This window comes from Oncorhynchus kisutch, linkage group LG3 (genome assembly GCF_002021735.2).
Source record: "Oncorhynchus kisutch isolate 150728-3 linkage group LG3, Okis_V2, whole genome shotgun sequence".
Classification (NCBI taxonomy): domain Eukaryota; kingdom Metazoa; phylum Chordata; class Actinopteri; order Salmoniformes; family Salmonidae; genus Oncorhynchus; species Oncorhynchus kisutch.
In genome coordinates, this window is record NC_034176.2 from 39,973,892 (window position 1) to 40,118,070 (window position 144,179).

Consider the following 144,179-nt stretch of genomic DNA (forward strand, 5'->3'; position numbering starts at 1 on the left):
ACCCCATGAATGCCATTCACTGTCAAGTACTCCCTGATTCAATGCATATGAATAGCAGAGCTTCCATTATTAGTTTACATCATAACCAGGGTCATATTCATTAAACTGCTTACGTCACATTTAAGAGCATAGTGACCGGTTTCCGTTGCCAAACGTTTTATGGTGTGCACTAATGAATACAACCCAGTCCAGATCCCAAAATGCATGTGAAAAGTGATAAAAACAAATGAGTTAGTTGTGCAAGACATTTTATAGATAAAACAATAAGTAACATATTGTTTTTAATGTGTGCATGCTTTTCTCCTCCGACAAACGAGCTGATTCAAAAGGGGTTTAAGATTTCAAAACTCTTCCGCAAAGATCTCCGGTAGGATAGACATGACTTTCCCTGATGAAAGGTGGCTATCGAGGAGGGGAAGACACTTTTGTTCACCTGCTAACGAATTGGCATCTCCTCAACCACTTATCGGTTTCTGGGTCACAGAGGAGAGGACAGAAGAGAGAGTGGAGGACGAATTTATGCGCAAATGAGAAAAGGTCATTGAAGCTGGCCAGATCATGCTTCCTTCCCAGCATCCTCTCTCGATCTTGCCGATTTCAATTGTTCAGTCTTTTCAGGTCGCCGATCCATGGTGGTAATGATGGAAGGAAGCCTGTGAATACTCACATAGGGAGGGCCTATACTTGTTTACAGATGTCTAGTTTTTTGGATGTAGGTATGAAGAGAGTGCACAGTATGCATGTGTGTGTGTCTATTTCTTAGTTGTGTGTGTGTGTGTGTGTGTGTGTGTGTGGGGGCAAACTATGAATAGCACTGCATATAGCCTGTGTGTATTTATTGTGTGTAGCATCGTGTCATTGTGTGTTAGGTACCAGAATCGCGATACTCAGAAGAACCATGGCAAGGGAAGAAAACATGAAACAGAAAAACAGTTCTAATCTTGTAAACACACAGCCTTTGTTGTTACCCAGAGTAATTGTTTATTTTCCAAGCTATATCACACAACTGCAGGAGTTCAGTTTGCTTCATGTTTTTATTTTTTTACCATGGAAAATCCAGTATCGCAGTACTGGTATCATGACCCAGTGAGAGTGTGTGTGTGGCTATTTCTTGGCTGCGGGTATCCAGGAACCAGGCTGGAATGTGTTGGCTGTACTGACAGGCTCCTCACTGGTCTCTGGCTGGCCGAAGCTAGTGGCGGCGGCGTGGCCCTTGGCTATGGTCTGTGCAGGCCGAGCCACCAGGCCCTCCTCGTACTCCTTAGCCTGCAGAGCCAGCTCTCTCTCATCCACCTCCCTCGCCTTTCCTTTGATGTGCTCCCTGTAGTGCTGGTTTTTCACCAGCTCCTGTGGGGAGTAGGGAACATACACACACACACAATATTAACTGAGGCTTTTCAACAGAGACTCAGTCCTTTGAAGGGATAGCTACTGGTGACAGTGAAGTCCTCTCAAGTCATCCATAAACTAGTGTCCAGTCTGTGGTGTTAGTGTTGCCTTGGCAGAGTCAGAGAGCGAGGGAAGCCTGGATGTGTTGATGTTGTGTGTTGGCAGCAGAACTAGTGGGCTGGGAACGGCGAAGGGAGACCAGGGCAATACAGCCCTGCTTTGGGGAGCAGGGGGAGCATATTGAGCTGCTTCTCCAGCTTGTTAATGACAGGATTTAATCCAATCAATTTATGTTGACTTGGACAGGGACGAGAGGAAACGTTAAGAAGGGGACAAAGTGCCGGGGGAGTGGTTTTGGCTACACCACTGTCCAGCTGTGGACGACTGCGAATGGGCTGACAGTAAGCAGAAAATTGGAATAGAATGTTCTGGCAACACTGAGGTGGGATGACATTGGCCATTGGCATGGAATATACAGAAGAGGGTGCCTGGGTATTTGCTTTCTAAAGGCTTTCCCATAGCCTCCATTTCAAATGGACAAATAATAATAAAAATAATTATAGTCGATTAGATGAACCTTTTTTTTGCACGCCCAATTTTTCAGTTTTTGATTTGTTAAAAAAGTTTGAAATATCCAATAAATGTCGTTCCACTTCATGATTGTGTCCCACTTGTTGTTGATTCTTCACAAAAAAATACAGTTATATCTTTATGTTTGAAGCCTGAAATGTGGCAAAAGGTCGCAAAGTTCAAGGGGGCCGAATACTTTCGCAAGGCACTGTAAGTCTTTTGTGTTGTCCATTCACCCGCTGAATGGCATACACACACACACAATTCATTTCTCAATTGTCTCGAGGCTTAAAAAATAATAATAATCTACACCGATTAACAAGTGACATCAATAAAGGATCATAGCTTCACCCTGGTCAGACCATGTCACGGAAAGAGCATGTTCGTACACTCAGTGTATAATTTCAAGTCAATCGTCCTCTATGAACAGCAAACAAAAGGAAAGGGGTGCTCAACAATGATAAAAATCACGAGAATGGCTTACCAAGAAAAACGTCCAAAAGGGCTAATTAGAGGTAAAAAGGAGTTGGAGCCCCCGACAAAAAAAAGAGGAAGAGATTTATTTTTTATTCTCACTTTAATCCTTTGTACAGGATGTGAAAAGATGACTGACGTTTCCTCGGAGGAAGACGTCAGCTTGACGTGGAAATGTCAGGCATATTGCTGTGACTGTCTACACTCACTAGCACCTTCACACGCCAGCTCCAGTTTATTTTTAACACCTGTCCCCCAAAGTTCCATGGCTCTGTTGGAAACTGAGAGAAAGCAAATCAAAGTGTTTCTCTTGAGTGTCTCTTGAGCGTCTCGTCTCCCCCCCCACCCCCCGGTTACCCCGCCCCACAGCGCTCCCCAAAAACACAGCAGGGATACGCACCTCAATGGAGGGGGGCTGCTTCCGTCTGCCTCGGATCCAAGCTGGATGAGGGAACAGACAGAGTTAGAGCACCCACACTGCACACATACCACGCCAGCAAAATGAGCAGTTACACCAGACATCCAATGTAATGCCAGTTACATGGCATCACACTTGTGTAATTACTCTATAGGTACATTAAAACAGTATCTAACTAGTAAGTGATCTCAAACAGATTTTGGCCTGTTTTTCATGCATTACAATTCCAGCTTGACAACAGCCAGAATATGGCATCACTCTGATTTGCCAGTCTAAGCAGAAAGGGGACTGTAGTACTGCTACTGCATTTCAACTACTGTACAGCATAAGAGTAGAGACTGCAGATTTCTCCTCCTCTGATCCTTAGAGCAACCTCTCTACATCTATCTAGCTCTCCCGCCTCTGTTCTTTTTTTAGGTGTATTTTGGAAGGGCAGGCTCTGGAGAAAGAGAGAGATTTCCCAGCTTTTCCTTCAGCATGCCGGGACTCTGGGCTTCTTATCCCCCTCTTATTTGCATCCTGATGAAAATGCATGAGAGCGGGACAACGAGGGCTTAATGTGGATAAAGCAAGTCAGAGACACAAAATGTTCTGTCTAGTTGTATGGGAAATGGAAACAGTTTTTGACATTGGCAGATAGGGTGACTGATACATTCATGAATACATTTCTGAATAAATAGCCTAGACGATTAATGTTAGTTCTAGTACAGTTGTTGTTGTTGCCTAGCACTATTCTGTACTACAGTGTATTCCCGAGCTCCAGATTCACAGTATCCATAACACCATATCATGGAGACTAGCAGACAAACAGCTAAAGTGTCAGTGTTTCAGCATTACCATCCCACTCTGAGGGTATGTTGCCTTCCAGGTACTCAAACTCTGTAGGGTTAACAGCCACCACCATCCGCTTCGCCCGAACAATCCTCCCTAAGTAAACAATGAGAGATAGAGATTTTTGAAAAACATTAATGCATGAAAATGCACATGATCAAGCGCATAAAAAAACAAACATTTTACAAACATTTTAGATATCGCACGCACACGACAGGACATGGATGATTAGCTCGTGGCCCTCAGGCCTGCTTCTCAGATCTCTCCAAGTATGTCGAAATCTGGGCTAAGCCTTATGTAAATCAACCTCTCTAAGCCCCCCCCCCCTCCCCTGACACCCTCCATCCAACAATGCCCTCCAAATCAACATCAAGCCATATAGGAGACAAAAGAGGTCAGATATCACAGGCAACACAAGAAAGATGAGCTGAGAGGAATACTAAAAACACTCTCTCACATTCTGTATCCTACAGCGCTAGTAGAAACACCACCAATTAATTGGGGGGGGGGGGGGGGGGCTGATTAAACAAGTCGAGCAGGCCCAGTCACATTCAGGTGGAGGGAGGGTTGAAGGGATGGAAGGATGGAGAGAGGGTAAGAGAGAGGCAAATTATTTTAGGCCATGATCCTTAGGACGCAGCTGTAGAGGTTCTCACAACTTTCACTAATGAATGATGTCTGCCCTCCTGCCACACTGACATATCACATCACATTCCCAGAAGTGGGAGTGTGTGAGGGAGAGGGAGTGAGAGAGAGAGATAGGGGGTGGGGGCTCTCTAGAGAGAGATGATGCGTGGTGCATGCATTGCACATCAGCTGTTGTGAAGGATGAATGGACGGACAACATTCCACACACAGATCAATCTGTCAACATGCCATCAACTTCCAAACACAGACCAATATGTCAACATTCCATCACCATTCCACTCAACTCCATTAATCTTCACAGAGCTAAAGACCAGTGGACAAATGGCATCACCATCTCCAAACACACACCAGATTGATGAGCCTGATTGTTGTTCCAATGATAACAGATAAGATATGACATGTAGATGGATGGATAAGGCTGGAGTAGTAGGAAAGCTAGTCTACCACGGACCATATCCAACATGTAGCCTCCCCTCCTTTATTAAGACAGAGGACAGGTGAAAGCAATAAGATGTATGCCAGGTAGGCCTATCTGCTTCACCAGTTTAATTTTCCCATCACATCACACTCTGCCTCTAACCCTATTACAGGGGCTGAGTCACTGGCTTACTAGGGCTCTTTCATACCGTCCCTAGGAGGGGTGCGTCACTTGAGTGGGTTGAGTCACTGATGTGATCTTCCTGTCTGGGTTGGCGCCCCCCCTTGGGTTGTGCCGTGGCGGAGATCTTTGTGGGCTATACTCGGCCTTGTCTCAGGATGGTAAGTTGGTGGTTGAAGATATCCCTCTAGTGGTGTGGGGGCTGTGCTTTGGCAAAGTGGGTGGGGTTATATCCTTCCTGTTTGGCCCTGTCCGGGGGTGTGTCTCCTGACCCCTCCTGTCTCAGCCTCCAGTATTTATGCTGAAGTAGTTTGTGTTGGGGTGCTAGGGTCAGTTTGTTATATCTGGCGTACTTCTCCTGTCCTATCCGGTGTCCTGTGTGAATTTAAGTATGCTCTCTCTAATTCTCTCTTTCTTTCTCTCTCTCAGAGGACCTGAGCCCTAGGACCATACCTCAGGACTACCTGACATGATGACTCCTTGCTGTCCCCAGTCCACCTGGCCGTGCTGCTGCTCCAGTTTCAACTGTTCTGCCTGTGATTATTATTATTTGACCATGCTGGTCATTTATGAACATTTGAACATCTTGGCCATGTTCTGTTATAATCTCCACCCGGCACAGCCAGAAGAGGACTGGCCACCAAACATAGCCTGGTTCCTCTCTAGGTTTCGGCCTTTCTAGGGAGTGTTTCCTAGCCACCGTGCTTCTACACCTGCATTGCTTGCTGTTTGGGGTTTTAGGCTGGGTTTCTGTACAGCACTTTGAGATATCAGCTGATGTACGAAGGGCTATATAAATACATTTGATTTGGTCAATGCAGGTGAAGGAAATGAGACAAGGAAAGGAAGGCCCTTTAGGCTGTTGAGATACACCCATAGTAAATCGGGCCTACTGCTCTTTAGTTCTTAGCTATGCTCTAGACTAATGACTAGTGTACAGGCAGCTATGCTACAGTAGTTACTAAGTTACATAAGCCCACTGCACAGTAGCTAGGCCTATCAGTTGGTTCAGACTATGAGGAAAGAGATCATATATATAATTCTATTTGTTTACATACAGGCCTTTATCATTCAGCTGAGAGCAGCTTCGTAGGAAAACCCAGAGGACATCAAATCCAAGCAAAAAGACTGGCATCCTAGGTAATACCAACAAATACATTTAAAACAGGTAATAAGCTAATTATAAACAGGTGTTATCCACATTTGCATTGGGTGTGGGTGGTGGAGGATAAATATAATGGTCAAAATTATACAAATTATACTAAGCATAGAGAGATCACCCCCCCCCCCACTTCTCTCACACACATTTACCTCCCCCTCTTGCTTTCTCCAACGCCCTCTCTCTCTCTCCGCTTCCCTCGTCTTGCCACTTTTGAATTGCTGGCATGACTAAATCCTTCTACCATGGCTTTTATCCTTGGATTTTTATAAAAAATATGTACATATATTTATGAAACAAGCCCATTCCTCTCACCACACCCACACAAGCTTTCGCGCACACTGGTAATTCTCATGAAACCAAGTCTGAAGAATTCAGCTATATCAGTCCACATTTTTAAAATAATTTACTATCATACTAAGGCTCACTTTGCTTGGTTTCAGGCTCGTTAAGTTGTTTTGAGCTTAAACTGCAGCGCCAGCTGAATTTTTTTTTAAAGAATTTTTTTACTCAATGTCATTACCGTAATGCATCCGGGTCAATTTTGTAGGACTTTAAATATATTACATTTGTAAAAAAAATAAAAAAATAAAATATTAATATTGTTTAAAGCGGTACATATTCAAAGAGAGTTATCAGGTCTGGGTATTCACATTACAAACTAGTCAGAAAAATAAATAAAAAAGGTGTCTGAGCACGTTTCTCATTACCGTAGCATTTCTGCACAAAGTAGAGTGGTTTTTTTTGTATTACGTTTTTTCGACCCATAATTCATTACCACGAAGAGAAGCTCAAAGATGTCTACAAGATAAGCTGGTCCTTTCTCATGTTTAAATATGATAATTCATCCCCTTTATCCATTTTAGATTATCATTACCATAAATGTGTAATGTTTGAGCAAAATTGATTTAATAATTTACAGTATAACAGATTAGAAAGAGCAGGAATTTGTGTCAATAATGGCTTCTGCCATTGTTAACTAAATTTCCTAAGAGCTTCTCATTACTGTAATGCCAATTTCTCATTACCATATGGTTGTCTGTTATGGTAATTAGACGTTCAGTTAAGGTAATGGTAAAAACTGTTTATGATTCATGTACAGTGTAACTCCCATCACACTGTGTGTGCAACAGATACACTGCTAACCAAACAGTGCTATGTGCATGCACACTTGAATTAAAAAGGTTAACTACACTCAAAAACAATTTCTTAGATTTTTCCCAGACCCCCAAAAAATGGTATCCTGGGAAATCATTCTAAACAGTGCACCTGATAACGCTTCTATACTTAGAAAGAGGTGGAATCTAAAGATGGAACAACTAGGATGGGTTGCTAATATGACTAGGATTATGCCCTAGGCTTCTGGACAACGAAAAAAAGTTGACAGCCAATGGAACAGGGGAGAAATGGTATAGCGGTGAGGCCAATAGGGAAGTAAATGGAAACAAATTTGCTCAAATTATATAATTACTCCTGTCTATACATAAAAAAATTAAAAATGATTGAAAATAGTTCACCAGAAAGCATGATTTAGCCACAGAGGAATCGATGATCATTAGCTTCTTTAAAAAAAATTGCTGTTGACTTGTTTCAAATCACACGCTTGTAGGCCTATGCCTATTTGGAAAGCCCACAATTTGGGCAGTGCGTGGCAAAAGGCCTGGCTGATTGTTGAGTTGCAGCTGTCATTGAAAAGCATCTAAAATATGTTTGAAGATAATGTGTCTCGAGTATAATTTAAAATGTTGAGACAAGAAGGGAGGGGTGTGTTAGCGAAGATATAGGCGAGTCTCTCTGCAGAATGGCTCCTGACAGTTCTTGCACATTAATTGTGTCAATTGTTTGCCCTTTGACCCCCCCCCCCCCCACTTGTGAGAAACAAGTTTTTTTTTTCTTCATAACCATCATTTTCAGTCATTGTCAATTTTTTCATTGTCTTTCGTTTGGAGTGCTCCATGTTAGCAATGAGCATGTGTATGGTTTCTCTGTCTTGATCATGTTGAGGGAGCGCACGCACCTAAGCACTCATAGAAGTACCTGGCCTGCTGCGTAGAAATGTAGGATTTAATTTATTTTTTTACATCGATTGTGAATGATAATATATCACAGTAAGCTATTTGAAAAAAAAATCCAACAGTCTCCCCCTTCGATGTGAAAAAGCAATGGCTCCCGAGTGGCGCAGCGGCCTAAGGCACTGCATCTCAGTGCTAGAGGCGTCACTACAGACACCCTGGTTTGAATCCAGGCTGTATCACATCCGGCCGTGATTGAGAGTCCCATAGGGTGCCCACAATTGGTCCAGCGTCGTCTGGGTTTGGCACGGTCTAGGCAGTCATTGCAAATAAGAATGTTCTTAACCGACTTGCCTAGTTAAATAAAAAAGTTATTGGCCTATATACGGAGTTCCATGCGGGGATTTTCTTTTAACCACCAATGGATCACAATGTATCAATGTGTCCATTTGGCAGAGGCTGGTGATCTCACATTAGCTGACGTTTCATTTTTAAAAACAGAATGGAGGTTGGAAAACAACTTAACATTTGCTTGTGTGATGCCCCTTTAGGGGTTGTGTACTGTAATAATGTAGTAGTCTAACAAAAACAGAACAACCGGATTAATCAAACATCTTGTTACTAAAGAAAGAAAAAAGGGCTGCATCAAAAGCTAGGCTGGAGAAGCATAAAGAGCAACTGGAATAGAAATCCATAGCTGCTGGATGAGAACATAAGGAAAGAGGTATAGTGCATTCGGAAAGTATTCAGACCTCTTGACTTTTTCCACATTTTGTTACATTACAGCCTTATTCTAAAATTGATTTAATTGATATTTTTTTCATCATCAATCTACACACAATAGCCTATAATGACAAAGCAAAACGTTTTTTTGTTGTTGTTGTGTGTAAATGTAAAAATAACAAATAAATATCACATTTACATAAGTATTCAGACCCTTTACTCTGTACTTTGTGGCAGCGATTACAGCCTAGACTCTTCTTGGGTATGACGCTACAAGCTTGGCACACCTGTATTTGGGGAGTTTCTCCCATTCTTCTCTGCAAGCTCTGTCAAGGTTGGATGGGGAGAATTGCTGCACATTTTCAGGTCTCAGAGATGCTCAAATTGGGTTCAAGTCTGGGCTCTGGCTGGGCCACTCATGGGCATTCAGAGACTTCTCCCGAAGCCACTCCTCCGTTGTCTTGGCTGTGGGCTTAGGGTCATTGTCCTGATGGAAGGTGAAGCTTTGTCCCAATCTGAGCCCTAGGACCATGCCCCAGGACTACCTGACATGATGACTCCTTGCTGTCCCCAGTCCACCTGGCCATGCTGCTGCTCCAGTTTCAACTTCCACCTGACTGTGCTGCTGCTCCAGTTTCAACTGTTCTGCCTTATTATTATTCGACCATGCTGGTAATTTATGAACATTTGAACATCTTGGCCATGTTCTGTTATAATCTCCACCCGGCACAGTCAGAAGAGGACTGGCCACCCCACATACCTAGAGAGGAACCAGGCTTTCTTCCTAGGTTTTGGCCTTTCTAGGGAGTTTTTCCTAGCCACCGTGCTTCTACACCTGCATTGCTTGCTGTTTGGGGTTTTAGGCTGGGTTTCTGTACAGCACTTTGAGATATCAGCTGATGTACGAAGGGCTATATAAATACATTTGATTTGATTTGATCTCTGCACTGTGCTGTTCATCTTTCCCTCGGTCGTGACTAGTCTCCCAGTCCCCGCTGCTGAAAAACATCCCCACAGCATGATGCTGCCACCACCATGCTTAACCGTAGGGATGGTGCCAGGTTTCCTCCAGACGTGACGCTTGGCATTCAGGCAAAAGAGTTCCATCTTGGTTTCATCAGAACAGAGAATCTTGTTTCTCATGGTCAGAGTCCTTTAGGTGCCTTTTGGCAAACTCCAAGAGGTCTGTCATGTGCCTTTTACTGAGGAGTGGCTTCCATCTGGCCACTCTACCATAAAGGCCTGATTGGTAGAGTGCTGCAGAGATGGTTGTCCTTCTCCCATCTCCACAGAGGAACTCTAGAGCGCTGTCAGAGTTACCATCGGGTTCTTGGTTACCTCCCTGACCAAGGCTCTTCTCCCCCGATTGCTCAGTTTGGCCGAGCGGCCAGCTTTAGGAAGAGTCTTGGTGGTTCCAAACTTCTTCCATTTAAGAATGATGAAGGCCACTGTGTTCTTGGGGATCTTCAATGCTGCAGAATTCTTTTGCCACCCTTCTCCAGATCTGTGCCACGACACAATCCTGTCTCCAAGCTCTACAGACAATTCCTTCAACCTCAAGGGTTGGTTTTTGCTATGACATGCACTGTCAACTGTGGGACGTTATATAGACAGGTGTGTGCCTTTCCAAATCATGTCCAATCATTTGAATTTATCATCGGTGGACTCCAATCAATTTGTAGAAATAATGAAATGATGAATGGAAACAGGATGCACCTGAGCTCAATTTCAAGTCTCAAAGCAGAGGCACTGAATACTTATGTAAATAAGGTCTGTTTTTATTTTAATTTTAATACATTTGCACACATTTCTAAAAACCTGTTTTCGCTTTGTCATTATGCGGTATTGTGTGTAGATTGAGGAAAACAAATGATTTAATCCATTTTAGAATAAGGCTGTAACGTTACAAAATGTGGAAAAAGACAAGGGGTCTGAATACTTTCCCTTATGCACTGTATATAGAGAGTAAAGTTGTAGACAAGAGTGTTATTGATGACATACTTGACCTTACAAAAAGGTTTGGTAACTATGCACATGACATTCATTGCTTTTATACCGGTGTTGTAGCCAAAGCTCTAAATCAACATTTTTCAGAGGTAGAAAAGTTGTTTGTTTGTTATTGATTAAGATTTAGTCTACATTGCATCTCCCTGAAGAATACATCAATTTATCATTTCTTTCTGTGCCACCAAATGTTTGCATAGGTAAAGTTACCAGGTTGTTAGTAGGGCTGCACGATATGGGCAAAAAGAAAAATGGAATTATGATTTTTCAACCAAAGATTGCAATTTGACTTGTGATATAGATCAAAACACTTGGGTGAACTGTCGGGAATCAGAAATGGAATAATTTTATAATCTAATTGTTGTTTGGCATGACAACAAATGAAAAAGCCAGGACGGAGTGATGACCCAAAGTGTTTCCCAGGGGATCCTAATCACATTTAATCACATTTGATTCAGAACATGCTGTTGCACAAACATGCTGATCTACACCACCGCTGGGAGCAACCTGTATTGGAGGTAAACGTTTGCTTTGCCCTAGCTAGTGCATTTAGCTAAATGGCATTTAGCAAGCCAGCTAGTTAGTTAGCGATTAGCATTATTTTAGGCACTTGTTGCAACACTGTAGTCAACCTTCACTAGTAACCATGTTATTGCATTATAATTGCATACTAATGGAATTGTAACTGTTGGGATTGGGAGGGACTGTTGATAATGACATGTAATTGGATTATTTTCCATATTTTCACAGGTACTAAATACAAAAGAGAAATGGACTCAGTGACAGACTTGACTTCTAAAGAACACAAAAACATGGTACTGGGAGGGGGATGGGATGTGGTGGAGCTGGGTAGTGGTGGGGAGTTAATGATCAATGTTGTTCTTAATGCTTCACATATGGTTCCAAATGATATATTTTGCTCTTGATGAAGTACCATTTGCTCATTTACTAATATTATTATGGTAATAATTCTCCTGAATCTTTGGCAAAAAAATAATAATTAAAGTGCAAAATGTTCACCGTGCCATGTTTTTTCTAACTTTACAAGTGTTACGGTAATGAGATTTTTTTGTTTTGTGCATGGTCTTGGAAAACGTGTACATAAACAAAATAATCATTCAGTCTGAACAGTTAAGATTATTCATTTAACAGACAATTTGAGATGGTATTTTATCCATTACAAAATAGCTAGTTATTTTTTTTATTTACCAAGAGTAATAGCAAGTTTGTGAGAATGACTCACAACCACACATACGAGGGAGGCCGGTCTGTCTGTCCATCTGTCAGAGGTAAACCGCTCTCTGCTCTACTGTCTTTTTCAGGGCAATATCAATATTTCATTATACACGTCGTCCAATTACAGCTGCAACAGAACCCACAATCAAAACAGATCATCCTAAATACTACAACCAAATCTACAACAACTACTAAGGTTTCTTCTAGGTTGGAAGTAAATGAGACAGTGGTTTGGTTAGATTGAATAAGGTCAGCTACCTCAACATTGACTTTGTTGTCAGACAAATATTATACCAATACAGGTTATAATATGATGTACACAGAGTGTACAAAACATTAGGAACACCTGCTCTTCTTATGACAGACTGACCAGGTGAAAACTATGATCCCTTACTAATGTCGCCTGTTAAATCCACTTCAAATCAGTGTAAATGAAGGGGAGGAGACCAGTTAAAGAAGACGTTAAGCCTTGAGACAGGGATTGTGTGCCATTCAGAGTGTGGATGGGCAAGACAAAACATTTAAGTGTCTTTGACTGGGATATTGTAGCAGGTGCACCGGTTTGAGTGTGTCAAGAACGGCAACGCTGCTGGGTTTTTCACGCGCAACAGTTTCCCATGTATATAAAGAATGGTCCATCACCCAGAGCACATCTAGCCAACTTGATACAACTGTGGGACGCATTGGAGTCAACATGGGCCAGCATCCCTGTGGAATGCTTTTGACACCTTGTAGAGTCCATGTCCCAAAGAATTCAGGCTGTTCTGAGGGCAAAAAGGGGGTACAACTCAATATTAGAAAAACAGGCCCACAGAGGAGGTATAGGCTAGTCACACATTGTTACATTTTGCTGTGCTTCACCAGATTTAGAGGGAAACCATCATCACATGACAAATGGACCTAGGCCAGTCTTAATGGACCATTTGGATCATTCTCAAGACAGGACAATAGGTGGAAATCCCGCACAGTATTTCTGTCAGTGGGTTTCATCACAACCACCTCAGAGCAGAGCTCTCAGTATATACAGGCTACACAGAGTATGCCTACCTTCAGTGAATAGCCTACATAACCCTAGTCTAACAGGGATTATTAGGAGTTTTGAGCCAGTCAGTGTGGGGGTGTTTTCTGCTTCCCAGTTTAGAGCTGAACCCTCCCACCCTGTCTTACCCCACACTCCCTCACCTTTGGTCTCCTCTCCCAGACCTGGGGGAAGGGGGAGGGGTGAGGAAAGTGTGTGTGTGTGAGGAGAGAGTGTGTGAGGGGCTCCTTCTCTCAGTCTGACCCTATGACAGGCTTGCGTCCTCAGGGGAAGGCTTAGGCCGAAACGTTTATCCAGGGGTGGGGGGGTTCTAAGGGCCTGTGACTGACAGGGGCCCTAAATTATTAGAACATTAGGTACATTTTTTTTTCCAATTTTAAATTATTAACCTTTCATCATTAATATAATATTTGATTTACAATGTACTAATAAAACTAACTGTTTCTTTTTCCTTTTCTTGTTTTTGGCAAAAAGTTAACATCCGTAAACTGAGAAGAACAAGACTGAGAACAAGATATATCTCAAAGTAATGACTGGATTGCCATAAAATGTGTTGTGCACAATCAAGACCCCAAGTGGAAGAAACCTATTGACCTTTCCTCTAGCGCCACCATCAGGCATTTTCATTTTGTTTTCCATTTCCACTTTCACAGCTGCTGATTTTCTAGCTGGTATGTATACTTAGTTCAAAAATCTGCTGTGGATTTTATTATTCTGTTTGTTATATTCTATATATGATCATTTATTTTAATTAAAGGGTTTAATGTATATTTAAGTTGTATTTATTTTAAGAGAATTTTCGATTCAAGAATTTTACCATTAAAATTACATTTAGACTGTAAAAGATGGCCTTTAGCACATTTCTTATAGCATCAAATAGTGAATTCCACTGGATGCAGAATGTTGCATGCATGTCTGCACAGTGTTATATTTTCACAGCTCACTGTCAGTAAATATTGTGCAGTAAATATTGGACTACAAGAGAGTGAAAGCCTGCAAAGGTAAGAGTTATTTAAAGTTTTGAATGGATCAATTGGGTTCTGGAGGTGTGTGATTACAGCAATTGCACAGGGTTGGTGTGGCCTGTGGTGTTGGGGCCCAATGTGATATCTTTTCATGGGGCCCAAAATCCCTAGCGGCGCCCCTGCGTTTATCTACTTACCCCTGAATGAAATAAATACTAAAAAAGAAACCTTGAATCTCCTTTTTGAGAATGTTACAGTTACATCATTTAGGCTTGCCTCCCCCTCACTCACCAGGGGGGCACATAGTCCCCAGTCACGTGCGTGCGCACACAAACAAACAGGCCCAGATTAACCTGCAGGATGGGAGGGAGGACAGTGTTGCTCACCATGAAGGACGAATGCAGTGCATCAAAGGAGAGGCCACGCACAATCAGATTAAATCCCTCCTCATGAATATTAATGAGCCATCTCACCGGTCTGAGCGCGATTCATCTGCGAGGCTGCGATGAGACCAGGTTGAGGGAGGAGCGGAGGGAAACGGACGGATGAGGGGTTGCCGTGGCAGCGAGAGCGGCAGCCAATCAGTGTTTCTCCTCTGTTTGAGGGATGATGTGCTGTGAGTGGGCTCTTTGAAACCTGAACAGACCCTGTTAAACTCCCATCATCTGCTTCAACACCCAACACACCCCTATGCCTCCGCACACACAGACACACAGTCCAAAGAAGTTCTACTGAAGAGGACCTAACATGTTTTTTTTTACCCTCTGCAATGTCATCCATGACACAGAACTGGGACAGCACCTTACATCTATCCATCCCTCCAGCCAACACTCCGAATCTTGAATTAGTTTAATTTTTGATTGATTATTTAGTCCAGAAGCTTTGACCAGAGCTTTTATCCTGCCTTTGCTGTGAGCTGGCTATAGAGTAGTCCTGTCCTAAACCTCTGCATGGCAATGGACAGTTTTATGAAGAGAGTGATCAGGTGCAGCCACCTCACCCGCCCAGCTAGTATAGTCCACCCTACCCCACTCACATCTTCCCCTCAATATCCTTCCCCTCAATATCCTTCCCCTCATCCTTTACAACAGCTAATGTGTACTTAATTCGCCACACATCAGCTCTCTCTAGTGGCTACATTCATAATGTAGAGAGCCCCCACCCCGCACACACACACTTCAGTCAGATAAGTAGACTAGACTATTATGCAACCTTCACATGTAATCTGTAGTGGTGGGCTCCACTCAGAAGCAGCCTGTAGTGATGTCATTGTTCTAGACGTTCATTTCAAGCTTGGCCACCACCTATTAACACTCTCTAAAGGGCTGTCGGAATCATTCACCTCACAAACCACTGCATCTTACCGTTACGTTGTGGAACATGGGCTATAAAAAAAAAAACGGTAGTGAAGCTAGTCTTTGTATGGATGCTGACCTGTTTCTCGCTCTGAGCTGTATGTTGCTTCGCCCGCCCAGCACATGACGTCCATGAAGAGAGCTGTCCACCCCTTTCTATTCTCCTCCATCCATCACGCCATTCAACAAACCCATCTCTTTGTCTTCCTGCCACCTCCACCTTCTCTCGCTCTGTACTCATCTGTTCCCTCCACCTTCTCATGTCTCCCTCTTTCTGTCAGTATCCTTCCCTCTCGCTCTCTCTCTCTCCCTCCCTCCCCCAAAATCATAATTTCTGTAAGTAATCCCCCACCTCTCTCCCCCTACGGTCTTATTTCCCCCTTGGTCAGAATACCCCCTGTTTCTCTCTCTCAGCCTGTTAGTTTTATGAGAATAATGTGAATTCAATAAGCAGAGGAGCAGATTTGAGGAGCGGAGGAGGCCGTCTGTCTTTTCCGTCTGACCTGTTGGCTTTCTGACAGACAGAAGTGTCAAGCCCTCTCAGTCCAGAACGAACCCAACTGACTCAGATTGATGCCAGCCAGCTCCCTGCAGCAAGTAGCTCAACTGGAAAACAGACTCAAAATAGCCTTATTTGTTTTCCCCTCTCTTCACACATAGGCCCAATGTCTCTCCATCTTCGATCTCCTGTTGAAAGAGGGGGGGAAAAAAACAAGCCTCGGCAGAAAATGGACTCCTGAGGTAGCCTAGGAGGTTATACCTTGTGGTGTAGAAATAACCATTAGGCCTACATCGTATACTGTAGCCTATGGACATTTCCGTGGATAAACCCCCGATGATCACTAATACAGAAGTTCATAGGAGCACATCAAATTTGGTGTTAAATGAATCGAAGGGTCTACATTTTCCCACCATACATATTTGGGAACATGCCTAAGCAAAGGCTTTGTTTCCTGGAAAAGTGGTCTTAGAAAACATCTAGAAGAAAACATTTTTTTTTTTTAAAGAAGGTCCAACGCAGCCATTTTTATCTCAATATCAAATCATTTCCCGGTAACAATTAAGTACCTTACTGTGATTGCTAAGAAACCTTTTTAATTTAAAGAAAAAAACAATTTCTCAAGTAATAACTTTGCTAGGACTGTCTGGGAATGGTTTGAGTGGGGAGGGAAAAACTGAAAATGTGCTGTTATTGGCAGAGGGGTTTGGAACTCTTTCTTATGGGTCTATTTAAGTCAATTTACCACATGATGATGTCACCATGGAAGGCCAAAACTAACCTTCCACCAAAACAGGAAGAAATTTCAGGCGGTCTTTTCAAACAGCTCTTACAGTAAAAGGGCATTATAATAAATGTACACAATATTATTCCAACATTGTGGAAATAGTACACAAAACATTAAGAACACCTGCTCGTTCCATGACAGACTGAGCAGGTGAAAGCTATGGCCCTGCATCACAATGGGATTCGATGAGTTCTAGCTTCTGTTGCTAGGGTTGTTGTTAGAACTTGCAAAATTTCGACCGGCCTAAGTAATTAACCAAAATGGCCGTTGCCATGCTGGTTTATTGGCTCCATTTTACTTCATAGCGGTCGCAAAGGACAGAGGCCTCGGGCAGAACTGGTTCTATTTCACCTCATAAGTACTCGCTCAGTCCGCGCAACATTATTACCTCAGAATTCCTCACCAAGGACGGTGTTTTTGACGGCGACTACCTGCTGACTACCTACTGCTTCAGAGGACCGAAAAGAGAACACTTTGTTTACCATATATTTGTCTTTATACAGTTCATTCAGAAAATATTCAGACCCCTTGACTTTCCACTTTGTTACATTACAGCCTTACTATAAAATATATATATATATTTTTTTTAAATCGCAGCAATCTATACACCATAACCCAGGTTTTTAGACTTTTTTGCAAATGTATAAAAAATAAACTGAAATATCAAATTTACGTAAGTATTCAGATCCTTTACTCAGTACTTTGTTGAAGCACCTTTGGCAGTGATTACAGCCTCGAGTCTTCTTGGGTATGAAGCTACAAGCATTGCACACCTGTATTTGGAGAGTTTCTCCCATTCTCTGCAGATCCTCTGAAGCTCTGTCAGGTTGGATGTGGAGCGTCGCTGCACAGCTATTTTCAGGTCTCTCCAGAGATGTTCGATCGGGTTCAAGTCTGGGCTCTAGCTGGGCCACTCAAGAACATTCAGTGACTAGTCCCGAAGCCACTAATCCATTGTCTTGGCTGTGAATGCACTGTGCATTTGCAATATGTTTCAATGGGCATTTATTATCACGAATTTGGCATGCTCAAAAATACTGCAGAAATGCTAAAATTGACTGGCCCGATGAACTCGGGATGTCTGGGCAGTGATTCTGGTTCCTCTCCATCGCTCGTTGGTGTTGATTTCAGAATGTCATTTTGGTGATGGTACCTCATTGTTTAAACATATTGCAAATGGACAAAAGTCAGCCAGCAAGTCACCGTCCATCAGTCAATTAGATATCATTCTGACACCAAACTGATACAAACGGACCCCACACCCACTTTTTACAACTCGTTTAAAAGCCAACTATCACATATTCAGAGCTGGCCCAAAATTCACAGCTCCTTCTGTTCAAACCATAATAAAAACATAAAACACGTAGTTACATTCTAGAAACGTTAGGGTCCGTCTCTATGGGCCGAGGCGGTTGCAATGAACCTAGTCTTGCGACTCTGGGACATTTCTAAATGTTGTCATTTTCGTGATGTCAAAATGAATTGAAGTTATTGCAAATGTACGAGGCTGTTTCTCGGTCCGAGAACCTTCTAGAGCCACAACTCACCACGCACTATCGACCTGAGCTCTAGAACAGGTTTCAAAAGTTTCAGAACTCTAGGTCTGATGGTTCTTTAAAAGTTCTAAAAAAAGTAACTATTGCAGGCTCTGTCTGTCTCTACGCACCACACTGTGTCCCTCCGTCCAAGCTGTGTGTGTGTGTGTGTGTTTTTCTTGGAAATTTTATGGGAGACAAGACTGATTTACAGTTCATGAGGGTTGCCTGATCGCACTTATTACGTTTTTGGAAAGATCTGACTTTTTTTAACCCTTCGAAACAGCCCCTATGACACCAATTATGGCACTTCCAGTTGGCACAGGAAGCTAAAAGTGAACACATATCCTCATTGGGGTATGCTTTTACAGAATCCTGAGTTAAGTGTTTATGTAAAGAATTGACCGATCTACACATGGTTGAATGCAGTCACTTTCACATTTGCAGGTTATGTACATCAAAACATATTTTGGGTGAATTTAACCACTTCCGGTTGCTCCAGGAAGCTTAGAATCGACACAGGTAGACCTCATATTGGCCTGATGGATTGTCATCGAAGACAGGTTCATAAGTCATTCATAACACACATAGGCTTCAGGTTGAATTTAGGGGTGCAGGCAATGTATTCCTGTGGGGAGAGAAGTCAGTGAAAACTGTTTGATGTAAACACCTTCTTTTAACTGTTAAGAGTTCATGCACGGTCAAGGTTAGGCTTGCACAGATCGGGAGGACCTCAGGAATGTTCCTGAGGTCAAATTGTGCTTAGAACCCTAACTGTTCTCCTGCTGTCACCCAAAAGCACCTGCAATTTAGGGCCAGGCTTCATTATGAGCTCAGACCGAGCAAGCTATGGTCTAGCGGGGGCATCTCTTTGAACTCGGCACAGCCTAGAGATTATGGTAATGCCATTGCAGGCTCTGAGTGTCTTTAAGCACCGCACTGTCACTCCATCCTTGCTGTGTGTGTGTGTGTGTGTGTGTGTGTGTGTGTGTGTGTGTGTGAGAGAGAGCTTTTCTTCAACATCTGTTGGGAGAAATGACTGATTTACAGTTCATGAGGGTTGCCTAATTTATTTATTTTTAATTTGACCTTTATTTAACTAGGCAAGTCAGTTAAGAACAAATTCTTATTTTCAATGACGGCCTAGGAACAGGCCTGTTCAGGGGCAGAACGACAGATTTGTACATTGTCAGCTCAGGGGTTTGAGCATGCAACCTTCCGGTTACTAGTCGAATGCTCTAACCACTAGGCTTTAAACCCTTCGAAACAGCACCTAAGACACCATTTAAGGCACTTCCGGTTTTCAGAGGAAGCTGAAAGTGAACACATATCCTCCTTTTGGTAGGCACTTATAGAATATTGAGTTTTAAGTCTATGTTAAGAACTGACTTATTTACAGAGGGTTGAATGAGTGTGTGTTATTTCAGAAAATCACGGAAAAATCACAGAAATCTCGCAGAGCTCGGAAATACACTTCAAAAAGATTAATCTGAACATGCTTTAACTGGATCTGTAACTTTTTTTTAAAAACATCACCAAATTGTACATTGTACGATTTCTCTTAAATTACGATAGATAAATGGCTGGTTCTTTTTTTATTGACACCGTAGGTTCATTTACTTTGACGTGAAGCGGAAAGATTTGCGCTCTATTTTCATTTTTGACCTTTAATCCCAGAAAAATGGCCATAACTAAAAAACTGTTGAGGCCTCGACGCCAACTTGTTCGGGGCCAACTGCCCATTATGCCAAACCGATGCTCACCAAGTTTCGTCTTCAAAGTCTTTTCCGTTTAGGAGAATTGGTGATGATTGGTGATGTTTTGTACATTTGCAATATGATTCCATTCGCCCTCTTGTGGGATTTACCAGGACAGCGGAAAAATGACACAAATTTGACAATTTTATAAAACTGAAACCGAATGTCTGAGGGACGTTTGATGACTTCCTGGAAGATCATGCTTCACCGTAGGGATGGTGCCAGGTTTCCTCCAAACGCGACGCTTGGCATTCAGGTCAAAGAGTTCAATCTTAGTTTCATCAGACCAGAGCATCTTGTTTCTCATGGTCTGACAGTCCTTTAGGTATCTTTTGGCAAACTCCAAGCGGGCTGTCATGTGCCTTTTACTGAGGAGTGGCTTCCGTCTGGCCACTCTACCATAAAGGCCTGATTGGTGGAGTGCTGCAGAGATGGTTGTCCTTCTGGAAGATTCTCCCACCTCCACAGAGGAACATTGGAGCTCTGTCAGAGTGACCATCGGGTTCTTGTACACCTCCCTGAACAAGGCCTTCTCCCCCGATAGCTCAGTTTGGCCAGACGGCCAGCTCTAGGAAGAGTAATTTAAGAATGATGGAAACCACTGTTTTCTTGTCAGCTGTGGAAACTTATATAGACAGGTGTGTGACTTTCCAAATCATGTCCAATCAAATGAATTTACCACAGGTGGACACCAATCAAATTGTAATCAAGGATTATCAATGGAAACAGGATGCACCTGAGCTCAATTTCAAGTCTCACAGCAAAGGGTCTGAATCCCTATGTAAATAAGCAGTTTATTTTTTAATACATTTGCAAACATTTCAAAAAACCTGTTTTCGCTTTGTCATTATGAGGTTTTGTGTGTAGATTCTAATAGATAACTGGAAGGATATAGCTATGTACAACCATTTTCCATCTAGCTAGTTGGTCATCTACATGTTGCCATCGATACATATGTCTATCATGTTGAGGTATCTAGACATAAATTAAACCTGACCAATCAAATTGATAGGTGTAAGCAAATATGGTAATTCCAACTGCCCTTAAATAGACACAGATAGGGGGAGTGGGGATGGAGGATTAAAGAGAGCGGAAGACAGCAGTGCAAATTTACTTAAGACTTGAGTATTTCAACAACTCTTCTCTTCCAACTTGTTAGGCAATCACATGTACCTACAGGGGAAGGATGGCGAGCCACATAGGAGGGTGATTTTCACTAAGGAAGAGAAGGAGGCTATGCTGACCGATATGCATGCTAGCCATTTCAGAGTGAAGTGCATGGTTGCTAAAAATCAACCTACACTTCTTCTGGCGTGAGATTGTAAAGGATGTGGTTAGCTGGGCCATGTGAAATAACCTTTTGTTTATCAATCACATTCTATTATACATGAAATTATTATGTTTTTAATGAATGTCATATCAGAGAGCACACAATGTTTCAATTTGTCACGTTGTGCTTGAAGGTAAGTACCTGTCTAGCCTGCCAGAAGTTTGAGGGTGAAGACTGTGGCGCCGGAGTTGAAGCCCATTAGTTGTTTCACCATGGCACATGGACGGACGGTAAGTGTCACAATTCACATTTTGCCCTGATAAGTTGTTTTGTAATGGTTGCTTTATTTGTTCACAGCAGAGTTCAATATTATAGAATGTGTATGTGTCAGTATCCTTACAAACATCTGCATATTGTACGACACAAATACGGGTAGGAATAAAGTCATCTTCTCTCTAACACTTTAAAATGTTACGGGTTAACCTCATCGGACCCTTCACGAAATCCAGGAATGGCAACAGCTGGTGTCTGACGCCAACCAAACAGTTTACCAAGTGGATGGAGGCAATACCCATTAAGGCCAGTAAAGGAAGAGAACGTGCTTAACTCTAAAATGTCCTTCTGTAACCCATTAAAAAAGGTGCTTGAAACCAAAATGTGATTTTCATTTAGTATGATACCCATCAAGGACGAGACTGTCGAGGCCACCACAGCGATGATGGACATCTTTAACACCCACGATTCTCCTGAGGTCATCTTGACTGACCAAGGTCGTGAACTCTGAAACAAGGTATGGATGTTGTAGGTTATATTCTGTCACCAATGGATTGTTTTGCTTATGTTTTACAATTTAGTTTTAGTTTTTCCGTCGTACATGACCAGACATACACTACATGACCAAAAGTATGTGGACAACTGCTCATCAAATATCTCATTCCAAAATCATTTACATTAATATGTAGTTGGTCCCCCCTTTGCTGCTTTAACAACCTCCACTCTTCAGGGAAGGCTTTCCACCAGATGTTGGAACATTGCTGCGGGAACTTCCATTCAGCCACAAGAGGTCGGCACTGATATTGGATGATTAGGCCTGGCTCGCAGTCTGAATTCCAATTAATCCCAAAGGAGTTCAGGGCTCTGTGCGGGCCAGTCAAGTTCTTCCACATCGATCAACAAACCATTTCTGTATGGATCTCACTTTGTGCACAGGGGCATTGTCATGCTGAAAGAAGAAAAGGGCCTTCCCACAAATTTGAAAGCACAGAATCGTCTAGAATGTCATTGTATGCTGTAGCGTTAAAATGTCCCTTTACTGGATATAAGGGGCCTAGCCCAAACCATGAAAAACAGCCCCAGACCATTAAATCCTCCTCCACCAAACTTTACAGTTGGCAATATAAATTGTGTCAGGTAGCGTTTTCCTGGCATCTGCCAAACCCAAATTCTTCCGTCGTCCTGCCAGATGGTGAAGCCTGATTCATCACGCCAGACAACACTTGCATTTCCACTGCTCCAGAGTCCACTTGTTGAGAGCTTTACACCACTCCAGCCGATGCTTGGCATTGCACATGGTGATCTAAGGCTTGTGTGCGTCTGCTCGTCCATGGAAACCCATTTATGAAGCTCCAAATGAACAGTTCTTGTCTTGACATTGCTTCCAGAGGCAGTTTGGAACTTGGTAGTGAGTGTTGCAACTGAAGACAGACAAATTTACGCGCTTCAGCACTTGTGAGCTAGTATGGCCTACCACTTTGCGGCTGAGCTGTTGTTGCTCCTAGACGTTGCCACTTCACAATAACACTAGGGTAGCTCTAGCAGGGCAGAAATCTGACATACTGACTTGTTGGAAAGGAGGCATCCTATGACAGTGCCACGTTGAATGTCACTGAGCCCTTCAGTTAGGCTATTCTACTGCCAATGTTTGTCTATGGAGATTGCATGGATGTGTGCCAGATTTTTTTTTTACACCTGTCAGCAACGGGTACCTACCTTCAAACTCAGTGCCTCTTTGCTTGACATTATGGGAAAATTTAAAGAAATCAGCCAAGACCCCAGAAAGAAAATTGTGGACCTCCACAAGTCTGGTTCATCCTTGGGAGCCATTTCCAAACGCCTGAAGGCACCACGTGCATCTGTACAAACAATATTACGCAAGTATAAACACCATGGGACCACGTAGCCGTCATACTGCTCAGGAAGGAGACACATTGTCTCCTAGAGATGAACGTACTTTGGTGCGAAAAGTGCAAATCAATCCCAGAACAACAGCAAAGGACCTTGTGAGGATACTTTTGTACCGGTTTCCTCCAGTATCTACATCCACAGTAAAACAAGTCCTATATCAACATAACCTGAAAGGCCGCTCAACAAGGAAGAAGCCACTGCTCCAAAACCGTCATAAAAAAAAGCCAGACTACGGTTTGCAAATGCACATGGGGAAAAATATTGTACTTTTTGGAGAAATGCCCTTGGTCTGATGCAACAAAAATAGAACAGTTTGGCCACAATGACAATTATTATGTTTGGAGGAAAAAGGGGGATGCTTTCAAGCTGAAGAACACCATCCCAACCGTGAAGCACGGGGTGGCAGCATCATGTTGTGGGGGTGCTTTGCTGCAGGAGGGACTGGTGCACTTCACAGAATAGATAGCATCATGAGGGAGGAAAATTATTTGGATATATATAAGCAACATCAAGACAATCCTAGTAAAAATTCCCAGGGACTGCGGGGACTGCAGTTCACCAGGGACTGCGGTTGAAAATTAGCCGGCTGGCTAAAACCGGCACTTTTACTGAAACGTTGATTAATGTGCACTGTCCCTGTAAAAATAAAAAATAAACTCAAACAATAGCCAGGAAGTTAAAGCTTGGTCGCAAATGGGTCTTCCAAATGGACAATGACCCCAAACATACTTCCAAAGTCGTGACAAAATGGTTTAAGGACAACAAAGTCAAAGTATTGGAGTGGCCATCACAAAACCTCAATCCCATAAAGAAAATTGTGGGTAGAACTGAAAAAGCACGTGCGAGCAAGGAGGCCTACAAACTTGACTCAGTTACATCAGCTCTGTCAGGAGGAATGGGCCAAAATTCACCCAACTTAAGCTTGTGGGAAGCTTGTGGAAGGCTACCTGAAACATTTGACCCAAGTTAAACAATTTAAAAGGCAATGCTACCACATACTAATTGAGTGTATGTAAACTTCTGACCCACTGGGAATGTTATGAAAGAAATAAAAGCTGAAATAAATAATTCTCTATTATTCTGACATTTCACATTCTTAAAATAAAGTGGTGATCATAACTGACCTAAGACAGGGATAATTTTTTTTTTTTACTTTTACCCCCCTTTCTCCCCAATTTCATGGTATCCTATCTTGTCTCATTGCTACAACTCCCGTACGGGCTCGGGAGAGACAAAGGTCGAAAGCCATGCGTCCTCAGAAACACAACCCAACCAAGCCGCACTGCTTCTTAACACAGCGCGCCTCCAACCCGGAAGCCAGCCGCACCAATGTGTCGGAGGAAACACTGTGCACCTGGCTACCTTGGTTAGCGCACACTGCGCCCGGCCCGCCACAGGAGTCGCTGGTGCGCGATGAGACAAGGATATCCCTACCGGCCAAACCCTCCCTAACCCGGACGACGCTAGGCCAAATGTGCGTCGCCCCACGGACCTCCCGGTCGCGGCCGGCTGCGACAGAGCCTGGGGCGAACCCAGAGTCTCTGGTGGCACAGCTAGCGCTGCGATGCAGTGCCCTAGACCACTGCGCGGACAGGGAATTTTTACTAGGATTACATTTTGAATTTTGAAAAACCGAGTTTAAATGCATTTGGCTAAGGTGTATGTAAACTTCTGATTTCAACTGTGTTTCCTACCCCCCTCCTCCAAGTTTTTTGGATTGGACCAACCAGACCCTCAAGACTGCCATGGGCAAGTCCCTTGACGTACCAGGAATGATGGGAGGACAACATGAAGGTAATTCTCTTTGCACACAACAGCAGCGTCCAGGCCTCCACCGAGTACTTGCCCTATCACCTGCTGTATGGACAGGAGCCGCAGCTGTTTACTGAGGTAAACAAAGCAATTGCATATACCATGTCCCCTTTAACTCCGCTCCTGTTCTCCTAACACTGATATTTTTTGTCTTCCTAGGGTTACCTCGGTGGAAGCCAGCAATCTTCTCAAGTTGGACGGTTAACCACTGAAAGCTCTGACGCCATACACTTCGTTGAAGCCCAATAGACCAAGTATGTTAAGCTTTGGTTGACATTTGAAAAAGCAAGAAATGGTAGTTATGCTGAGCTTATAAACATCTACCTCTTCAATTTACTTTGCAAAAATGACTTTAGGACCATCGACTGTCCGAGCCACCCAGGAGGTATCCCATCCACCAGAGCCAGTGAGTTCGGACCAGTCTGATTCTCAGAGGGGGACCCGCTTGAAGTAGGCTATACTTTCAAAAACTGTTAAAGTACATATCTCCAATTTATAACAATGCACTAATCCATACATTTTCTCACAGTAAAGTGTAACCCCTGTGTGTTTACTTGTTTACGTCTCTGTCTCCTACCCTGTTCCCTTTAACTCTGCTCCGGTTCTCCATGAACTAGGGGTTCTGCCAAACACCCAGACGTGGATCCACCTAATGTCCTCCATTACCAACCACCCTCCAACTTTTCATTACATCTGTTATTGTCATGTTGTCATTATCTGCTAAGAAAGTTGTCTTGCTCGATCATACTGGGCACATAATATGTGAGATACACAGGTGAATTAAAAACACTAGCACTGCAAACGCAGGTGAACTAAAAACACTAGCACTGCAAACGGCCAGAGCAAAGAGAGCAGCAGTGCCTGGACTTTGCAGTCTCCCTGTTCAAATCTCCCTTTCCGAGACTGGCTGCCTGTTGAGAACAAGTCTATCATTACCATGTGAGTGTACAAATAATCGGTGAAAATAAATTAAATGACACAACTGCACCAAAAATCGAAACGTTTATATATTTAAATCGTAAATGTCGTAAATGTTTTCACAGCTGTTTCACAAGGTGTTTTTCATGGTTGTAAATTGTACAGTATCCCTTGATGGTATTTGTTAGTTCCACATTATTCATTGTTGTATCCTAGGACCTACAATAAATGTTAAAAAAAAAAATATATATATAAATAATTCAACCACAAAGGTGTACTGATGAGCTATGCGAGAGAGAAAACAATTCAATCATAAGAGGACAAATGAAATAATATTATTTCAGTGTAGATAAAGGAAGGTCAGCTTAAAATAAAAACATGGCAGCCAGACAAGCCAGTGTATGACTCAAACGGATTTGCATATGGAGTGGAAATTAGCTGACTTTGATCTGTAAGGTAAGTAACTTTGTGTCAAGCAGATTACACCTGTTCTTTGCTATTTCCGAAATGTAGCAATGTTTAAGACATGGATTTCATGTTGGAATGTTAACATGGTACCCAAAAGTAGTTTGAAGTAATGTTGTCATCTTATTAGCTAAACAAAGGTTGTTTAAACATCAACATTGTCATGGAAATCAGCCTTGTTTGCATAGCAGGGATGGATATAATGTAATTTAGGGGGTAATGTTTTGGGCTGGGGGCCATTATTTGGCATGAAAGGCCCCCCGGTTGCATAAAACATCTTAGGTTCTTACCTTAAGGAAAAATGTCCCCTTGCCTAAGAGAATTGTTTAAGAGCGTTGCATAGAGCCCTAAAATATTTCCTTAGGTAAGGGCACACTTAACCCTGAAGGAGTTTTACGGTAGTTTGAAGGCATGTATGGCAGAAAGAGTATCTGGTTACCATGGAGACGGCCTGATTCAATAACTAAACCTCCTTAAAAAGAGAGCATTTCTCTCTCACAAAATGAAAGCTATTTTGCTACAATCAGGACTGGCTAACCAAATTGCTTCAGAAGATAAATCACATTTATTGCGGTAAATTTTTTCCCAACTTGTTTATATTTCTTTCTAGTACGTCAGGCTATCTTACAGCGTATATATAGCCAGCTAGTTTTGTAGCCATGGATTGTGCACCTTCCATTGTTTAGCTAAGTAGCTGGCTGGTTGATGTTGTCCTTTTGTAACCAGTGCAGATTAAAAGGAACAGTCACCTCCACAAATGCTGTTGACATTGATATCCATGCTGAATGAAGCACTTAAGGGTGCCCATGAGGTCCTTTAATTTAAGGGGGAAATTTACCTTAAAATGAAGGAAAAGAAAATGAAGGAAAAATAAAATTTACTTCAGCTGTTTTATGCAACTGGGCCATGATCCTTTATTGATGTTACTTTTTAAACCCACTTTAAAAAAAATCTGTGTAGATGAAGGTGAGGAGACAGGTTAAAGAAGGATTTTTAAGCCTTGAGACATTTATTATGTATGGGTGCCATTCAGATGGTGACTGGGCAAGACAAAAGATTTAAGTGCCTTTGAACATGGTATGGTAGTAGTTGCTAGGCGCACCAAAGCTGCTGGGTTCTTCATGCTCAACAGTTTCCCGTACAGTGGAGAACAAACTAGAGATGGTGGGTGTTGAAAACGTCTTTCTTGTGCTTTTTGAGGTGGAATGACACGTTATTAAATCTAAACCTGTTCCAATAAAATAACACTTAAGGCCTGGCTAATGTGTTTCCATAAGAGGACAACATTGCTAGCTAGCTGCTAGATGAACTTGGCATGATGATGGGTAAACAACCTTCATTGAAAGCCCAAGCATGGCAACGCTGCCATTCAATGAAGATGATTTAATACCCCAGGCAGCTTTGGTCATAGGCCTCCATGACAAACCCAGTGCTGGCGTTGAAGAGAGGCCTACAGCTTCCTTCATCTCCCCCTGGGGACAGCTTGTGGCTGAGTAAACAGCCATTTGGACCCCGGTCGCTCTCGGCTGTGACTTCTTCCATGGAATATATGCAGCCCGAATTAACGCTCTGATGACACACAGCCATCTGTTGTTGTGTTAAGTGTGCTAAGGCATGAAGTGTTGAGAATTCACTAGCTCGTTCTCTTTAAGGTTCGCAAACGTTCACGCGCACACAATCTCCCCTCCCACACTAGACAACCTGAAAAGGCAGAACCAACCAAAAGCCTTTCAGTTTTCACTTCATGGAACAGAGCCTCAGAATGAATTAAATAATAGGCAAAGGGAGAGGATAGTAACAGGAGGACAAGTCAATGCCTCTTTTCTCTCACAGTGTGGTGCACCTCTGAAGCCCTCAGATTCCTCCTCGCACAGCGCACGGACCAATAGATTAAAACTGCATAGCATACAGCGCTAAGTGAATAGCACTAAAAATACATCCTTTTCACTGCCACATGAAAGGGGCTGCCTTTCCCCTGTCCACTATTGAGCAGCCACTGATTCCAAGACAAAGACTACACCTCCTCAAAGAGGCAAGGGGGAAAAAAATAGCAATCATACAGGCAATTATTTTCCAATCCGCCTGCAGCGGGCGATAATGTCAGCTCTCCTCTCCGCTCTCCCTAAATAAGAGGGGATGGGCATCAGTGCTGCAGCCCGGCTGCCATTAAGACAAATGGGCCAATCTCCAGAATGCCTTGCTTTCTTCCAGTCAGTGTGATAGGGCGTCCCTGCAGTGAGGTTGAGCCAGTCTGGGTACATACAGTATAGAGACACAGAAAGACAGAGGAACACAGAAAGGGATAGGCTTATGCTCTGTGTTCATACGGACATAGGCATCGTAGCCTGGTAGCCAGATCTAGGCCGAGTTTGCCTTCAGCCAACTCCTTTGTTGTCGTCATGTTTGGAAACAGATCTGGCTAACCAATAACCACCAGGTGGCCCAGGCTAGGGACATGGAGTTAGGCCTACTTTTCATTACCATGGCAGAGGCATAGATAGTCTGTTCTGTGTACACATTCCATTTAACCGATAGCCAGTCTGTTTCTCCTTTAGCGTTGCTAAGCCAAAAGGAGTTAGCTAAAGCTAGAATGGACTGGCAACCAGGCTAAAAGAGGCTCGGTGTACATTTACAAGGGTACTGTAGTATGTTACTGGGCCCAGCCTTTCACATAACACAACCACTCTGATATTCTACACAGCTCTGGACAGGCATCAAAAAGAGCTGGAGTACAGAGAGAGAGGGGGAGGGAGTGAGAGAGAGAAAATAAAGTGATAAGAGGGGAAAAGATGGAAGGGAGAGGATAGAGAGAGCTTGAACAAAATAACACTGGAATATTTTTCCAATTCTGTCCTGGGCAACCGAACCGAACACAGCATTATATTACTTACGCCCCAGTTTCATACAGCCCAACAGATTGAGAGGGATAGACAATAGGAGCACTAAAGTACAAATAAATAAATACATGAAAGAAGGACAGACGAATAGGGACAGGTGAATAGATTGAGCAGATAGTTGAGAGAAAGAGAGTTACCTATGAATTTACTAAAGAGAGGGGGAGGGAGAGAGATAAATAGTTTCCTTCTCTACCTGCGTTGCTGTTGTATAGAGCCTGCAGTCTGTCTGTGCAGTTTAAGATTTTTTTTTTAAAAGAGCAAGACGTATGAACTTAATACATCCCCCTTTATTTCTACAAGGTTGGAGTGAGCAAAAGAAAGAGGAGAGATCGCGTGCGTCAGTGGCGTAGCGCAGTTTCACAGGGGCCCCGCCCCGTGCAAGGCAATATGTAATACAAATCTCCAAACCGTTTTGTTTTATAGCACTACTAAATGCTCTAATTTCATTAGCATTATGGCCTGTTTTCCTAGATTTAGAACATAAAACAACACTTCTAAAGCAAACATTAACTCTTAGGTCTTGCACGGCAAATACTTCCATTGCTTAAGCATGTGTTGCGGAACAGTGCTGAAAATATTTTTGAGAGATTATTGAGAGATTTAAAAAAAAGTTTAAGGGCGTTAGCCATAAGTGACAAAGTTGACAAGCCACTGACTGAGTTGACAACAGATACTCAAAACAGACATTTGTGTCTTTAAAAATAAAAAGTTCAAAACAAACATTTGCAAAATATGGAAAATGACTCATTTGAATATCCCTAATAAAACAACCATTCTGTCAGATTTGTCCCACTCTTACGGAGTTGAGTTGACATTAGACAAAAATTTGATAGATCTTTTCTTTTTTTCTTCTTGTTCATTCACACAGTAGCAATTTAGTTTTCCTCAGTTGCTTTATGACTTTAAAACCTAGTTAAATGTCACGTATTTGAACCAAAAATAATATTCTATTTTAATCTATCAGGCAGAAGGAGTTGACAGTTTATAGTTGAGACTATGGTGATTCCAATATTGTTAGTTTAAATCGATCAAAAGTAGAGAACTTTACAGACCATGAGTGTTCTTGTGGCACTACATGCAATGAGGACATGGGTGGGAGGGTGTAAAGCTTGTCGGGGCTACGGGTTGGGTGCTACGCCAATGGTGTGTGTGTGTGTGGTAGTAACTGAAGACAGTGCAAAGCTCTGGCCTCCCTGTGGTGAGGAAGAGTGAGTGGAGAATCAACCATTATGACCCGTGTCATTACACAGCCAATACGTGATGACATAAGTGTGCATGTACTTGAAGCCTAGGCTATTCATGCACAAGAGGTCCCATTGAGAAATCACCGTAGGCCTAATGACTGAATAACAAAAGGAGGTCTTCCCTGTGCAGTAGCCTAGACCTAGACTGTGCTGAACACAGGCCTCTACGATGTTTGAATACCCAGCCACCTACATGCTTTGAAATAACTTACGGATTACTTCACATTAATAAATAAGACGAGGTGGGCAGAGGTCTAGCAAACAAACACGACGACAACAACAAGGCAACAGTAAACATGTCGTCCCCCACAAATGACGCAGTTAGTGAGTGAATGGGTACAAGGCCAATATCTCCTCGCTAAATCCTACACCAGGAGAGGGAGATCATCTTGGTAAATTAATTAAGATAACATGGGTTTACGGATTGAAAATGCAGACCTAGTCAAACCGTTTCAATAGGACGAGTGTGGGCGGACTGGAGCTCTCACTACATCGCTGTCGGTCGATACTGTAAAATGTTAAACCTTTACCATGTACCTATGTTTGTCCTTTGTTTGCTGAAATCCACACCAACAGTTTCCTAGTTTCTATTGCTCTAAAATGGCAACTCAGCGCAAATGCCCCAATTTAATCTCAGATTACGTAGGGTAATCTACGTTTTAGAGCAATTGAAACTAAGAAAAGGTTGGTGGTTGTATTTGACAAAAGTTTTATTCAAAAGTATGGATTTCAGCAAACAATGACAGGCCCGACTTTACATAGGACAAACATACGTACACTGTAAGCGTTTAAGATTTTACAGGTATCAACTGACAGCGTCTCAATGTAGTCGGAGCTCCAATCCACCCACACTAGTCAACGCTCAACTCCCTTGTACATTGAGATTTCTCAGCAAAGATCAGGTCCCCTCATTCCATACTAACCGGATTCATTATGATCTAAAAGGCAAAACTGACCCTAAATCTCTTCTCTCCTAGATAGTACTGACACGTGAAAGGACTGGGTGAATTTCAATCACATTGTTTTGCATTTTTCAAACTAGATGCTGAGACAACACACACTCCTTACGTTATAAATTGAAGAAGGACGTATCTCTGCTACAGGGACGCATCTCTAAATTGAAGAAGGACGTATCTCTGCTATAAGAACGTATCTCAAGCCTTGTCAAGTCATTGGTGAAGGAAAGGAGACGAGGTAAGGAAGCTATTTCAGTCTACAGAATAGCCTGAATGTCCTCGACCTTGCCTACTAAGAACCTTGCTACCTGAGGGACAACAGTGTCTAGTCACCACGGCTTTGTCTGCTGACTCACATCTGAGGCTTGGCTTATATATTAAGCTACATACACACTATCTTTCTCAGCTGAGAAATCTGACCTCGTTCTACATCCTCAAACAATGGTTGAATGGAAAGTGTCTGAAGAGTAGAGGCAGATTAATTTATTGTAATTATGTGACAGGGTTGCAGTGCCATATTTTGAGGGCATTGGTGATGGGATGTTTTAACAGAGATGGGCTTCACTGAGCTTTGACGTGTCAAATGTGTTTCAATTAACATACAATGAAGAAGAGTGTATGGAATTTATTGAAGAAACTGATGTGATTTGTTTGGGATATCTCAAAAACAGGTACACGTACTCCATCTAGTGGTCATCTTACATGAAACAAAAAGAGAGCCAAGATCTCAATAACATGTAGCAAAGAGATCAGAATTCAATACCACTAATGTAATAATCTCGATTAAAATTAAAATGTGTAGGAAGATTGTCACGGTTTGAGCTAGCTATCATTTTACATATTGAAACGAATATTTGCTAGCTAACATAGCTACTGTTACATTTGCTTACTTTGTAGCTTGTACCATTTACTGTAACGTTAGCTAGCCATCTAAAACGTGTAGCTTCTAGTTAAAGTAGATGGCTAATAAAACTGGAGAGTTTCAGAAGATAGCGGACGTTACTTGTAGCTGGGACAACAATAACGTTACAGAGGTGGCTGTCTAGGTCAAAGTTTCTTGGGATGAGGTAGCTAAAGCGTTAGCAACTTACCCGTCCAAGTTTTTTGCTCGGGCTGCCAGTAGTATTTATTTCCGAAATGGTCGGTGCCCACATGTTCTTTTATCACCCCAAAGCTCCGGCGTAATAGACCCCCGATCCTGCTCATATTGAATATGATATAGCTATCGGGCTCGTATTTTTCACCACACAACCTCCCCTATCAACGCATGTTCAATTGGATTTGTTGTTAATGCAATCTCCCGTATCTAAAAACAGACAACAGTAAGATATGTTTTAATTGGATGGCAGAATCAGAGGAACCAATCAGTGGACTTGTTATGCCAGCGAGGTCTCAAAAATCCTGACGTAACAACATGGCCGCGCACACCCTTTGTTGACTGGAGCTATACTAGCTTGCTAAATGAGTTTAAATAAAACAGACAGCGTGAAATTTGGCTGATCCAAATTATTTTATTGACTTTTATAAAATTCAGATCACAGAGATTTATTGTACACAAAAAAGTTTGCAAAACTGGTTTAGTAGCTAACGATATTGAATGTGTGCATGGTTAGCCAAGCTAGTTATGCTATGCTAGCTTTAGAACAACCATAACAAACAGTCATGCTAGCTAGCTAAATTATTTAAATATACATATATTGAGGGAAGTTGTTGGGGTTTCTAACAGCAAGACAGGCTGGACTCGACGACACACTTTGCCTGAGACGGGCAGTCAACGATGAGGGGGGAAGTTGGCCAAATTATCATCCCATCAGAACACTATTCCATTGTTTCTTTGATGGTTTCCCTTTTATACGTGGGTTTGAAGGATGCTTGTTTCCCAAAAATAAAAAAAGATGCTCGTTGCCTGATGTGTAGCCTATTTAGTAAGTAAAATCAAAGTTGATTTGTATGATTAAATATGAAATCTCTCTTCACTCTGTCATTGGTAGTAGGTCTGACAATTGAGAACATTATTTTGTTATGATTACCATATAGCCTAGGCCTATAACGTAATGCATGTTTCCTTCATAACCTGATTTCAACATAACTTGATACATGAGCAAGCAACCTACAACAACTCAACATGGACATGTGTTGCCTAGGTAGCACATCTTTAGAGTCCTGGTGCTGTTGGAAGCTCACCCTCTCCTCTTGTCTGTTCTGTAGCATGCTATCTAGAGGGGCAGATGGAGTGATTGTGGTGTTTGACCTGGATAACAAAAGCAGGAAACCACAGTACCCCTGTAAAGCAGTGTGCACGGTAGACAGTTGTGTGTGGCTCACATATCTGATGGCACCCACTAGATGGCAGCATCACTATAACTGTGTACTTCACTAGGTATTGGTGGACAGGAGTGGTGTGAGAGAGAGGGTATGTGCTATTGTGCTTCCTCGAAAGCACTTATCTGCCAATGATGAGTGTGCAAGCAGTAGTGTGTGTATTTGACAGTGCATGTCAGAGCAAAATCAAGCCGTGAGGTCAAATGATTTGTCCATAGAGCTTTGAGACAGGATTGTGTCAAGGCACAGATTTTTATTTTTATTTTTTTATTTCACCTTTATTTAACCAGGTAGGCTAGTTGAGAACAAGTTCTCATTTGCAACTGCGACCTGGCCAAGATAAAGCATAGCAGTGTGAACAGACAACACAGAGTTACACATGGAGTAAACAATTAACAAGTCAATAACACAGTAGGAAAAAAAAGGGGGAGTCTATATACATTGTGTGCAAAAGAACTGGGGAAGGATGTATGCAACATTGAAGGTCCCCAAGAGTCTCCACAGTGGCCTCCATCATTTTGAACCCGGTCGAACTTCTCTGGAGAGCACATAGCCAAGATAACACAGGAGTGGCTTTGGGACAAGTCTCTGAATGTCCTTGATAAGGCCCAGACTTGAACCCGGTCGAACTTCTCTGGAGAGATCTGAAAATAGCTGTGCAGTGACGCTCCCCATCCAACCTGGCAGAGCTTAAGAGGATCTGCAGAGAAGAATGGAAGAAACTCCCCAAATACAGATGTGCCAAGCTTGTAGCTTCATACCCAAGAAGACTCAAGGCTGTAATCACTGCCAAAGGTGCTTCAACAATGTACTGAGTAAATGGTCTGAATACTTATTTTTTTAATCAATTTGTACAAATTTCTAAAACTTGTTTTTGTATTGTCATTATGGGGTATTGTGTGTAGATTGAGGGGTGCCAGTCAAAAGTTGACACACCTAGACATTCAAGGGTTTTTCTTTATTTTTTAAAACTATTTTCTACATTGTAGAATAATAGTGAAGACATCAAAACTATGAAATTACACATATGGAATCATGTAACTACAAAAGTGTCAAACAAATCAAAATATATTTTATATTTAAGATTCTTCAAAGTAGCCACCCTTTGCCTTGACAGCTTTGCACGCTCTTGGAATTCTCTCAACCAGCTTCATGAGGTAGTCACCTGGAATGCATTTCAATTAACAGGTGTGTCTTGTTAAAAGTTAATTTGTTTGAGCCAATCAGTTGTGTTGTGACATGGTAGGGCTGATATACAGAAGATAGCCCTATTTGGTAAAAGACCAAGTCCAGCTCAAATAAACAAAGAGAAACAACAGTCCATTATTACTTTAAGACATGAAGGTCAGTCAATGCGGAAAATGTCAAGAACTTTGAAAGTTTCTTCAAGTGCAGTCGCAAAAAAACATCAAGCGCTATGATGAATCTGGCTCTCATGAGGACCGCCACAGGACAGTAAGACCCAGAGTTACCTCTGCTGCAGATGATACGTTCATTAGAGTTAACTGTACCTCAGATTGCAGCCCAAATAAATGCTTCACAGGGTTCAAGTAACAGACATCTCAAAATCAACTATTCAGAGGAGACTGTGTGAATCAGGCCTTAATGGTCAAATTGCTGCAAAGAAAACACTACCAAAGGACACCAAAAAGAAGAGACTTGCTTGGGTCAAGAAACACAAGCAATGGACATTAGACCGGTGGAAATCTGTTCTTTGTTCTGATGAGTCCAAATTTGAGATTTATGGTTCCAACCACTGTGTCTTTGTGAGATGTAGAGTAGGTGAATGGATGATCGCCGCATGTGTGGTTCCCACCATGAAGCATGGAGGAGGTGTGATTGTGTGGGGGTGCTTTTCTGGTGACACTGTCAGTGATTTATTTAGAATTCAAAGGCATACTTAACCAGCATGGCTAACACAGCATTCTGCAGCGATACACCATCCCATATGGTTTGTTCTTAGTGGGACTATCATTTGTTTTTCAACAGGACAATGACACACCTCCAGGCTGTGTAAGGGCTATTTGACAAAGGAGAGTGATGGAGTGCTGCATCAGTTGACCTGGCCTCCACAATCACCCAATCTCAACCCAATTGAGTTGGTTTGGGATGAGTTGGACCGCAGAGTGAAGGAAAAGCAGCCAACAAGTGCTCAGCATACAGTGGGGCAAAAAAAAAGTATTTAGTCAGCCACCAATTGTGCAAGTTCTCCCACTTAAAAGATGAGAGAGGCCTGTAATTTTCATCATAGGTACACTTCAACTATCCAGAAATCCAGAAAATCACATTGTAGGATTTTTAATGAATTTATTTGCAAATTATGGTGGAAAATAAGTCAATAACAAAAGTTTATCTCAATACTTTGTTATATACCCTTTGTTGGCAATGACAGAGGTCAAACGTTTTCTGTAAGTCTTCACAAGGTTTTCACACACTGTTGCTGGTATTTTGGCCCATTCCTCCATGCAGATCTCCTCTAGAGCAGTGATGTTTTGGGGCTGTTGCTGGGCAACCAGGACTTTCAACTCTCTCCAAAGATTTTCTATGGGGTTGAGATCTGGAGACTGGCTAGGCCACTCCAGGACCTTGAAATGCTTCTTACGAAGCCACTCCTTTGTTGCCCGGGCGGTGAGTTTGGGATCATTGTCATGCTGAAAGACCCAGCCATGTTTCATCTTCAATGCCCTTGCTGATGGAAGGAGGTTTTCACTCAAAATCTCACGATACATGGCCTCATTCATTCTTTCCTTTACACGGATCAGTCGTCCTGGTCCCTTTGCAGAAAAACAGCCCCAAAGCATGATGTTTCCACCCTCATGCTTCACAGTAGGTATGGTGTTCTTTGGATGCAACTCAGCATTCTTTGTCCTCCAAACACGACGAGTTGAGTTTTTACCAAAAAGTTATATTTTGGTTTCATCTGACCATATGACATTCTCCCAATCTTCTTCTGGATCATCCAAATGCTCTCTAGCAAACTTCAGACGGGCCTGGACATGTACTGGCTTAAGCAGGGGGACACGTCTGGCACTGCAGGATTTGAGTCCCTGGCGGCGTAGTGTGTTACTGATGGTAGGCTTTGTTACTTTGGTCCCAGCTCTCTGCAGGTCATTCACTACGTCCCCCCGTGTGGTTCTGGGATTTTTGCTCACCGTTCTAGGGGATCATTTTGACCCCACGGGGTGAGATCTTGCGTGGAGCCCCAGATCGAGGGAGATTATCAGTGGTCTTGTATGTCTACCATTTCCTAATAATTACTCCCACAGTTGATTTCTTCAAACCAAGCTGCTTACCTATTGCAGATTCAGTCTTCCCAGCCTGGTGCAGGTCTACAATTTTGTTTCTGGTGTCCTTTGACAGCTCTTTGGTCTTGGCCATAGTGGAGTTTGGAGTGTGACTGTTTGAGGTTGTGGACAGGTGTATTTTATACTGATAACAAGTTCAAACAGGTGACATTAATACAGGTAACGAATGGAGGACAGAGGAGCCTCTTAAAGAAGAAGTTACAGGTCTGTGAGAGCCAGAAATCTTGCTTGTTTGTAGGTGACCAAATACTTATTTTCCACCATAATTTGCAAATAAATTCATTACAAATCCTACAATGTGATTTTCTGGATTTTTTTCCCTCATTTTGTCTGTCATAGTTGAAGTGTACCTATGATGAAAATTACAGGCCTCTCTCATCTTTAAGTGGGAGAACTTGCACAATTGGTGACTGACTAAATACTTTTTTGCCCCACTGTATGTGGGAACTCCTTCAAGACTGTTGGAAAAGCGTTCCTCATTAAGCTAGTTAAGAGTGTGCAAAGCTGTTCATAGTTTGTATTCACTATTATTCTACAATGTAGAAAAAAATATAAAAAAATTAAGAAAAACCCTTGAATGAGTAGGTGTGTCCAAACTTTTGACGGGTACTGTACAAACTGTTGACATTAGCCCAATGTGTACATTGAAGGGCAAGACTGCTGCTCAGCACTTGACCATATCATTGGGCAATAGTCAAGATTAGATCAAACTAGAGCCTGTGGTGTTACAAATGCGGTTTGAGAGAGTGTGTGAGAGAGTATAAGAGATAGAGGGCGAGTGTGTGATAGAAAGTGTGTTAGAGAGAGCGAGTGTGTGTGAGAGAAAGTGTGTGAGAGCGAGTGTGTGAGAGAGCGAGTGTGAGAGAGAGCGGCTCAGATGGTCACTGTGCGTGTTTTGCGTGAGAGAGAGGCTCAGATAGTCACTGTGCATGTGTGTTGCAGGTCCAGTCGGTATGTCCACAGGTTCAGTGTGCAGTGGTACCCGTACAACACGGGAATAATTATTTCCAGCTCCTTCGACAAAACCATGAAGGCCTGGGACACTGACTCTAAAAGGTATACCTACAGTGGGGAGAACAAGTATTTGATACACTGCCGATTTTGCAGGTTTTTCTACTTACAAAGCATGTAGAGGACTGTCATTTTTATCATAGGTACACTTCAACTGTGAGAGGCGGAATCTAAAACTAAAATCCAGAAAATCACATTGTATGATTTTTAAGCAATTAATTTGCATTTTATTGCATGACATAAGTATTTGATACATTAGAAAAGCAGAACCAAATGTTTGGTACAGAAACCTGTGTTTGCAATTACAGAGATCATACGTTTCCTGTAGTTCTTGACCAGGTTTGCACACACTGCAGCAAGGATTTTGGCCCACTCCTCCATACAGACCTTCTCCAGATCCTTCAGGTTTCGGGGCTGTCGCTGGGCAATACGGACTTTCAGCTCCCTCCAAAGATTTTCTATTGGGTTCAGGTCTGGAGACTGGCTAGGCCACTCCAGGACCTTGAGATGCTTCTTATGGAGCCACTCCTTAGTTGCCCTGGCTGTGTGTTTCGGGTCGTTGTCATGCTGGAAGACCCAGCCACGACCCATCTTCAATGCTCTTACTGAGGGAAGGAGGTTGTTGGCCAAGATCTCGCGATGCATGGCCCCATCCATCCTCCCCTCAATACGGTGCAGTCGTCCTGTCCCCTTTGCAGAAAAGCATCCCCAAAGAATGTTGTTTCCACCTCCATGCTTCACAGTTGGGATGGTGTTCTTGGGGTTGTACTCATCCTTCTTCTTCCTCCAAACACGGCGAGTGGAGTTTAGACCAAAAAGCTATATTTTTGTCTCATCAGACCACATTACCTTCTCCCATTCCTCCTCTGGATCATCCAGATGGTCATTGGCAAACTTCAGACGGGCCTGGACATGCGCTGGCTTGAGCAGGGGGACCTTGCATGCGCTGCAGGATTTTAATCCATGACGGCATAGTGTGTTACTAATGGTTTTCTTTGAGACTGTGCTCCTAGCTCTCTTCAGGTCATTGACCAGGTCCTGCCGTGTAGTTCTGGCCTGATCCCTCACCTTCCTCATGATCATTGATGCCCCGCGAGGTGAGATCTTGCATGGAGCCCCAGACCGAGGGTGATTGACCGTCATCTTGAACTTCTTCCATCTTCTAATAATTGCGCCAACAGTTGTTGCCTTCTCACCAAGCTGCTTGCCTATTGTCTTGTAGCCCATCCCAGCCTTGTGCAGGTCTACCATTTTATCCCTGATGTCCTTACACAGCTCGCTGGTCTTGCCCATTGTGGAGAGGTTGGAGTCTGTTTGATTGAGTGTGTGGACAGGTGTCTTTTATACAGGTAACGAGTTCAAACAGGTGCAGTTAATACAGGTAATGAGTGGAGAACAGGAGAGCTTCTTAAAGAAAAACTAACAGGTCTGTAAGGAATTCTTACTGGTTGGTAGGTGATCAAATACTTATGTCATGCAATAAAATGCACATGAATTACTTAAAAATCCTACAATGTGATTTTCTGGATTTTTGTTTTAGATTCCGTCTTTCACAGTTGAAGTGTACCTATGATAAAAAATACAGACCTCTACAAGCTTTGTAAGTAGGAAAACCTGCAAAATCGGCAGTGTATCAAATACTTGTTCTCCCCACTGTACATACTCTTTCACTCTTTGTTTCTCACTCTCTCTCTTACATTGTTTTTCTCTCACATACATCCTTTGTCTCTCACTTTCTTTCGGTCTCATTCTCTCTCGCTCTCTAGCTCACTCAGTCGCTTGCTCTCTTGCTCTGCCTCATATGGTGCTCTATGCTGAGCTAGAGTTACACTGGTTCCATGGTTACCTCAAAGGGTCAGCTAAAGGACAGTAAAACACACAGGCGCACACACAGGAATTCAGATCCAGGAATCAGTATCCAGTACCTGCACCACACTTAAGCAGCTAAGAAGTGCCGTGTATAATAGAAAAGGTCTAGCTAGCTACAGTATGTATGGGTTGGTTAGCTATGTCCTGGATAAGCATCAGCATTGTATCTCATTTATATTAAACTGACATTTTCAGAGCCCATGAAAGGTTAAGAGATAAGTGTATGTGACTGAGTGTGTTGACACAGAGCCCCCTCTGTGTGTCCCCATTGGGTCAGCCCTTGCTAGTATTGGCACACAGTGGCAGCCAAGGCACCAGAGCGGGCACTTGTGTTTGCAGATGGATTTGCATTGTAACTGTCGCTCTGCCGCCTTCCTCCAGCCTCTTAGTCCACTGCCGTGCTTAGTTCTCCCACACTGCCATGTCCTTCTCTGCTCTCCTCCATTCCTCCCCTCCATCTCTCTCACAGCCACATTCTTCATTTCTGTCTCCTGGTCCCATTGTGTCAGTCACGGCAGTGTTCTTTCCTGTCATGCTGACCGACTGACTGAACAGTATTGTTGTCTCTCTACAGCACATAGATATCAGGTTTATGTTCAGGGTGAACTAAAGCTGATAGTTCTTTCTCCTTCCTGTGTGTCTGTAGCCCAATGAAGTGTTCCACATGTCCCCCATCTCCAGGAAACTGCGTTTACGCAGCCCAATTCTGATCTTTTTGACCAATCAGACCAATAATAGTACGTTTGTGCGCTTAAAATATCATTTACTGTCTATAATAATCAGTGATTACATTTGTAAAGCTCTTTTCATCATACAGAATCATCTCAAAGTGCATAAAATAAAAACCTAGAGAAAATAATGGACACAACTAGACAACTGACACAAAGAACACAGCTGACGCTACAAGGAACAGTCTGTCTTACTGATATAATCTAAGAATGAACATTGTCTCTACTCTCCAGGCAGTCCATTCTGTAAACAAGGTATTCCTTTGCCCCTTTTGCTTTGCTCATTCCACAGCATACCTCTGTTCTGATGCAAGGCCTGCAGCAATGATTCTCTCCACGGATTGTGAAAGCTGTTCGCATGACGGCTGATTGTGAAACTGCGGTGTGGTGGGTTAACAAAGTGTATGCCCTTGGGGTCTCAGGAGTTGGAAATGACTGGAACAGTTTGGATAGACATGATAGGAATCCAGGCGGTGCCCCCCTGCTGACAGAGCAGGACAGACTGGTTGTACATACCTGCCAAATCACTTGTTCAACACCCACACTGCTCTCTTTCTCAATGCATTTCAAAGGGTCTCTCGCTCTCTCTGTGTGCGTGTGTGTTTTTCACTCACTTTCTCCATGTTAAGGTCACTGACTCTCCCTTTGTCCGCCCACCCCCCTGGTGCTATTCGGACCAGAATTATCATTTTATTTCTGCCGGGTTTGAAACAAATGGACTCTAACTTGGTTATCGTGTGTCTATCCCTGTCAATTATCTTGCTCCCTGAATGCTCACACCCTCTGTGTGAATAGTGATCTGTGTTGTGAGCTCATGTATATCAATGGCTGGCATAAGTGCGCTCTTATATAGCTACATTCCTGTCTCATCTGAGAAAACCGGGACCTCCAGTTTCTCCTCTCGGTCACAAACATTTACACACAAAGTGAAAGTAAAGAGGTTTTTCCTTTGTCTTAGTCATGTATGTAGCCTCTCAATGAATCCCTTGATCTGTGTGTTCTCAGTGGGTACCAAAGACCAGAAAGTACAGTTCTGTGACCTGAAGTCTGGCTCATGCGTCTAGGTTCTGCATGGTGTGTGCCACACACACACACACACACACACACACACACACACACACACACACACACACACACACACACACCTCAGGTCACAGAGGTGTAGGTCCTATCTGTCCGGTGGTCGCCAAGATATGAGCACATTTTAGCTACAGCCAGGTAGGCCAATTAACACCACACCTGAAGTGATACAACAACAACCTCCGTGTCACGCCTTTAGATACATGTACCTCCCTCGGGCACACCAAGAGACCGTGGCATTGCCTGGGAACTAGCCTCTATTCCCAGGGAGTGCCAACACAGCTCAGGCAGGCAGGATACCCACCTGGTTTATGCCAAATTAGATCAGCTAATTAAGCCATTGGGATTATATCACTGTCCCTTTGGGCTGTAAGTGATTCAAAAAACATCTGGGCTTGAACTGCTCCTGATAACATGGGCAATTGGACAGTGAAGGACACTGTCTTTGGAAATGTATGGAGTGATGTTCTTTTTTAATATGGAGGGCTATTTTCAGGAAATTTGAGGCAATAGAGCTGGAAAATTGAAGGGACTATGCGGCATTGTGGTGGTTGTAGTGTTACAGAACAGGTTTAACCTCTACTGTTAGAAAGCCTGATCAACTCAGAATACCTAAGAGTGAACAAAATTATTTTGAAAACCGCAATTAATGGAATGATCTCTTGTCCGATACAGATGTGGAAGCAGATAGTCAGGTTTTCTATCCACAATCCAGACTACAATAAATGGCTTCCTAAAGAAAATCCAAACCTGGCCAAAAGAGCACTCTTCCTTGGCTAAATGGAGAAATCTGGAAACTGATGAAAGAACTAGATTATGCTGTAAAAACACCCCTAAAGTCCAAATTAGAGCATGACAGACGTAGGTTTACCATGTTGAGAAATAAGGTGATGAAAGAAATCACAGGCAAAGGCACACTTTTTTATGAACATAATTGGTGAAGCAAAGGGAAATTCTAAATTGATCTGGGGGAATCTAAAAACGTTAACAGAGAAAGACCATAGTAACACTGCAAAAAGACTAGAAATCACAGTGAATGACAATCTAACACAGGATGCAGTCGAAATAGCAATAGCCTTCAATTCCTAGTTTGTTGACTCTGTCAGGGTACTGACACAGAACCCCCTCCACTTGTTTCTTGGGCTCAGTGCTAGTGAATGACACTCAACCGGTCTTCAGAGGGGAACAAGGTGATTAGCTCACTAAAGAACTCTAAAGCCAAAGATGTGTTTGTAGTTTTTAAGAAAGGTAGAGTCCAGCCCAGAGTCACTCATTGGCCCCATTACTAAGATCACCAACACATCTATTGGTCAGGGGGTGTTTCCAAGGGTCTGGAAGTCCGCGATAATAACGTCAATCTTTAAATCGGGTGATCCTGCTGACGTGAGTAACTACAGGCCCATTAGTATACTACCTGTGGTGTCGAAGGTTGTTGAAAAGTGTGTAGCAGAACAACTGATTGCCCACCTCAACAATAGCCCCTTCACATTACTCTCCATGCAGTTTGGCTTCAGAGCAAAACACTCCACAGAAACAGCCAACTGCTTTCTTCTGGAAAATGTGAAGTCCAAGATGGACAAAGGGGGTGTTGTTGGGGCTGTGTTTCTGGACCTAAGGAAGGCTTTTGATACTCTTAACCATGAGGTTATCATCACAAAATTGTCCAAGTTCAACTTTTCCCTCAATACCTTGAGATGGATGAAATCATACCTTGAAGGCAGAACTCCGTGTGTCAGAGTGAGCAATGAGCTGTCGCCCACTCTTTGCTATGATGTGGGCATGCCCCAAGGATCATTACTGGGGCCCCTCCTGTTCAGTATTTACATTAAATTATCTGCCTTCTGTCTGTACTGGGTCTGAAGTTCAAATGTATGCAGATGGTACAATGATATATGTGCATGCAAAGAGCAAACAACAAGCTGCACAAGAACTCACTACTGTAATGGTCCAGGTTACAAAGTGGCTCAGTGACTCATGTTTGCATCTCAATGTGAAAAACAACTGTCTGCATGTTCTTCACAAAGAGGGCAACAGATGCTACTGAGCCAGATGTATATGTGTCAGGGGAGAACCTCCAGGTGGTATCTGATTTTAAGTACCTTGGCATCATACTTGATTCCAACTTCTCTTTTAAAAAGCAGGTGAAAAAGGTAACTCAAATAAACAAATTAAACCTAGCTAATTTCCGATTGACTACAGAGGTAGCAAGACTGTACTTCAAATCTATGATACTCCCCCACTTAACATACTGCTTGACTAGTTGTGCCCAAGCTTGCTGTACAACATTAAAACCCATTCAGTCTGTCTACAAACAGGCTCTCAACGTGCTTGATAGGAAGCCCAATAGCCATCATCACTGTTACATCCTCAGAATGCATGAGCTCCTGAGTTGGAAAAATCTTGTGCAATACACCGACACATGCCTCCCCCTCCACTCAGTACTTTTGTTAAACAGAAAACCCAAACATATGGCAGCAGATCCACAAGGTCTGCCATGGGAGGTGACTGTATAGTTCCCATAAGGAAAAGCACCTTTAGTCAATCTTCTTTCTCTGTGAGAGCTTCCCATGTTTGGAATACACTGCCATCAGACACACACACACACACACACACACACACACACACACAACTGCACCACCTATCACACGTTCACAAAAAACATGAAGGCTTGGCTAAAGGCCAATCAGACTTGTGAACATAATCCCTAGTTGTGTATTGCTGCTTTCCATGTTGTCTGTTGTCTGTAGCTTGTGAGGTGTGGAAATACTTTGTCGCTTTTATGGATTTTGTCTTGTTTCTTTTTGTGCTCTGCCTTGCTTGTCTTATTTTACTCTGCGTGTGCTCACTGCTCATCGATTGTCTGTTTTGTTATTGTAATTGTTTTTAATAACCTGCCCAGGGACTGCGGTGGAAAATTAGCCGGCTGGCTAAAACCGTCAGTTTTACTGAAACGTTGATTATTGTGCACCGTCCCAGTAAAATAAAAATAAACTCAAACTCAGATGCCGTCTTAATTTGAGACAGTTTGCTACAGCAGGAAAATAATCCTGCAGCAACAAGAAATGTGAATTATGTGGATTATAATTCATTGACATTTGTTGTTCTGGCAAATCAACTCACACTTTAATGTGGAAATTACAAACTTTAGAAGCCTTTTTAAACCTTGACTACTCTAGTTTGCATTTCCTGTAGTACAGGAAAATTCTCAGCAACAAAAGAGTGATCAAAATACGATCCTACATCTGTACGTTGTTTATGCCCAGTGATGTGAACCTTCACCCGCAGACCAGTTAGGGGACGTTTATGTAAGGGCCCTTTATATGTCCCTATAGGGCCCGAGGGTGCTGTCACATGTCCCCTGAGGGATAGGTGAGAAATAGAAAGCTGTTGATTTAGGGTTCTCTCCTGTCACGCCCTGGCCTTAGTATTTTGTGTTTTCTTTATTATTTTTGTCAGGCCAGGGTGTAACATGGGTATTTATGTGGTGTGTTTTGTCTAGTTTTTTTTGTAGGTAATGGGATTGTGGTTAGTGAAGTAGTCTAGGTAAGTCTATGGTTGCCTAGAGTGGTTCTCTATCAGAGGCAGGTGTTTATCGTTGTCTCTGATTGGGAACCATATTTAGGCAGCCATATTCTTTGAGTGTTTCGTGGGTGATTGTTCCTGTCTCTGTGTTTTGCACCAGTTAGGACTATTTTCGGTTTTACACGGTTTCTTGATTTGTATATGTTTATTGTTCACGTTATCATCTTTATTAAAGATGTTTATAAATAACCACGCTGCATTTTGGTCCTCCTCTCTTTCAACAGAAGAAAACTGTAACATCTCCTCTCTCGCTCTCAATTCAACAGGCTTTATTTGGCATGTTTACATTGCTAAAGCAAGTGAAAGAGGAAGAGACATATCAAATGTCATAGTAAGGCTATATATAGAGTAACGATGTGCAAATAGTTCATGTACGAAAGGGAAAATAAATCCAAATAAATATGGGTTGTATTTACAATTATTTGTTCTTCACTGGTTGCCCTTTTCTTGTGGCGACAGGTCACAAATCTTGCTGCTGTGATTACACACTGGTATTTCACCCAATAGATATGAGATTATCGACATTTGATTTGTTTTTGAATTCTTTGTGTGTTTGTGTAATCGGAGAGAAATATGTTTCTCTAATATGGCCATACATTTGGCAGGAGGTTAGGAAGTGCAGCTCAGTTTCCAACTAATTTTGTGGGCAGTGTGCACATAGCCTGTCTTCTCAAGAGCCAGGTCTGCCTGCCACGGCCTCTCTCAATAGCAAGGCAATGCTCACTGAGTCTGTACATAGTCAAAGCTTTCCTTAATTTTGGGTCAGTCACAGTGGTCAGGTATTCTGCAGCTGTGTACTCTCTGTTTAGGACCAATTAGCATTCTAGTTTGCTCAGTTTTTTTGTTAATTCTTTCCAATGTGTCAAGTAATTATCTTTTTGTTTTCTCATGACTTGGTTGGGTCTAATTGTGTTGCTGCCCTAGGGCTCTGTGTGGTCTGAGTCCCAGGACCAGCTTGCTTAGGGGACACTTCTCTAGGTTCATCTCTCTGTAGATGATGGCTTTGTTATGGAAGGTTTGGGAATCGCTTCCTTTTCGGTGGTTGTAGAATTTACCGGCTCTTTTCTGGATTTTAAAAATTAACAGTTATTGGCCTAATTCTGCATGCAGTCTCAATTTGGTGTTTGTCCCATTTTCTTTATTGGCGTAATGTAACAATGTACCTATTGCAAATGGAATGATTCATTAACAATATATTTTAAAAAGTGTAATTTAGCAGACGCTCTTATCCAGCGCGACTGTTATGGGATTATATCAACATCCTTAAAGGTAATAAATATTGTCACAGACAGGATCACCAGTAACAACAATAATCAAGGGTTTGGGGGGGATGGGGTTGTATTAGAAATGTAAATCAATAAGAAAATAAATAAGTAGGTAAGACTTGGTTGGTCTGTCACTAGGCAGGTTTCCATTGACCCAGGTTTAAAACGACAAAAACAATGTCACATTTTCTAAAGCTCGACATTGTTTATTTGTTCGTTGGGTGGATTTTCTTTTGTGTGTAACTCTCTGTATTGTGGCAATGTTGATGGAAACGGTGGTTTTTTTTCTTCAAATAAATGATGATTGCCGAATAATTAAAAGGTACGCGGGGCGGGGCACGTGATGCCAAGCTTGCTAAATAAATGTTTCAACTGTAAAAATAAATGTTTCTTTGCAGGACAAGGATTGTCCTGACTTTCAAGAATGCCTGAATTGCTTCGCCTTGCTTTCTGGTTGGCTGGATGCAAGTTTCCCCGTCCAATTATTTCATATCGACAGCTGTGCACGTTTCACCATGGCACTGGCCGTGGCGATACGTTGGCACGTGAGAATGATTTGAAAATGGCAAAAAGTACATTCTTACATTCTATCCATTCTGGCTTCTGCGAGCTACCTGAGAAGAGAAACAGATAGGTGGGAGGGCATACAGGATGTCGGGAAATGTATTAATTCGCAATTTCCCTAAATGGATAATGGAAACACTTCGACCACTATTTTTTACAAGAAAGTCGTTGGGGTGGTTTGACGTCATTACCTCCAGATGTTTTTATAGCCACACAACAGTTCAAAGGAAAAGCACCTTAGCGGACAATTGTCACATCTATTTTCTATGTCAACTATCCAAATGTCAACAAAAACATCACTGGACAAGTTCATGGAAACGTTGCTACTCCTGTCCCTCATTTTATGGCAGGCAGCAATGTTATGCGCTGCCAACCCCACAGCTCTCTACATCCTCCCCCAACAGGATGGGTAGCCTATTCTCATCAGAGAGGTCGTGGAAACCTGTATTGTTCTTTGTGTTACTCTGGACATGTAGGAGAATCTTGCATAACTCCGCATGCAGGGTTTCAAATGGGGTGTTTGTCCCAATGTATGAAATCTTGTTTCGCAAGTGGACCCAATACCTCGCCGCCATAAAAAGCAATTGGTCCAATGATACATTCAGATCGTTTTAGATGCATTTTAATAGGCATTTCAACTAGAATGTGTTTATTAATGGTGTAGAATACCCTGCATGTTTTTCTCTCAGTTCAGTCACTGCTTAATTTAGACATTTCAGATTTTCATTTGTAATTCATTTGTAAAAATTTAAAAAACATAATTCCACTTTGACATTATGGAGTATTGTGTATAAGCCAGTGACAAATAAAATCCATTTTCAATTCAGGCTATAACACAACAAAATGTGGAAAAAGTCAAGGGGTGAGAATATTTTCTGAAGGCACTAAGAGTTTACAGTGTTATCAGCATATCAATATTATGTTCATTCATTATCAATACCTTATGCATGTTCATGTAAATCGGCTCATGTGCAGTCATATTGTTCCTAAGATGAACCAAGGTCTCTGAGACCTGGATCGTATTCATTAGTGCCCTTCTAGCGAACCATAGCAAACATTTTTGCGATGGAAAACCCAGTAGGTCCCTTCCTGTTTCCACCAGTTTGCTTCCGTTTGGTTCCAAATGAATACAACCCTGGCCACATATTCTGCCCACATTATCAGGATCCTGACAATGCTATCAGTAGATAGCTGACGCCTTGTCAGTTTATGGTATATAGTCGGCACAGACAATCTGGCATGGCAAGGAACACTGTAGCCTTCCACTAATGTTAATCAGAGGAAATACTAGTTATGTTGTTAGTCTACCCACCTAATGCCGTACTTATTGTACTGTTTCATATTGTATTGGATGTGTATATTTTTGTAATTACAGGGCTCATTTGTAAAACAGACCTTGGTTTCTGCAGGACTCCCTGTCAAAAGAAAGGTTACATTCAATAAAAATGTAAGTTGTAAGAATGTGGCAGCGCAACTTGTCAGGGTTATTTTTTTCATTAGAAAGAACACACAGTTCTGGAATAAATTTTTGCTTCTTATCTTTTTTAGTTGAAGTAGGCTAATGTCACTTACACCACCTCAAATGATTGGCAGGTTTGAACTTCTATTGTTTGTTTCCATTGTTCTCTCCCTGGATAAAGATTGTCATTGTTTTGAGTCTACTGTTTCATAAAGGTAGACACTGCTGTAATACCTTTTGACCTCCTCCTGCCATCAACACTTGAGTGACAGGATACTTCCTCAACATGTTTCTTTCCACTTGACTACCTTGGCTAATTTAGAACCAAATTCTAACATGAGGTACTTTTCTGCATACGGTGCATTCGGAAAGTATTCAGACCCCTTGACTTTTCCCACATTTTGTTACAGCCTTGTTCTAAAATGGATTCAATATTTTTTTCTTCTCATCAATCTACACACAATACCCCATAATGACAAAGCAAAAACAAGTTATACATTTTTGCAAATGTATTAACAAAAAATAAAATAAATGGAAATATCACATTTACATACGTTTTCAGACCCTTTACTCAGTACTTTGTTGAAGCACCTTTAGCAACGATTACAGCCTCGAGGCTTCTTGGGTATGAAGCAACAAACTTGGCACACATGTATTTGGGAAGTTCCTCCCATTATTTTCTGCAGAATCTCTCAAGCTCTGTAAGGTTGGATGAGGAGTGTCGCTGCACAGCTATTTTCAGGTCTCTCCAGAGATGTTCGATTGTGTTCAAGTCCGGGCTCTGGTTGGGCCACTCAAGGACATTCAGAGACTTGTCCCGAAGCTGCTCCGGTGTCATCTTAGCTGTGTGCTTAGGGTTGTTGTCCTGTTGGGAGGTGAACCTTCACCCCAGTCTGAGGTCCTGAGCTCTCTGGCGCAGGTTTTCATCTAGGATCTTTTTGTACTTTGCTCCGTTCATCTTTGCCTCGATCCTGACTAGTCTCCCAGTCCCTGCTGTTGAAAAACATCCCCACAACATGATGCTGCCACCACCACCATGCTTCAGGCCAAATAGTTCAATCTTGGTTTAATTAGACCAGAGAATCTTGTTTCTCATAGTCGGAGAGTCCTTTAGGTGCTTTTTGGCAAACTCCAAGCGGAATGTCATGTGCCTTTTACTGGTGAGTGGCTTCCATCTGGCCACTATACCATAAAGTGCTGCAAAGATGGTTGTCCTTCTGGAAGGTTGTCCCATCTCCACAGAAGAAGTCTGGGGCCTTTTCAGAGTGTCCATCAGGTTCTTGGTCACCTCCCTGACCAAGGCCTGTCTCCCCCAATTGCTCAGTTTGGCAGGGCGGCCAGCTCTTGGAAGAGTCTCGGTGCTTCCAAACTTCTTCCATTTAAGAATGATGGAGACCACAGTGTTCTTGGGAACCTTCAATGCTGCAGACATTTTTTGGTACCCTGTGCCTCAACACAATCCTGTCTCGGAGCTCTACAAGACAATTCCTTCGACCTCATGGCTTGGTTTTTGCTCTGACATGCACTGTCAACTATGGGACCTTATATAGACAGTTTTGTGCCTTTCCAAATCATGTCCAATCAAGTTGTAGAAACATCTCAAGGATGATCAATGGAAACAGGATGCACCGGAGCTCAATTTCAAGTCTCATAGCAAAGGGTCTGAATACTTATGTAAATAAGGTATCTGTTTTTTTTATTTTTTTTATACATTTCTTGAAAACTGTTGTCATTATGGGGTATTGTGTGTAGATTGATGAGGAAATGTATTTAATCCATTTTAGAATAAGCCTGTAATGTAACATAATGTGGAAAAAGTCAAGGGATCTGAATACTTTCTGAATGCACTGTAAGCTTCCTTTTTTTTGTGGCCAGAGAGCTCCATTTTTATGTCATCTGACCATAGCACAGCCTGGAGTTTGATAAACTCAATGGCACTTGGATTAGAACTGGTTCTATGGTCAGATGACATGGAAATATACCTCTTTGTCTACGCACACCAGTGGTGGGTTTGGCATCAAAATGGAAGCATACCTGTATGCAGAAAAATAACTCATACCTAGAGTAAAATATGGTGGAGGATCTTTGATGTTACGGTGCTGTTTTGCTTCCACTGGTCCTGGGATCCTTGTTAAGGTCAACGGCATCATGAACTTGACCAAGTACCAGGACATTTTAGCCCAAAACCTGGTTGCCTCTGCCGGGAGGCTGACACTTGGCCACAAGTGGATCTTCCACCAAGACAATAACCCCAAATCCACAAAAATATTTGTTTTGCAATGGCCATCTGTCTTCAGACATGAATCCCATTGAAAACCTGTGATTTTGGGCTGCTCTCATAGCAGCCAATAAGAGCAGCTGAAGGATAACAAGGATCTGGAAAGATTCAGTATGGAGGAATGGTCTAAGATCCCTCCCAACGAGTTCTCCAGGGGGAGGGTGCTAGAGTATTGAAAACAGGGTGCCAATAATTTTGACCCTTATCTTTTATTACTTTTTAAACAAAATCTCTTTCTCTGAGCAATTGTATTGGTATAAAATAATTTCCCCCCTTTTTTTGTGTGCGTACAATACAGCTCAGTATTTTAATTATTTATTTTTATAGTCTTTTTTGCTCAACTTTATCAAGGGTGCCAATAGTTATGGACCTGACTGTATATGGCTCTGGCCAGGAATGAAATAGCAGAGAGTATTGATACCCAGGCTAAAGCACTGCTCTCCTCTGTGTGTCCAGGGGGGTACCAATGACCAGCGGGGATAAAGACTAACATCCTAGCCTGGGTTCCTGTTCTCCGACCCCAGACATGGAAGAAGGGCCAGCCACCAAGAAAGTAGGAGGCTGAATAAGCAGGAACAATTGAAAAACGTTTGGGGGATAGCAGGTCCCTGTTCTCATTCTAAAATGCAATCGCATTAGCCAAGCTAATAGACAGACCTCTATTAGGGACTTATTCTTTGATTCCAGTCACAACAATGCAGACCAACCAAGCCTTTGTGCACACAGGAATGAGATCATAGGGGTTGTGGCTTGTGCTGCACCTTACTCGGGTAACCAGGTGCACGCACACACACACACACGCACATGCTGCCTCACCTTGGCTACATTTCCCAGGCACTGATAAAATTATGTGTGTAAGTATCTCAAGCCACCTCCCTATCCAGCTTCACTGGTTTTTATATTTAGCTTTGGAAACGGAATTATATATTTTTAAACATGTATTTATCCAGGTGCATCAATTAAGAACAAATTATTATTTACAATGACTGCAATTGCTTGCACTTAGGACATGTATGTACAGTGCCTTGCGAAAGTATTCGGCCCCCTTGAACTTTGCGACCTTTTGCCACATTTCAGGCTTCAAACATAAAGATATAAAACTGTATTTTTTTGTGAAGAATCAACAACAAGTGGGACACAATCATGAAGTGGAACGACATTTATTGGATATTTCAAACTTTTTTAACAAATCAAAAACTGAAAAATTGGGCGTGCAAAATTATTCAGCCCCCTTAAGTTAATACTTTGTAGCGCCACCTTTTGCTGCGATTACAGCTGTAAGTCGCTGTAAGTCGCTTGGGGTATGTCTCCCATTTTTCCCATTCCTCCTTGCAAAACAGCTCGAGCTCAGTGAGGTTGGATGGAGAGCATTTGTGAACAGCAGTTTTCAGTTCTTTCCACAGATTCTCGATTGGATTCAGGTCTGGACTTTGACTTGGCCATTCTAACACCTGGATATGTTCATTTTTGAACCATTCCATTGTAGATTTTGCTTTATGTTTTGGATCATTGTCTTGTTGGAAGACAAATCTCCGTCCCAGTCTCAGGTCTTTTGCAGACTCCATCAGGTTTTCTTCCAGAATGGTCCTGTATTTGGCTCCATCTTCCCATCAATTTTAACCATCTTCCCTGTCCCTGCTGAAGAAAAGCAGGCCCAAACCATGATGCTGCCACCACCATGTTTGACAGTGGGGATGGTGTGTTCAGGGTGATGAGCTGTGTTGCTTTTACGCCAAACATAACGTTTTGCATTGTTGCCAAAAAGTTCAATTTTGGTTTCATCTGACCAGAGCACCTTCTTCCACATGTTTGGTGTGTCTCCCAGGTGGCTTGTGGCAAACTTTAAACAACACTTTTTATGGATATCTTTAAGAAATGGCTTTCTTCTTGCCACTCTTCCATAAAGGCCAGATTTGTGCAATATGCGACTGATTGTTGTCCTGTGGACAGAGTCTCCCATCTCAGCTGTAAATCTCTGCAGTTCATCCAGAGTGATCATGGGCCTCTTGGCTGCATCTCTGATCAGTCTTCTCCTTGTATGAGCTGAAAGTTTAGAGGGACGGCCAGGTCTTGGTAGATTTGCAGTGGTCTGATACTCCTTCCATTTCAATATTATCGCTTGCACAGTGCTCCTTGGGATGTTTAAAGCTTGGGAAATCTTTTTGTATCCAAATCCGGCTTTAAACTTCTTCACAACGGTATCTCGGACCTGCCTGGTGTGTTCCTTGTTCTTCATGATGCTCTCTGCGCTTTTAACGGACCTCTGAGACTATCACAGTGCAGGTGCATTTATACGGAGACTTGATTACACACAGGTGGATTGTATTTATCATCGTTAGTCATTTAGGTCAACATTGGATCATTCAGAGATCCTCACTGAACTTCTGGAGAGAGTTTGCTGCACTGAAAGTAAAGGGGCTGAATAATTTAAATCTACATTTAATGTGGATGATTACGGATAATCATGAATGAATCAGGAATAATGATGAAAAATAAAGTTAGACACATATCATACACGACAAGACATGCTGACCTCTCACCATTACCAATCACATTTATTTGGGGAATGACATTTATGCCTCAAACATTCTTACTCATCATTATTCACGATTCATTCATGATTATCCGTAATCATGGTAGCATCCACATTAATGTATACGTTTTCAGAAACATAATTGTAATCTTATAATAAAAGTTTCTCCAAAATAACACATTACATTATTTACCATTAATTTCTATGAATGGCTAGGAATATGGGACCAAATACTAAACTTGACAAAATGTAATAGACTATAAAGTGAATTTGTCCAAATTCTTATGACACCGTCAAATGGGGGGACTAGATAGATAAAGTTCTTTAATTTCTAAATGGTATAACAGATATGTAATAAAAATACCCTCAAATAAAAGGTGATATTTTGCACTGTCCCTTTATAGGAAACATTGGATCTCAACTACTGGAGTATAGAGCCAAATGAAACGTTTTAGCTTCAATGTCCAAATAAATATGTAGGGGGGTTAAGAATATAATCATGGTGCTACTGAAGACTTCTCTAAAACTACAAATGCAGTTTAACACCTACTGTGGTGTTAGAGAATAAACCTTAACAGAATTTGAATGTCTGTTGTAATAACTTATACAAAAATGGAAATGTATAGCGTTGGTGATTTGTGCATTTCAAATCAAATGTTATTTGTCACATGCGTCGAATACAACAGGTGTAGAAATGCTTACTTACAAGCCCTTAACCAACAATGCCGTTTTAAGAAAAAATAAGTGTTAAGAAAGTATTTACGAAATAAACTGAAGTAAACAGTAAATAAATAAAAGAAAATAGAAAAATAACAAATAATTAAAGAGCAATAATAAAATAACAAGGCTATATATGGGGAGTACTGGTACAGTCCTCTGTCTAAACATGTTGGCCAAATGTTTGCAGTTTGATTGATTTGACATTTGTTCCTTATGCTTGTATATCATTCCACTGTGCTTGAGACAGACCTGGAGGTGATTGTTGAAGTTGATTGTTGAAGTATGTAAGTGACTGATCGCAAAATATGGGTCATCATACATAAAAATGATTATAATAATAGGAGTAATTGATATTCCGGTTCTAATGTACGTCTTTAACCTTCTTTGATAAATGAGGATTTAGCCAATCCATTATAAAAACCAGTATACATACAAGAAGTATACAAACAGACAATGAAAACATACACTAGGGGGTACAACAAATGACAGATTATACAAAGACCTGAAAAGAAACACACATTGATTGTTTTAACAGCGTTCTAATTAGAAGAATGTAGAATGGTCTTAATGTACTGCTCAAATTCCTTATAGAAAACATGGATGTTTTTTTATTAGTGAATTTACATTTATGAATATGACATTTTTCAATTAGCACAATTAGATTGGAGGTAAAATTGTTTTTCTTTATCCTTCTGATGGTTAAGGAAACTGAGCAGCACATTCTCCCATGAAAAACAAAAGTAATCAAGAATATTAACAATGATAAAACTATGAATATCTTAACATATATATATGCAAAACTGTTTCTGGATGCTCACCACAAAGAGTACAGTTAATGTTTTTTTGAGATTCTTCAGGTAATGATTCGCAGGGTAATATTTCTGGATAATTCTGAAAGAGACCTCTTTGACCTTGTTAACAAGCAGGTATTTGTGTGGTAATAACCAGACTTTTTTCCAACAGATATTATTGACAAATGTATTCCAGTAAATTGTGACATAAGGAATGGATACAATATCCCTTTGAAATAAAGCAGGTATAGATCTGTTGTTCTGAGGGGGCAAGGAGAAAAACATTTTTCCTATTGAAGAGTCAACTGGATTAAGGGAGGTAGGTCAAGAAGGTGAGGTCTGGTTACACCTATAAACAACATGAGAGTTCCAGATGGAATATCAAAGACTATGGCGAACTCTAGGTGTAACAGGGATATTGTAACGTGATACAAATTTCCTCATAATTGAGTAACAATCATGCATTAAAAAGCTGACTCACCAGCAGGATATTATTGAGCCAGTTGTCTTTGAAAAACAGATCATTTTGTAGGAATCTTATCAATGTTATTAGTTACAAAGTAACAAAACTGAAGCCACCAAAATGGGAGAAGATATAATGAGGGATGAAATTCCAAATTGAAGTTGGATTCTTTAAGAAATGTTTAGCACAGTTTATCTTAAAAGTATTATTCAAAGTTCATAACGACAGGTTTCCCCAATATTGCCAATCCGTTTCGACCGGTTTCTCGAAGAAAGCAAACGTCAGGCTCATTCCCCGCCCTCTCCGTATCAACGCACGGCAGTTACACAGGGAGGGGACTATGGGACTCTTTTTGCAAATTGCTAGAGTTTGACACCCCATTCGTCAAACGCTCACAGCTGACCCACCGGCAAAAGCACTGGAGGAGAAGTAACGTAGGACGGAGTAGGAGGATGCTCTCACAAAATTGGAGGTTTGTTAATAAGGCTATGTTACGGCATTGATACACTGAATAATAACTTTACTTCAGCAGTATACACTGGGAGGCTGTCATATTACCGTTTGTGATAGGCTAAACATCTTTTTGGGATGCCTGTTATTCTGTGTTGCTGCAGCGCTGAACGATTCCTGTTTTCATCAGGTCTCGTGCTTGTCCTCTAGCGCTGGTTGACATGGGCGGGTGATGAGTCTTGACCGACGAGTTACTACCGGGATTACTATGACGGAATTCCTTTCTGTGAAGACTAATTGCATAAAACATCTTAAGTGTTCCATTAAGGAATAACTTCCTCATACCTAAGGGTGTTGCATAGAGCCCCTCAAACATTTCCTTAAGTAAGGACATAATTTAAGGGTTTTACGGTAGTTTGAAGGCAGGTACTGCAAGAAAGACTCCGGGTACCATGGAGACGACTTGAATCACTTACAGAAGGTCTTGTCAACGAGATCGCAAAATAGAACTTCTGCGTTCAAGAAAGAAGAAACGAATTGATTCCGAAGATATTAAACCATTTATTTTAGTTCTCAACTTGTTTCTATTACTTTCTAGCACGTCAAGCTAATTTAGAGTAGGTAGCTTTGTAGGGCTTGGATTATGCACCTTCCATTGTTTAGCTAGCTAACTGGTGACTGTATTCCTTTTGAAATCAGGGCAGAAGAAAGCGACATTCATCTCCACAAATGCTGTTTACATTGATATCCATACTGAATGATGCAGTTAAGGAACATAATGGGCACCCTTAACTTGATCACTTAATTTACGGGGGTAATGTTTTGTGCGACTGATTTAAAGTTAAGGAAATACACGTAAAGACGTTTTATGCTACTGGGCCTTATTTGATTACTTAAATGCATGCATTCTCACTTGAAGTAATCACTCACTGATTTTACGTGTCTGGAGAGGTGACAGTAAGGGTTCCCCTTTCACCAACCCAGTCCTGTATTTAAATAGATAAGTATCTCAAGACCAGTTTGTTTTTGTATGAACCTCTGAATCCTTCCAAGTCGCTATGCAATCTATACTTAAATTTTTAAAATTCATAAACCCTTACTTTATTTCAGTAGCTGAAATAAAAGATGCCAGAAATGTTCCAAGCTAATTTCTCAACTTTGTGCACAAATTTAAGTCCCTGATAGTGAGCATTTCCATCCACCTGACTGGTGTGGCATATCAAGAAGCTGATTCAACAGCATGATCATTACACAGTTGCACCTTGTGCTGGGGGAAAAAGGCCACTAAAATGTGCTGTTTTCTCACAACACAATGCCTCAGATGTCTCAAGTTTTGAGGGAGGGTGTAATTGGCATGCTAATTGCAGGGATGTCCACCAGAGCTGTTGCTATAGAATGTAATGTTAATTTCTCTACCATAAGCTGCCTCCAACATAATTTTAGAGAATTTGGCTTCCAACCAGTTGCAGACCACGTGTATGGTGTCATGTGGGCAAGTGGTTTGCTGACGTCAATGTTGTGAACCCATGGTGACAGTGGGGTTATGGTATGGGCAGGCATAAGCTACAGACAACGAAGACAATTGCATTTTATTGACGGCAATTTGAATGCACAGAGATACCGTGACGAGATCCTGAAGTCCATTGTCATGCCATTCATCCGCCGTCATCACCTCATGTTTCAGCATTATAATGCATGACCCCATGTCGCAAGGATCTGTACACAATTCCTGGAAGCTGAAAATGGCCCAGTTCTTCCATGGCCTGCATTCTCACCAGACATGTCACCCATTGAGCGTGTTTGGGATGCTCTAGATCGACGTGTATGACAGCGTGTTCCATTTCCCGCCAATATCCAGCAACTTTGCACAGCCATTGAAGGAGAGTGGGAGAACAATCAACAGGCCACAATCAACAGCTTGATCAACTCTATGTGAAGGAGATGTCGCAAATGAAGCAAATGGTGGTCACACCAGATACTGACTGGTTTCCTGGATTTCCCCTCATTGTCTATAAGATTTAAAGATGTGGGTCAAAAAGAAAATACAAGTATTATCAGTCTTTTGGGGGTTACAGACAGTCTACCGGTGTCCTTGCTAGCTAGCACACAATGACCTTCGCTAACACCTGCTGAACATCTGCCCTCACCGTTGTTAACAGAACTGTGGGAAAGTAGTGTCCAGCAGGCGGGGGTTGAAGGAAACAGTTTACCGTGTCCTAGCTAGCTACCTATCCTGCCTGCTGTGTACCGACGCACATAATGTCTTTCGCTCCTGCCTGCCAAACACCTGCCGTCGTTGACAGACCTGCAGGAAAGCAATGCCCAACAGGTGGGGGAATTGTTACCCTTCTCAGCCCATCCAGCTTTACACTTGTGTCCCCCAGAGTCCGGCTAGTATATAAAGCATCCTCCATTCAGGCTGCAAAGGTGTCGGGTCCTCCTTAACTCGATTTAATGGCCCGCCTGCCTAAAAGAGCTGGGAAAATATGCATACTGTCATAATAAAACACCATTTTCCAGCACCATTTTCATGGGTAAAAAAGACTGCTGCACTGAAGAGTGTGCAACATCTAGAAGTTGTCCGAAAATAGTGGTGGAAAATTGTTTTATTAAGACGGTCCGCATATTTTCCCTGTCGAATCGAGTTAAGGAGGAAACCGACACCTTTGCAGCCTGAAATGAGGATTATTTATGTACAAGCAGGCTGCCAGGGGGGCATGAGTATTTAGCTGCCTGGGCACTTTAAAGTCAGACGCAGATGACAAATTATGTAAAAGGAATATTAGTGCCATCTGGTGGCCAGATGGACTAGCTTCATCAGGGTCCCTTACAAAAAAAAGATTGCCGTTTTGAAACTGCAATAAAAGTGCAGTAACTGCAGTCGAATGTGTTATTTTGGAAGCAGTCATTGCAGAATAACTGCAGTTGAACTGAAAATTACTGCAGTAAAAAAACGTGTATTTTGGACACCGTATTTGCAGCATACTGCAGTTATACTGCACTCTGACTGCAATCTTTTTTTGTAAGGGGTGGTGGGAGCTGTCAGACAGGAAAGGTGTCAATTGCATAACCTGAAATTAACATGTGAAAGCTTGTGTGTGTGTCTTATAATGGTGTCACCATGTCAACCAAAGGTTTGAATGACTCAGACATCCAGTGCTATCCCATTGTGTGGCACCACACCTTATCAGTAAAACAGGAAACCTGCATGACCTGTAAAGTGTTGTGTAGATCCACATGGTAGTGCAGTTTGCCCAAGGAATCACCTATTTTATTATGTTGATCTTATGTTATGTTGATGCCATTAGTTCTTTTTTTTTCACCTTTTATTTAACCAGGTAGGCCAGTTGAGAACAAGTTCTCATTTACAACTGCGACCTGGTCAAGATAAAGCAAGGCAGTGTGACACAAATAAAAACACAGAGTTACACTTGGAATAAACAAACGTACAGTCAACACAATAAAAAAGTATATATACAGTGTGTGCAAATGGCGTAAGGAGGTAAGGCAATAAATTGGCCATAGTAGCGAAGTAATTACAATTTAGAAAATTAACACTGGAGTGATGGATGTGCAGATGATGTGCAAGGAGAAATACTAGTGAGCAAAAAAAGTAAATAAAAACAATATGGGGATGAGGTAGGAAGTTGGATGGGCTATTTACAGATGGGCTGTGTACAGCTGCAGTGATCGGTAAGCTGCTTAGATAGCTGATGTTTAAAGTTAGCGAGGGAGATATAAGTCTCCTACTTCCATGATTTTTGCAATTCGTTCCATTCATTTGCAGCAGAACTGGAAGGGAAGTCGGCCAAAGGGGGTCTTGGCTTTGGGGATGACCAGTGAAATATACCTACTGGAGCGCATGCTACGGGTGGGTGTTGTTATGATGACCAGTGAGCTGAGATAAGGCGGAGCTTTACCTAGCAAAGACTTGTAGGTGACCTGGAGCCAGTGGGTCTGGAGACGATCATGTAGCGAGGGCCAGCTGGCGAGAGCATACAGGTTGCAGTGGTGGGTGGTATATGGAGCTTTGGTGACAAAACGGATGGCAGAGTGTTTGAGGCTATTTTGTAAATGACATCTTCGAGGATCGGTAGGATAGTCAGTTTTACGAGGGTATGTTTGGCAGCATGAGTGAAGGAGGCTTTGTTGCTAAATAGGAAGCCGATTCTAGATTTAATTTTGGATTGGAGATGTTTAATATGAGTCTGGAAGGAGAGTTTTGTTACGGTTTTCTTCCGTCGAAAGAGAGTCGGACCAAAATGCAGGGTGGTTAATACGATACATGTTTAATGACGAAATAAACACGACAAAACAAAAACAACAAACGGAACGTGAAAACCTATACAGCCTATCTGGTGACAACTAATACAAAGACAGGAACAATCACCCACGAAACACTCAAAGAATATGGCTGCCTAAATATGGTTCCCAATCAGAGACAACGAGAATCACCTGCCTCTGATTGAGAACCGCCTCAGGCAACCATAGACTTTGCTAGAACACCCCACTAAGCCACAATCCCAAAACCTATGAAAAAAACCCATACATAAACACAACACAAAATAAACCCATGTCACACCCTGGCCTGACCAAATAAATATAGAAAACACAAAATACTAAGACCAGGGCGTGACAAGTTTACAGTCTAGCCAGACACCTAGGTATTTGTAGTTGTCCACATATTCTAAGTCAGAATCGTCCAGAATGGTGATGCTAGTCAGGCAGGCGGGCGTGGGCAGCGATCGGTTGAAGAGCATGCATTTAGATTTACTACCGTTTAAGAGCAGTTGGGGGCCAAGGAGTCTTCTATGGCTTTGAAGCTCGTTTGCAGGTTTGTTAACACAGTGTCCAAAGAAAGGCCAGATGTATACAGAATGGTGTCGTCTGCGTAGAGGTGGATCAAGGAATCACCTGCAGCAAGAGCGACATTGTTGATTATATACAGAGAAAAGAGTCGGCCTGAGAATTTAATCCCTGTGGTACCCCCATAGAGACTGCCAGAGGTCGGACAACAGGCCCTCTGATTTGACACACTGAACTCTATCTGAGAGTAGTTGGTGAACCAGGTGAGGCAGTCATTTGAGAAACCAAGGCTGTTGAGTCTGCCAATAAGAATACGGTGATTGGCCAGGTCGATGAAGACGGCTGCACAGTACTGTCAATTATCGATGGCGGTTATGATATCATTTAGTACCTTGAGCGTGGCTGAGGTGCACCATTGACCAGCTCGGAAACCGGATTGCACAGCGGAGAAGGTACAGTGGGATTCGAAATGGCAGGGCAGGATGGATATAGGATGGATATAGGTCTGTAACAGTTTGGGTAGAGAGTGTCACCCCCTTTGGAAGAGGGGGATGACCGTGGCAGCTTTCCAATCTGTAGGAATCTTGGACGATACGAAAGAGAGTTTGAACAGACTGGTAATAGGGGTTGTAACAATGGAGGTTGGTAATTTTAGAAAGAGAGGGTCCAGATTGTCTAGCCCGGCAGTAGTAACATTACTTGCCCTCAGCTCAACTCAAGTGATTTCAAATACAAATGTCAGTCTCTCGATGTGCAAAACTGATAGAGACATACCCCAAGCGACTTACAGCTGTAATCGCAGCAAAAGGTGGCGCTACAAAGTATTAACTTAAGGGGGCTGAATAATTTTGCACGCCCAATTGTTCAGTTTTTGATTTGTTAAAAAAGTTTGAATTATCCAATAAATGTCGTTCCACTTCATGATTGTGTCCCACTTGTTGTTGATTCTTCACAAAAAAATACAGTTTTATATCTTTATGTTTGAAGCCTGAAATGTGGCAAAAGGTCGCAAAGTTCAAGGGGGCCGAATACTTTCGCAAGGCACTGTACATATGAGATGAGTAATGCAAGATATGTAAACATTATTAAAGTGCCTAGTGTTCCATGTATTAAAGTGGTCAATGATTTCATGTCTGTATGTAGGCAGCAGCCTCTCTGTGCTAGTGTTGGCTGTTTAACAGTCTGATGGCCTTGAGATAGGAGCTGTTTTTCAGTCTCTCGGTCCCGGCTTTGATGCACCCGTACTGACCTCGCCTTCTGGGTGGTAGCGGGGGAAACGGGCAGTGGCTCGGGGGTTGTTGTCCTTGATGACCTTTTTGGCCTTCCTGTGACATCGGGTGGTGTAGGTGTCCTGGAGGGCAGGTAGTTTGCCCCTGGTGATGCATTGTGCAGACCTCACCACCCTCTTGAGAGCCCTGCGGTTGTGGGCGGTGCAGTTGCCGTACCAGGCTGTGATACAGCCCGAGAGGATGCTCTCAATTGTGCATCTGTAAAAGTTGAATGGTTTTAGGTGACAAGCCAAATTTTCTACACCCTACTGAGGTTGAAGTGGTGCTTTTGTGCCTTCTTCACGACGCTGTCTGTGTGGGTGGACCATTTCAGTTTGTCTATGATGTGTACGCCGAGGAACTACCTTCACCACCTGGGGGCAGCCCGTTAGGAAAGTCCAGGACCCAGTTGCACAGGGTGGGGTTGAGACCCAGGGCCTCAAGCTTATTGATAAGCTTGGAGGTTACTATGGTGTTGAATGCTGAGCTATTGTTAATGAACAGCATTTTTACATAGGTATTCCTCGTGTCCAGATGGGATAGGGCAGTGTGATGGCGATTGCATCGTCTGTGGACCTATTAGGGCGGTAGTCATTTAGTTCAGTTACCTTTGCACTCTTGGGTACAGGAACAATGGTGGCTTTAATGGATGTACGTTTTATACAGGGAAACCTGGTGCTTGAACATGTACAGCCAGTTCAGGGCATATCCTGTAGGCTTACTTGTACTCGTATCTAAATTATACAGGTAAATCTAGTGTTGAATGGCCCATGAATCATCCCCTTGTCTGGGTGTAGTGATGGCCCTGGGGATTTGTGCCGTTAAAGGGAGCTGCTCCACTAAGACGATGGCATTTTCCCGTTTGAGCAGAAGCCCATTCTCTCTCCTCCTTGACCCGGTAACCGAGGAGTGAGGAAATTCGTTAGTAGGCAAACAGAAGACGGTCCTCCCCACTTCGATAGCCTCCTTTCGGCGAGGAAGCACAACTGTATCCTACCGGAGTTCGAGAGTTTAGAAATCTGCCACACCCCCTTTGAATCAGCTATTGTTTTCTCGAAGGAGAAAGCATGCAAACATTTAAAAACGATATGCTACTTATCTATTTATCAAAGTAATTTGTTTTGATCACTATATACATTTTTGGGGGGATTCCACCCTGTGAATTTAATTAGCCTGATGACGCGCGATTGGTGGAGAGTCTCATTTCTTACAAGCGTATTTCTGTCCACTTTCATGCTCTTCGCAGTCTTTCCTCGATTACCTTTGACCTTTTTCAAAAGAAGGCCAGATACGAGAGAGGATGCAGGAGTTGAGCAAAGGCCACTGTTTCCCTCAAACACTCTTCTGTTAAAGACCCACTGCAGTCAAATGTGATTTCTATGTGTTTTATATACATTTCCAAACTGAGGTTGGAATAATATTGTGAAAATTAGTGTAAGCTGTTAAAAATGACTGCCTGAAAACTTCAGTCTGTTTTTGTGGGATGGAGTTTTGGTCTGCCTGGTGACATCACAATGCTGTAAATTAGAAAATAGACCAATAAGAAATAGTTCCAAAAATCTGCCAATAACTACTAGTTTTTAGTTTTCCTCTTCCCCCTCAAGCAAAATTCTTTCTTGAGAAATTGCTCTTTGCTAAGAAGCTAGAAGCTTTTGTTTCTTTTTGACCATTTTAATTTAAAAATATCACAGTAAGGTACTTAATTTTTAACCAGAAATGATTTGATATTGAGATAAAAACGGTTGCATTGGACTTTTTCCCCCCAAAACCAGTCAGATATCATTTGATTGTTAAAGCTCAATATTTAACTTTTTGGGCGACCTGAACAATTTCACATAGAAATGTGAGCTATAGATCTCACTCATTGCCAGGTCTAAGAAGTGGTAGATCTGTTCTATGTGTGCTATTTCTGTGCTTCCTGTAAAGGTTCCTCTTTGCATCAAACAGCTGAAAATACAATATTTTGGTTATGGAAAATATATTTCACAGCGTTTTAGATGGTACAATGATTCGCTACACTATACTTGCTTGTTTTGTCACATTAACTGAAATGAGGCAAACTATCAGAATTTTAGCAACCAGGAAATGGCAGAGCGATATCTGTATAATGCACCTTTTAAAGCCTACTTAACTTGGAAGTTTCAAATGGCAGGCTTTGCTAGATAACCCTGTGTATCCCGTAGTCTGGAACTTTCTACACGGTCTGTTCTGTTGGATCTTGTAGACTGCGGGTTTGAATTGGAGAAGTCTCTTCTCAACGACACGTAGCGCACAGTACTTGTTTGTATTTTGGAATACTTTTATGTAAAGTACTTCCAAAAGACTGAATTTATAGTTTCAGGCATGTAGGATGTTCTTGCATTGTGTGGATCTGTCGAATCGGTAGGTTTCTTGGTGTCTCCAGTGATGGGAAAGAGACCAAGGGTTCAGCTCGTCTTCCTCCCCCCCACCCTTCCAGGTTGTAATTGTATTGAATAGAGAGATGTCAGGACAGTAACCCTAGCCTCATGTAGCTGTTCTCTGTGAATGCCATTTATCCTTAGCTCCCTCCCGGTTAATAATGGGTATCATTGGTTGACCGGTCCAGTGTTGCTCCTTAATCTGTCTGTGTGGATCCTAATCTTCCCTCCCGCCAAATTCTGTTATACGACTAATAGCCCATGTAGTCCTACTCAACGTCTTCCCATTCCAGATGACCTGCATTCTAAATATCAGTTTACCGTTCCCAAAGCTGACGTTAGTTGTATAACAGAATTATTATAGTATTGTCTTCATTGTAATGACTGTCCCTGTGTGTACGTGTGCCACACACTCCAGTGAATGAGTGCTTTGCTGTTCCCTGCATGCTGACTGTCTGTATTTCCAAATGGCACCCTATTCACTATTTAGTGCACCAGAGCCTTATGGGTGAGGAAGCCTGACTGATGGCCATTGTACTGTCAACACTCCATCCCTTGTCTTCCAATGAGATACTGACCAAGAGGAGAGAGCGAGATGCTGATTGGACTCATTTCACTTCAACAATACAGCCTTTCATTCAGGGCTGGTATATTGTATATGGCCCATCCACTTTGGTCACAGAGTATTTGAATATGGTGCATGCTTATTTATTAGAGGGAAATGGGGTGATCTAGAACATGCAAATGTTATGACCATTTAAGTCAAGAGAGTAAGATTGAAATTGAAGGGATGTTATTTCAGGTGGATCATCCCGAACGTATACATCTGATCTCTGGGTTAGTGCTATACGGAATTCTTGGGACATCCGTACCCTTACCCCTTACCGTAACCCTGACCTAACCCAAACTCTTTTACATTTCTACTTCAATTGGGTGACGTCATAGTTGGATGTCCCAAGGATCCCGGATAGCAAGAACCACTGTCTTACCTCTGTCACAGCACTGATCTCTAACCTCTTACCTGTGTGTGTCCTCCTCCAGGACTGCTACAGGAGCTCAGAGAGACATGGAGTTCAGGGATCTAACGGCCAGGGCCGGACTCTGGTATGAAAACTTCATGAAGAATGCAGGTGAGGATCCATCACTAACTGCTGTCCAGCGACGTATAGATTTTTAGTTTTGGTATTAAAAAGGTATATGTTAAATTCCAGTGGAAGCCAGAGGATAATGCATAAAAGCCTTATGCAACATTCTCTTCCATTGTGTTACTTGGTGGAAACGGACAGATATAGACTCTTCATCTAGCCATGGTTGCTCTTTTGGGGTTGATGAAATGGTGCTGATAATTACAAGCCATGGGAATCGACTCTAAATCTACCCTCTTAAACGTGTTCATATTGGTGTATCTCAGTTGAATGGTTGGCTAGATAGCATGATGTATTGAGTTATGTTGAATCACACTCAACCCTTCTCTGCTTTCCAGACCCCAGGACAGAGGACTGGTTTCTCATGTCATCGCCGCTCCCCCAAACCATAATAATCGTGGCGTACATCTACTTTGTCACCCGGCTGGGGCCCAGACTCATGGAGAACCGCAAGGCTTTCCAACTCAAAGAAATTCTCATTTTCTACAACTTCAGCGTGGTTGCCTTGTCCCTCTACATGTGCTATGAGGTGGGTCTCTTTCTCAATGGACTTCTGACAGGCTCTAGTGTTTGTTACTGCCTCGTCTAGCAATACGATCTTGTTTAGCAAAAAAACTCAACCACCGTGGTTTCCACTTTGTAATACTTTACACTACATTCTTTAGTTTCAATGTGGAGACAGTGCGTTTCAGTTGGCGTCTAGTCTTTGTTTAAAGGAGAGCAAGTGCAATGACAACTGTGTTGTGATTAGGAGTCTGTTGATTTGAATGAATTGTCTCTTACTGTATGTAGTATGTGATGTCGGGCTGGGGGACGGGCTACACGTTCCACTGCGACCTAGTGGACTACTCGGACTCGCCGCAGGCATTGAGGGTAAGAGCGGTAGAATGTGACGCAACCTGCTATACAGTACAGGAAGACATCTTCAAACTACTAGTTCTGGTAGTTCCTTTGTCTCTAACACCCATTCACCTGTGGATTCCTCCACTGATTCTAGAATGCTAACAAACTTTTGGAACAAAGAATCATTGAGAGCAGGCCATACCATAGCCGTGACTCACACCACGTTTTCTGTGTTGCATAATGCCATTAGTCTTGTAGTGAGGCCTGTTAGGTCACCACCATTTTGAATTGGATGGTTTTGCTTATCTGTAAGAAATGTAATTATTCCTGTCTTGCTAACCTCGCTCTCCTCCTTTTAGATGGCTGGGACCTGTTGGCTCTACTACTTCTCAAAGTTCATAGAGATGTTGGACACAGTAAGCTGATTCCCTTTAGTACAGCTTTCTGACTGTCTGTGTCTCGCTTGTTCAGTTGTCAGTTTTTTTCTTCTTCCCAATGCAGCTGTTTTTATATAAATATTAAATCATCTCTGGGTAACAATCAAGTACCTTACTGTACTTGAAGCAGGAAGCACCAGTGACTAGATCAATACAAAAGTGGTCAGATGAAGCATATGCTAGAATATGTTCCGGAATTCTTCCTATGGTATTGAGGAGTACACCACATCAGGCATTGGCTTCATCAACAAGTGCATCAATGACGTTGTCCCAACAGTGACCATTTCTACATACCCCAACCAGAAGCCATGGATTACAGGCAACACCCACACTGAGATAAAGGCTAGAGGCTGCTGCTTTCAAGGAGCGGAACTCTAACCCAGAAGCTTATAAGAAATCCCGCTATGCCCTCTGATTTACCATCAAACAGGCAAAGCGTCAATACAGGACTAAGTTCGAATTGTACAAGACCAGCTCTGACGCTCGTCAGACGTGGCAGGGCTTGCAAACCATTACAGGCTACAAAGGGAAGCACAGCCGAGAGCTGCCTAGTGACACGAGCCTACCAGACGAGCTGAAATACTTAAATGCTCGCTTCGAGGAAAATAACACTGAAACCTGCATGAGAGCACCAGCTGTTCCGGAAGACTGTCCGCAGCCGATGTAAGGCCTTTTAAACAGGTCAACATTCACAAGGCCGCAGGGCCAGATGGATTACCAGGATGTGTGCAGCGAGCATGCGCTGACCAACTGGCAAGTGTCTTCACTGACATTTTCAACCTCTCCCTGTCGGGGTCTGTAATACCAACATGTTTTAAGCAGAACACCATAGTCCTTGTGCCCAAGAACATTAAGATAACCTGCCTAAATGACTACCGATCCGTAGCACTCACATCTGTAGCCATGAAGTGCTTTGAAAGGCTGGTCATGGCTCCCATCAACACCATTATCCCAGCAACCCTAGACCCACTCCAACTTTCATACCGCCCCAACAGATCCACAGATGATGCAATCTCTATTGCACTCCACATGGCCCTTTCCACCTGGACGAAAGGAACACCTACATAGGAGTGCTATTCATTGACTACAGCTCAGTCTTCAACACCATAGTGCCCTCAAAGCTCATCAATAAGCAAAGGACCCTGGGACTAAACACCCCCCCTCTGCAACTGGTCTTCCTCACAGGCCGCTCCCAGGTGGTAAGGGTAGGTAGCAACACATCCGACACACTGATCCTCAACACAGGGGCCCCTCAGGGGTGCTTGCTTAGTCCCTGTTCACTCATGACTGCACGGCCAGGCATGACTCCAAAACCATCACTAAGTTTTGCCGAAGACACAACAGTGGTAGGTCTGATCACCAACAATGACGAGACAACATATAGGGAGGAGGTCAGAGACCTGGCTGTGTGGTGCCTGGACAACAACCTCTCCCTCAACGTGATCAAGACAAAGGAGATGATTGTGGACTACAGAAAAAGGAGGACCAAGCACACCTCCATTGTTATCGATGGGGCTGTAGTGGAGCAGGTTGAGAGCTTCAAGTTCCCTGCTGTCCACATCACCAACAAACTAACATGGTCCAAGCACACCAAGCTAGTCATGAAGAGGACATGACACAGCCTATTCCCCCTGAAGAGATTTGGCATGGGTCCTCAGATCCTCAAAAGCTTCTACAGCTGCACCATCGAGAGCATAACTGGTTGCATCACTGCCTGGTATGGAAACTGCTTGGCCTCCGACCGCAAGGTACTACAGGGGTAGTGCGTACAGCCCGGTACATCACTGGGACCAAGCTTCCTGCCATCCAGGACCTCTATACCAGGTGGTGTCAGAGGAAGGCCCTAAAAATAGTCAAAGACTCCAGCCACCCTAGTCATAGACTGTTCTCTCTGCTACCGCACGGCAAGTATTACCGGAGCGCCAAGTCTAGGTCCAACAGCTTCTACATCTAATGAAATGGCTATTGGTTTATTATTAAATGGTTTATTCACCTTTTTACACCATGGAAAGCAGACCCCCCCCCCCCCCCCGTTCAAAGTTCAAATCTGCTGATTTGGAAGGTCCTGTGTAGATTGTATTTTCAACCAGCAACTTTTTAGGAAATTACACTGATCACATTTTTTCAGACTTTTACAGTGTTAGTTTCATTAGCTGTTGTACAATATGATATAAACCACTGGAAAAAATTGAATTTTGACTGCACTGGGCCTTTAAGTTAAATGGCTGAATTCTCCCTTTCTTTCAGATCTTCTTTGTTCTGAGGAAGAAGAACAGTCAGGTTACGTTCCTCCATGTCTATCATCACTCTATCATGCCCTTTACCTGGTGGTTTGGGGTCCGGTTCGCTCCAGGTACAGTATACAAGGGCTTGAATTGGTACAGTGACTGTATTAGCACATTGGTGTCATAACTCCTAATGGATTATACCAGCAGATTAGTGATGGTCTCTACCAGGAAAATGTCAGTATTCATTAAGCATGTTGTCTTCCTTAGTAGCTGTTGTCAAATTGGAACACAGAAACAGGGCCACTTAGGGATAGCATTGCCGTATAGCAGTTATTCTCAAACTGGGGTGCGTGTACCTTCAGGGGTACGCGCAATGCCGTCGGGGGTACGCCCAATAAAAATGTGATTCACATTAAAAAAGTATATTTTTTTCAAATGTTTTTTTTTTTCAAACAGTTCATTTATATTTTCCAACAGGGCTATACATTTGTGACTAGATGGTTTAATTTGAGTTTTTTTCTCACCAGAGTGGCCTCGTTTCACTGCCAAAAATCAAATTAAACCATCTAGTCTTCAGCGAAATAACAACACAATGTCAAATACAGTCAAATAATTAACATCCAATCACATTAACCGTTACTCTCTCGCGGGAATTCCACTAACGGTCCGTATGTGGCCAAACGTGGCTGCTGCTCATGTTGGTATCTGTACTGATGATGCAAAAGCCATGACAGGAAGACAAAGTTAACCATCTTGACTGTAGTGTCCAAAATAGTATTTCAAGCTGTCATGCATTCCCTTGGCAGCAAGAGCCTTTCGTGGATGCTGCAGTGTACCCAAGTGTTAACACTCCAGTTAACTTTGCCTTAATCATAGCCTCACTGGCAAGCAGTTGCTCCCGACAACACTGCAGCATCCACGAGAGGTTGTTGCTGCCAAGGAAATGCCTGACAGCTTAAATACTATTTTGGACACTACAGTGAAAATGGTTAACTTTGTTAAAGCAAGGCCCCTGAACTCTCGTGTATTTTCTGCACTATGCAATGATATGGGCAGCGACCATGTAACGCTTTTAAAACATACAGAAGTGTGCTGGTTATCAAGGGGCAAAGTATTGACACGTTTTTTTGAATTGAGAGACGAACTTAAACGTTTTCTTTACTGACCATAATTTTCTCTTGTCTGACCGCTTGCATGATGACGAGTTTCTCACACGACTGGCCTATCTGGGTGTTTTTTCTCGCCTGAATGATCTGAATCTAGGATTACAGGGACTCCCTGCAACTATTCAATGTGTGGGACAAAATTGAGGCTATGATTAAGGAGTTAAGGAGCTCTTCTCTTCTCTGTCTGCATTAACAAGGACAACAGACAGGTCTTTCCATCATTGTATTATTTGATTGTGTGCAAATGAACTCAAGCTTACGGACAATGTCAAATGTGATATAGCGAAGGACCTGGGTGAGTTGGGTGCGCAATTACGCAGGTACTTTCCCGAAACGGATGACACAAACAACTGGATTCGTTATCCCTTTCATGTCCTGCCTCGGGTCCTCTTACCGATATCTGAACAAGAGAGCCTCATCGAAATTGCAACAAGTGGTTCTATGAAAATTGAATTTAATCAGAAGCCACAGCCAGATTTCTGGGTTGCCAAATAGTGTTCTGCCTTGGCAAATCGCGCTGTTAAAACACTGATGCCCTTTGCAGCCACGTACCTATGTGAGAGTGGATTCTCGGCCCTCACTAGCATGAAAACTAAATACAGGCACAGACTGTGTGTGGAAAATGATTTAAGACTAAGACTCTCTCCAATACAACCCAACACTGCAGAGTTATGTGCATCCTTTCAAGCACACCCGCTCATTAACCTGTGGTGAGTTATTCACAATTTTCAATGAACAAATAAGGTTTTCTATGTAAAATGGTTAAATAAAGAGCAAAATGATTGATTTATTATTTGCGCCCTGGTCCTATAAGAGATCTTTGTCACCTCCCACGAGCCGGGTTGTGACAAACTCATTCTTATGTTTAATAAATGTATCGTATAGTGTGTTTGTGTGGCAGGCTTACAATGATGGCAAAAAAAAATACATTTTTGAGAGTGCACTGACCCTGGTGCTACAGTGGGTACGCAGCTGGAGGTTGAATGTTTTGAAGGGGTACAGGACTATACAGTTTGGGAACCACTGCCCTGTAGAACAAAAAAAATCATAACTGCTAATTGCTCATCTCGTCCTCTAGGTGGCCAGGGGACATTCCATGCCCTGTTGAACTGTGTGGTCCATGTCATCATGTACTCCTACTACGGCCTGTCTGCCCTGGGCCCCGCCTACCAGAAGTACCTTTGGTGGAAGAAGTACCTCACCACCATTCAGCTGGTACGTACTGCACTGCACTAGACTAGTGTGGGAGTTGAAATTGAATTTGAATCAGAAGTCATATGTTTTTATGAACAAGGATAGGATTATGTTAAAAATAAGTAATATTTGACCTTCCTCTGTCTGTCCTCCAGATCCAGTTTGTGATCGTTACCACCCACATCTGGCAGTACTTCTTCATGAAGGACTGTCCCTACCAGTTCCCCATCTTCATCTACATCATTGGCCTCTATGGCCTGGTCTTCCTCCTCCTCTTCCTCAACTTCTGGTACCACGCCTACACCAAGGGCAAGAGGCTTCCCAAGGTACTTCAGGCCAAAACCTGGGCCCACCCCTACAACAAAACCAATGGTGAAATAACCAACGGGAATGGTTTCCACTGTGACAAGGATAAGTGACAGGAGATCAGTCAATCAGGCTCAGGATCAAGGGTCGATCTCATTTGAATATGAGCCTATTCATGAACTGAAATTAGACATGGAATTTAGAATTTAGAGTACTGGGGTGTATTCACTAGGAACCAAATGGATAGGTACCTACGTGAATTTGTCTAATAGAAACGGTCTTTTTCCATTTGGCGTAAACGGTTTCCATTGCAACATTTTTGAGACTAATGATTTCATCCCAGGTTAGGTATGCAGGAGTTTTGTTTTCCAGTATAAAAGTCAGTGCACTATTGAACTCAAAGAGAATTGACCCCTCACCTCTGGACCTTCTGATATTTTCTTTTCTCTCTGCTACAGCAATCTCTGAGTTATGAACCAAAGCTCTACTGGACTTTTTGTATTAGATATTTTAAACTTTTATACCTGTGCTTTTCTTTCCTGTTCAGGGTGAAAGCACAAGTTGAGTGTTTTTTATTTTTTTATAAACTAATAGTTGATGTTAGACATGTGTTAGGTTAGTCAATGTTGGGGCAGTTCAGTAGCTTTGTCCCCACCAGCCCAAATTACCTTTGCCGTTTAGAGTTGGTGCTGAACCTCTAGCTTAGGCTGTAGAATTCAGCTTTATAATGTGACCTTGATTTCAGCTGGTTTCTATATTTCAATACCTGTACTTTAAAAAATCATTTTAATACATTTTCTATGCATTTAATTGTAAACAGTTTGTATATTCTGCTACTGAAAGTGTAGCAGGATTTTGTATGTCTTGAGTATGTGAGCCATCCTCCATAGTTGAGGCCTGATGTATTTCCTGGGTCTGGTCACATGGCTGGGAAAAACTCTGGGCCCTACCCATAGTATACCTGTAATGGTGGAAGGATACAGGATAACAATTTTGCCAGTAAGAACCGATGTTTACATGTATACTGAGTGGAGTGTATTGGTGTTGACCCCCCCCCCCCACACACTTTTTCATCAATTCTGCACCCATTTCTCTCTGGTTTGAGTCACAGCCTCTACTGGTGCTGAGAAACTTTGGAAGCCAACCTGCTCCTACTGTTAAAGAGCTGTAGGCCTACTTGAATCTCATTGAAATCTGTCTGTATTATGTCCAACAGAAGTGACGGTGTGACATTTGAAGCCAGAGAGAAAAGTGTAGCAACTGTTCTTGCAGGAACCGGAGCAGAGTGCACATTTCGCTTTAGCTCTGTCGCAAGCAAAGAACGACACATTTTTTTTTTAAATGATAAAAAAACTGTAGCCATTGTTTACCAATGCATGCATATTAGTTTTATATCCACTCTTCCAAATTGAGTTCAGTCCTTATGACATGCGTATGACAGTTAGTATGCTTTCTCACTGGGTGTGTTCACATTTTGGCTTTCGCCTCCGAGCTCTGCTCAACTGGTGATTGAGGACACAGCATTAGCTAAGTGTAGGATGGGCCTCCACAGGTGTAGTAAAACCCCAGTGCCTGGGGTGTAGGCTGAGTCCAATAAGCAACAGCGATCTAGCTGATTTGAAATGTATTTGCTGATGTTAGCTCTAGTGTGAGCGTGTTATTCACCATGGGTTTCTGTTCAGTGCCTTTGTCTAAGCCCCTCCAGCCATGATGCCGCTAATTCTGTATAAAAACAGTCATGTGTAAAGTCATTATTTTTGTATTTATATAAAAATAAATGCTGTTTTATACATCACCTGTGTTATATTATTGGGGCTTCGTTTGTAGCAGTTAAAATATTTTATTTTTTACTGTTTTCAACAGTCATTCACCCATAACCAATGCCGGATATAAGAAGTAGTAGTATAACTTTTTGAAATGGGTGAATGAATCTGGAGTCCACATGTTGACAATTTTAGACACTGGAATGATAAGTAAGAGGCACGTGAACACTACTCTATATATACTACTCTATACTACTCTATATGAATACATTTTTCTACTGGGAGGTGCTTTGAAATGTTTTACACTGGTCTGGAACTATATTGAAATCAGTTTTTATTCATTTTTAAATTATTATTCAGAATTGTCTTAACACTTCAACCTTTTCAGAACTGAAATTGGTTGTGGACATTGATTAGAGCCTGAGCATTAATCCCACGGAATGACACTATGGGCCCAATTCAGACCTTTTAAATGAAGGTGTGGCAGAGGTGTTTACAGATACACCATATGCTGACCTTGATTTAGGCTAATTCCACCACCTTTATGTGCGAGGAAACCAATGAAGGTCTAGCGAACCTACCGGTTCCATGTGGGAAAAGCATCTACTTTATTTTTTTGATAGTAATAACACCATTCTCCAGATCGATTTTTGTCACATGAGCCAAATACCACACGTGTAGACCTTACCGTGAAATGCTTTACTTACAAGCCCTTAATCAACAATGCAGTTCAAGAAATGGGGTAAAATAAAAAGCAACAATAAAATAGAGGCTATACACAGGGGGTACCGGTTAATCGAGGTAATTTGTACATGTAGGTAGGGGTAAAGTGACTATGCATAGATAAACAGCAAGTAGCAGCAGTGTGAAAACAAAAGAGGGGGGGGGGGGGGCGTCCGCTCCAGTACCGCTTGCTGTGTAGTAGCAGAGAAAACAGTGACTTGGGTGGCTGGAGTCGCTGACAATTTTTTGGGGCCTTCCTCTGACACCGCCTAGTATATAGGTTCTGGATGGCAGGAGGCCTGGGCCGTACGCACTACCCTCTATAGCGCCTTAGTCAGATGCCGAGCAGTTGTGAAGCAAGCTCTCGATGGTGCAGCTGTATAACCTTTTGGGGACCCATGCCAAATCTTTTCAGTCTCCTGAGGGGGAAAAGGTGTTGTCGTGCCCTCTTCACGACTGTCTTGGTGCGTTTGGACCAGGAAGTTTGTTGATGTGGACGTGTGACACGTTTAGAACTCATACAGTGGGGCTACTCACAAAATCATTCAGAATATCTGGAGACATTTTATGTACCTCTTTTGGGTAAAGTAAAGGGAGAGGAAAATGTTACATATCATATGTACATCAGAGTTTAAGTCACATTCTGAATCATCTTTATTTATGCATGAACTATAGAGTATATTCCCCCATTACTAAACCAGAACCAATCTCCCTGGTGTAGGCCTATAAGAAACTTGGAATACCCTCTATTTTCCCCTATTAGTTTACGCATCAGCTAGGTTGGTGATAATGACAATGTGTATGTGAAAGCTGATTAAAATGCATAATACCAACAACTTTAACAGGCCGTCATAGACAAATAAAAATAGACCATCACTCAGTTTGTGGAGTTCAAGATTGTTTTTTTATTAACAATGTATCCCTTTAATAAGATTGTATGCTTCTTTAGGTCAGCAATGCCCCAAAACACACTATACACATTATACAAGGGAAACCATGATTCAAGCAAAAAACACACAAAAAAATCATTAAATTATAATACAGTCAAGGAAAAAAATATAAATAACTCTTCTCAGTCACTCTGCTATGGTACAGATATAATAAATAGATCCGACATCACTCAACAGACCTATAAATCACCCTAGGAGTCCACTTGTGTAGCAGCATAATAGCAAAACTAACCAATAGAAACAGAAACCTGTTCCCATGGAAACCTTACAGCAATCCATAAATGATCACGTCACCCTGTCCTCTCATCTCAGCCAATGATCGACAGCAATATCTGCATTGTGAAAACAACTTTGGGACAATTACTTTCCCCAGTTTGCAAACAAGTGATGGCAACCTATTATGATTTAAGACAATGAAACTATTAGAAGCATTTGGAAGAAATAAATTAACACTTTTCAGAAACAGTGACAATGATCTAATATTACAGTTTTAACATGCCGTTTGTACATGCAGTGAGAGCGAAGCACGGAGGTAGGGTTTCTGACAACCTCCATAAAAAAGAACCAATGAAAAAGGTGTGAGAACCCGGCTGTTGCCACTGTCAGAGGCAGTGTCCTTCCAAACCAGGGTCAGAGATAGAGGAATACAGAAAGGGTGACAGAGAGCAAGCCACAGCAGTTATGTTCCATATGTCCAGATGGGGGAAAAAATGGTTTTAAAAAAAAACGTTTTAAAAACACTACTGATGTTTGATTGTCTGACAGTCTATAGACAAATAGAAAAATGGTTGTTTAAACAAGAATGAGTCTTTTGATCATAAGCAGAGTTGGAAATAATACACTTATGAGATCACAGCACAACCATCTCTAGCAGAAACCGACTGAGGGTATGACTATGAGGGAGGCTTCTAGAACCTTCTGTAGTGTTTCCATTATGAGGGAGAAGAGGATGAGTCCAGGACTGAACATGCCCTTTTCATCTCATATCAGCATATACCAGAGCAAGATCACATTTTTCAAGACTTAGTCATATTTCATCCAGCTTGTGTTTAGGTTAAGTGTGATGTGTTATGTAGTTGATGCGTCTCCTGTGATGTCTGTTGGTCAGGCTTGTACATCCGTCTGAAAACAGCATTTGGTAAAACTGCTCCCCCTGTTGGCCATAGGCAGGAACAAAACTAGACGTGTCAGGTTTCATTTGTTCAGACAGTCGATCTCCTCTTTCTCAAGCAACTGGAGACAACACTTTCACACATTCTTTAACATCCATGATCCCTTCCTTCTCTCACCCATGCTCCCTCCATCTTGAACTTCAGCAAAACGTCTCCCCTCTTTTTTATCCTTTCTCCCCTATTCTCTCCATCCCTCCCTTTTTTCACTATGTTGCTCTCTGTATCTCTATGAGAGGGTTGGAGGGAAAGCAGCGTCTCAACAGGGAGGGGAGGACAGAGACGAGGAAAGTCAGAACTTCGTGGGAGGGTCTATATCCACTCCGACGGGCTTTGGTGGCTTCGACAGGATCGCTTCTGCTTCCTCGTACATCTGAGGGGACAGGATGTGACATGAGCATGAGGTCAGAGGTCACAGGAGATGACTGTCATATTACTGTTGTAACCACTAACGTAATCGGAAGTGTAGGGGTTGAGGAGCGTCGGTCTCCTCTCTCTGCCACTTAATCCATCACCCATACATCCTAACTACTAGAGAAGATCTGAAAGGATGTATAAGCAATATAGCAAAAACAAATCCACGGAGCTATTACCATAAACCCATCTAATTCTTCCAGATCAACATAAGTAACTAGAGATAGGGGCTAGGAATGAATTTGGGACTGGGGAGAAATGGAGAGACCGTATAGAAGAGGACCTTACCGGTATGAAGTGTACGTCCTGAAAGAGTTCCTGTATGAAGCGTCGAGAGGGCAAGCGGAACATACAGTGGGCCAGCAGGTGAGACACCTCAGAGTACAAACAGATATCATCAAACGCATAGGGAAACTTCTCTTTTATCCTGGAGAGAAAGAGAAAGCAGACACCATTAAAGCTCCAATGCAGCCATTTTTTGTTGTTGTATCTTAATATCAAAATAATTTCTGGGTAACAATTAAGAACCTTTCAGTGAATGTTTTCAATTAAAATGGTCAAAAATAAACAAATCCCTTCATAGAAAATTGGCAATTTCTCAAGAAAGAATTCTGCTAGGGCTATCGGAGTGGAAAACTGAAAATGAGCTATGGATGCAGTAAATTGGTCACTGGAACTCGACCAAAACAATGGAAATGCCATGGAAACGTGTGGGGGAAAGATCCTGAATCTCCTCACTGCCCCTCAACAAAATTAGCCTACATTTAGGCTACTGTTTTTTAAAATAACCTATTTATTTTTAAATCTGTGTAATGCTTGTCAACCTCAATACATTTTCATGTCATCGTCACCAACCAACTGCATTACAGTTAAAAATGACTAACATTTACTGATTTCTCTATGCTAGCTATACTACCAGCTTATACGAACAAGAGTTAGCATTTAGCAGTCACTTCTTCTAAACCTGAAAAGGGACTACTTCTAAATGTTATGCAGCAAAAACAGACAAATATATCAAAATCGGACTTTATTAACCACAGTGTTGGCCTTTTACAATGTATCAATCATGACGGATTTGACGAATATCCACTTAGATCAGATTTGTTGTATGTGGGCCAATCAGCATTCTTCTATCCCCCCAGTCTGCGTTCCATTGACCTTTTTACCACATCTATTGGCAAAGAGGTTTCAAACTCTTTCTTATTGGTCTATTAACTAATTTACCGCATGATGATATCACCATGGAAGGCCATTACCATAATTCTCACAATTTCACAGTATTACTCCAACCTCAGTGTGGAACTGTATATAAAACACAGGAAAATCTGTGGGGGGGGGGGGGGTTTAATTGTGTGTGTCTTACGTCAGTAGTCCTGTCTCGTGGCCCTTGGTTCCTACAGAAGAGCTGAGGTTGATGACTAGGCGAAGCACCTCCTTCCTCAGCAGAACCCGACAGGCTGGGCCGTCTTCAGATATTGCCTTGCCACCTGACGGACATACACAACAGCCTATCGGAGCCCACTCGCACAACATGACCAAATCAGACATTTTGATCTGAATTAGAATGTTCAACAAAGGTGTACAATATGCAGTCTGTGCGTGTGCTGCAGACAGCCTCCTGAGACTGCAGTGTGTGTGTGCCTGTGTGTGTATGTGTGCGTGTGTATGCGTGTGCATACCTAGCACTATGTCAGCGGGAGTAGGTGTGCTGCAGACGGATCCCTGTGACACAGCAGCGTCGCTGCAGCCGGAGACGCCAGAGAACTTGGACTGAGGCATCACCTCCAGACGATGGCTGGTCTGACTAGACCACGGAAAGTCTATGTAGTCTATGAAGAGAGATAGGGCGGGGGGGGGGGGGGGGGGTAAAGCAACCACTCTGAGTGTGTGTTCCGAGTATTTGATGTGTGTGTGTTCTCACCAGTGCGGGTGTGTGCGTTGTTGATCTGAGGCTGTGTGTGGTAGCCCAGTACAGTGGCTCCTACGCAGTAGAGACAGTTGTCGTCAGTGTGTTCCTGTAGACCCGTCTCCTCTGGACCCAGGATATGGTTCTGGTTGTTCTCTCTGCTGGCCATCAGCTCTGAGATACTGAACTGCTGCTTCAGCAGTGGGATAGGAGGATAGGGACGACCACCGTCACCTACAGTACACAGGGCATAGAACAGTCACACCTACTGAAACTGGCAGTAAACCATCTCTACCATTCACGTTAAATTATCATCACTATCCACCCATCTCTCAATCCCTCCCTCTCCTTCCTTACTGTCTGAGTCTCCAAAGTAGAACGGACACTTCTCGTCGGCAGGCGGGCTAGTCCTCTGTTGGAAGTAGGGCGTGTCTCGGATGTAGAACATGTCGTTGATGTCCATGGGCAGCGCCAGGCCCACGTAGTCGTCGTTACAGCCGTAGGTGGCGCTGGGCACCATGGAGCGCACCGACGAGCAACGCTGTAGAGTGATCTGGTTGATGGGACTCAGCAGATCCTCCTTGTCCAGAGACGCAAAGCTCAACGCCTTCAGAAACCTGCCGGGCGGAGGGAGACAGGTGAGAGAGAGGGGTGACAAGAGGGCGAGGGGAGTGAGGGCAGACACAGACAGACGTAGCTATATGGCGAGAGAAGTAGAGAGAATGGAAAAACTGACAAAGAGAGAAACACACAAAAACACATGGAAATGTGGGGCTCCTAATCCACACCACAACTACACAGTGCCATCTATAAGACAGCAGGGTTCATCTGCTTGAATCTATAAAGGGAATCTAGCCTCCTAGTCTTACCAATATACTCCAAAACAAAACTGTGGGAAGGACAATCAACACTAAGAAATACCTAAGAAACTGAGTAGTAGGGATGTGACAATTGGGAGAAAAAAAATTCTTAACGTTTGAACTACAATTCGTTTTTTCGATAAGAAAAATGAATACAATTCCACATGAATTCACAACGCTGCTGCCAGCAACGGTTTGGGTCTCACGGTACGTCCCATTCAGATGGTTAAGCATTGCACCTGCACTACCATTACTGTACCCCAATTCCACCTAGCAACATTTTTCATTTCCTTCTCAAAGTATTGCCATACAGGACTTCGCTGCTGTCTCTTGCCTTTGCCCTTTTTCTAACTGTTAACAACGATGACATAGTGTTGGAGCGTCAAACACCAAAATGATTGATTCCTCGACTCCTTGCCCGTCGACTGCCGGTGTCAACTCCCATTTATGTGCGTCAAGATTCGATTCGGAACGGAGGACACTTGATTACTTCCGAGAAAACAAACACTTGCATCTTTCACAGCGAGAGAGAGAGAGAGGACAGAGTGTGGAGGGGCACAGTATAGGCAGGTCAGCCACTAGGCAGAGTCAAACCGTGCACTAGGCCTATCTATCGGCAATCAAAAACTATCTCGCAATTTCTTGGCTTGCAATTTCAGTAAAGCAGGGTATATCACCAATGAATAGGCTAGGATATTGAGATGCAACACCTCTCTCTCAGTCACAGTTTCTGCGCATGTACACGGGTTCACTTCACGCTGTTCACAGAGTGGTAGTCAGGTCACCAAAACAGTGGAGAAGTTGAGCCTCGATTGTCGACGGCCTTAGTTGCGGAAATTGAACCACTACGTCGTTTACTTCCTGCATCTACTTTCTGTATCGTTTTTTGGGGTTAGTGATTTTCCTTAACATTAAGCATTTAAGGACACCAATTTCAACATAGGAGGGAAACTGCTCTACAAAATGGAGGCTAGGTTGGTCCACCCACCAAGGCATAGAGATGGACATCCTGCGGAGTGGCTGGACAGCTGGACAGCTGACCCTCTTAGCAGACAACCTGAGAGACCACCAGCACACACACACACAGCTGTTACTGCTCTGAACCAGAAGAGAGAGACACCGTTGCTGCTAAAGATGACTAATAACCGGAGTTACAACACACAAGCACACAGAGTCATTACCTCTAAACACACACGCCACCGTTACAGCTAGAGACTACAGTTAACCCTCAGACAAGCTGACAGACCAGCACATCCAGGTATCTAAAGGGGGAAGGGGTGGACACTACTGGAGTGGTCCACCCACCGAGGGACGTAGGCTCTGGATGGCCTGCGGTGGGCATCAGAGGGGCGGGGGGCTGGACAGCTCACTCTCTTAGCAGACAACCTGAGATACTCCACCTCAGTCTGCTTCTCTCTGTCTACCGACCAAGACTGGGCTGTGGGGAAGAACCCTTCAGGAGCCCAAGCTGAGCTAGAAAGAACAGAGAGTTCAATGACCTCACAAACCAGCACACGACACCCACCCACATAAAAGACAAACAGATTAAAAGGAGAGTGGAGAATGATTAGACAGAGTAGAACATTGATATGACCAGTCACATACAGACAGACACCTATGACCTATGACTGAGAAAAGCATGAGCAATGGCAGCCAGCAGCCATGACGGGCAGTGAAAACCCACCAGGAGAAGTTGTCCTTACTTGTGCGAGTGTGAATATAGGTGTGCGTTTGTATATGCATATTGCATTTCCCATATATGTGTGCAGCGTTCAGATACGTCGCACACTACACATAAGGTATCTTACCTGCGCGGCGTTAGCCTCGAGTCCAGACTACCGGTCTTCATAGTGATCGTGTCAGTGAAGAGCACGTCCTTAGCGGGCGACGCTAACGACTCACTATGAGACAGAGACGGGTGGATCCTCTGCTGCTGCAGCCTCTTCAGAGTAGCATAGCCCAGTGCATCCCGCGGGCTGGTGTACATGAAACTGCAGTCTGCAAGGCTCTTAATGGCCGCCACCGAGGGAGACTTGAGGCTCTGGGCTCTGCGGGGGAGGGTGTGTGAGGAGCCAGGGGGGACCAGGGAGACAGAGTTCGACTTGGAGAGAGGCAGGTGGTTGGTGTGGGCCTGGGTTGGGGCGAGGGTGTACAGCGTTTTGACCGTCTTGGCCGAGACCACTGTGTCGAGGCTGACACAGTCCGACGAGTCTGGCTCGGCATGCTCAGGGTTTCCCACAGTCTCGCGGGAGGGGCTGGAGCTCATGGAGCTGATGCCGCTTGTGGTGGTGTCTGTGTTGAAGCTCTGACTGCGGCTTTTAAACTGAGTCCCTCCCCCATCTCCTCCCGCTAGACGTTCCCGGCTACTCTGCTCCCTGGATGGGGGCTCTCCAGGACCCCCCAGCCCAGACCCTCCTCCACCAGCCCGGGATAGCCTCCCCTCTCCCAGCTGCTCCTCAGACCCCCCCACAGAGTCCCTGATCCCCACAAAGGAGGTTTCCAGGCTGACTGTGGGACTCTTGGGTATGCCTCTCCCATTGAACACATCGCCTTGCGACGAGGAGTAGATGGAGGGCTCCGTTACCGTCCTGTTCCTCCTCAGCCCTCCCAGTTTGGGTTCAGTGGGGGTGCGGCTGCCCCCCATTGACTTGGGGTCGCTGGTGGAGCGCAACTTTTTGCTGGGGAGCGACAGGGAGTTGAGGAAGCGGTTGCGTACAAAACGGGTGGAGGCCAGGATGGTGAAGGGGCTGCGGTCCTTCATGGGTTTGGAACGCAGGTAGAGGGAGGCGTCGTCTGATTGGTCCAACATCTCAGACTTGTCATCATCCAGGATGTACATGTCTAAATACACATGACAAACATTACACAACATACAGTACCAGTCAAAAGCTGACACACCTCTTCATTCAAGGGGTTTTCTATTTGTACTTTTCTCTACGTTGTAGAATAGTAGAAGACAAACTATGAAATAGCACATATGGAATCATGTAGAAACCAAACAATTGTTAAAGATTCTTCAAAGTAGCCACCCTTTGCCTAGACAGCTTTGCACACTCCTGGCATTCTCTCAACCAGCTTCACCTGGAATGCTTTTCCAACCGTCTAGAAGGAGTTCCTATGTGATGAGCACTTGTTGGCTGCTTTTCCTTCACTCTGCAGTGCAACTCATCACAAACTCTCAATTGGGTTGAGGTCAGGTGATTGTGGAGGCCAGGTCATCTGATGCAACCCTCCATCACTCTCCTTTTTGGTCAAATAGCCCTTACACATCCTGGAGGTGTGTTTGGGGTCATTGTGATAGTGGGATTAAGCGCAAACCAGATGGGATGGTGTATCGCTGCAGAATGCTGTGGTAGCCATACTGGTTAAGTGGGTCTTGAATTCAAAATACATCACTCTCGACACATTCTTAACGCCATGAAAAACCATAACAGCCCTTTACTAATCGTAATTTAAAAAATGACTGTCGTTTCTTTTCGTGTCAGATTTATTATTTTTGTCACTTTTTTTCCCCTGTTTATTTTATTTTTGTTATTTTCTCTCCTTTTCACTGTTGTAGTCTGTCAGTGACCTTTTTGAGTGGGAAAAGGAAAAGTATAATCCCTTGATGTCAGAGGATATGAGATTGTCACCAGCAAAGCACCCCCACCTCCATGCTTCACAGTGGAAACTACACATGCAGAGATCATCCATTCACCTACTCTGCGTCTCATAAAGACACAGCGGTTGGAACCAAAAATGTCATATTTGGACTCAGACCAAAGGACAGATATCCACCGGTCTAATGTCCATTTATCATGTTTCTTGTCCCAAGTAAGTCTCTTTTTATTTTATTATTATTATTGTTGTCCTTTAGTAGTGGTTTCTTTGCAGCAATTCAACCATGAAGGCCTGATTCACACAGTCTCCTCTGAACTAGAGGTCGACCGATTATGATTTTTCAACGCTGATACCGATTAGTGGAGGACCAAAAAAGCCGATACCGATTAATTGGACGATTAACAAAAAATATATATTTGTAATAATGACAATTACAACAATACTGAATTAACACTTATTTTAACTTAATAGAATACATCAATAAAATCCATTTAGCCTCAAGTAGATAATGAAACATGTTCAATTTGGTTTAAATAATGCAAAAACTGTGTTGGAGAAGAATGTAAAAGAGCAATATGTGCTACGTAAGAAAGCTAACGTTTCAGTTCCTTGCTCAGAACATGAGAACATATGAAAGCTGGTGGTTCCTTTTAACATGAGTCTTCAATATTCCCAGGTAAGAAGTTTTAGGTTGTAGTTATTATAGGACTATTTCCCTCTATACCATTTGTATTTCATTAACCTTTGACTATTAGATGTTCTTATAGGCACTTTAATATTGCCAGTGTAACAGTATAGCTTCCGTCCCTCTCCTCGCTCCTCCCTGGGCTCAAACCAGCAACACAACGACAACAGCCACCACATCGAAGCAGCGTTACCCATGCAGAGCAAGGGAAACAACCACCTCAAGGATCAGAGCAAGTGAAGTTTGAAACGCTATTAGCGCGCGCTAACTAGCCAGCCATTTCACTTCAGTCACACCAGCCTCATCTCGGGAGTTGATAGGTTTGAAGTCATAAACAGCGCAATGCTTGACGCACAACGAAGAGCTGATGGCAAAACGCACAAAAGTGCTGTTTGAATGAATGTTTACGTGCCTGCTTCTGCCTACCACCGCTCAGTCAGATACTTGTATGCTTAGTCAGATGATATGCAACACAGGACACGCTAGATAATATCTAGTAATATCAACCATGTGTAGTTAACTAGTGATTATGACTGATTGTTTTTTATAAGATATATTTAATGCTAGCTAGCAACTTACCTTGGCTTACTGCATTTGCGTAACAGGCAGTCTCCTTGTGGAGTGCAACAAGAGAGAGGCAGGTCGTTATTGCGTTGGACTAGTTAACTGTAAGGTTGCAAGTTTGGATCCCCCGAGCTGACAAGGTGAAAATCTGTCGTTCTACCCCTGAATGAGGCAGTTAACCCAACGTCCCTAGTCCGTCATTGAAAATAAAAATGTGTTCTTAACTGACTTGCCTAGTTAAATAAAGATGAAATAAAGGTGTAAAAATCTGCGCCCAAAAATACAGATTTCCGATTGTTATGAAAACTTGAAAATCTGCCCTAATTAAATCGGTCGACCTCTACTCTGAACAGTTGATGTTGATATCTGTCTGTTACTTGAACTATGTGAAGCAGTTATTTGGGCTGCAATTTCTGAGGCTGGTAACTCTAATGAACATATACTCTGCAGCAGAGGTAACTCTGGGTCTTCTATTCCTGTGGCGGTCCGCATGAGAACCAGTTTCATCATAGCGCTTGATGGTTTTTGCGACTGCACTTGAAGACACTTTCAAAGTTCTTAACGTTTTCCATGTTGACTGACCTTCATGTCTTAAAGTAATGATGGACTGTCATTTCTCTTTGCTTATTTGAGCTGTTCTTGCCATAATATGGACATGGACTTATACCAAACAGGGCTATCTTCTGTATATGCCCCTACCTTCTCACAACACAACTGATTGGCTAAAATGCATTAAGGAAAGAACTTACACAATTTAACTTAACGCACGCCTGTTAATTGAAATGCATTCCAGGTGACCGCCTCAAAGCTGGTTGAGAGAATGGCAAGAGGGTGCAAAGCTGTCATCAAGGCAAAGTGTGGCTATTTGAAGAATCTTTGTTTGTTTAACACTTCTTGAGTTACAACATGATTCCATATTTGCTATTTCATAGTGGTGTTTGTGTCTTCACTATAATCTACAATGTAGAAAATAATTGTTGTTTTTTGACCGGTAGTGTACAGTATGTGAGAATTCTGTTAATTCTACAATGTACAAAAAAGTACACAAAGAAAAGCCCTTGAATGAGTAGATGTGTCCTATCTTTTGACTGGTACTGCACATGACAGAAAATACACACAAAACAAACAACAATTATTCCATGCTTAAGAACACCTACAGAAGCTACATATATCCATAATATATAGAAATCGAATGGGGAAAAAAAAAATAGCAAAGAAAGTGCTACTGAGGATGTGTTTAACAGAAACTGTCCTTGTTGCCTGGTGAAGAGTTTCATGGTTAACTCACTGGGTTGGGACTCGCTCTCGCTATTGTGCCGGGAGCTGGTGGACTCGGAGTTGAGACTGAGCGTGCTCGGTACGGAGGAAAGTTCAGAGGTCATCGGTTTGTCCACCTCGTCTGGGGTGACGGGCCACAGTGTCTGGCGACTGTGTCTGACTGTATCCCAGCCATACTGTTTCAACACTTCACAGCCCTGCCGCGTCTTGGAGATCACTCCAACGACATACACGCACGTTCTGGAAGGAGTGAAAACAGACATGAGACTGTTGGCGAGACATCAGGTTCATCTCAGTGTGCCCGTGTGTGTGTCCCCTTACCCCCGTACGGACAGGACCTCGCAGTGTTGTGCCAAGGCCAGGATGTCAGGGATGACGTTCTCCTCCTGAAGCAGGTTCAGACCCCAGTTTGATGACCCAATGTTACCCTGGAAACAGACATACATTCACTATCATTAACACAACAGACCCTGGGAACCACAGTCGGAACCAATGTCAGAGCACTGGAGGACGCAGACGGTCTATAACGTCTACCAAAGAGAAAATAAAGACCATTATGAACCAATGGTGTGTTTGTTTTCTTCTTTTACTGTAACTGACAACACGTGTACTTATCATTCGACGTTGTGATGTGTGTGCCGAGTGGTTAGGGGGAACTGACCAGAGCCCAGAGGGCTGCCTTCAGCTGTTTGATGCCCTCCCAGGTGTCCAGCATCGGGGAGCGAACCGTGTAGCTGAGGTCAGGGACCACGCTCTGGAGAGCGCGAGACAGTCGGTAAGACACCAAAACCCATAGATTCGTCACATTAAGAAAGCCCTTTGTAAAGCAGAGTTACCTGAGTCTCTAGTAGGTGGCAGCCTGTCTTGTCATGGACTAGCTGACCATACAAGTGCACAGGAAGATAAACATTTGGTCTCTGTAACCTAGAGACAAAAAACACAAAGACAATGTACTCATGTTCAACAACTGAGAAAAAATAAATACAGTTGGCTCAAGATCACAGCCGATGGATTTTTTGGGTGGTGGGAGAGAAACAAGGTATGTAGACTTTACAGTTGTTTTAGCCCAGCACAGCTTCCACTTATCTAAGCAAGACTATGAAGCGCCAAATCAGGCAAGTTAGTGCTGGGCCAGGACAAAGGCCTGCACACAGTGCCTGCAACCCTCCAGGACCAGGGCTGGTGACCACTGGATCATGGCTAACTGTCCAGCTTAGCAAGATAAGCAGTCTCACCTTTGGTTGCTACGTCTGACGTAGTTGTCTCCGTCCACAGGTTTCCGGTATGTGGTTAACGCTTCATTCAACTGCTCCTCAATCAGATCTACATACTTCAGGTTGTATTCCTGTTCACCACAGTCGGGGGGGGGGGGGGGTACAGAAAACGAATCATTAGTGGATTACATTTGTACTGATAGAGAGTTTTAAAAACAATCAAGACAGTTAAAGTTGCACTACGCAGAAATCGCTCTTCCATTTCCTGGTTGCTAAATTACAAATATTGTGCGACAAAATAAGCAAGTACAGTGTAGAGAATCATTATACCATCTAAACCGCTGTCAAATATATCTTTTCCATAACCAACAAAAATATTGTATGTTCAGCTGGTGTACAAAATCGAAAGTAAAAGATGCAAAAACTAAAAACTTAAAGGAAAGCATAGCGCACATTGAACAGATCTATCACTTCTAAAACTGGTTCTATAACACATTTCTATGTGAATTTGGTCGAGTCGCCCAAAAAGTTAAATTGCAGCTTTAAATGTAATTTGATTTAGAAATCTGTCTTTATGTTCTTGTTTACTATCTGTGAATGATTGTTTTGTACTGTGTTTTGTGTGGACCAATGGAAGAGTAGCAGTTGCTGCTAATGGGGAAATGAATGAACGAGCAGGCTTACCTTTTGCCATCTGTCTAACTGTTTGCTGACGTAGCCCCTCTCATTGAGGTAGGAGAAGCCCTTAGGAATAGACAGAAACCTGCACAAAGGACACTGGTTTTTAGAGGTGGAACACAACGTCTCAGCACACCTGTGTGTCTGTGTACTCATTTGTGTGTGTGTGTGTGTGTGTGTACTCATTTGTGTGTGTGTGTGTGTGTGTGTGTGTGTGTGTGTGTGTCAGACTGACCTGAGGAGCAGCAGAAGGCCCTTGTCTCCCAGGTGGGTCAGAGCAGGTTTGAGTTGGATCAGAGCATGGAGGTTAGCCTGGGGCGACACAATAAAACATCATGGAGACGTTAAGGACAACAAAATATAACATCCACTCCATACCCCTCGTTCTTCCATTCCCCAGCCTTCTGCCCATCGTCAGCCCTCTCCAACACTCCCACCAGCCCCTCTCCCACCAGCCCCTCTCCCACCAGCCCCTCTCCCACCAGCCCCTCTCCCACCAGCCCCTCTCCCACCAGCCCCTCTCCCACCAGCCCCTCTCCCACCAGCCCCTCTCCCACCAGCCCCTCTCCCACCAGCCCCTCTCCCACCAGCCCCTCTCCCACCAGCCCCTCTCCCACCAGCCCCTCTCCCACCAGCCCCTCTCCCACCAGCCCCTCTCCCACCAGCCCCTCTCCCACCAGCCCCTCTCCCACCAGCCCCTCTCCCACCAGCCCCTCTCCCACCAGCCCCTCTCCCACCAGCCCCTCTCCCACCTTGTCCTCGCAGGCTTCGTCCAGTATGTCCAGGGCTTCCATGGAGACTGCCTTGCTGTGGTCGTGCAGCTGGGTGACCAGCAGCTCCATGCCCCAGTTACTGAAGAACTCCACCCCTGCCCTCAGCAACACACGCAGGTGCTTGGTGGCATACAGCCTGCACGTCTGTGTATTGACACAGAGGGTGGAAAAGAGGTTGTTCAGGATCAGTATTGTTTCAGCAACAACCTATCCATCATCACCCACATTGAAGCCTGTGCATCCATTCATCCATCCCTCCCGCCTGGGTAAAGCCTTACATCAGTGGCAGCAGTGAGGATCTTGGAGAGAATGACTCTGGCCAGTCCATCCGTGCTGTAGTCCAGAGTAGACACAGCCAGCTTCAACACAGCGTCCTGATTCTTCACAGAGCACAGGTTCAGCAGACTGAGGAGGAGAACACACACGGAATCAGGCAGTTGTCTGAGCTGTGTCTCAACTGGAACTCTATTCCCCATAACCTAGACATTTAGTAGGAACCCAGTCCAAGCAATGGATTTTTGGCACTCAATAGCCTACTGCCTGACTCATCTGGCCAATAAAAATGGAGCTGCTGTTATTTAAACCAATCAGTGTTTTCCTCCTGTTCAAGTTCACGCTGACAATTTTTAAAAGGGCAATAGTCCAGACTGACCTCTGAAAGAGGCCACACTTCTCCAGCAGTTTAACCCCGTGTGGGTGGGCCGAGAGGGTCCCCAGGAACAAGTAGTAGTGCTGGCTGAGGGTGGTGAGCAGCCCGTTGCTCTGGAGACAGCGGTCAGGCTTCAGACCAGAGGACAGCCAGGCCACCATGTCCTTCACCAGCTCCTCCAGGTACGCCTGACCATCCTGGGAGAGGGGAGAGGTGGAGGGTGGACAAAAGCCATGAGGTCAATTTCAAAGCTACCTTTCTTTAAAAAAAAGGTGACACCAAAATAAAAATGTGTCCCACATAGAAGTTTCCTCAGCACCTTTGATTTTCTGCTCTATTTCCTCACCTCATCAGACTCTATGAGGAACTCGATGAACTGGCATCCCACCACAGTGAGCTGTCTGGCTTTAGGATGGTCCAGCTCCAGCCCTGCATAGAGCTTACTGCTGGGCTTATAGAAGTACAGCAGTCTCCGCACAAACCTGGACCACACACACACAGTTATAAAAGGGGACACCTTACCACACTCAAGCTCAGTATTTCACGAGTTGTCGTAGTGAATGGAAGGTTGGTCTTACTTGTGCATCTGTTCATCTTTGTTGTTCCTGAGGTTAACGTTAGGCCACTGGGAGGGGAAATCCAAAACATATATGAAATGTGGCAATAGCAAATCAACCAACTGAAACACACTCCCAGTCAGTCTTCTACAAGTTTTATAGTATTGCTATGACTGACCTTGAGGATAGTTGCAATGAGGAGCCAGTTCCAGTCAAGGTTCTGTTTGTGGTTAAGGATCTGACTGTCTCTCAGGTTCAACATCAGGGCTTCCTCCGTGTCCTACAACACACACGCAGTTTGTGTCACTGAATGTTGCTACGGAAGGCTTTGGGGCTATAGGTGAACAATGAACCTAGATGGCAAATATGTCTGTGTGAGGCATACCTTAATAGCATAGATGTCTCGGTGTACGCGTGTGTGTGTCTCTCTCCGGTGGTGTGCAGACACAGACTTGCGGACAATGTGGTCCAGATACAGACTATGGGGTTTGGGTCCTTGTTTCTTCTTGTCATGGAAACGCTTCAAGTGGTTGACAGCCGCACTCGCCCGTCTAAAAATACAGAAAAGTAGCCCAATTTTTTTTTTAAACCAGAGCAGTGAAAAAGTGAGTGATTGCGTGCATGTGTGTGTGTACACTCACAGGCGTTTCTCCTTGGGGATGTCAAAAGAGGCAGCCATGTTGATAAGGGTGGGCAGACAGTGCAGGTGGTGACTGTGGGAGTGAGGGAGGATGGTGTTGGCCTAGCGATAGAAAGAGAGTGCAAGAGAGAAAACGTGAAGCAAACACATAAAAAACATAACATTTATGCACAGCTGAATGAAGGCAACTACCAAGTACATACGTGTCCTCAAATCAACAGCAGAGCAGCACGCTCCTCAGAAGGAGCTACAGTGGCTATATACGGTATATCAGAGAGCCGTGTCCCTGTGTGTTACCATGTGTAGCAGTTCTCCCAGTAGGATGGTGGCTCTCACTGATATCTGGTCCTCACTGCTGGTCACAACTTCTACCAGACCCTACAGGGTGGAGAGAAAGAAGAGAAGGAGAAAATGAAAGCACCAGCGAGAAATAATTAAATAATATCCACAACCCATGAGAAAAATAAAATCTCATGTTTGGGATTTCCTGTCTCCTTACCTCTAGCAGGCAACTGGAGATGAAGGCAGCCAGTACCAAAGCCAGGTAGTTATCCATCAGGTCAGGCCTGAAAAACACAGCAGGACAAACAAGCAGACATTATAGCCACAGGAGAGATGGTGGTTGGATCTGAGAGGCACCCATACTCACAGTTTTTGTCAAGTGTGTAGTAAAAGGTGTATAACAAGCTATTCTATACATTCTATATTGTACATTCCTGTGGGTAGAATGCATTTCCTACCTGGGAGCATAAAGCGATATTGATTGATTTATTTAAAAATATATATATTTATTATCTGTGGTGTCATGCGTTACCTGGATCTGGCTCGATGAGGCAGGAGGACTTTAGCCTCTGCAGCCACAAAGCCATCAGACAGTCTCCAGCTGTCCTGGCACCTACTGGGGTCTACAGGGGAACACAACACACATCGACAAAATAAACTATTTAAACCTAGCAGTTTTTGGATACATGTTTGATAAATGTTTATAACCAGGGCATTGGGGGGGGGGGTAAAGAAATAAGAAAAGCTCATTTCACTCACCCACGCTGAGAAGTGCTTCCGTAAAGTCCTGGGTTACAATGGGGAGAGGTAGCCTAAATATCTCATACAATACCTCCAGCAAACCTTTCTGCAGGGGGCAAGGAGGAAAGGTCAGAGACAAAAATAGTTGTTCTCAAGGACAGATCAAGAAGGCATCATTATATTTATTTAAACAAATCTCATATTTCAGTACCCACCCTCACTTCCACATTTGGTATAGACAGCAGACCAATAAGGGATTGGATCCCAGAGTTCCCGGCCCTACAGAGGTTAATGATCCCTGGATCGCAACGGAGACAGAATCTACCATTAACACATTCATGACTTGGCAGCAAAAGTGAAGACAGAGAGCAAACAATGCGATACTAGCTTAAAAAAGGAATCTACTCAGCATTCTCTTCAGAGGGGTATTTGAGCGTTGACCCATTCAAAGCTGTTGGCATTAAACAAATACTAACGGTACAGTTTCAAGTCATGACCCACAATGCAAAGAGAACCAGCCGAGCCAAACTGAATGGAAAGCTGAAGAGAAAGAGACTCACCAGACCAGGAGCGGAAGGCAGCTACTATAGCCATCCTGCTGGACAGGAAACGAGCATCGCGGTCCTCCCTGGTTACACACACAACAGGATCACAATCTACACGACATAGGGACACATAACACACTAAACAGAACATTGGAACAGAGCCTCTGTTTACAACACAGACACACCACTTACTTGAGCTGGATCTCTGATGTGTCTGCATTGTGACGGTAGTGGAAGTCTGTGAAAGGTGCTAGGATTTGCTGAAAGAGCAGAACACAGGTTCATACACAGAACAACAAAACATTTCTCTATGTATTCATTATCAGCAAGGCTAAATAATGTCCCAATATCATGAGTGGATTTTTTTTTCTCCTATTGCTGAGATTCCACTTAAATTCCACTTTTCCATGGTTCCACTTTTTCCTGGTTAGACATTCCAAGTCATAGGGACACAGATATTTATCCAAACAGATCACATACATTATCCGTATTGATCCATATGATCACATAATCCATATTATAATATTTGCATTCTTCTTCCATAAGCTTGTTAAGACTGAGTGGTTACTGGAGTGGCCATGCTGCAAGTATGAAAGGGGGGGGTATCAGTTTACACACAGACAGGATGTGTTGGAGAGAGAGGCTTTAGAGGGCTGATGTAACTGATCACTGTAATCTCCCTGGGAAAGAGAAAAACAACCCAAGGGTGAATCCTCACCTGGCATGGTTAGTGGCTGTGTCTAAATAGTCTACACTGACCTCCTCTCCTAGGCTCTGTTCCTCAGCCTGCACTCTGCACTCATGGGAAAGAACGGTACAGGTGAAAGCCAATTCCCAAGAGGCTTCCCATGAAAATGAGTAAGAACACACCATATTGCTTTTACCTATCCTGGAGACGAGGAGAGACAGTCACAGCCGACTGACAAAGTGTGATGTGTGACTGGGAGTGTTTGAACCACTAGTTTGATGCCTGTATGTACATACTGACACGTGCATGGCGGCTGTGCGTACCTCCAGCTCCACATCATTGCGAACATATTGCCTGGTGTGTGGATGGTTGAGCAGGTGGAGGATGGTGGTGATCAGAGCCTCGTTGATGCGGCTCAGCTGACAGTCGATCACACTCTTTAATATGGTGCTGAGACCCCCCCTATTGGCCACTACCTCTGGGTTCTTCAACGCTGCATAGTATGGTTGACATAAAGACAGTGTTATTAAACAGTAACTATGTGTGTAACTTCAGGATGGTTCTCTCAGTGCCGAGGCTCCACACACCAAGTTCGCAGACGATGGCAATGGCAGCGCGCACCATGCGGTCCCTCTCCTGCAGCCCGTCTGTTCCCACGGCAATCAGAGAGTTGGTGACAGAACTGGGGAACAGTAGAGCGTTCACTGTGATCATCTAGAGACAACGAGAGAGAGAGAAAGAGATTGAGAGCAAAGGTTAAAGCACTAATTTTGCACTTCAGTTTATTTTAGAAGCAACATTACAGCAAATAGGTCACACAGCGTGAGTGCCACTTTCAGAAGGTGGTGGGTCTAATCTGTGTGTGAGTAGAGAACGTCTTTAAAGTCTAGGCCCTTCCTCCCAGACACTTTCTCCGGATTAATCTAATCAAGCTAAGCCACATTAACTGGCAAGGACACAGACCACCAGCTGGAAGAGGCCAGCTGGCTAACCAACCTGGGTTAAGTAGGCGACTGTCAATGTAGCTTAGTATTATAGGTAGCTGCCAAAATACAAAATATATTGAAAGAAGGTGCTTCCACACAGTTGCGGTTCCTGAGTTCAGCCATTAGCATCCTATCATGCTTAGGGTCATGCACAAAACTGCCTAGTTGCCCATTATTTTGGCTACCATGGCTAGAAGAGGAGATCTCACCGACTTTGAAAGTGGGGTCTCAAAGGAGCATAGGAGGTTTAAAGGGTGTGTGTGTGTCAGTCACCAGAGCTCAACCCAATTTAGGGATGAGCATTTTAAAATGATTTCACTATTCAAATAATACCATGATATTTTCTCAGATATAGGGATGGGCACGGTTATTTGAATATTCAAAACTCAGAACGGACATTAGTATTCATTTTCTTTAGAAATTTAAAATAGGCCTATTTTAAGAATGAAAGGCTTTGTCTAAAATTCCTCTATGTGACACTGCTACATAGCCTACAAGGATAGACCACTACATTCAATATTTCCATTTCACACGTGTAGCTTGTTGTTGTCTGTCAATCAAAAGCGGCGCTACAGTCAGAGGCTCCATGAGTAGAAAGTGAAGTGGGAGATTTCTAAACGATGCCAAATGGAATCCATGTCTCAATTGTCTCAAGGCTTAAAAATCCTTCTTTATCCTGTCTTCTCCCCCTCATCTACACTGATTTGAAGTAGTTTTAACAAGTGACACCAATAAGGGATCATAGCTTTCACCTGGTCAGTCTGTCATGGAAAGAACAGGTGTCCTTAATGTTTTGTGCACTCAGTGTATGCAATGATTGGACAGATATTCGAATAACAGTGCCCACCCCTAAACTAAATTAACACTTATGGGACATTCTAGAGAGGAGCCTAAGACACCGTTTTCCACCCCCATCAACTAAACACCAAATTATGCAATTTCTCATGGAAGAATGGCGTCGCATCACTCCAATAGTTGCAGGCACTTGTAGAATCTATGCCAAGGCGCATTGAAGCTGCTCCTCTGGCTTGTGGTGGCCCAAGGCACTGTTAAGAAACTTTGTTGGCGTTTCCTTTATTTTGGCAGTTACCTGTACCTTCTTCAGGTTTCTCTCTGATATCCAAGATTAACCCATTGACAACACTAAGACCATGTTCAGTATTTAGGCCTATATAGTATTCATTGTATATAGTTAGAATTACCTGTAATAGTTGTGTGTGTTAGCATTTACAGTAAACTGCAGAGAATGTAGGGGGAAAAAAAAATACTCCAGACATGTGCAAACTGTCCACACTCACACCAACGCAGATCACCCAATAACAGCCAATGCTGGTACTATGCTCCTATTCTGTGCTGCCAGTGAACATACGAAAATCAAGTAGACCTGCCAATTTAAGAGGTCTACTCTATTTAAGAGGTCTACGTGCACTGCAAATCCGAGATTCAACTCGCGCGTAGCACGTGTTGAATTGGGGTTCTTTCCCGCTCGTGCGTGCTTTGTTTGCGAGTCTGACCGCAATTATAGAATTGTACCAAATCAAGTCTATAAAAGGTTGGAATACTTTCTTGACAGCATTCCATTTACACATATAGTAAAAGTCACTAACAATATCTAATTAGAAAGAGCACACAAAGGGCCTTTATTGTTGGAGATTACATGTACAGTGTAGAATTGAGATCATTATCTATTAAAATTTTCTTAGCACATGGCCCCAAGTTTAGTCTCTATAGTAGAAGAACGCTGGTCACCTCTCAAACAGGGCCAATCACAAGTATTGGCTTTTAAGACACGGTTCCCAATTAAGACTAAAAGCAAAATAATCTTGAAAGCATAACAAGAGTGCATCGACACAGACCGCAAACTGGCAACACGAAGCTTAAGTAGGCTACCGCAAAGTGAATCTGAACGCTGTTCGCTAGAAGAGTCCGGTGTTTCAGCCGATGTAAAGGTGCCTATCGTATTTCCGTGCAGTGCATACATAATTTCAGATTTTCGAAATTGATATAATCTCAAATCTAGTGCAAATACAAGTATTACCTCTATAGCTAATAATCGACACTCCATTCTTCATCGCGCAGTTTTCTAAACTCCCGACTCAATTTAATGCCAAAATTTCTAGATTTATTTTTCATTATACCTATACGTGGATCATAATTACAGTTACAGTCTCAGGTTGCGTGATCCTCGTAATGTTACGTGGGAAATACAACTAATGGGCCGCAGAATTAAATGCATATCACACTCGCACAAATGCAAGCAGTTATTTGTCATATTTGCATTTTATTTATTTCACTAGCAAATGCTAAGGGCAGGGTCCAGGCACTCCACGTTGCGTCGTTCACAAGAACATCCCTTAGCCATGTTATATTGGCCATATACCACACCGCCTTGGGCCTTATTGCTTAATTGTACACATGATTTTACAGAACAAAATATGAAATTAGTGCAATATGAAGAAAGCAGATTTACCTTTCTGACCAGTCGGAGGGCCTGAGTCCTCTCCCCCTCATTGCTCTGCTGGATGTCAATGCACCTGATCAAAGCACACGGGGGGGTATGACATCACAGCCACGGTTCATATCACACCAGGTTATACATCATCATGCTATCACTATGGAATAATAGTCCCCATGATTCTATGCTACCTCTGATGGAGTAACAACTTTGCAAGCAACAGACTACCACAGTAGTAATACTCTAGTGCAACCAATTTTAACTCCCTTAATTTGATGAACTACAATGTTGTAAAATATGTTAAACATATGTAACATACAGGTAACTGTCAAAATAAAGGAAACACTTGGGTAAATGAGGGATACTAAGTATATGGAAAGCAGGTGCTTCTACACAGGTGTGAATCCTGAGTTAATTTAGCAATTAAACAGTCCCATCATGCTTAGGGTCATATATAAAATGCCCAGTTGCCCATTATTTTGGCTACCATTGCTAGAAGAGATCTCAGTGACTTAAAAAGAGGGGTCTCAAAAGAGCATACAGGGTTTAAAGGTTGTGTGTATTTGTCTCAGTCACCAGATCTCAACCCAATTCAGCAATTACGGGAGATTTTTGGAGCAGCGCCTAAGACAGCGTTGTCCACCACCATCAACAACAAAAACCCAAATTATGGAATCTCTCATGGAAGAACGGTGTCGCATCCCAACAATATAGTTTCAGACACTTGTAGAATCTATGCCAATGCACATTGAAGCTGTTATGTGTCATGCTAGCCCAAAGCCCTACTAAGACACTTTATGTTGGTGTTTCCTTTATTTTGGCAGTTACCTGCATGCTAAATTGTACAAGATGAATCCAGTGTGTCCCTGTGCAGGTGTGGTGACGCAACAGAGTATCTCTCTCACCTGGCAATCAAGTAGTCCACCTGCAATCTGAGGACCTTTTGCAGCACGTTGCTGTCTCTGATGAGGTACCTCAGAACCCTCAGACCTGCAGCACGCACCTCCTTGGCCTCATTCAGCAGGGCTAACCGCAGGCTGGGGAGGGACACAAAACACAGCTTAGATTGACACGAAATGGCAACGTACACTTACGGACACAAAATGGACACTCACATAGATGGTCCCAAAAATGTGTTACAATGACCTATCACTAATTTGGATATGTTCCACAAACAATGGAAGTGCATGGATAAAAATAACCTGTAAAATAGCATTTAAAGGGTTCTAGGTTACACTATATGGGACTACTTACCAGATGATGATTTCTTCATATGTAAACCCAAACTTCTCCTCGCAGTGGCCAATGCTGATTAGCAGCTGAAACAGAGAAAGACTGGACTTACAATCAGTTGACAGAGGATGCATTGTGTCCTTTGGCTGTCTATAACAATACAGACCAAAGACATTTTAATATATAGCGAACATATGTATTGAGACAGAGACCCATATATTTGGGGTATGTACATTACATTTACAGTCACAAGGTTTTTTTCCCTGATATTTAGTAAGGCAACATTACAACAAGGACATGTTTATTACTTGTTCATAGCTTGTATGGCCATGGCATCTTTTGCACAGTGTGACAAACTGACAAAATCTTCAATTCATAGTGTTTTAATGCTTTAAATCAATGCGCTTAAACAGTTTGCTGTTGGGTTGAAAAGAAGTCACCGTCCACACTCCGTAAACCCCAGTGCAGGGTGGGAGCGGAGTGAGAGGGATAGGGAGTAGGTCAGTGTGTGAGTGAGTTTGGAATCAGCAGTGATGTCAGAGCCCAGGCAGGCAGGAGAGGTCGGGAAAGGGGGGGACTGAACATGCTACAGGGGGATTAGGTCACCTCTCGCTGTCCTGGAATCCTTAAAAGGAGCTGCAGGCCTCAACACCACACTCACTCACTCAGTCCAGCGGTAAACCGAGAGTCAGGTGTATACACACAGCTCAGACCAACTGTGTCTGGTAGCTGCCTTCACCTCTCTAATCTTACATAGGACAATAACACTGACACTAACCTATCAGGACAGGACATGCTAAGTTATAGTGAGGATGTCACAGGCTTGGAATACCAATGTTTATCTGTTGACATGAACGTTTAAAAAAAAAAAGTCACCATACAATTTGACTAAACATCTTCCACTAAACATCTGATTGTCGATAACCTCACTGCAACTATCAGAATAATATCCTTGACATGGTGTGGCACCTGGAGGGACACTAAGCCTGCAGATCTACTTGCAACAACCTTGGAAAACAGTGACCACATGCAACATCTCCAGTTTCAAAAGAACAACAATTACCAACAATCTCTGGTTTCAAAGTCAGAGTGCTGTTGACGCACATGAGGTTACAGCTCTGCCCCATGGCCAGGGCTCCTATTACCATCACTGTCAGCATCACAATGACAAACTCAGCTAGGCCTGACTGCAGGAGCTGAGGAACAGCGGGCCAAGGAGAGGTCAACGGCTACACATTGAAGAATATGTTCAACAGACGCATCTCATTAATCTAAAGTTGCTTCCTAAATAAAAGCTAAATTAACCTAAATGAAGATTGCATGTCATGTGGCTTTGATCAGCCCTAGGTGGATATCAGCAGCCTAAAGTAGTTTCATCTCCTCTCCTTCGTCAGCACTGATTTGAAAAGCTAGGTGAAAGCAATAGTGTATATCTGCCGGTAATTAACTGTCACCTGACTAGTTGTATCACGTTGGTCAGGATGATGAAGCCACTAGGTGAAGATAGGTGGAAGTGACATTTGACCCAACTAAGAGCTTGAATGCACAATGCAGCACCAGACACCTAAACCAAACAAAACTTTGACTACTTAAGATGCAGCTATACACTGAGTGCACAAAACATTAAGGACACCTGTTCTTTCCATGACAGACTGACCAGGTAAATCCAGGTGAAAGCTATGATCCCTTATTGGTGTCACTTGTTAAAACTACTTCAAATCAGTGTAGATGAGGGGGAGAAGACAGGATAAAGGATTTTTAAGCCTTGAGACAATTGACCCATGGATTGTGTGGCATTCAGAGGGTGAATAGACAAGACAAAAGATTTAAGTGCCTTTGAACGGGGTATGGTAGTATGTGCCAGGCGCACTGTCAAAAACCCAGCAGCGTTACAGTGTTTCACACTCAACAGTTTCCTGTGTGTGTCAAGAACAGTACACCATCCAAAGGACATCCAGCCAACTTGACTCCAATGCCTCCCACAGTTGTGACAACATGGGCCAGCATCCCTGTGGAACGCTTTCAACACCTTGTAGAGTCCATGCCCCGATTAATTGAGGGTATTCTAAGGGCAAAAGGGGGCAGTGCAACTCAGTATTAGGAAGGTGTCCTTAATGTTTTGTACACTCCGTGTGTGTCATTAATAGGCCATACGATTAACAATATACCATTTCCTGTCCATATTGACCAACACTCGATCTTCATGACCAGCTTCAGCAGACCAAACGCTTCCTCTGATTATCCACATTAATCGTGATCTTACTAGTCCCATTTGTGCTTTTCATTAGTTTGATCTCATGTTAAAGGGATACTTTCGGATTTTGGCAATGAGGCCCTTTATCCACTTCCCCAGAGTCAGATGAAATCGTGGATACCATTGTGTCTTTAGCTAGCGCAATTGCTAACCAGCGTTATTGCAATGATTGGACTTCCAGTCATTGCGCTGATGCTAGTTAGCAATTGCGCTACCTATATTAAAACACTTCATTTTTTCCCCGATTACGAGTATCATCCGATCCGAATGTCAATTTACAGATATGATTACGAGTATGACCATGTCGGCACTTATAAGCTGTGATATTTTAACTTTGACCCTAAACCTATTACAGACAGTCCAACAATGTTACGTTGGGGCACAATACAGCAAAGCTAAACCATGCACTTCAATAATGAGGGCAACTGCCATGACCATCATTACATAAATCAGTAATACCTTTATGAAATTGTTCAGGTGGCCCAGTTTCCGCATGTTGGTGACACCGTGTGGCTTGGCAACATTTTGAAGAATTTCACGCAAGTTGTCAGAGGGTTCTGTAAAAAAAAAAAGAAGGGAGTTGAAATACTAACAAAACATCAAATCTTTTTGATATTCCAGTAATACTGAACCAATGCACATATATCGGTATCGAACATGAACTCGTTTTAGCTGGTCACACCAATGCACTGTGAACAGTAAACACACCCTGGACATCTAAATAGAAGGCATGTTTAGGCAGGGTCAAAAGTAGGAAGTTCCTTCTGTTTTTCATCTCATTCACCTCAACCATGACATGGTAGCTAAAAGATACATGCACATAAACACACCTAGCTACAGTATCTTATATAATCCCATCTGTGTCAGGCTGGGGCTGTTAATGATAATGTACCAGAGGAAAAGGGTGCTCAGGCAGCCACTCAACTAAGCTGCTTTGGATCCCAAACTGCAACCTATTCTATGGCACAGTGAAAATGTGATGCAATTTTACTTCCCACAGGTATATCCATGCTCTGCCCCCCGATTCAGAGGGGTTGGGTTAAATGCAGAAGACACATTTTGGTTGAATGCATTCAGTTGTTCAACTGACGAGGTGCCCCCTTCCATCTCATACATGAAATACTGTGAGGGTAGAACTGGTGTTAGCGAAGATACATAGTGCAACGCTTGAAGGCAGTTGTTCACAATTAACGTTACATGCTCTATCCTTATTAAAAACATGATTGATGAACTCCTATTCATCTGTTTACAATCTGTCACAGGAGTAGAAGCAGCATCGGGAACAATTTGAGGGCATGGTTGTACAATGCAAGTGATTGCATAGGGACATTACTGAGTCAGGGGCTTCCATCACAGGAAAAGTGAAACGTAGGCAGGACAGGAGTTGACACACTGTGCTGGAAAAGCCATCAGAGTGTATTAGCTTCTGGCTACTAAATACTCATACTCAATGTCTATCTAACCATGAACTCGAGTTGTCAAAATGTGACGCCCACCGCCGGTTTCAGCTGGAAGTTAGCTAGCAACTGAGTTGTGAACGACCTTCAGACAAACCTAGCGGCTGTATGATTGACCGTGTTTACGTTAGCTAGCTACAATATTTTAAAAGCTTGCTAGCTTACCACATTACAATCCTAGGAATGTAGCTAGCTATATAACTAGCCACACGCCCAAATAATTAGCCAGCGAACTCAACCCAGTCATAACAAATACATTGTAAAGCAAAGCAAGCTAATACTAGTCACTAATCAAAACAGCACAGGAGCATTATCTTGCCTATGATAGCTAGGGCGTATTCATTACGGAAACCGTTGAAGAACCAAACAGAGCAAAACGAGCGTTTATTCGGCATATTAAGATAACGTTAGGTCCCTCCCCGTTTCGCTCCGTTTAAGACACGTTCTGCAACAAAATCGGAGTAATAAATACGCTCTGGGGTTTAATTAGTCCAAACAGTTGTGTTTTGCAACTACAAAATCTATTTTTATTGGACAAAATCAGTTAGTTCCCTCCCGGTTTCGTTCAGTTTGCATCCGTTTAAGAACGTTTTTTAACATAATCGGCGTAAAACATACACCCTTGCTGACGTTACGCCTCTTTGGTGTTCCTTAAGATTCTGCAAGCTGGTTATCAAAGTATTCAACAACCAATAAGCCGTATAAGGTATTTTCATCCATTTTCCAGCCCCATCATCACCATATATTGCTGCAAACATTAGCATCCATTTGTACAATAATCGCTTTCACTTCGTGTGAATACTTTCTGCTTAACGTTACCTCTGGTCAGATCGAGCGGTACGTTCTCTTCCCCACTGTCATTCCGACCTGTCAAAAATAGACAACGGGGACATTGTAAGAAAACACACCTGGGTCTAAAGAATCTAGAGTAAATAGTAATTTACAATTTCAAGTTTATAAAGCCTATGTCGGGGTGAGTATTTCAAGCTTACCTCGCATCCGAAGACTTCGGATCGGACGGCCGCGGATGCTGACCGCCATGTTTCCAGGAACATACACAACACCGGAAACTTCGTGAAATCTCGCGAGATAATAGGGATTGGTTTATCGCGCATTGACTAGTACGAATGGTCTTAGGGAGAGGCAATAATAAGGACATTCCTGACTTGTAAAACGACTGACCTTAACCAAACCTTTAACCCTGACCGTAACCTAATTTTAACCAATTCTGAAATTAAATATTGGTTTGCAGGTCAGGAGTGTCCTTTTATAGCCTTTTCCGGTCTGAGAGCATATTTTAATATAAAGACACCAACTAAAATACACAGCAAATGTTTCACATGCTGAGAGAGCAATTTTTCTTAAACACATTAATTTACATTGCAACCTATTCATTCAAATTGAATAAACACAACAACAATAGTAGTCAAGGCACATTTATCTGTAATTATTTCAACACAATCAAATTGCACATTTGAAGTACATTGTTTTTTCACCAGAAATAAACACATAGTACCATAAAATACACCTGTTGTATTCGGTGCATGTGACTAATAAAATTTGATTTGATTTGAAGAAGCTGTCATTTTCTTTTTTTTAAATTGAACTTTTACTTAACTAGGCAAATCAGTTAAGAACAAATTATTATTTACAATGATGGCCTACCCTGGCCAAACTCAGACGACGTGGGGCCAATTGTGCGCCACCCAATCCCAGCCAGATGTGATACTGCCTGGATTCAAACCAGGGACTGTAGTGACGCACCTTGCACTGAGACGCAGTCATGATTCTATAGGTAGGCCAATTTTCACTGCAAACAAACATATTGAAAGCAGTCTGTACAGCTGGCAATGCAAATGTTTCAACCAATTTTTGTCCAGTTAGTCCAAAATATTTTCTAGAATGTTTAAGAGGTATACCTTCTCCAATGTCATTATAAATATCTCCACCATACCTGATGAAGTAAAATCATATATCAAAACATTAGTTGTGTATCATTTGTGTGCGTGTGTGTGTCTGCATGTACGTGTAAATGTTTTTTGAGTGAGCCCATGCATGCATGTGTGCTTCTACAAACAGAAATAACTCTTGAACTCACTGTCCAACATTGACCATGGACACATAACCAAGTGGAAAAGAGGGATAAATATTGCAATTAATCAAACTTCAAGGTTCATTCATATTGATTGTGAATAATTCATCCACAGCAATCACAACTGATGCCAACTTACACTTCCCGTCTCTGTTCCCGACGATCAGTTTGCCGCCTGTTGCCTTCACAATGACATCGATCACCTCTCCTGCCATTAACTGCAAGTATTTGTTCCCCAATTTCTCACTGGCCAATGTAGGAGCTATAGTAACATCCTATAACACCTGGATCTCCCCTTCAAACTGACAGTGGAAAATGTCAACAGTGTTACTACAAATCATGTACAATATCAATCTGATCACATAAAAAATATAAATTGTTTATCAACATGTAAGAATGTTATCTGGGAGTAACTACATTGTTTTTTAAATATATTTATTCTGTATTTTCACTTTAATCAGATATGGATAGTATGAAATGAGAAGTGAGACAGTTATGTGCCAGCCTCAACTACATTAAGTTACTATGTTTTCTCCAGTCAAAATTATAAATCCTTGAATTTCTTCTGGTTTCCTTTTCCTCTTTCTCAAACGTATTTTTCTTCTTATGGTCTAATCCCCCTTGCTTTTCCCTAGGTGTCAGCTGAAGGAGACTGAAATGGAGAAACACAAAATTATTCAACTCAGGAATTGATTTCAAGCTCATTTGTGTCTGAGCTGACTATTCAAGAGAATAGTTGGTCGACCCAACTATGTCACTGTGACCATCTTCTGACCTGTTGAGAGGCGGAGGGGCAGGGACGTTCTGGAACTCCACACTGTCATATATCTTGTCTATGGACATAAAGACAAAAAGGTCATCAGTAGTACTGTTGAACACATATTTTAAACTAATGAAGTAACACACTTCTTTAACTCGATTTGACAGTTTACACTGTACAGAACAACAAATAGAATAGGGGTTTTATTTATAGAATACAGGGAAATCATTTGACTGGGAAAGAAATGGTTGCTCTTCACTTTCCTAATGAACAAGTGATCGTATCATTACCTCCATCTGTAAACAGTGGAGGTGGTGGAAGGGGAAATCTGAGAATCGAGATTAAACCGTTATTGAACAAAAAGATCCAGATGGTGTATTCACTGTATTGAGATTATATGTGGGAAAAGGTTCAGGGGCTTTCATAAAGGAAAGAAGGGATAAAGACTAAACTATTTGTCAATGCACCACTGTTTCAGCATGACTTTTGCAATACAATTTCTTACCGCTAGATGCCAGTCAAATACTATACAAAGATAAGAAACTGTCAAACATTGACAAATATTGACAAATATTCCTCAAACATTTAACACGTAATTTATTTTGTTTATTTTACCTGCAGGTTTTGTCCTGGATGGCTAGTCATTGTAAACCTGCTTCAGAAGGTCAAAGTCAAGGTCCACTGACTTAGTCTTTACCAGAGGTAGAAAAAGTACTCAATTGTCATACTTGAGTAACATGAATATAAAACAACTCAAGTAAAAGAGAAAGTAACCCAGTAAAATACTACTTGAGTAAAAGTCTAAAAGTATCAGATTTTAAATGTACTTAAGTACAGTGGTGGAAAAAGTAAAAAATTGTCATACTTGAGTAAAAGAACAAAGTAAAAGTAAATGCTATACATCAAATTACTTATTTTTAGCAAACCAGACAACACAATTTCCTTTTTCCCATCATGATTCAACCTTGTTTTTTTCTTTGTTCACAGTTGTCTTGAAAACACCATAAATCCAGAGAATGCCAGACTTTGATGTCAAAGTTTGATCACAAAATGTGCCCACTAAGGACAGCGGTGCCACCTTCCTGTTCTAGTGAACACAGCACAAGTCCAAAAATGTCTTGTGTGCTGCTGCATAAATGATGTTAAATGCCAGGGAGATAGGTATACTGTAGCTAAGAATGTAATACTAAGTGTATATTGTGTAGTAAGCTGTTAGTAGTCCATGTGCATCACCCTAATCATTTGGTCCCTTTCCCCTGCATAACTTACTGTTCTGACTTGGTGGTGCGCATGTAGCCTATAGCCTGTTTTAGAGAAATGTCCTCACCGAATATTTTAAGAGCTTTCATTGTCTGCTTATATGCCACCTTTATCCTACGGTTCTGACTTGGTGTACAAGGAGAATACTGTAAGAACGGCCCATGTTCTGAATTCTGTCGCTGTACATTTCAAAAGAGATGAAAAAAATAATTATATTGATTACATGCGTCCTAGCTTGCTCATTGTCTTAATCTAAATCGGATTGCCTCTTATCTACAGACATCTTAATCGTCAGTAGAAACCACATTTGTTAAAAGCAAGTCAGCCATATTAGATGGTTTTTTTAAAGGCAGTAAGTGAGGCTGAAATAACTGTTTTGCTGCCAGGCAAGGCTTCGCTATTAGTAACAGCGGTAAGGTGTTGGAACTGCTGTTGGGACTCTGCTGTTGGGAGACCTTTATGTAGGCCCTAACAGTTTGTCACCGTTATAGTCCAATTAATGTATTGTTTAGTGTTGTGTAGTGGCTGTGCTGGCATGCATCAACAAAACATTTTGGGGAATTTACATGATAAAATTGCCACAGCAATCACCAAAAAAACACATCTAGCCTATTCTACTGTAAGGCATTCTTCCTTTTACTTGTATTCATAAACATAAAATTACACACACATGCTGTAGACTTACAGCACACAACACAAAACAAAGTCATTTCCAGCATTTTTTTTTTAAACATAGCTTTATTTTTCAAGTTCAACAGTTTCAAATATACATTATAGTCCAGTACTTTGAGTTCTTTTTTGCATTTCTATTTTACGAGACCACCAAAAACAGAGGAATTTGATTAAAAATTGGGCATCATGTCACTTGTTTGTTTTTTTAAATCATCAAACTGAACTCTTCACAGAGCACTGACAACTCTAGGTCAAATGGAACCACACAGATGAGTTGAGTTTAATTTATTTAAATTACTTATTTGAAACTGCTGCCTAGTTTCAACACGACACCATCCTCTTTCTATTGAGTCTGGTCTAACCACTGTCTAACCATCCATGGGTTGAGGCTGTTGCTGAACATTAAAGTTACAGGTGCCAATACCATGACCTTCTATATATATTTAGCAGACACTTTTACCCAAAGCGAGTTAGTCATACATTTTACGTATGGGTGGTCCCGGGAATCAAACCCACTATCCTGGCGTGGCATACACTATGCTCTACCAACTGAGCTGTATCTAAGCCTCTCAATCATGGGAAACTCTTACTTAAATTACTGTACTTCAACTGCAAGTAAAGAAGCGATAAAACTGCACTAGATGATGTTGCATTTGATGCTGACAATTGTTACTTGATGAAACTGAATCCAATTCATATTTATGTTCCTCATTTTCAAGAAGTCTTGTTTCATGCAGGACTGTTTTACCCATCATACAGGGAGGAGGTTGTCGATATCCTGGCTCTGGAGGGCCTCCGCGATGCTGCTCCTGCTGACCGGCTCACAGTGGGCCACGTTCTCTTTAGAACTGCTCGAACCACAGCCCACCCCTGTAGAACCCCTCTCGAGAAAATGACGGTTCTCCAATAGAACTGGACAGAGCTGGATAAAAGGAACACAGATTGCTAATCAAGGACAGGTACTTGTTAGCCTTGATGCATTAGCCTGGTCTGTTTCTTCTAAGGCCAACTTTGGTGCAGTCTTGCTAAAGACAGAAATGTCTTGTAGAATGCAGAACAGTCATGTACCCTACCCAGGATCATCATCCATGACTACCACTCAGAATAGTGACACTAAGGATACAGTTGAAGTGTTTGATCTTCTCCAAGGCCTGAAACTGAAAACAAACGGTAACAGTCAAACCCCAAATAAAAAGCAGTTGCACTTGCTATGCTAGCAAGTGCAACACTTCGATGTCTTAGGTACCTGCTTTGTCCATGACATTGGTGCTGAACTAGTCGCCTGCACAGAGATAAATACAACGCATCTCTATGGGCCAATACAAAATGGACTAAATTGCACAAGATGATAGAAAGCCTTCGCCTGGGTTTGGGCTGTCATTGTAAATAAGAATTTGTTCTTAACTGACTTGCCTAGTTAAATAAAGGTTAAATAAAAACATTTAAAAGATGGATGGATGAAACATGTGCATGGTCTAACCTTGTTCAAACAGCTCGGTGTAGCAGGGAGCTTCAGAGTGCCTTGGCTGGTTGTAGAAGTTCAGGATCCTGTCAAAACAATGGCAATAACGCTATACTCACAAATAGTTAAAATGGAATTAGCCACAATCATGGACGGTATTGTTGATGTACAGTAATTTATCATTACTGATGATTAATAGCAACGTAGTAGCACTGCCTGATGACTACAGGTGAGCTAGCCTTAGAGTCACCATGGAGCACGCAGAGTAGTCCTGCACAGGTGCGTCAGGAGGGAGACTGCTCAGGTGGTAGGTCACATCCTTTACCAGAGGTGAAATGCCATGAGCATTGCTTTTCGTCTGTCCTAGAACATTTAGCTCCAGAAATACTGCACTTCCTATTAGATGTGTCAGCAGCATCCCAAATATCTGTTTAAGATTCCACAAATAATCATGGGAGCATCTGTAAAAGTCTGTACTGCCAATAAAAGCAGAATAAGATGGTAATAAAGAAAGATGGCTTTATACTGAAGGATATAATATAGCCCGCATAAATGAGGATAGACTTCAACTCCGTGCACGGTTCAAATTACGGGGTGCACACAGGGTAGCACAAGTCTCAAGGAAATACACATGACCAAAAGAATGTGGACACCCGCTTGAACATCTCATTTCAAAATCATGGGCATTAATATAGTTAGTCCCCCCATTGTTGCTATAACAGCCTCCACTCTTCTGGGAAGACTTTCCACTAGATGTTGGAACATTGCTGCGGGGACTTGCTTCCATTCAGCCCAACGAGCATTAGAGAGGTTGGGCACTGATGTTGGCCGATTCCAATTCATCCCAAAGGTGTTCGATGGGGTTGAGGTCAGGGCTCTGTACAGGCCAGTCAAGTTCTTCCACACCAATTTCGACTAACCATTTCTGTATGGACCTCGCTTTGTGCATGGGGGCATTGTCATGCTGAAACAGAAAACGGGCCTTCCCCCAAACTGCAGCCACAAAGTTGTAAGCATAGAATTGTCTAGAATGTCATTGTATGCTGTAGCGTTAAGATTTCCCCTATTCCTCCTCCACCAAACTTCACAGTTGGCACTATACATTCATGCAGGTATTCTCCTGGCCTCCACCAAAACCAGATTTGTCTATCAAACTGCCATATGGTGAAGCGTGATTCATCACTTCAGCGAATGCGTTTTCTCTGCTCCAGTACAATGGCGGCGAGCTTAACACCCCTCCAGACGACGCTTGGCATTGCGCATGGTGATCTTAGGTTTTGTGGGCTGCTTGGGCATGGAAACCCATTTCATGAAGCTCCCGACTAACAGTTTTTTAATTTAAAAATAATATTTTACCCCTTTTTTCTCCCCAATTTCGTGGTGTTGCAGTAGCTACTGTCTTGTCTCATCGCTATAACTCCCGTACGGGCTCGGGAGAGACAAAGGTTGAAAGTCATGCGTCCTCCGATACACAACCCAACCAGCCATACTGCTTCTTAACAGACCCATCCAACCCGGAAGCCAGCCGCACCAATGTGTCGGAGGCTACACCGTGCACCTGGCAACCTTGGTTAGCGCGCACTGTGCCCGGCCCGCCACAGGAGTCGCTGGTGCGCGATGAGACAAGGACATCCCTACCGACCAAGCCCTCCTTAACCCGGACGACGCTAGGCCAATTGTGCGTCGCCCCACGGACCTCCCGGTCGCGGCCAGTTACGACAGAGCCTGGGCGCGAACCCAGGGACTCTGATGGCACAGCTGGCGCTGCAGTACAGCGCCTTTAACCACTGCTCCACCCGGGAGGCCCCGATGAACAGTTCTTGTGCTGACGTTGCTTCCAGAGGCAGCTTGGAACTCTAGTGAGTGTTGCAACTAAGGACAGAAGATTTGTACGTGCTACAGCACTCGGTGGTCCCGTTCTGTGAGCTTGTGTTGCCTACCACTTCGCAGCTGAACCATTGTTGCTCCTAGATGTATCCACTTCACAATAACAACACTTACAGTTGACGGGCAGCTCTAGCAGGGCAGAAATTTGACAAACTGACTTGTTGGAAAGGTGGCATCCTATGATGGTGCCAGGTGGAAAGTCACTGAGCTCTTCAGTAAGACCATTCTACTGCCAATGTTTGTCTATAGAGATTGCATGGCTGTGTGCTCAATTTTGTATACCTGTCAGCCATGGGTGTGGCTGAAATGTCCAAAGCCACTAATTTGAAGGGCTGTCCACATACTTTTGTGTATATATATATATATATATATATATGGTATTAACAGCTATTTTTAGGGCACCCTCACGAGTCAATTTGTAATTTGAAGTGTGATTAAGTGAGATTTGGCCCATGGCCAGCTCTGTGGTGGGTGAAGTAGCCAGCACTCCGTTAGACCGAATGACTGAACTATCCCCTGGAGAAACTACCTTGACTGGGATTCCCCCATACACTATCCTGGACAGGAGACAGACAGACAGGGACAGATGGATCGATCGAATGGTTAAAGAGAAGAAAATATCTGGACAAGGTTTGTCGACTAAGAAACATCTATTTTTATTTCCTGTCTTTCTAAAAGAGTTAAGGTGTAACATGCTTTCTATGATTTAAAAAGCAGAATATAGTATATTTATTAACTAATCATCAAACCTTATCAAGTTAATATGTATCATACTGCATACTGTGGACCTGTACAGCACCCCTTGGCACAACATCAATCTAACCAGTTCTGTAGGTAGGTTTTGGTCCGGCTCCTGTTCACCTTGTACCAGAGAGTCCCTGAGCTTCCACCTACAGTAAAAACACGCCCAAGTGATGTATTGGGCCGGCTTCACCACCGGCTGGAGGGCGTTGATGCAACCGGTTTCTTCAGTCTCCTTAGGAAGTAGGGTCACTGTTACACCCTCTTGAAAAGAGTGGTGGGGTTGTTGGTGGTCCATGTCAAGTCCTCAGTGATGTAGACGCTGAGAAACTTAAAACTGCTGACTCTCTTTACTGCTGTCCCACATGTTCCCTCCTCTGCTTCCTGAAGTCACAATCAACTCCTTTGTTTTGCTAACATTGAGGGAGAGGTTGTTGTCCTGGCAGCATAATACTAGTTCACTTGCATCCGCCCTATAGGCCGACTCATTGCTGTTGGTTATCGGGCCTACAACCGTGGTGTCATCAGAAAACTTGGAGTTGGTGTCTTGCAAAGCCACGCAGGCGTGCGTGAACAGGGAGTTCAGCAGAGGGCTGAGGACCCACCCCTGTCGGGGCCCTGTGTTAAGAGTCAGTGTGGAAGAGGTGTTGTTGCCTATCCTCACAATCTGTCGCAGAGGATGGTGTCCAGACCCAGGGCCTGGTGTTGAGCTTGGAGGAATCAATATTGTTGAATACTGAACTGTAGCCAATGAACAGCATTCTTACATAGGTGTTCCTCTTGTCCAGATGTGTTATGGCCGTGTGAATAGCGATGTAAATGGCATTTTCCATGGATCTGTTGGCTAGGTAGGCAAATTGGAGTGGGTACAGTGTGCCTGGCATGCTGGCCTTGAGGTGGGCCATGACCAGCTTCTCGAAGCACTTCATGAGTGCGAAGGGTCGATAGTCATTTGGGCATGTCACCTTGTTTTTCTTAAGCACTGGGATGATGGTGGTCTCCTTGAAGCAGCCTGGGACAGGTTGAAGATGTCTGAGAAGACGCTCGCCAGCACACCCTCTGAGGACGCGATCAGGAATTCCATCTGGGCCGGCTGCTTTGAACATATTCACTCTTTTGAGAGTTTCTCACGTCAGCCTCGGAGAGGGAAAGCACCTGGCCGTCCGGAGAAGCAAATCTTCCTGGATGGTTCAGTATGGTCTGCCTCGAAGCGAGTATAGAATGTGTTTAGCTCGTCTGGGAGGGAGGCGTCGGTGGGCACCACACAGCTGAATTTGTTTTGTAGTCTGTGATATTCTGTGGTGTTGCCACATACTGTATGAATGCTGCAGTACGGCCTCTCAGCATGGTGCGGATATCTCCGTTCATCCAGGGTTTTTGGTTGGGGTATGTCTGGATTGTTATTGTGGGTACAACATAAACACATTTCCTAATGAAGCCTGTGACTGACAATGTACACTGAACAAAAATATAAAACCCACATGTAACAATTTCAAAGATTTTAAAGTTACAGTTCATAAGGAAAAATCAATCAATTAAAATGAGTTCATTAGGCCCTAATATATGGATTTCACATGACTGGGAATACAGACGTGCATCTGTTAGTCAAAGATACCTTTAAAAAAAAACATTTTTAAGTAGGAGCATGGAACATAAAAACAGTCAGTATCTGGTGGGACCACCATTTACCTCATTCAGCACAACACATCTCCTTCACATAGAGTTGATCAGGCTGTTGATTGTAGCTTGTGGAATACTGTCCAACTCCTCTTCCATGGCTGTTTGAAGTTGCTGGATACTGGCGGGAACTGGAACACGCTGTCGTACAAGTTGATTCAATGGGTGACATGTCCGGAGAGTATGCAGGCCATGGAAGAACTGGGACATTTTCAGCTTCCAGGAATTGTGTACAGATCCTTGCGACATGGGGCCGTGCTTGATCATGCTGAAACATGAGGTGATGGCGGCGGATGAATAACATGACAATGGGCCTCAGGATCTCGTCACGGTATCTCTGTTCATTCAAATTGCCATCGATAAAATGGATTTGCTTTCGATGTCCGTAGCTTATGCCTGACCATACCATAACCCCACTGCCACCATGGGGCACTCTGTTCACAACACCATACACGTGGTCTGACTTCTGCTCAGTACAGTTGAAACTGGGATTCATCTGTGAGAAGCACACTTCTCTAGCGTGCCACTGGCAATCGAAGGTGAGTATTTTCCCACTGAAGTCGGTTATGATGCCAAATTGCAGTCAGGTCAAGACGCTGGTGAGGATGCAGATGAGCTTACCTGTGACATTTTCTGACAGGTTGTGCAAACCCACAGTTTGGTCTCTGACGATCCCGCAGGTGAAGAAGCCAGATGTGGTGGTCCTAGGCTGGTGTGGTTACACGTGGTCTGCAGTTGTGAGGCTGGCTTATGGTAGAGAAATTAACATTCAACATTAACATGCAGCTCCGGTGCATGCTCAATTGCACACTTCCTCAAAACTTGAGACATCTGTGGCATTGACAAAACTGCACATTTGAGTGGCATTTTGTTCCCAGCACAAGGTGCACCTGTGTAATGAGCATGCTGTTTAATCAGCTTTTTGATATGCCTCACCTATCAGGTGGATGGATTATCTTGACAAAGGAGGGATGTGAACAACATTTGAGAGAAATAAGCTTTTATACATATGGACAAGTTCTAGGATCTTTTATTTCAGCTCATTAAACATGGGACCAACACTTCACATGTTGCATTTATATTTTTGTTCCGTATATTATCCTCAATGTTGATGGATGAGTCCTGGGTGGATGAACCTTTCCAATCAGTATTCTCAAAACAGTCATGCAGCACTGATTTTGCCTCCTCTGTCCAGCGCCTCACTATTCTCTGTGTTGGTGGCTCCCTCTTGAGTTTCTGCTTGTAAGCGGGGAGTAGGAACAGAGAGGTATGATCGGATTGACCGAAGTGGGGGCTCACGCTCCCTGCGTAGCTCTTCTGCTGTCTCCCCTGCTCTTCTCGCCAGAGGGCTGGGTGCTCCAGAGGAGAAGGGCCAGAGAGCATGGGCAGCACCACACCAAAGGAACACAGGAGACATAGTGCTGGACCACTCTGGTGGACAGATATACCCCTCTTGGCTTAGAATAGGATAGTTTATTGTCCACATGAAGAAGAAACTTGCCATTGGCTTCACATTACAATTAAAAACAAATATTCAAGAATACAGAGCACTTTGAGCATTGCTCCACGGCAAGCCTTACCTTGGGCTGCTCAGCACGTGTTACTTCTTTGAGAAGGAGTCTTTGACCTACAGGTTTGGTTGTCTTGTTGTGTGTTCAGTGACTGGCTCTTGGCTCCGAGGCCTGTGGCGTTGTGACTAAACGTGCAGGTGAAGCCTACGAAGAACTCTTCTCCAGAGGGAGAAAGCAGCAGACTGGCCCTCCCCTCCACTAAGCTGACAATGTTCTCTCCGTTTGATTTCACCACAGCGTTACTGGAATGACATGCAGACCACTCCACCGGAGTCAATGCTGAAGACTTGATGAGAAGATGAGAAGCATATCCTCAATGGTGAAAGGTTTAACTAGTTTCCTGTTGGCAAAATAATGTAGTGTTACACAGGTGCAATTATTTCATAATTGTATGCGACGATATGATTTAAAAAATGTCCCAATTACACAAAAATTAAGCAAAGGCATATTGTGGTAATGAATTTCAAAACAAATTGCAAGCAAAACTGTTTGTTAGCTGGCTAGGTACCTTTCATACTTATTCAAAGCATCAAGCATTCAGGTCCTAGAATATTGACAAATCACGATTAGTAAAGGGCTGTTTTATGGTTTTCCATGGCGTTAAGAATGTGTCAAACTCATTCCACGGAGGGCCGAGTGTCTGCTGGATTTCGCTCCTCCCTTGTACTTGATTGATTAATTAAGGTCACTGATTAGTAAGGAACTCCCCTCACCTGTTTGTCTAGGTTTGTCCCCTCACCTGTTTGTCTTAATTGAAAGTGAAAACCAAAACCCAGCAGACACTAGGCCCCCCCTGGCATTAAGGATTAACAACAATTCAGGTGAAAGGACCAGACTTGAACGCAACCCTTAAATAGCTGCCTTGAATTCAGCGGCAGCAACTCAACAAGCACCAGCTGCTACCCATTGCCAATCGGCCTCAACAATTTTTTGCAACTCTTAACTAGTTGCCTTGAATGTAACTCCTCAAACAACCTACAGTTGCTAATCAGCCTCCAGACCTGGTCTAACTCTCCTTAAATCACCACTACCACCCTACTTAAACCTGACCAAACAGTCATTCATTCCTCCTGTCTGTTTTGTGTTGCATCTCTCCTCCAATTATTTTTAAAAGTTTTATGGCAGACTACGCTCAGCAGCACTCACAATGTCTATTTTCTCCGTGTTTCCTCTCCGTTTGCGCTATGCAGTTGATAACCAAAGTAGTAAACACTACAAAATACACCTTAACATATCATATGTCTCTACTCTTCAAGGAGCAGGACACTAAACCCGTCACTTAAAAATCACACTATGCCCTCAGACGAACCATCAAACAAGCAAAGCATCAATACAGGATTAAGATTGAATCCTACTAAACCGGCTCTGACGCTCCTCGGATGTGGCAGGGCTTGAAAACTATTACAGACTACAACGGGAAACCCAGACGCGAGCTGCCCAGTGATGCGAGCCTACCAGATGAGCTAAATGCCTGCTCGCTTCAAGCCAAGCAACACTGAAGCATGCACGAGAGCACCAGCTGTTCTGGATGACTGTGTGATAACGCTCTCGGTAGCCGATGTGAGCAAAACCTTTAAACAGGTCTACATTCACAAAGCCGCGGGCCAGACGTGTACTCAAAGCATGCGAGGACCAACTGGCAAGTGTCTTCAATTACATTTTCAACCTCTCTCTGACCAGAGTCTGTAATAATTACATGTTTCAAGCAGACCACCATAGTCCCTGTGCCCAAGGAAGCCAAGGAACTTTTGTACACTGCTGCTACTCGCTGTTTATTATCTATGCCTAGTCACTTCACCCCTACCTACATGTACAAATTACCTCGGCTGACCCGTACCTCCACATACTGACTAGGTACCGGTACCCCCTGTATATAGCCTCGTTATTTTATTGTGTTACTTTTTACTACTGTTTATTTGGTGAATATTTTAACTCTTAAACTGCACTGTTGGTTAGGGGCTTGTAGGCATTTCACAGTAAAGTCTACACTTGTATTCGGTGCATGTGACAAATAGTTTGATTTGATTTGATCATTACTTCTTCAACTCTTTCTTCCACTCTTCTCAACGCCTCGAGATAGGAGACATTTTGGACTGCTCTTATTCTTGCCAACTCTGTTTTCTTTACCTCCTTAGGTTTCTTCTTTCTTAAAGGATAAATAAAACCCATTCGTGATAGGAAAAACGAACTTAATCCACCCCCCCCAAAAAACAATTAAAAAAATCCCATTTCTTCCTTCAAATCTCCATATCTCCCTTCTCAGGCTCTATGACCTGAGGGGGTGGCATGGCTTCTGACAATACTCCATGCAACTCTTCAGCCGAAAAAGTCTCAGTCCCAGGAACCGTTCCGTCGCATCCACAATAATGTCTATTTTCCTGGACATGGCAGTGCCATTAATCACCATAGTTATAAAGGCCACCTTCTTAAACTTTAACATATCTGGGTCCTGCTGTTAAGCGACAACCCCTGCAGCCTTCAGTGAAGGCCTATCCACTACCATCGACTCTTCAGGAGCACCATTCGAACCCTTTTAACAGCCCCTGCATATGAAATGCTCTGGACAGCCCTTACTTTGGCCAGCTCATTATCATTCATCCTTGTTGGGCATTCCAAAGATGTGGCTTGATGGTTCCCACCACAATTGCACCCTGTATCATTTATCACTTTTAAAACACATATGATCTTTTCCACAACTTGAACATATTTTTCATTTCTACAACATCGACTTCCGACAAAATGCCAGATAGACCAATCCAATTGGATAGACCAATCCAATCCATTGTAAATGTTGAGAGGCAGGCACAGGTGTTCCAGACCAATCCAAGCACATTTCTTCTTTGTTACAGTAGCCTAACTACCACAGCCTGACGGTGACGTCTACCTGAAGTCCAATTCTAAAGTCAACCTCTCCGGACCGTTAACCTGCTGCCTTTGGCTTCATTCGTTCCATTCTCATTTCCCCACTGAATCCTCATTCTCACATCCATTCCACTTCCTCAATAGATATTCTAAACCCATTTTATGTCTGGTGCTTAAACTCCTGAATTGAGCCAATTAGAGCTGCTGAAGGCCAACCTCATCCTCTGTCGAACTTTCTTGCTAGACTGGAGAGGATGTACAGAGGAGGGTGCAGGGGCTTTCTCCAACACAGAACCAAAGTACAGGCCGAAGAGTGCAGACGTGAATCATCTCCGTAACAGACGTCCAACTCATTCTCGTGATCATCAAATTGATATTGGTGTTGTTGATTTAGCTAGTAAATAAACCAAATAATTTTCTGCTGGTGTGCAACACTGTCAACAAAATTCCCGCAACTTGCAAAGGTGCACTATACTGTGTCCCATTGGATGGATGCTCATTCTTCTTCTAGTGAACATTTTAGTAGTGGACAAAAGGATTCGTGTCATCTACTGTGCTTTTCAGGTAACTTACATTTCGCAACATCCTGCACACACTCAAAATAAGAGTCAGGCAGTGAAATACTCATACTTTAAATAATTTATTGCAGGCAAACAATACTGTTAATATGTACAAACATTCCTTTGTATGGGATTGATTAATTGCTGATTAAGAAAAATTTGAACTTGCAGGTACATCCTTTGAGAGATTACTGTTTTAGTGGTGTTCCTCAATGACAGGTCCAAACTGCAGGACTACAAAAGGTTTAAAGCCGTGTTCAATAGACAAATTGGATTAAAAACGATACCAGAGCCAGGGGTGTATTCATTCCGAAAATTCTGTTGCAAAACGTTTCTTAAACTAAAGCAAATGGAACAGGAGGGACCTGTCCAAAATAAACTTGTTTGTTTTGCTCCGTTTGGTTCTTAACAGTTTCCGTAATGAATAAACCCCAGTACTGTACTCAACAATTTTCCAATAAATTACAATTCTAAAAAGGCTCATTTGAACCAGTAAAAGAACAAAAACACCCCTAAAGTGGAAACAACTGGAGCTCTCTTTTGCAGACAGTTTGCTGCCACTTGACGGTATTCAGTATTTCTAGCTCTTTTATTAGTTTCACAAACCCACCTCCTTAAATGCATAGCTTGTTAAAGGGTGGTTGACCAACTAATTGGCCAAATCCTCAATGTGCAATTTAACACAATTTCCCTGGAGGTCAGTAGGGTGCAACATTCAGAACACTGAAAACAGAGAAGTACCATATAGAACAGACAATTCTCTTGAATACTGTATTTATAAGCCCCATGTAGCAAAATTGTACGCATTCCAGTGTTCGTTCTATACATCACATTTCTATTGCAAGGTTTTTTTTCTAGATCAAAAAAGGGGCTTAGGTGATGGTGTGGCAGGAAGCATGGCAATGAGCACGGTTGGCCCGTCGGGCTCATCTTGGCGGTATAGATTGTAAAAAAAACAACAACCTATTTATCCAATTTCCCCATATTCTGTTGTTGCTTATACAGTTAGTATGAAATCAAACTACGCACACATTTGATAATGCTACTCTGTTGTTGAGCTACTTAGTCTAAAATCCACCTCACACACTTTTTTTCCAACGGTGTTATGAGGAAGATTGAGGGAAAGTAGCATTTATGAAATAATCAAAAGAAGCAGAAAACTAACTCCCCCACTCAGAACAGTCGCTACAACTCAGAGGAAATAATGATTCAATTGATTGTCCCCAATCTTCCAACCAACACAAATTCCAGCCAGAAAATAACCTGTAACTGAAGTGCAAACTATGCACAGTTTGTTTTGCGCAAAAAAAATATATTTTTGAAACATATCAATTGCTGGTTATCTTTGATTTTTCCCCAGTCGCAAACACTCCAGCAAGTCAAACACGAAACATATGTGTAAGTTCAGTCTCCCGCTATGCTCTCATACTAATGTCATGGTCGTCTTTTTCTCTCAGACTCTAAGCAGAACTTCTCAAAAGCTTCCTCGATCTCAGGGTCCATCTCATCCTCGTCATTGAATGATCTGGAACACACAAAACGCAGGCAAAATTATTAAGGGAATATAAAGGTTTGTTTCAAATGCCATTCAGTGTACCAGTAAATATCAAAGTCACAGTCCTCTAAAGGAAAAGGCATGCACACACAGTTGAGTGGGAGGTAGACGGGTCAACTAAGCGCTCTTTCTGTTTCGTCTGCGGACTCATCTGACTCGGAGGTTCTGGCTTCCCCTGTTCAATTGTGGGCTAAACAATTACACACAAGTCGTCAACCTCATGTGGCTCTCAGTTTATGTGACCTGGGTGACATTTTGCACTGCTAAATCATTGCCGCCGCCGCTGCAAAAAAAATTAAAATAAAAAGAGATCTACGTATTACAGACCCAAACCCCCGCTAACTCTGCTTCCGCTGCTGAGAAAAATCTTAGGGGAAACACTGCATTGGCATATGCACACAGGAGTGAGGCAGAAAGGTCACAAGACAAATACTAGTGGCATTTGTGACAATAGCACTGGATTGTGTGACTTATTTTCTGTGGTCTGATGGTTCTCACAGAAGAATATTCTAGAACTACAGAGGAACGTTCTAAAACTACAGAACAGCATTCTAGAACTATAGAGGAATTCTCTAGACCAGAATAGCATTCTAGAACAACATAGGAATATTTTACGGATTAAGTTCCAGTATGACTCACACACATGGGAACCAAGTCAACTGAAAATGCAAGGGAACATGACCAAAACTAAATCACAGACAATAAATACTCACGATTCATTTCCATTCTCTTCATAGGCCTCTGGGAAATAGTCATCTTCCCGATCCAGGATCTCCTGGTATTTTTCAGAATATTCTGTAACACCAAAACATAAATTTAGGGACAATGGGTAGTTTGCAGGGTTTCACCTTGATGAATGCTGCGGATGATACTTACCAGGGTCAGCTGCTGTAAAGGGAGTGCCATCTGCAGTGTAGAACGTAGGCTCATTCTGACAGGAGAAACACACAAAGACAAACACAAGGAACACAGGTGAAAGGTTGGTGGGCATGAACTTCCATTTGAACATTTAAACCAGTTTCGCCCAAATGTTAGATGCCCCGCAATTCCTTTTGTGCCATGGCTTAAAGCAGGAGTTGGCTTTGAGACACGAGTGAAACATTTTAAAAGCTTGTTGTTCTCTGGCCCTAGCCCCCACTCCTCACCATGAAGTAGTTGGGGTCGTTGTCAGGTGTAGCGTCGGCAGCAGCAGCAGCATGGACTCTGCCCCAGTTACTAGATCTCAGCTCCACCAGTCGCAATAACATCTGCTTCACATCTCTGATGAAAACACAAGACAGTCGTATGTAAAAATCACTCACTCGGCGTCAACAGCATCTTCTTCACACAACAGGCAGTCATTCATCCTACCATCTTTTACCTAATAGAAGAAGCATTAATTTTACTTCTGAATCTGGCAGAGGTAACACACACCAACCTGCTGCACTGGGCATCCAGCACAATGTTCTCAATCCTCTGGACTATCTGGTCCATGTCAGACTTCCCGCTCTCTTTCCACGTATCCTCCAAAACCGAGCCTGTCAACTACAGATGACATCACAGGTAAACGTCATTGTAACACGGGAATTTTTCTTGCACATTACAACAAGCTTGACATTACATTGTAATATAGTATGATTTGGATTGTGGCCTGCAGATTTCTTTCAATAGACAGTAATTAACGGTGTACCACCAATGTGGAACACTGAATCAACTTGAGATCAGAAAACGTGTGAAATCACCTTGAGCAGTTTGACAGCACAGATGAGGTTTCCATCCACGGGGTTGGAGAAGAGGGCATTCATCAATTCCCTCAGGGCAGTAAGCAGGATCTCAGCTCGAGACGGAGGCCCTTTCGCACGCTTAAGCTGAGACAACCAATAATACAAGACAGCAGTCAGGTTTGGTCTAATCTCAGTTAACCCAGAATTTAAAATCTAGCACCATTTTCTCAGATGCTCGAATACGTTCTGGGGGGAGCGTGCTTAAAAATAGGGCTGTGACAAATATGGAATTTTGGGAGAAGATGAATTGTCATGCAAAAATGGCTTCGGTTATTGTCGTAATTGTCATTTTTGTTGAAAGATGTTTTCAATTTATAATGCATCTTAGAAAAATAGCTACGACATACACAATGAATACAACACAGCTTGGTGACACCCCTATCACATTGGGAAATGATTCTGCTCCTCCAGACACTGCTGTTCTGCTCGTAAAATGATTACCAACATAACACATTTCATGTCAAAATGAAAACTGCTATTGGATAAACTATAGTCACGTCAGAAAGTATTCCCACCCCTTGTCTTTTTTCACATTTTGTGACAGCATGAATTTAAAATGGATTTAATTGAGACTTGTTTTATCACTGGCCAACACACAATACTACATAATGTCAAAGTAGAATTACATGTTTCAAAAGTTTGTACAAATTATTTCTAAATGTCAGGTTAAATTTCTTCAGTCAATAAGTATTCAACCCCTTTGTTATGGCAAGCCTAAATAAGTTCAGGGGTAAACATATGCTTAACAAGTCACATGGACTCAGTGTGTGCAATAGTGTTTAACATGATTTTTTTAATGACTACCCCATGTCTGTACCCCACACATACAATCATCTTTAAGGTCCCTCAGTCAAGCAGTGAATTTCAAAACGGATTCAACCACAAAGACCAGGGAAATTTCCCAATGCTCGCAAAGAAGGGCACCTATTGGTAGGTATTGGTATAAAAAAAAGAAGACATTAAATATCCCTTTGAGCATGGTGAATTTGTTATTTACTCTTTCGTTGGTTTAGTAATACTCAGTCACTACAAAGATACAGGCGTCCTTCCTAGCTCCGTTGACAGAGAGGAAGGAAACCGCTCAGGGATTTCACCATGAGGTCAATGGTGACTTTAAAACCGTTACGAGTCTATTGGCTATGATAGGTGGAAACTAAGGATAGATCAACAACATTGTAGTATCCTGCAATACTAACCTAAATTACAGAGTGAAAAGGAGGAATGAAAAATATTCCAAAACATGCATCATGTTTGCAACAAGTCACTAAAGTTATATGGCAAAAATGTGGCAAAGCAATTAAGTTTTTGTCCTGAATACAAAGTTATGTTTGGGGCAAATCCAATACATTACTGAAAACCACTCTCCATATTTTCAAGCATAGTGGTGAATGCATCATGTTATGGGTGTGCTTGTAATTGTTAAGGACTGGGGAGTTTTTCAGGATAAAAAATAAAGGTAATGAGCTAAGCACAGGTAAAATCTTAGAGGAAAACCAGGTTCAGTCTGCTTTTCATCAGACACTGGGAGATGATTTAACCTTCCTGCAGGACAATAACCTAAAACACAAGGCCAAATCTACACACTGGAGTTGCTTACCAAGAAGACAGTGAATGTTCCTGCTCTTAGAGACTTACCCAGAAAAATTAAAATCAGTAATCGCTGCCAAAGGTTCTTCTACAAAGTATTGACTCAGGAGTCTGAATACTTATGCTCATGAGATCTGTATTTCATTATCAATACATTTGCAAATAATTCTAAAATCATTAATCCGTTTAGAATTCAGTCTGTAACAAAATGTGGAATAAGTCAAGGGATTGAAATACTTTCTGAAAGGACTGCATCTACTTGAATATAAAGTTGGATCCCCCCTATTAAGATATTTGTAAAAAATAAATAATCCATGGCTAATGTCCAGAATGGTTGATTACACGATAAGATAATTGTGCCAGCCCTAGTTAGAAATGAAGATTTCTGGTTTTCAAAGTCTCCACCCTTGCAAAAGTAAACTCAGCCAAAGCCCCCCACCTCCAATATTTTCAACTGTGTTCATCATCAGTCAAAATTAATCTGTTTAAGAAACTCCTTCGCCCAATCCTGATACGTCCAAATAACCAGTGACAAAAACCCAACTGTTGCTCGTTATCTCACAGATCCCATAGCATGCCGACAGATCTACTGTACCAGTTATGTTTAGGTAGTCTATCCACAAGAGATTAGATTCTGTCTAGAGTTTATTATCAACTCAAAATGTATCTAGGGGGAGGGGTATTGGAAGTTGGGTTATGGGAAGCAAGTGTCAAAGTTGAGGGGTTGAAATGGCACAGATCCACAGAGACAAAGAACCCCAAAAGACTGGGACAGGACAGAGGGGCTCCTGCTCACCTCCAGTCTGAGGTAAAGCTCCCCCAGGAAGAGCACATAGGCATGGAACTTCTTCTGAGTCTCCGCGTCCCCCCGCACCGCTACACCCCTCTGTTCATACTCTGTCTGACACCTACCGGGGGAAGAGAGAGTGTGTTTCTGTATGAATGGCTACAAGTGTTCATTATGTTAGGCATAAAGCATCAGCACGAAGCCCATGATGACAAAAGTGATGAAGTAGATGTTAGGCCTACTTGATATAATGTTACTAACATAAACAAAGCTCACCGTTTTAGTAACAGCTGACGGAAGTTGCCACTTGCTGGGCTGAGTGCAAGGTTGTGAGACAGAAAGTTACATAGCCTTGCCCCCGTGTAAGAGAAATTGGGGATAACAGTAGACTGCAAAACAGGAATCACACAACATAACAAATTTAGTACAATTTAAAAATAAAAATAAGATATAGACAGTGCTATAAAATTCATAAGCAGGTAGATGGCCGAACCGTGCGTGTGTTGATACACATACTTGTGTGTAGAGGAGTTCCACCAATTCCTGCAGCGTCTCCTCTGTAGTGACCCAGCTGTTCAGCATGTTTGCTATGTGCTCAATGTCGTTCTCAAAGGACCCCGGCGAGGAGTTTAGGTGGCTGAGAAACTCCTCAACCAATTCAGCCAATGTTGTCTCAGTATAATAGCCATCGCTGCCATCCTCCGAAACAGATTCCTTTAAATTGAGAATACCGGTAATCAAGGATTGGTGAAAAATATGGATACTAGCTAGACATTGGTAGTGGATGAGGTGATTCACTAGTTCAGTCCTTATAATGTAAAGTGCAGTTGATGAGGTACTATGCAACCCATTATCATTATCCATTTGTACAGGGTGTGAACCCAGCACCACAACACCTAATTTAATTTAATAAGGGGCTTTATTACTTGGCTAACCTAGTTCAGTGTTTCCCAAACTCAGTCCAGGGGCCCCTCCTGGGTGCACGTTTTAGTTTGTGCCCTAGCACTCACTACACAGCTGGTTAAAATAATCAAATAATCAGCTTTGTAGGGGGTGCGAAGGCAAAAACTAAAATGTGCACCCAGAAGGGGCCCCTGGACTGAGTTTGGGAAACCCTGACCAAGTTGAACCAGCCAGGTGTGTTAGTAGTACTGGGGGGGAAGCCTGCACACTGTGGGTTTTCAGGACCAGGTTGGGGGAACACTGCTTTAATACCTCATAGGGGGGGGAGCTGGAAGGGTAGAACTCGGGTGCGTTGGCTGACAGAATGGAGGTGTTCACCAGAGAGTCCACCCTTTTCACTTTGGAGGCAGGAGTGCTGTTGTTGTGAATAACTTGGTGGGGTTTGCTTGGTCTTCTGCTTTCTGAGTGGGAAATGAAGGAAATACTGAAGACCATAGCTAGCAATAGTCACGAGGGAATGGCACGAGGGACACTGGGTGGCATGTACATAACTAGTCATGTGACCTGATTTGGCCGCCGTCCTTGCGCTTTATTTAGCAGTTAGCTCACTGACCAATGTCTAAAATAAGACTTACAATTTAGCTATGGGTAATTCGTGCGACGAATAGCGAATTTTTGTCGGTGTGACTCAAGTTGTTCTCGCTTTTAGTATAATGTATTCAGTGACGTAATTCAATTGACGTTTAAATTGTGTAGCTACTAATGTTTGTCTGAAACGTGTGCGCAGCCTTCTTGGGTCGTCTAAAAGTATAGCTTGTCAGCTATTGCTGACGTGAGCAAACGGGGCGCGCTCAACCCATGCCCGTGAGAGAATGTAGATTCACGCTAGAGGTCCACTGTCAGGAAATTCACCAGTTTGTTGCCTATGCTAGCTAGCTACTTACTAGCACCTGTGTGAAGCTAGCCATAATAAGTATGAGCCACAAGTGGATTTTCCATTTCGCCTTCAAAATACAAGTTCCCCTTTGAAAGTGATTCAAACGGATTCAAATAGTGGCTTCATAATATGTTTGGCCTAGATAATGCTAAACAAGGTCAGAATGTTACATAAATTCAACAAAGCACAATTAGTTTACTTGGCAGAGTTGAAATCGCACTGGATGTATTAGACTTTATAATTGAAAGCCTTGTTCACACCGCAGGCCTTGATGCTCATCAGTTTGTTTTTCAAATCCGTTTTTGACCACTGACTTGCTATCACTCAGAAGTTATGTAGCAAGCAAAGGTGAAAAAAACCAAGAACCCGCCATAGACGTTTCCCAATTGCTTTGATTGTTCAAAATCATAGGGTAATCCTTCAAAGCCTCAAAGGATAAGATGATCCAACTTTCAAATGGTATTTTTTGGCTAGCCAAAGCAGTCAACTAGCTAGCTGATTAGCTTTATAGCACATTCACAAATTTGTTTGTAAACAATTAACAAGCTAGTTAGCTACCACATGTTCTTGTCAAACTATCAACACAATTTTTTATTTATTTTACCTTTATTTAACTAGGCAAGTCAGTTAAGAACAAATTCTTATTTTCAATGATGGCCTAGGAACAGTGGGTTAACTGTTCAGGGGCAGAACGACGATTTGTACCTTGTCAGCTCAGGGGTTTGAACTTGCAACCTACCGGTTACTAGTCCAACGCTCTAACCACTAGGCTACCCTGCCGCCCCGGCAACAAAATATGCCAAATAACAGTCTAAATATCACTTGAGGGCCAAAAAATTATAATCTGATTTGACCAGTCAGACAAGTCTTATGGCCAGGAATCAGATTTGTTTCCGACTTCAAACCACCTACGAAGGTGCTTTGAAATGTGGCTTGAAATGTGCTTTTTGTCTGTTCAGACTGTAGGAAAAATAACAGATTCAAATTGGATATGCAAATAAATAGGATTTTAGTCACTTCAAACTGCCTATGTGAACACGTCTTAAGTGCTTTCCACATCTGGATTGTGCAACATTTCCCTTTTATTCTTTTCAAAAGTCTTCAAGCTCTGTCAAATTGGTTGTTGATCATTGCTAGACAACTATTTTCAGGTCTTGCCATAGATTTTCAATTACACTAAAGTCAAAACTGTCTTCTTGGTAAGCAACTCCACTCTAGATGTGGCCTTGGGTTTTAGATTACGGTCCTGCCGGAAGGTGAATTCATCTCCCAGTATCTGGTGGAAAGCAGACTGAACCTGGTTTTCCTCTAGGATTTTGCCTGTGCTTAGCTCCATTCCATTTGTCATATCCTGAAAAACTCTCCAGTCCTTAAAGATTACAATCATACCAATAACATGATGCAGCCCCCAATATACTTGAAAATATGAAGAGTGGTACTCAGTGTTGTGTTGGATTTGCCCCAAACATAATACTATGTATTCAGGACAAAAAAAGAAATTGCTTTGCCACATTTTTTACAGTATTTCTTTAGTGCCTTGTTGCAAACAGGATGCATGTTTTGGAATACTTTTATTCTGTCCAGGCTTTCTTATCACTCTAATTTATGTTAAAATTGGGGAGTAACTACAATGTTATTGATCCATCCTCAGTTATCACAGCCATTAATCTCTAACATTTTTAAAGTCACCATTATTGGCCTCATGGTGAAACCCCTCAGCGGTTCTCTCTCTCTGGCAACGGAGTTAAAATCTAGAAAAAAAATAATTTAACCACCAATTAACCAACAATGCCATTTTAAGAAAATAGAGTTAAGACAATATTTACTAAATAAACTAAAGTGAAAAATAGAAAAAGCTCAAATAAACTAAATTAAAATACAGAACCAGTTAAAAGTTTGGACACACGTACTCAAGGGTTTTTCTTTATATTATAATTTTCTACATTGTAGAATAGTGAATAAATCAAAACTATGAAATACCACATATGGAATCATGTAGTAACCATAAAAATAGTTAACTGAAAATATACTTTATATTTGAGATTCTTCAGAGTAGCCACCCTTTGCCTTGACGACAGCTTTGCACACTGTTGGCATTCTCTCAACCAGCTTCATGAGGTAGTCACCTGGAATGCATTTAAATTAACAGGTGTGCCTTGTTAAAAGTTCATCTGTGGAATTTCTTTACTTCTTAATGCATTTAAGCCAATCAGTTGTGTTGTGACAAGGTAGGGGTGGTATACAGAAGATAGCCCTATTTGTGAAAAGACCAAACTGGCTCTTATGAGGACAGCCACAGGAAAGTAAGATCCAGAGTTACCTCTGCTGCAGAGTTAAGTGCACCTCAGAGTGTAGCCCAAATAAATCGTTCACAGAATTCAAGACACATCATCAACTGTTCAGAGGAGACTAGAGGTCAACCGATTAATCGGAATGGCCGATTTCAAGTTTTCATAACAAATCGGAAATCGGTATTTTTGGGCGCCGATTTAAAAAAGATATAGATTTTTTTTTTATACCTTTATTTAATCTTTATTTAACTAGGCAAGTCAGTTAAGAACACATTCTCATTTTCAATGACGGCCTAGGAACAAGGCAGAACGACAGATTTTTACCTTGTCAGCTCGGGGAACCAATCTTGCAACCTTACAGTTAACTAGTCCAACGCAATAACGACCTGCCTCACGAGGAGCCCGCCAGTTACGCGAATGTAGTAAGCCAAGGTAAGTTGCTAGCTTGCATTAAACTTATCTTATAAAAAACAATCAATCAACGACTATCGTTGCACCAATGTGTACTTAACCATAAACATCAACCCCTTTCTTAAAATCAATACACAGAAGTATATATTTTTAAACCTGCATATTTAGCTAAAAGAAATCCAGGTTAGCAGGCAATATTAACCAGTTGAAATTGTGTCACTTTTCTTGCGTTCATTGCACGCAGAGTCAGGGTATATGCAACAGTTTGGGCCGCCTGGCTCGTTGCGAACTAATTTGCCAGAATTTTACGTAATTATGACATAAAATTGAAGGTTGTGCAATGTAACAGGAATATTTAGACTTATGGATGCCATCCGTTAGATAAAATACGGAACAATTCCGTATTTCACTGAAAGAATAAACGTCTTGTTTTCGAGATGATAGTTTCCAGATTCGACCATATTAATGACCTAAGGCTTGTATTTCTGTGTGTTATTATGTTATAATTAAGTCTATGATTTGATAGAGCAGTCTGACTGAGAGATGGTAGGCACCAGCAGGCTCGTAAGCATTCATTCAAACAGCACTTTCATGCGTTTTGCCAGCAGCTCTTCGCTGTGCTTCAAGCATTGAGCTGTTTATGACTTCAAGCCTATCAACTCCTGAGATTAGGCTGGTGTAACCGATGTGAAATGGCTAGCTAGTTAGCGGGGTGCGCGCTAATAGCGCTTCAAACTTCACTCACTCTGAGACCTTGAAGTAGTTGCTCCCCTTGCTCTGCAAGGGCTGCGGCTTTTGTGGAGCGATGGGTAACGCTGCTTCGAGGGTGGCTGTTGTCAGTGTTCCAGGTTCGAGCGAGGAGAGGGACGGAAGCTATACTGTTACACTGGCAATACTAAAGTGCCTATAAGAACATCCAACAGTCAAAGGTATATGAAATAGAAATCGTATAGAGAGAAATAGTCCTATAATTCCTATAATAACTACAACCTAAAACTTCTTACCTGGGAATATTTAAGACTCATGTTAAAAGGAACCACCAGCTTTCATATGTCCTCATGTTCTGATCAAAGAACTTAAACGTTAGCTCTCTTACATGGCACATATTGCAGTTTTACTTTCTTCTCCAACACTTTGCTTTTGCATTATTTAAACCAAGTTGAACATGTTTCACTATTTATTTGAAGCTAAATTGATTTTATTGATGTATTATATTAAGTTAAAATAAGTGTTCATTCAGTATTGTTGCAACTGTTATTATTACAACAACAAAAAAAATACCTTGGCCGATTAATCAGTATCGGCTTTTTTTGGTCCTCCAATAATCGGTATCGCCGTTGAAAAATCATAATCGGTCCACCTCTACTATCTAATGCTAGCTAAACGTAGTAATGAATAAATTGGCTACATTTCTTTAAAATTGACAATTCTGTGAACCATCTTGTGCAAGTTTTAATTTGACAATACCTGTTAGCAAAGGTGTCAACTACAGATGACGTGCAGGAGCTTGCAGGGATTTGTAGTCTTGCATGTCAACTTTGGTGCTAATTAGCAAATAGAGCTGAATATATTTATAAGTCACCTTGTCCAAGTGATTTAAATGGTTATCAAAATGTCACACCAAGGTAAGTCTACACAAAACACAGCCCATATTTTAAGTGTTTTCTAAAATACACTATGGGAAAAATGAATGGTGGAAAAACTTGAAACCCTTACCCATAAAACCTAGTGGTCAAACAGGGAATTACTACACCACTGTGGGGCTCTATTGAACTCCATACAAAAACACCTTCCTTGGTGGGCGAAACAACGTCACCTGCTGTACAGAGATTTTCTGCCGAGTTTGACCTCTCTCTTCCTTTTCCTCTCTGATACAAGTATGCATCCAATGAAAATCTAAAGTCTAATACATCCAGTGCGATTTCAACTGACTTGAACTTTTTTAGTATCAAATGAACTATGTATTGTGTTGAATTCATACAACATTCCGGTCTTATTTAGTATTATCTAGTCCAAATGGCATGATTCCACTATTTGTATCAGTTTGAATCACATTCAATGAGGGACTTTTATTTTGGAGGCGAAACCCTAAATTAAACTATTGTGGCTAATCGTTATTGTGGCTAGCTTCACACAGGTCTAGCTAAATAGCTGTTAAAATGTAGGCAAAGATACTGGTAACTAAAACAGTAATCCAGTAACTTATAAGGTTTTCCTTCTTGTCTATGACATAGCTAACTAATGCAAATTACTTAAAGTAAAGGCATATTTGAACTGACAGCACATCTTACCTCCGCCGATAGCCTCACTAGTGTTTGTGTTGTTCTCAGTCAAAGGTGGAGACGTCCGAGGCTGTCGTAGAGGCTCACGCTGGTTGAAAACAGAGTTTGCGTCCCCGTCTCCTACATCTGCGAGTCCGGGGCTTGTTGGCTTTATACGGGCTCTACCTGCGCCTGGGGCTCGGTCGAAATTCTCAGTCATCTCTGCTGCTTGTTTGTACTACGGCCTGTTTGGTAAAGCAACAACACTACAGAACACCTGGCATTTCCTCCAAACAAATGTGAAGCGGTTTGGTAATTCCAATAACGTGCTATTAAATAATTATTTAGTTTGGCCTCAATCACTAACCTATCTCACTTTAATATTTACGTTTATTTTTCTCGATCGGATATTAAAACATGTTTCTGTAAGGCCACTTCCTTCCACAACAAATCAGGATATCGGTTGATTATTCATATGCAAGTGAAGGTATTGGTGACCTCTAGGGGAAGGGAGTGGCAGAGCATCAACTTGGAGCGGAGTGGGTCGTCGGTAGACTAGTTATCATAGCCAATATACATTTTTAAAATGTATATTCTTATAATCTGAGTTGAACTATAACCACACTACTAACATTATGCATAGTCCTAACCTTAAACGAACCTCAAATGTTTGTTTTCATACATTTGTACGATATAGTCAATGTTGCTTTTGTGGCTGTGGTAACTAGTGACAACCGAACGGAAGCAGACTGGAAAAAAGTCCCAGGAGGACTACATTGATCTGAAGCAAAAAAGTAAGTTAATCAAATACACATATCATGATAGATGTGACCCAAGTTCTTTAGCAATGAAAGAGAGTGGGGTGGTCGAATAATATAAACTTACCACCCACCTCCCACACTACAATAAAACCACAGACGCATGCATCAGAGAGCAGAATCAGGATCCTTGTGGATCAAACCCTCTCACATGTGCCACTCTCCCTCTGCTGCTCTCTCAGTAGCTGCCCACTACAAACATGTGTGTTTCACCAGACATAAACAATAAGCATTAGTTGTTTAGCCTTCAGTCATTTTCCACATGTTTCCCAAAGCTGGATCACATTATGTCAAAGAGCATTCCCGTTCCAGAAATGTGGAGACACACTTTGATAAAAGATTACTTCCCCTATTTTCTGGTATTGCTGTTTTTCCCCCAAATGGGTGTCTTGGAGGGAGTTCAAACATTCACAAGTCAAGTCTTAGGAACGCATAGAAGATGACAATGCCTTTTGGAGTCCTTGCTAGCTGGGGTGTGTGTGTGGGGGGGGGGGGGGGGGGGCTGTGTGTTCAGGGCAATTAGTTTATAGGTACAACCTCTATGTTGTGATTGGCTACCTGGTTGATCCTGCCAGTAGCATATGCTTGTCTCAAAGATTAAGCCATGCAAGTCTAAGTAGACACGGCCGGTACAGTGAAACTGCGAATGGCTCATTAAATCGTTAAAACTTCATTTTTGAATTGCATACACTGGCAAAGGATGTAAAAATACCCCCACTATCTGTGACCAAGTAACAATATAGCATAATGTTAAAATCCAAGGAAATACAGTGAAAAGGGGACGATATCAAGGCAATGGTGGAAATTGTAATGTAGCTCAGCGAGGATTGCTATACTGCCCCCTCGGAATGGGAAGGCAGACTTTGTCTATTCAGCCACCTCACACATCTAAGCCATGCGCTCCAATGGCCTCACAGTCCCCATTCCACTTCTGACACCAACGTAGCGAACGGCACAGCAGGGAATCAAACCTGTGTCGCTGGCGGGAAAGGCAAACACCCTACGCGTTGCATCAATAGGGTTAACCCCTTTTGGTGGGAATTTAACTTGGCTCATATAGCAAGGACCATTGCAGTATGTTGGAAATGCATTGCAACACCACAAAATCATTTGTTGTGAGTCCATACGCCATCATTACGGGGATAATATTAGCATTTCTAGCTCAAAACAAATACCGTCATGATCCCTGGCATCCTACAGTATCTCCAAGCATTTACAGTCGTTCCAGGCCAGGAATCACAGTCTCTAGTTGAATGGGATAAATCTGGACATTTTCATGTTTGTTTTGCACACACTTTGTGCTCTTTTCCCAATTTTCATGCCCTTACATAAAAATATATTTAGATGAGAGAGGCACAGGACCGAGCGTTCGTGGTGTTAACATTCTCCCCCCTGGTCTTTTGATCTGGCATCTGACAGCTGTCATTGATTAGAGCGTTTGTTGACGAATACAGGAGGACGTGTGTTGGCGAGACACAGGTCATACGGACATCTCTCTCACGCACGAATCGCGTGCACAAATCGCATGCGCCCCACACAGGCACGCACATGCACGCACACACAAACACACACTCACAGCCTCCTACCCCACATACCCTGCACCACATTCTAGTAAGGGCTTGATGTGGGACAATACAATGCAGAAACGTGTGGTCTACATACGGTCAACTTTTCTTCATATTACTTACTGTATGAAAAAAGGCTTTCTTTCTGTATCCATGTGGCCCAAGGCCTCCGCAACATTCGCCTCCACGGTAATGGGGTGATGGTTGAAAAAAATGATGTAAGCATCTACAGCCCATACCAGGGTAGTTACCTCCCTTCTGTTTTGATGTGGTTGGCCTGTATGTTTCCAGTTTGTTTGGGAACTCTAATCATTAGCGCAATGGTTGCCACATGGAATATCTGGTGGGCCTGTAATGGTTACCTTTTGTCATTCGAAAACTACACTTGTTTTCTGTGCTCTGGGTTATCTTTCTTTTAGCACAACCTGTTACCTATGTAGACATCTACTTAATATTCTATAGTACAAGAGGGATAAGTTCACATTCTCATATGTGTATTGGTCGGAGGTTTACTGAGTCAACCAGTTTGAGTTGCACACTTTAGTGATGGACATGAGAACATCTGGATGCAGAGGAGGAAACGTCTCATTTTATTTTCTCTTACAGACATTAAAGGTGTAAAAGAATGCAAATAAATGTTCACCTTCTTTCCACCGCCAGTTAAATATTACACCAAATAAATAATTTGCTTCAACACAGTCAGAACTCAGTGGTTAAGTATACATTATATATTCACTTTTGTTATGGTTTCAGGCTTAAAATGAGCACGAGGATCTTGCTCAAGAGTTTATTGATGTTTTCGCATGATGATCTGTCAGCCCTTCTTCTTGATTTCTAAACCTGTTCAGATGATTGAAATGCGATTGAGAACCAGTGAATTACAGTTTGTAACAAGTGTTTTGTACACACAAAACCAGTGCTTCCTCAGTTCATCCACTTGATGTGTGAAACAGCCTCCTACCCCCCCCCCCCCCCCCCCCCCCATGTCACGTCCTCCTTCAGTCCACCTCCTTCCAATGATTTGGCACAGAATAGAGTTTATATTTCGCCATGTGCCACAGAAAACACTGTCCATCCCCCAAAACAATAAACCATCTCAAGCAAAGTCAGAAGCAGCCCCACTGGGCACAGCTGGTTGAATCAACGTAGCTCCATGTAATTTCAATGAAATCACATTGAACCAACGTGGAATAGACGTTGAATTGACGTCGTGCCCAGTGGGAGGCAGCATCTGCGCAGTTAAGTAACTTCCTTAGACAAAATATGTATTTTAGATGCTCTCTGTCCAGATTCCTTTCTTATCCTTAGTTGAAAGATTGTTCAGTGCTGAATTAGCTCTCCGACAGGGTCTAGTCCAGTAAAAAGCTCCTCATCATCATCACACCATGATGGGGAGGAAGTGTGTGGCCGTATTCCTCCTCCGTGTTTTCTTCCCTCTCAGTGGCCTCCCGTGGACACTCAGGCCCACAAACATCTGTCTCTTCTTGTTCCTCCACTCGGCTGAGGCGTAGGTGTTATAGCCGTTCTCTTCAATACGTTCCTTCAGTGTGCAGTCAATGCCAAACTCTTTCTGGAAGAACAAGGGGCATTATTGGGTTACATTCACATATGTGTATTTGGATACTGACTGAATCCATTTTATACTGATTCAACCATTTCCATTGTTGAAGTGCATACACTGGCAAAGGATGTAAAAATACCCCCACTATAGTTAATCCAGTGGTGTACTGTTCATACAAGAGTTTAAATCAAAATCCAAATATTTCCCGGTGTTTATTCAACCTAATTCATTCTAATTAGCTAACTGATATCCCACTGGGTACATAAAGTAATTCCAACGTGGAGAATTGGGTAATATTTGGTTGATAGATTGATCAATTATGTTACAACCTATTTTCAGACACTCAAAAAGACAGTCAAAAGTTTGTTTAATTCCCAATGTGTTGTCGCTATGCTTTCAACAATCTAAAAGCACAACGAAATTCCGATCGAAAATCAATGTCCGATTTTTGTTTTAGTTGTCACCTAAATTTGTCATTACTGCGCGTTCAACCATTTAAAAACACAACAAAGTTTAAATGGGAATACAACGTTAGATATTTTGATTATTTGTACAACAATTTAATGGGTCAACATTGTGCTTCATCTAATAGCGCAACCAAGTGACCTGGATTGCAATTGAGATGACTTAAATACATAGTGCAAGTGGTCAACGGAGTTTGAGATTCTGCGCATATTATTATGTCAATTTTGAAAGTCTCCACAGACTTGTGACATTTACGCGCTATCTTGAACATGCCGCTTTCTATGATTACATAAGAAGACATGTATTGTTACATTAACCTCAGAATGTGGCATGGGATGTGTTGAATAAATACGGTTACATTATTGTATTACAAAAGTTATATTGAATTGTGTTTGGTTAACAATGCAACCAAATATCAACGTTTAAAGGAGATGTATCTACTGCTTGGGTAGTCCCATCTGAGCAACTGGCTTAGTCCTATTCTTTAACTTTTATTTTTGGTTGAGATTGAGACCTGAATCCAACATATACTTGTTTAACTAGTCAACAAGTTAATACACTATTTACTTTTGTATGTCAAAAGTGATACTTGAATTGTGTTTGGTTGTCAACGCAACCTAATAGCAACATTTGAAGGATATGTGTCCTTGGGTAGTTCTGTCTGTGCCACTGTGTCTGGCTTACTTCCAGTTTGTCTACACATTATGAATTATGGATTCATGTCTCCATTAAAACCAAAAATCTAAGCTAATTAATAGGATTCAATCAAATCAAATCAAACTTTTAAATGCACTTTAAATACAGTTATATTCTTTAACTTCAATTTTTGGTTTGGATGGAGATGTGAATCCAACATATTTGTTTTTACTAACTTGTAGATTACTTTTGAAATCAACCGAAGCTTAAAATCCTAGGCCTAGACCTATAGGTATTGTCTAGTTTCAGTTGAACCCTGGGTTGAATTTAAACAATAGCTATTGATGACTTCCCAAATGCTTTATAGGCCTAAATAGCATCATTGATGATACATGATTGACAATATATGGTTACATCTCATTTGCTCTCTTAAACCTACGCTTGGGAATGACTATGATAGCAACAGTGAATCTATTAAGTGGAGATTTCTCAACATGTTATACAATGTTGGTCAATGTTGAAAATGAATCACTATGATGGCATAATCCTGTGGTTGAAATTTCATCTCAAAAACAACAGTTAATGGCTGTTTTTCAAATCCAATATATTTTCCACATAGTTTCCACGTCACAATACGTTGAAAAATGAAGTTGAAAAGAACATTGATTTTGCCCAGTGGGAACCAATTCAACTTAGTCAAGATGTACCAGAGGGGTACATTCAATAGAGATGGTTAATTATTCAAATCAGTGATACATGTGATGTAATCTAATGTCTGTGTCCCTTAGAACTATAGTCATGACTTGCTGACTTCCAATTTTGTCTTTAAATGCTTGTGTACTCTTAGCACTTTTCACAGTTTCCACTGCACCATTGGTTGAATGTGAAAGCAGCTACATAGTTAAACAATCTTGTGATAAAGACGGAAGAATCTAAGGGCATCTCTTTGAGGCTTGTTGAATGAACTCTGACATGGATACTGACCGCTCCATACAGCTCTCCCTTGGTGCTGATAGCCAGGTAGTAGTTACTGCCCAGTCCTTTGATAGCCACCACGCCCACATCCACTGATGTGATCTCCAGAATACCTGAGAATAAACACAAAAAAACACATTTTTATAAGCCATTTATAATCACCATGACCACTTGTAGGGGAGGATTTAAGGGACATCAGAGGCAGAGGAAATAGAAGCTAGTGTTCCGGATCCGCTGTAGTCATATACACTGCAGATAAGAGTTTGTAAAACAGTCAGCAGTCTGCCTGCCCCTCCTGATTGAGGAAGACAAAGGCCCAGCCACCAGCTGTGTCAGATAAAGGGAAATGGACAGATCTATATGGTCCATGGACAGATCTATATGGTCCATGGACAGATCTATATGGTCCATGGACAGCAGCACAGACTGTCAAGTGAGGTGACAGGAATACATCCATTGTTACCCAAGCCAAGCCCATCAATAATTGACACATTAAATGTTCCGGCTAGAGCCTTTCTTAAGACAATACATTGGCTGGATGAGTTTGAGAAAGCCTCTAGGTGAAATTGTGTGGGTTCATAGCCAACTAGGTGCCAGGTAGCCTAGCAGTTGGAGCATTGGACCAGTAACCAAAAAGTTGCAAGTTCAAATCCTAGAGCCAACTAGGTGAAAAATCTGTCGATCTGCCTTTGAGCAAGGCACCTAACGATGCACTATGTAGAAATCCATTTCCCGGTGGCAAAAAATCCTATAGTTTGCCTAATTTCTGTTTGTGACAAAACAAGCAAGAATAGCGCACATAGAACATATCTACCATTTCTTAGACTGTCTTTCAATGAGAATGACAGAGCTGTAACTCATATTTCTATTTGAATTTTGTTTGGTCTCCCAAAAAGTTACATATTGCAGCTTTAACCCTAATTGCTCCAGGGTCGCATCAATAATGGCAGGGGAAGTGGGATATTAAAAAAACACATTTCATTTTCACACCACACACTTGTACAGGTTGTTCATGTGTGAAAAAGGGCAGATATCAACAGGACAGATAACAGGACAGGTATCAGCACCCCCTATTTGAACTGTTATGCTACTTATGGGGCTCAGTAGATACATAAAATTCTCTAGTTAATAGTCATAGAAAATCCTAAAGAATCTCTTCAACTGTAGGGTAGAGTTTTCATCCATTCATCCATCATCCATCCATCCATCCATCCATCCATCCATCCATCCATCCATCCATCCATCCATGATTTCATCCAAATAAGCTTGCTTCATCTACATCCCCTCTACACAAAACAACAGACTTCACCTTAACTCATTTTAATTTTTAAATTTATTTAACCTTTATTTAACTAGGCAAGTCAGTTACGAACAAATTCTTATTGACAATGACAGCCTACCAAAAGGCCTCCTGCAGGGACAGGGCCTGGGATTAATAAATAAAATATAAATATAGGATAAAATACACATCATGACAGGAGAGACAACACAACACTACATAAAGAGAGACCTAAGAAAACAACATAGCAAGGCAGCAACACATGACAACCCAGCATGGTAGCAACACAACATAACAACAACATGGTAGCACCACAACATGGTAGCAGCACAAAACATTGTACAAACATTACATTTGGCATGAGGATTATAACAGTTGCAGATTAGATTTATGTGTGAACAGTTTGGCTTGTTTGGTATGTAGGCCACCAATTCACAGTGCAAATATTCTGGTTACCTAAAAGCCATTCGAAAAGGTTGAATTATACCCTAGTAACCATAGCATGCTGTTGTTGTAGACAGCTGAGGTTATTAATTGTGCTCGTAGTATCAGAGGTCAGAGAGATACAGCTTCCTAATGTGTCCTTTGACCAGAGAGCCCACTTATCATCCACACACACACACACACATTTATCTAATCTGATGCTGGTGTGTGTTAATGACCCCTCTCTGTTTCCCATGGCACGTTTGATTTCATGCCTCACTCCTTGACTTCTTCTTCCCATTTCCTGTGTGGTGTTGTTATCCTATCTTGCAATACACACACGCACGCACGCACGCACGCATGCACGCACACACACACGTCTGGTAGGCTCGTGTCACTGGGCAGCTCTCGGCTGTGCTTCCCTATGTAGTCTGTAATGGATTGCAAGCTCTGCCACATCCGACAAGTGTCGGAGCCGGTGTAGTACGATTTTTATCTTAGTCCTGTATTGACACTTAGCCTGATTGATGGTTCGTCGGAGGGATTTCTTTTAAGCTTCCGGGTTAGAATCCCACTCCTTGAAAGCGGCAGCTCTAGCCTTTGGCTCAGTGAGGATGTTGCCTGTAATCCATGGCTTCTGGTTGTGGTATGTACGTACAGTTACTGTGGGGACGACATCATCGATGAACTTATTGATGAAGCCAATGACTGATGTGGTGTACACCTCAATACCATAGGAAGAGTCCCGGAACATATTCTAGTCTGTGCTAGCAAAACAGTCCCGTAGCTTAGCATCTGCTTCAACTGAACTCTTTTTATTTGACCGAGTCACTGGTGCTTCCTGCTTTTATTTTTTCTTGTAAGCAGGAATCAGGATAGATTTATGGTCAGATTTGCCAAATGGAGGGCGAGGGAGATCTTTGTACGCTTCTCTGTGTGTGGAGTAAAGGTGGTCATTTTTGTGACATTGTCAGCTAGCCCGTATATAGGGATGGTTGGCTGACAAGTTTGAAATGATATAAGTTTGCTAATATGTGTGATTGTTAATGGGACTATTGACAGCGACAACATTCAAAGTAGTAGTCGTTTTTAGGGTTATATCCCCCCCCCAAAAAAGTGGTGCAATTTAATGTTGTAAACTTCTCGTTAAATGTATCGTTACCATGATAATTCAGTACATTTACAGTGATATGGACTTTTGTCCATATCGCCCAGCTCTACCGTTAGGTGAAGTGGTGGTGGGGACTATGACACAACGGCCATTGAAGATCTGAGAGTTGCTTCTGTAAGGGATCAGGTGTCCGGTATCGTGTGAGGATGTAAGACTATCTAAGGCTGTCTCTGGCCCCTCTGTAAACATGCTAGGGATGAAAGAAGAAAGAACAGAGGAGAACAGAGGCCATGACAGAGAGACAGGGAGATGAGGATTAGAAATAACTTAATGACCACTGATCAAAGACACACGCCGGAGGCTGGGGCGAGACGGCTCTTATAAAGTTTGAGCACACACACACACACACATACAAAGAGTCTCTCCCCCCACGCAAACATAGAGTATACATTGTACACATTGTGTACACACACCCATTCGGATGTAGGATCTTAATTGGATCACTCTTTTGTTGCTGAGAATTTCCCTGCTGGAAATGCAAACTTGTAGTGTATTCAAGGTTTAAAAAGGCTTTCATAATTTGTATTTTCCACTTTAAAATGTCATTTGCCCTAGCGAAAAATGTAGCAACCCCTGTAAAAAATGTCCATTAATTATAATCCACATTATAATTCTCATTTCCTGTTGCTGCAGGATCACTTTCCTGCTGTAGCAAATGGGTTCAAATTAAGACCCACATCTGTATGCGTGAACACACACATGCACATACACACACACTCGAGTCTATAGTAGTTCCCACCTGTATCCACTCAGTCTGTGATGATTCATGTCTACTTGCTCACTTAGGAATGATATCCACAATGCCACAAAACAAAGCCACGAGGTCAAATGTGTTCTTCATTTAACATACTACACATCACAACACAACCCAGCACCAAATGTGACACCTGTGTGTTGTGTTGTGGTGATTCTGATACACCACGCATAAAAACATAGCCCTGCGCCAACCACACATTTCCATCTGTTTATTTAAGGAAATATCTGTTGCATACTGGATTATTTTTCCTAATGTGTTGCTCATTTGATACGCTCTGTTTGTAGTTACTACAGCAAATGGTGCGTTAGGGTCGAAGGGGTGCAGACAATGCCAAAGTGAATTAAAGGTGGATTTTCCACAGTGGGTTGCCAAGTTCAGATGTGTTTTGCAGTTTGCATTGTTATTCTTGGTAACTGGAGGTTTACTCTTTGAAAAATATGTGTTGTCTGAGAAGAATTTGACAGAGCTTACAGTACAGATACGGTAGACTGCTTGATTTAAGAATGAGGAAAAATATACACAGAGATCTGGAACATTCGAACTGTACTGTCATGTTGAAATATGGGATTGATGGAAACATAAATCAGCTGTTAAGCAGATGAGGACCACAATGAATGTAATTAGTTTGCTCATATCCTTCCTCTATCCACGTCCATAAACAACTTTACATCTCTATCTCAGTGTCCCTGAGAGTACTGGCTGTGGTTTCCCTTCTGTGGGGGGCACACACACACACACACACACACACACACACACACACACACACACACACACACACACACACACACACACACACACACACACAGCGAGAGAGCAAGTGGGGACCATGTCAGGCCAAGTCCGTTGGCGCCTCAGCACACATGGCCCCTGGCAGAGAGAGAGAGAGACACACAGACACGTTTGGTGGCCTCCTATATTTGCCTCCTGCGCTCTTGACAGGCTGGGCTCATACTCACACAATCCCAGTTTGGATGTAATTAGACTAATCCGTCTGCCGCCACACATCTGTTAGTGCCTCAGTTAGCACTGCTAGAGTCCACCATTACTGTTCTCAGTAGCAATGTACAATTCATTAGAAATGCTTTAGGTTGTTCAAATTTGGCGAAATGTAACAATGTATAGCAAATTAGGTTATCGATAAGCACATTTTTTGTTACTCTGCATGCCGGCTAGCTTGTGTCGCTTTATACCCATGTGCTTATTTTAGCAAAGCCCCATATTTCCGGGGTTTCCATTCCAGCCCGTCTCTCTGTCAGCTCCCAGCAGAATCCCAGCATGATAGAGTGCCATGTGGGACAGTTTTGCACTGGCATCCCTATAAATCTGTGGGAGGTTGGATACAGGCTCTTAAACAGAGCAGGGTCCTCACAGGACCATGGGCAGCCCCCAAAACCACCACCTCTACATCTGTAGAGATCTGTGCTAGCAAGGTTGGTATTTCAAACCCCAAACCAGTTGTTTCCCTTCTATTGCTGCACTGTTGTAACCAGGGTTCAAAGGTCGGGGCTCAGCCTTGCACACAAGCAAACTTGACGCAAACCATATCTCTAAAGAGAAGTAATGAGAATGACTAGTGAGAGAGTGAGGGATGTTTTTATTTTTTTAAATCAAAACTGGTAACATTGTCTACAGATATGCTTTTGTAGTGCATAAACAAAATCATGATTTAACATATCTATGAAAAGATTATCAGATCTTTAACTGACGGCTCCTAGCAAGAACAAGCACACAGATTTAGTTTAGGAAATGGCCTTTTCTAGTTTTATTCATACAGTATATCGATCCTATGTTATTATTTTCTTTCAACCCAGAGTGTTGAGCTGGGCATTACCACAGAATCAGTGCCAAAAACCTGATCTAGTGCCATTTCAAGGGCCCACAAAGGACATCCTCCCAGGGATCATGTCTAGGACATCCTCCCAGGGATCATGTCTAGGACATCCTCCCAGGGATCATGTCTAGCCCCTGGTCCAGAGCAGAAACTAGAGCTGCTCTTCTGTAGTATCTCTTTCCCTGTGAACCTGATCGTGGGCCATATAATCCACACACACTGTCCCCATTCCCCCCCAGGACACGGCTTTGTGACGGCACCACCGTTGATACTGAACACTCGTAGCTTTGATGTGACCACAATGACGTTAACCATGTCATTCATGAATTAGTGTCCGCCCAACCCCCCTACCACTGCATTCATACCCATCCCAAAGATAAACTTGGTCACCTTTTGCAAATGCTTAGTAATATATACGACAGAATATTACTAATATATACTACTAGTACAGTAGTATTGTAGCCTAGAAATGTAAAGAATTGTGATGAGTAATGGTGAGAGATAATTGATAGGTTCAATAGGTTTACACATACTATAGCGTCAAGTTGAACCCACCAATCATCTTAGTTAAGACATTGCTAGCCTGGCTGTTGTACTATTTCACAAATACCTCCAAAGGGGCACATTGAAATTCATTGCATTTTTGCCTCACTGTCAAATAAAGACAGTTTAAAGTCTATAAATGCATTTATATAAAAGGGTCGAGTCTATAAAGACATTTCTGTCATAATCTTGCCAAAACAAACACCATTAGTGGCATTTTTACATCCCTTACTGTTTCCCATAAGTGTCTTTGATTGAATGTGTGGTTAAGAACTCCCAGGAGAAACGTTAGAGTACCATATACCGGGGGTGGTAGGTGTGGTGGGTGGGTGGAGGTTGTAGTTTAAGTGGGCACATGTGCGGCTGGTTCCTTGGTTTCTACATCCGAACACACACCCACTTGAGCATGTGAGTGCCAGCACTCAGATAGGCTCACACACGTAGCTAATTGGGAAGTGGGTTGATATATATTTTTTTCTTTTTTTCCAAGTGATCACTGAGAACACTAAATCAAAAGAGCTGCAGTGAAGACAGTGTTTAGACACGTTACTGGTCATGCCACACCGTTTACAATAGGATATTCAAGGCACAAAATTTGGCGTGAGTCAAAAAACATCCCCATTTATGTTACGGGCACCTGTGTAAATGTATCAGATCACAATCACATTATACTGCATTGATCATAAACCAGACGGTAATCAGCATTATGTAGCAGACTGGCTGTGTGTGTTAGAGTCTCAGAGCATGGTAGTGATTGACGCTTCCTCTCCTTCCCCCAGTCCCGCTCCTGTCTAGTTGTTATCAGGGCTATTTACCCTGGGCAGTGAATAATGACAGATAACAGGTTGGTAATCTATTCCTCCCTTGTCCTGTTTTAGCCATCTGAGATCTACCATCATTGTGCTGAATGTTTGGAGAGGCCAGATATCACATGGATGTTTGCTAGAGATGGAAAAAAGGAGCTTCTAATCAGGAATGTGAACGAAATTAAAAGGTTTAACATCCGTGAACTGCCAGGAGACAAATCTTGCCATTTTGATTCAACATACAGTATTTGAAATGATCAATGCAAAAAAACTGTTATTCATTAAAGTTATTCAACTCAAGTCAATCATTTGAATTTGTTTCCTTTTTTTCCCTGTAATTTGTATGATATTCTGTAGTGAAGACCGTGCCAGGTTTGAGAAAGCCTGAACAACACAATGGTTCATTTTTAATACACTATGGTTGAACCTGTGTTTCCCCCTCTTTCACTTTCCTACAAATTGAAAAACATTCTTGTGATTACTTACTGAGTGGGTCATCTTTGCTCTTGGTCCCGTTGACTCTGCCATACTTATCGATCCGCAGGAAGAACTTCTGGAAGGAGAAGAGCTTTCTCCGCCGCACATCTCCCTGCAGGTGGTTGTAGCTGCGTACATGCCTCCCAAGTGGACCCCCTGTCCTTCCTAAGGGATCCCCAGTCTGCCCAGTTCCTCCAATCCTGGACCCAGCCAGGGAACTGTTCACCGGGGCACTAAGAGTGCTGTTGGGGCTGTGGGGCTGGTTCCTGCCTTTGTAGAGAGGTTGATGACAGACAACCAAAGGGACAGAAAGGGAGAGCAGCAGTGCTAGCAGCAGAGACAGTGACAGGCTGGAAAAGGAGGACCCAGAGATGGAGCTGGAGCCAGACCTTAGCCCAGACCCAGAACCAGACCTAAACCTGGACCCAGAGCCAGACCTAAACCAAGACCCAGAGGTGGACCAGGCAGAGGCAGCCTTACTCCCTCCAGCAGCCCATGTGCTCATGGTAGAGTGGTTTGGGGAGGACTGGAATCAGCCTCACAGCCTGGGACATGCTGCTGGGGACAGGGGAGGCTAGGAGGGCAGGGAGGGGAGCCCTCCTGGGAAATGAGGCTATCTGATACCTTTTCTACCAGGTCTCTACACAAAAAGAGATGTCCTTCTGTTCCTCCTGTTTTTTTGGTAGCTAGAGCAGTTACTGTACTGAAAGTCAATGAATTCCAATGACCAATCTGAGAGTCCTCTCTTTCACATTTCTTCCCATACAGATGTCCAGGTAGATAAATAAAAACAAAAACACCCACCGTATTTTTTTACCAGTGCATAAACTGTCAGTGAATTCCAATGACAAATCAAGCAGACGTCCTATGTCCCACTGAGTTTAATTCCAAACCAGAGTTCCTCAGATGATTACTCCAGTAATGAAAGGTCCACTGATGTAGGACCGCTCTGCTATAACACTTTCTCCAGGTCCATCCCTCAAGTCTCAAACATTCAACAGCTCATTGCTGCCAGATACCCTCCACAGATTTCCAGATTTCACAAAGAAGGTCAAATACATTTGAGTGTGAAATCCTCCGCTGCTCTCTCCTCTCTTTCTCTCTCCCTGGATGAGTGTGGACTCGCTCTCTCTCCCGCTCTCTACAGTGGCTCCACCTTCACTGAGGTGACAGGCTGAGGAGGGGTGTGTGTGTGTGTTTGTGCATGTGTGTGTTAAAGATGTTTTGCTCCCCTTGCTGGGTTTGATGTGGCATGGTCTCAGGGTAATTTGTATTTTTCAGGATGTAAATCTGTGACACAACTTTTAGTATGATACGTAACGTTAGGTTACAAAGTGAATGGGATAGCAGTCATACAATAACATACGAATTATAGGACTTATAGTATCATACGTCTTACTCGGTCGAACAATAGCATACGAATTGGAAGGCATAACTTATTATACATCTTGGATGACGTGTAGTATTATACGTCTTTCTCTGAAACCAGGTTGGTTGTTGCCTCATAACAACAAATAAGAATTACTGGGAGAATTGGTGGTTAGGAGAACTAACAAAAATGTTAGGATAATTTACGTGAAAGGTTAGGGGAACTAAAACAACAAAGGTTAGATGAATTTACGTAGCAGGTTAGGTGAATTGAACACACCTTTGGATTGCTAGACTGTTACGGATTACAACCACCCCAACCAACCTCCTTGCTTTCATTTCTGTCTAAATTAACTACACTATTTGTAAGTATCATAAGTCTTGGAAGTGCTCCATTTTCTTTTCTTTTTTCGTATGGCTCTGAGGCCAGGCTGGATAGGACGC

General features: G+C 42.6%; 5 protein-coding genes and 1 long non-coding RNA gene across 10 annotated transcripts; 1 reads left to right on the forward strand and 5 right to left on the reverse strand.

Annotated features, from left to right (window-relative positions):
- Window positions 1-957: 957 nt before the first annotated feature.
- ndufaf2 (NADH:ubiquinone oxidoreductase complex assembly factor 2) lies at window positions 958-33,098 on the reverse strand. Its single transcript, XM_020474807.2, has 4 exons — window positions 32,837-33,098; window positions 3,689-3,778; window positions 2,834-2,874; window positions 958-1,347 (listed from the first exon to the last, which is right to left on the reverse strand). The coding sequence occupies exons 1-4, from the start codon at window positions 32,949-32,951 to the stop codon at window positions 1,105-1,107; spliced, it is 489 nt and encodes a 162-aa protein (XP_020330396.1). The 5' UTR covers window positions 32,952-33,098; the 3' UTR covers window positions 958-1,104.
- A 22,920-nt stretch (window positions 33,099-56,018) lies between these two features.
- Window positions 56,019-73,752, forward strand: elovl7a (ELOVL fatty acid elongase 7a). Its single transcript, XM_020463591.2, has 8 exons — window positions 56,019-56,187; window positions 65,680-65,768; window positions 66,122-66,312; window positions 66,576-66,656; window positions 66,986-67,042; window positions 69,311-69,416; window positions 71,536-71,672; window positions 71,807-73,752. Exons 1-8 carry the CDS (start codon window positions 56,168-56,170, stop codon window positions 72,068-72,070), a joined length of 945 nt encoding a protein of 314 aa, XP_020319180.1. The 5' UTR covers window positions 56,019-56,167; the 3' UTR covers window positions 72,071-73,752.
- A 1,576-nt stretch (window positions 73,753-75,328) lies between these two features.
- LOC109882739 (rapamycin-insensitive companion of mTOR) lies at window positions 75,329-102,148 on the reverse strand. Of its 3 annotated transcripts, XM_031805959.1 has the most exons (39): window positions 102,014-102,148; window positions 101,841-101,888; window positions 100,024-100,121; window positions 97,332-97,396; window positions 96,983-97,114; window positions 96,093-96,156; window positions 93,224-93,350; window positions 92,960-93,129; window positions 92,141-92,208; window positions 91,964-92,031; window positions 91,619-91,701; window positions 91,422-91,509; window positions 91,195-91,285; window positions 90,880-90,946; window positions 90,678-90,758; window positions 90,382-90,482; window positions 90,126-90,291; window positions 89,919-90,020; window positions 89,762-89,808; window positions 89,530-89,665; window positions 89,187-89,380; window positions 88,813-88,939; window positions 88,514-88,678; window positions 87,997-88,073; window positions 87,768-87,846; window positions 87,105-87,214; window positions 86,706-86,793; window positions 86,531-86,623; window positions 86,191-86,297; window positions 85,880-86,109; window positions 81,551-82,583; window positions 81,048-81,215; window positions 80,731-80,799; window positions 79,240-79,499; window positions 78,898-79,116; window positions 78,656-78,805; window positions 78,340-78,463; window positions 77,265-77,403; window positions 75,329-76,935 (listed from the first exon to the last, which is right to left on the reverse strand). In XM_031805959.1, the coding sequence occupies exons 1-39, from the start codon at window positions 102,060-102,062 to the stop codon at window positions 76,855-76,857; spliced, it is 5,364 nt and encodes a 1,787-aa protein (XP_031661819.1). In that variant the 5' UTR covers window positions 102,063-102,148; the 3' UTR covers window positions 75,329-76,854. The 3 variants fall into 3 exon arrangements, with proteins under 3 accessions (XP_031661819.1, XP_031661826.1, XP_031661822.1); XM_031805966.1 differs by lacking the exons at window positions 80,731-80,799; window positions 81,048-81,215 and having other exon boundaries at window positions 102,014-102,147; XM_031805962.1 differs by lacking the exons at window positions 80,731-80,799; window positions 81,048-81,215 and having other exon boundaries at window positions 78,340-78,805; window positions 102,014-102,147.
- Window positions 102,149-105,853: 3,705 nt separating this feature from the next.
- LOC109872389 (uncharacterized) lies at window positions 105,854-113,942 on the reverse strand. 3 transcript variants are annotated; one of them, XR_002252453.2, is made up of 5 exons: window positions 113,652-113,942; window positions 113,153-113,483; window positions 107,286-107,353; window positions 106,879-106,962; window positions 105,854-106,727 (listed from the first exon to the last, which is right to left on the reverse strand). It is a non-coding gene; the product is annotated as an uncharacterized LOC109872389 (long non-coding RNA). The 3 variants fall into 3 exon arrangements; XR_002252454.2 differs by lacking the exon at window positions 106,879-106,962 and having other exon boundaries at window positions 113,652-113,941; XR_004205666.1 differs by lacking the exons at window positions 105,854-106,727; window positions 106,879-106,962; window positions 107,286-107,353 and adding an exon at window positions 112,585-113,003 and having other exon boundaries at window positions 113,652-113,937.
- Window positions 113,943-116,626: 2,684 nt separating this feature from the next.
- LOC109882748 (polyadenylate-binding protein-interacting protein 1-like) lies at window positions 116,627-129,537 on the reverse strand. Its single transcript, XM_020474842.2, has 11 exons — window positions 129,091-129,537; window positions 123,473-123,621; window positions 122,774-122,971; window positions 122,534-122,646; window positions 122,267-122,378; window positions 119,842-119,967; window positions 119,538-119,644; window positions 119,266-119,380; window positions 118,997-119,051; window positions 118,834-118,915; window positions 116,627-118,090 (listed from the first exon to the last, which is right to left on the reverse strand). Exons 1-11 carry the CDS (start codon window positions 129,278-129,280, stop codon window positions 118,000-118,002), a joined length of 1,338 nt encoding a protein of 445 aa, XP_020330431.1. The 5' UTR covers window positions 129,281-129,537; the 3' UTR covers window positions 116,627-117,999.
- Window positions 129,538-132,429: 2,892 nt separating this feature from the next.
- Window positions 132,430-143,446, reverse strand: LOC109873954 (fibroblast growth factor 10-like). The gene is made up of 3 exons (XM_031815968.1): window positions 142,377-143,446; window positions 135,090-135,193; window positions 132,430-133,013 (listed from the first exon to the last, which is right to left on the reverse strand). Exons 1-3 carry the CDS (start codon window positions 142,870-142,872, stop codon window positions 132,822-132,824), a joined length of 792 nt encoding a protein of 263 aa, XP_031671828.1. The 5' UTR covers window positions 142,873-143,446; the 3' UTR covers window positions 132,430-132,821.
- Window positions 143,447-144,179: the final 733 nt, after the last annotated feature.

What these genes read in the sequence shown, in the direction of transcription:
- ndufaf2 (XM_020474807.2), bottom strand. Translation starts at nt 32,951, where the DNA reads ATGAGCAGGATCGGGGGTCTATTACGCCGGAGCTTTGGGGTGATAAAA. An exon ending in CGAGCAAAAAACTTGGACGG is followed by an intron (nt 3,779 to 32,836) that starts GTAAGTTGCTAA and finishes TTGTTTACTTAG; the next exon opens with GGAGGATTGTTCGGGCGAAG. An exon ending in AGCAGCCCCCCTCCATTGAG is followed by an intron (nt 1,348 to 2,833) that starts GTGCGTATCCCT and finishes TACTCCCCACAG; the next exon opens with GAGCTGGTGAAAAACCAGCA.
- elovl7a (XM_020463591.2), top strand. Translation starts at nt 56,168, where the DNA reads ATGCTCTCACAAAATTGGAG. An exon ending in CCCTCTACATGTGCTATGAG is followed by an intron (nt 66,313 to 66,575) that starts GTGGGTCTCTTT and finishes TACTGTATGTAG; the next exon opens with TATGTGATGTCGGGCTGGGG. An exon ending in ACCTCACCACCATTCAGCTG is followed by an intron (nt 71,673 to 71,806) that starts GTACGTACTGCA and finishes TCTGTCCTCCAG; the next exon opens with ATCCAGTTTGTGATCGTTAC.
- LOC109882739 (XM_031805959.1), bottom strand. Translation starts at nt 102,062, where the DNA reads ATGGCGGTCAGCATCCGCGGCCGTCCGATCCGAAGTCTTCGGATGCGA. An exon ending in TCTCCAGTTGCCTGCTAGAG is followed by an intron (nt 90,759 to 90,879) that starts GTAAGGAGACAG and finishes TCCACCCTGTAG; the next exon opens with GGTCTGGTAGAAGTTGTGAC. An exon ending in AGGCAGCCCTCTGGGCTCTG is followed by an intron (nt 86,298 to 86,530) that starts GTCAGTTCCCCC and finishes GTCTGTTTCCAG; the next exon opens with GGTAACATTGGGTCATCAAA.
- LOC109882748 (XM_020474842.2), bottom strand. Translation starts at nt 129,280, where the DNA reads ATGACTGAGAATTTCGACCGAGCCCCAGGCGCAGGTAGAGCCCGTATA. An exon ending in CTGGATGCCCAGTGCAGCAG is followed by an intron (nt 119,381 to 119,537) that starts GTTGGTGTGTGT and finishes TGTTTTCATCAG; the next exon opens with AGATGTGAAGCAGATGTTAT. An exon ending in GAAGAGAATGGAAATGAATC is followed by an intron (nt 118,091 to 118,833) that starts GTGAGTATTTAT and finishes TGTGTGTTCCAG; the next exon opens with ATCATTCAATGACGAGGATG.
- LOC109873954 (XM_031815968.1), bottom strand. Translation starts at nt 142,872, where the DNA reads ATGAGCACATGGGCTGCTGGAGGGAGTAAGGCTGCCTCTGCCTGGTCC. An exon ending in GAGCAAAGATGACCCACTCA is followed by an intron (nt 135,194 to 142,376) that starts GTAAGTAATCAC and finishes GTTTATTCTCAG; the next exon opens with GTATTCTGGAGATCACATCA. An exon ending in AGGGAGAGCTGTATGGAGCG is followed by an intron (nt 133,014 to 135,089) that starts GTCAGTATCCAT and finishes TTGTTCTTCCAG; the next exon opens with AAAGAGTTTGGCATTGACTG.